We start from the raw sequence: 121,896 nt of genomic DNA, 5'->3' as shown, positions 1-121,896 counted from the left end.
AGGCCCCGTGGATTTCCCCCTCCCCTCCACGCAGGCACCCAAGAACACCTCCCCCAGAGTCGGGACGGGCCCCGGGTCCAGTGGCTGCGCTCCCCGCCAGGCCCAGCTCCTTTCTAACCCCCAACAGGCCTAGCTCACTCTAGACCCGGCCACCTACCCGAGACCTGCTCAGCCACAGCCCTGGCTGTATCCCAGACCCTGCTCTGAAGAAGCTTGCCCTGTCCCGTTCTTTGTCTTCCCACCGACCACATCCTTCTTACCCACACACGCCCCCCCTAAGCCACAAGGCCAGTGCTGGACGGTGTAGACTAGCCTGCCGGCAGCAAGTGGAGCTCTGGGCCCCAGGCAAAGGGCAGTGGCTGGGGGCAGCCCTCAGGGCAGGGGCTTCACTCTCATGGGTGCTGGCAGGGCCAGGGCTGCTGGGAAACTCCAGGGGCTACCCAGGACCCTCAGCCTCGGGATGCTGGCCACAGCAGAGAAACCACTGAGCCCTGGACCTGCAGCTACCTCCCCCACCCTGGAAGAACACAGGGGAGACTCGGAGCAGAAGGAGGTCTGGTCGCTCCCCTGAGCTACCCAGGGCCCGGCCTTGTGTTCCAGGAACCACCAGCATCTGGGACAGGCCCTCGAGGCCCAAAGTCAGGCTTGGCACATGCACAGTTGCTGAAGGACTGGTTGGCTCTGGAAGTCAGTGCTGCCTTAAGGGCAGCCAGTGGTGGATGGAGAAGTAAGCCACAGTGGTGCATTCTTCCCTGTATTAGAAAGGCACCAGTGCCCTGCATGGCCTCAGCCCTTCACTGTGAACTCACTGGGCCACCACAAGGCCCTCTTGGCAAGTCCCGCCCGGCAGGGGCAGAGTCAGGGCTTGGAAGCCCTCCTGATCTATCTGCCTGAATCCTGCCTTCATGCCTGTGAGACCGGCAAGGGTGACTTCATCTCACAGGACCTGCATCCGAAATACACCAGCACTGACGCCTCCCAGCCCCAGCTCTCCCACAGCTCCAGCTTGCCTTCCCGAGCAGCCACCTGCTTTTGTAGGGACAGGGCAGAGCCGGATGACTCTGGGCAAGGGGCCTGGTCAAGAGCCTAGAGGGAATTCCTATAAATGTTTTTGTATCCCCAGAGATGCTTAGGCAAGAGTGAGTAGACACCTTCCCATGATGAGTTCATCCATTCATTCCACACTGATTTCTTAATTGCTTACCTCATGTGATAGTTGAGTTCATGTGCCATCTTGGCTAGGTTATGGTGTCCAGTTGTTTGATCAAGCAAGCAGTGGCCTAATTGTGTCTGTGATGATATTTTGTGGGTGGATTTATAGCATCTCAGCAGATTGTATCTACGGCTGATTGTATCTACAATAAACAGAGGTGACTGACATCATTAATGAGGTGAGTCTCTTCGTCCAATCAGTGGGAGGATTTCAGAGGTCAAAAAGAAGAATTTCTGCCTCTTTTCCAGCCCTCCAGCTTCTCCTAGGGAATACAATTTCACCTGCATCAGAGTCTGCAGCGTGCAACCTGCCCTACAGAATTCAGACCTGCCAATCCCCATAGTTACATGATACAATTTCTATCATAAGAATCTCTTAGTATTTATATTTATATAATATGTGTGTTTATATTTATATAACATATTTATATATAATATGGTTTGTATCTACCTTATGGATGCTATGGATATAAACATATAAATATTTTGCTTACCGGTTATGTTTCTCTGGGGAACCCTGACTAAAACACCCATGTCAAGCACTATTCTAGAAGCTGGGGTATAGCAGTGAACACGACACAGTTCCTGCCCTCGTGGAGCTTACATTCTAGTGTAGGAAGACAGACAGTAACCGCTAAGAAGGAAAACGGGGCGGGTAGAGAGCAGCCAGGATGGCTATGCATGTTTATGTGTTATCTGAGGAATCGTCTTCAGGACCATGTTCCTGATAACGTGAATCTTAGCAGAAACCTGAAAGAAGTAAGGAAGTGAGCTATGTGTGGCTCTGGGGGAAATGATCAGAGCAAAGGGATTAAAAAGGCAAAGGTTCTAAAGCAAGAGCATCTGGTGTGCTTGGGGAACAGCAAGGCTGGAGTGCAGGTGAGAGGGGTATGAGATTTGAGAGGCGAGAGGGAACCAGATCATTTAGACCAGGGCAAAGATTTTGGATTTATTCCAAGTGACCTGGGACGCTATTAAGGGGCTTTGAAAGGAGGAGAGACAGGATTGATTCAAGTTATAAAAAGAACACGTGGGCTGCCAGATGCCATGCAGATGATAGCAGGGCCGGGGGGGAAGCAGGGAGACAGAAGGCTTTGCAGCCATCCAGGTGAGGGGTGACATTGCAGGTGAAGTAGGCGGATAAGGTTGGAACCCGGATGAATTTTGAAGGTACACCCAATGCAGCATTCAGGTGGATTTCACGGGCCACTCCAGGGATGACTCAGACTTTTGATGTGCGCAAATAAGAATGAAGCTACCATGACAAAATGCTTCCAACCTGGAACTCTTGTGTTTCTCTGCAGAGAAAATGAAAACCAGAATCCAGGTAAGGGACATGCCAGGGACAAGAACACAAAGGTCACAGTTCCCTGAAGATGATGGGCCTCAAATGTGCACACTGATGGGCACAAGAGCACACAAGGGATGCAACGGGGCCCACGCCTCTGGAGGTGTGCCCGCAGGTGCACAGGCAGAGGTGCCCACAGCACATGCAGAGGGTGACACGGCAGGTGTGTGTTCGATGTGTCTGCACCACGAGGCATTCCCAAAAGGAATCCTGTAAAACGGCAGTGGTTTCTCACCTTGTGTTGACCAATTCATGTATTGGGGTCTTGACTTGATGAGTCCACAAAGATTCATCCAGCGCTAATATCTACCACAGCAAAACTTTGAGGAGTCCTTAAAGACTTTGTGCAGACATCAAAAGGTTAGTTGAAGATGATGAGCCCGTATGCTGGAATGAGAGCCACAGTCAGATTACTCTAAATTCTAACAGACAGTAGATTACAAACACCATACAGAAGGTTCTGATCTCAGCTTTCGGTTTGTCTTCTCCTAGAAGCTGGTGAAAATCCAAGGGAGTAGTCGCTTTCTTTCAATCTTCCTCTGTCCTTTCAGGTCGCCGCTGGCCAAGGATTCTTCCATGTCCTCCTTTGTGGTCCTATGCAGAGACTGGCCTGCATGCTTTCATTTGCTCTGGGATGTTTGCCTCAAACCATTGTAACTGCTCCAGGCCAAGGATTCATAATTTTTGCTTATCTTTGTATTTCAAAGGGTGATTTGATCCTCTCTAACAGGCTCTGTGCAATGCAAGAGGTCTGCTCTTCTTGTCAACCCAGAAAAGGGCCGCATGACGTGGCGGTTCTGTTCCCTTGCTATGCTGGGCTTTCTGTCTGGAATAAGCTTTCTCCGTGAGCCTTAGCGATTGATGGGAGGATATTTCACACCCCTTCAGAGAAGAGTCATCTTCCACCCAGCAACAGCGGCCATTAACGCAGATGGTCAGCCAGGATGTTTTCCATAAGAGTTTTGCATATTCCCCCCCTCCCCCATCGGAATGTATCTCTAGTTTAATGACAAAATGAAGTGTTACAATCTGCTTTCAAAATCTCCATTCCTGGCAGTCTGTGAAGTAAAAGATACCAGTAGATTTTCCTTGACATCATGGGCTAACAGTAATTTAGTTTTGAATTTATAAGCATAATTTGACTCCCTGACTCACCCGCTCATAGGCTCACAGTCACCCCAATGGAATGCAAGTCAAGTCCTGGGAACTATGAAAGAATGGCATGTCTGAGATGGTATAGGCTCTCTTGGTTTAGTTTTGCCCTTGACCTTGGTCAGGGACATTGAACAAAGTCATAGGACTTTCTTATCCTTATATCAAGGAACGCTCTACCTCCAGTCTGCCCAAGTGAGATGACTAGTCAGCATTTCCCCCGAGGAACCACGCTAGGCTGGAAGAGGCCCACCCTATCCAGGCTAAAGGTTCGTATTGAAGCAATCGCCCCCAGCCCTCCTTTTAATCTTCAGTCTGCCTCTCCTTCAGAAGTCAATAAAATAGAGGATTAAAATGTCACTGGCTGGGGCGGTGTGATGGTGGCTCAGTGGCAGAGCTCTCGCCTGCCATGCCAGAGACACAGTTTCCATTCCCGGTGCCTGCCCATGCAAAAAATAAATAAATAAATACAAATCACTGGCCTTCCATGCATGCCATGTAGAGAATACAAGCAAAACCAGAGCCACCAGAGCAGTTTATAATCTAGGTGCTTTAGTCATTTATCCAAGCTAGAACAGTTGACCTCAGAACGCAAAACATACAACAAGGCAGATCCTCAGCGGTTTATGCCTGTCACGGAAGAGCAAGAGGTAGTTGTGGGGGGAGGTGTCATTTCGTGGAAGCTTTTGAACAAGGAAGTGGAATTCCGTCCTGCAGGAGCCCTGTCAGGCCCTAGAATACCGCCAGAATGACAGAAGGAAATGGTGGAAACTATTCTGATATTTCAAATAAAAGCTTCGGTGTCAGGCATGTGCTGTGTAAATTTAACAGACTAAGAACATCTAAGAAATGTCCTCATTATTTTGAAAATGGGAAACTGGTAGAAACCCCACCTCCACAACTTGTAACTCCTTAAGAAATTGGGCTCTGTCCTGGACAGGGAGAGCAGGTTGATGGCAGATGTGCAGAGGCCGGCTCAGAGCCCTTGCTTTGCATTCGCCCTGAGCTGGTACTCGAGGGGACCACAGGCCAGCCGGGCAGCAGAGAAGAAGTCACTGCCGCTTGCCATCTTCTGGCACACTCTTCGATGACAGGATGAGCTCAAGACGCTGGAGTGGACAGATCCCTGGCTGGGGACATGAGCCTTGGTGTGGAATGTTTGGGGGGCTCTCCACTGGAAGACCTGAATCTAGGCTCTCCAGGCAGTAAGGTCCCACGGGAATGAGAAAACTGTCAGTAAGATGTCACTCACGCGAGTGCAAGGCTAGGAGAAAGCCAGCCAGGGCTGCCCAGACTAACCTTTAATTGGAAGGAGTGGAAGAAGTGGCTTCACCACCAGGCAAATATGCCATGGGGAAGGCAGGGAAACAGCACCCAAGAGCGCCTAGTCTGAGAGTAACTGCAACCGAAGAAACCAAGGCACAGGGACTTGTCTGGAAATGGCCTCAGTGGCATAATTCATAACAGCCAAAAGGTGGAACAACCTGAGTGCCTGTCAGTGGAGGGACACACAGGGATGCAGGCATAAAACTGGAATATCATCCTGCCGAAAGGAATGAAGTTGGGATGCCACACACGGACGGACCCTGGAAAGAGGATGCAGAGTGAGAGATCCCAGACACATGGGCCATATGCAGTCCGATCCATCTATAGAAAACATCCAGATTAGGCAACTCTAAAGAGGTAGGAAGTAGATTTGTGGTTGCTTGGGCTGGGGGGTGGAGTTAATGGGGGGTGGCCTAAAAGGGCATGGGGCTTCCTTCTGAGGTGGTGAAAATGACTCTGGTGTTGTTTGTACAGATCTGTGACTGTATTAAAAACCGTTTGAACTGAGCACTTTAAAAGGGTGAACTTCATGGTAGGTGACGGGACATATCTCAATAAAGCTGTTAAAAAACAAAAGCTGGCAATGTTGCCTAAAAGAGATTAAAAAAAATTTTTTTTAACGCAGAAAACTGATACTAAAGGCACGGAAAAGATTTTTAAAAAGAAGAAGAAAAGAAACAAATGCACGTTTCTTACAAATACATAGGCTAGAAAATAATTTAATTACAGGATTCCAATAAAGCAACTTCTAGAAGATGACACATCAGTTAAGGTCCAGTCAGGAAAACAGAAATCATGTTTGTTATTTTAACAGAGATAATTAATATATGGGATTGGAAAAGGGGCATTTGTGAGCTGAGGAAACACACAGGCAGAACTGCAGTAAGCTACCACCCCTCAGACTAGGGAAATTCAGGAAAGATGTTGGACTTCTTTGAACTTGGAGGAGGGGCCCACAGAGACAGGTATGGACCTCTGAGGGGAGAGCACCCTGGTTGCTGCTGATACCTTGGGAGTTTGGAGAACAGCCTCAGGAAACTGGGTCCAGGCCCTGAGCAGCGGCCCTGCCCAGGGGCTGCCTGTACCTCTGACAGGGTGTGATAAGCCTACTTCTGGGAGTGTGCAAAGGAGTTAGAAGCTGGAACCAACTGCTGCAGGTGGGCAGAAGTGCTGTTAGGGGAGTTATTCCAATAGGAATAACATGCTAACAGGAAGGAGCAAGAGGCTTCTCCTCTTTCCCACCTCCCAAGCTCTCTCAGGGGCCCACTACTGGCAAAGTCGAACAGGAAGCCAGTTGGGAAAGAATAGTAGTGCTGGGGACTATTGGATCATGTTTCCTGCAGAAGGCATGTGCGGGTCTCAGCCCTTCTGGGTATGAACCCATTTGTAAACAGGACCTTTGCAGATGTCATCAGTTCAGGTGTGCTCAAACTGGATGAAGATATGTGTGCTGGAAGAAATTGTGAACCCCAATTTGGACATGTTCTTGCATTCTGGTGGGTGTATACTATTATAAATAAGATCTTTTCAAGGCATTACTTCAGTTAAGTTCTGGCTGCACTGGATCAGGTGGGCTTGAGTAAATTACTGGAGTCCTTTATAAGTAGAGTGAAAATCCAATGGAGAGAAGAAGCCACCGAGAGCAATCATAAGCTGAAAGTCAGTGGGACCCAGACAAGAAAGAGAAGACGCTGCCATATGCATTGTCACGTGACTGAAAATCCAAGGACCAAGGATTGCTGGCAGCCAGTTCCAGAATGCCGCCATCTTTCAGAAGAAAGCATCACCTTGCTGATGCCTTGATTTTTTACTTTTCCCATGAAAACTGTGGATTAATAAACTCCCATTAAGCAAACCCATTGTATGGTATTTGTTTTAGCAGCCAGGAAACTAAAACAGTGGGTCTTAATCAATATGGCTGAAGTCCTTATAAACAAAGGAAATTGGAAATGAAGAGAGAAGTCTGGGGAGCAGCTAGAAGCTGGAACACAGCAGAACCCAGGAGAGAAAGAAGATGCTGCCATGTGCATTGTCATATGATGGAAAAGCCAAGGAACTCCAACAAAGCCAGCTAGCCAGGAGACACCAAGCCCAGGAGGAAGCAAGCCTTCTAGCCTCTGAAACCAGGAGCCAATAAATTCCCACTGTTTAAACTGACAAATTGTATGGCATTTGCTTTAGCAGCCGAAAGACTAAAGCAGCAGTTTGCAGAATCCTAACTTCATCACCACAAAGTAAGGGCTGAGAAGCGGTAGATTAAAAATCAGTTCAGACAATCCAATTAAACATCAAAATGAGATGAAATGGATGACTGCAGAGCTAAGGAAATAATGAAATCGAAACATCACTGTTACATTTCACCTTGTGCAATTTGCCTGAAAATCAAATTATCAACATGGAAGAAAAGTGTGTGTTAATCATAGTAAATTCAGAAGAAGAAGACAACGATGTAAAGCAATTAGCAAGTAGATGTACATGTGGAGAACAAGATGTTTCAAAGAAGAACAATAGCTGTCCCTGAAGTAGAAAATCAATGTCAGAGAAACAATACTAAAGATACACAGTTTTCCCTGAAATGGTAAAAGACTTAATCCAGGATAATCTGTTAGAGAATGGCTGGCATTGAGATACATCATGGTTAAGATATTGGATTTCAAAAGTAGAGAAAAAATTCTTAAGGAGTTTAAAATCCAACTAGCCTCAGACTTTTCCATAATCTGATGGAGCAGTGTCTACAAAGTCCCGCAGGGGGTGGGGGGAAGCAAAACCCAAGAATAGTTGTTCAAGTTTAAAGGAAACAGGAAGCTATTTTCAAACACGAAGCTACTTAGGGAATATGAAGCTATTGTGAGAGACTGCAAATGGAGGCAAATTCTTTGTAGTTCTTCCCGTGAAAAAGACAGTCTGCTTCTTCATCTTTTGAATGTGGGCTGACCTTATGATTCGTCTTAACCAAGAAATTGTGGCGGAAGAGATACTACATGCGTTCCGAACCTAGGTCTCAAGAGACCTTGCAGCTTCTATTCTCTGTATGCCGTCACGTGAGCGAGCCTGAGCCAGCCTGCTGGAGTGGCTCCATGGAGCCCTGGCTGACACCCTGCCAAGAGCCAGACATGGGGAAGGCATCCTAAACTGTCCCACCCCGGCCCCGTCACTGGTTGATTGTGATCACATATGTGTGTCTAAGAGAGATCAGCAGAAATCCCCAGTTGAGTCTCAGCCAATTTACCAATCCACAGAATCGTGATCTACTAAGTAATGGTGGTGGCAAGCCACTCAATTTCAGGCGTGATTTGTCGCATTGGTAAAGGCTAACTGATAGAGGGCAAAACCCACACAACCAAATCAAAATGAAGTAAAAAATGGAGAAACCATGTATGATGAATACATTTAAATGCCCAAAGTAAAACAAGTCAACAGAGGAGGTGATGGATAAAAATAGAACAGAAATGTTAGGAACCCTGACAAAGTGAAAAAATAATATAAGCAGAAAATTAAGAAGTGCAGGGAAGGAAGTAGAGGAGTCCCAACCTGGACTTCAGTACTGACTATCCTAATTTCCCAGCTGCTGTGACAAATGCCCCACAATGGGTTGGCTTAACAACGGGATGTACTGGCTGGCAGTTCCAGAGGCTGGAAGGCAGGCTTCACCCCAGGGCTGGAAGCACCTGGTTGGCTGGCAATCTTTGGGCTCCTTGGCTTTCTCCCCACATAATAACTTCTTTCTCTTCCGGCTTCAGGTTCCTCCTGTGACTTTCTCTATTTCTGAATTATTTCTGCTTATATAGAACTTGAACAAACGGAATTAAGACAGTCTTATTCAGTTGGGCCACACCTTAACTAAAAATGACATCTTCAAGAGATCCTATTTACAACGGGTTCACACCCAAGAGAGTGGGGTTAAGGTTAAGAATTTTTCCCCCTAGAGTACTAAATTCAGCAGATCACACTGACCGATGTTGAAATACATAGTGGAAAAAGTTAGTCTGTCCCATTATTTCATAATTTTGTTTAAATGTAGAGAAATCTTTTATGAATCAATATCTTTTGTGATGAAAATAACACACACCTGAGCCGTTCTTTCAGTTTTTTTCTTTGGTTAAGTTCAAATAAGAATGAATTCTGTACTCTATTTCAAAAATACTTTATTTTTTTAAATACCACATGCAGAATGAGCCTATTCCTTTAACTGGTACTCTAGCTACATCTCTCTCCCTCCATTTTGCTATCCATATTTATGCACATAATGGTGTATTTGTGTGAGTTTAAATTGGGATGATTCAAACTTTTCTAGGTTTCTTGACCTTTTATTAAGGGTTTGTATCATTATTTTAAAAATAAAAAACAATGCTATAAAACGAGTTTACAAGACATCTCATAAACAGTCCCAGGTAGAAGCCAGTATTTGCACAGGGAATGTTAAAATGGCATTTATGCTCCAGGATGTGATCTGTCCACATTGGTGATTCTCAATCGTGGCCATACATCACAACCATTGAGGAGTCTTACTGAAACACTAATGCCCAGACTTCAGCCCGGACCATTAAGTCAAAGCCTCTGAGGTGTGTGTTACCTAGAAATTGATACATGCGAACTGTTCTCCAGGTGTTTGTAACACTTAACTCTAGTGGAATCACTGTCTCAGCAGGTGATGCAGACATCTGCAAAAGGCAATGCATGCTATTGGAAAGGCAGAGGGCTGCCTCCCCTCCTGTGCTCGCACCAACACTCAGGGGCAGCCCTGACAGGACCTGCTACTAAGGAATAGGGGAGAATGGATTCTGGCTACACAATCTCAGCACAGTCTGCTTTCCCGTAGGGTCTTCAGATGCCTGTCAGCAGGAACTGGGGCAACATGTTTTGTTGACATCCAGAAAGGGAGAGAGGCTGGCTTCTCTGCGCTGGCACCTCTTTGTGTCTCACTCGCTCAAAATGCATAAGGCACACCCACTACAGAACCAAGCGGGTTGGAATTGCTGTGATTGGCTTACCAAGGCTTCTCAAACCGTATTGCGCCTAAGAACTACCCGGGAATCTTGTTAAAATGCAGGTTCTGATTCAGCACACTTGGAGTGGGGCCAGGATTCTGCCTTTCTAACAAGCTCCGAGGTGATTAGAGTCGTTGGTGGGGCCTCAATTAAAATGCCCACCTTAGCCATCAAGTAAACCAGATATTTCTATTAGCTGAGGTGAGCAATTAGATAAATCTACAGGAGAAGCCAACGATAATCAGAAGGTGCTTAACTGAGCATGGCCAGATGGTAAACATATGTGAAGGTGCAGAAGTAAGGAACTGTTCACTGGACACAGGAAGCCAGCTGCTGGAGAGGAGACAGGGAGAAATGCACACAGTTCACTCAAGTGTCAAGCCTTATTCTGTGCTCTGCAGAGCAGGAAACCTGTAAGAGATTCTCAGGGAAAGAAAGTCTTCTGTGGTCATCTATGTTTGGGAAGTGTTGCATACTCTGTCCCTGACTCCATTAGTTACAAATGCCTATTTGATATTAAAGATGTTAAGTAACATCCAGCTATGATGAAGTGTCTTATCAATTAGGGAAAATACCTCATGGGTGGGACATGCTACACAACTTATGGAGCCCAGTGCAAAATGAAACAGGTGTGTCTTGTTAAAAAACTATTAAGACTTGCAAAACAGCAACAGAGCATTAAACCAATTGTGGAATCCTAAGTGTGGGCCTTGGGCACCTGTGTAGGTAACAGGCCCATGCATTTCCCTGTTTAGGGGGCATTAAATGAGACAATGTATGGTAAGCACTAAGTAAATAACAACTACAATAGTACACACCTGTTTTTTAGTTAGGACTTTTGGTCGTAACAGAAATTCACTTTAGTTTAATCAAAAAAAGAGGGGGAAATTTTATTATAAGGATCCAGGAGGGATCTCAGAATCCTAGGGTCCAGGCAGCCAGGCAGGCAAAGGAACCAAGTGGAAGGAAAACTGTCAGGACTTCTTTTCTCTGTCAATTTCATTCTCTTCTCACATGATGGGACAAGTCAGGCCAGACACCCCAGACTCAAGAGACTTTGGAGGGAGAAACTGACGTCTCAGAGTCACAATTCTGTAGTCTAAGGGGAGCCTCTGATGGACCCACCCTTTTTCACCCAGAAATCCAGACCTAAGAAAGCTAGTCCAGTGGGGAACAGAGGAAGAGACAGTCTCCACAAATATTTTGGAAGTAAACTTCTGTAAGCCTTTACAAATCATCTGTAGGTGCAGTGGGGGCAGGACAAAGACAAGGATGGTTCCAAGGACGAATTTGGGGAACTGTATAGGTAGTCACACTACAACCGTGAGATAACGCAAGAGTTGGGGGTGGGTGTGAGTTCAGTTTTCAACGTTTGGTACCAGAAAATTCCAGTGGAAATATCTAGAAGCCTGAGACTTGGACAGGGGACAAAGGTTTGAGACGGATATCAAGGTCATAAACTTTTTGGTAATACTTAAAAATCGAAGAGCACACTCGTTCAACACTGATCATTAAAGGCGCAGGCACCAGGGGGGACAAGGTGTGGCACGGAACACGGGGCCCCTACCCTCGGGGAGTTTACGCCCCCCCCCCCCCCCCAGAGAAGACATACACTTTGCGAGTGTGTGCGAGGCACAGAACGTTTACCAAGTGCAGAGCGTAGGGACGGCCGGGGGCTGCGCACGACCACCGAGAACGAGCTCCCTCCACTGCAGCTATGTAACAGGGGGCGGAGGCGCAGCCGGGTCACAACCCTGAGACCGCAGCCATGAAGGTACAGGGCTGGGAGCCGGCGTCATTTGGAACCTGCAGCTCCCGGGACCCCGGCGGGGGAGCTCGGCGAAGGCGGTCTGTCGCCGAGGATGAGCACTGGCCCGGCTCGAGACGCCGAGTTAGCTTCGTGCGTCGCGGGCCCACGCTGGGCGCCGGCGCTGCAAGGGCGGCCCACTTGCGCAGGTAGAAAGCCGGGGGCCCGTCCGCGTAAGGGCCACCCTTTGTCAAGAGCACGCGCCCGCATCATCCTGCGGCGGGGCAAGGCCCAGCGGCCTGGCTTGACGCCCGGCTGCCGTAGGCACCGGCACCCCGGAAGCGAGGTGGGAGGAGCACACCGCGGCGAGGGGCGCGGCATCCACTCCCGCGCAGGCCGCTGGGGAGAACAATGAGCCCCAGGGAGGAAGCGGAGGTCAGCGCATTCGGAAGCCGGGGCCCCACGCGGCGTTCGCACCCTCCACGCCTGCGCCGTCCGAGCCCCGCGCGCGCTCCCGTCGCCGCGGTGTTAGGCGGGGAGCGCGAGCCGTAAAGGCCCAGAGCCCGCGGCGAGCCTGCGCGAGGACGGCCGGGAGCGTGGGGACGCAAGCGGCGTGCGCACGCGCAGAGCTCCCACTCGTCCGCTCTCCGGGCGCGGGAGAAGGGGCGGAAACCACTGAGCAGAGTCGCACCTCGGTGAGTGGCTCACCCCGCCTCGCTCCCTTTTCTCCCGGGGTGCACCGCGCGAGCCCGGTGGGCGGGGGGGGAGGGGCGGGGAGGGGAGGCGGCGGCGGCAGCCATGTTATTGTGAGTCTCTGTGTCTCACCCTCGGTACTTCGGTGGTTCGGAGGAGGAGGGGGAGGAGAAGGAGGTGGGGTGGGGGGGAGGGAGGTAGGTGGAGAAAGAAGAGCTTGCCGCCACCGGAGGCGGAGGAGGAGGAGACGGCCAAGAGCGACGCCGCCGTGTGCCCAACGGTCGGTGTCCCCGGCTGAGGCAGCGCGGCCGCAGCAGCCCCGTAAGTCAGTCAGCGCGTTCCCGCTCCGTCCTTTGGCGCCGCAGGGGACGGTCCCCCGAGCTTTGTGTGGCGGCCGCGGCCCTAGCAGACTTGGGTCGGGAGGGAGGGCGGGCCTTGAGGGGTGCCGGGGCGGCTGCGGCCTCGGGCCCGCTCGCACAATGCAGGGGAGGGTGCCGGAAGGGGGTGTGCGCGGGGGGGTGCCTTGCTGCGCCTGGCTTTCCCGCCTCGCACCCCACCCCACCCCCACCCCCGACGCGGCCTCGCGGGGCTGGGGGGCTGACCCAGTTCCCGGTGACGGCGCGCTTGGGACTAGACACCCAACTCTTCGTCCGTCCCAGCCCCGGAGGTGAAAGGGGGGGACTGGGGGGACCCGAGAAAGGTGCGAGTGGGTTAGGAAGGCAAGTGTGGGTGTTGTCGGGGGCCCGAGTTTGTCCAGGAGAAGCTTGCGGTGGACACGTTGGGGGTACGAAAGCAGCAGTGGCTTGGGGTCGACTGGCCAGGTGCCATTAGCAAAGGACGTTGTGTTTTTGTTTAACAGAAGGGTACTCCGAAAATGTGTAAGCTAAAACCAAATGAAAGGTTGGCGGCTACAGCTACTTTAAGCTGTAATTTTGTGTCCGAATTGTGTCAGATTTGGGGAAATGTTTAGATAAAGTTTTACGCCCAAATACGGGTGTAAAAGTTACTGCTCCTGCGAACATTGCTGGAGAAAATCGCTCTTAACTTAGCTTTTACATTCTAACATCCTTAACTTTGGGGGGAAAATGTATTGCTGACATACTAGGTGCGGTAGGAGAGTCACGTCAGTTAAAATCAGGACAGTACTTTGTGAGGCTTGTTAAGAAAACTGGTGACAGGTTTTTTTGATAAAACCTTGAAAAGCTTTATTAGAAAAATGCTTGTAAATATTGAAAGGAAATGTAATACCCTTAAAGGGGTTGTATTTGTATTCAGGGAAACAAATTTTGGTAAAGGGAATCGTTACCTAATGATTTTAAAAGCTTGTTTACTGCTTAGATTTGCGTTTAATAGGTGACTCTTCCCCATGTGACCTGAAGTATTGTTCTGTGATTTAAAGAATTCCTGCTAGATACCCTGTTAAAAATACAGGGATAAATATTTTTACCTAGTCTTTTAATATCTTGCTGTTTTAAAATATTTATACTTCATGTACATAGTCATCACAAACTGAAGATACTTCTCTTACAGCAAGAATGCCTTTAAAATTTCATTTAATTTTTGATGAAATTGAGTTGTGTAGAATTTGTCTGTGTGTGTCCTTGAGGGTGGTATTGTACACCTACACTAATTTTTTAAATTAAAGAAGCCTGATTCTTAGTTTTTTATGTTCCGTTTTCTTATTCTGTGCAAAAGTCTAGCTGTTACCTTCCAGCTAGATTTTCCATTAGCGAATGTAAACATCTTCAAGTAATTTAAACTGCATTTAATTTACATGGTCTCCTTAACTTCATTTGTCTGAGACTAAAGTTCTCTTAAGATGTTTCATTGATCTGTAAGATTTGAACTAAAAAAAAGTGTTTAAACTAATTGTTATATTTTAAGTTGGTCTTAAAAACTTGTCAACTTTAATGGGCCAATTCCCCTTAATCTTTACAAGTATATAAAATAATGCAGTTTTAATACAGATATTAATGTTATGATTTTGTTTCTCATAAATCTTTTCATACTTGTTTTGTAAATGTTTTGGTGTTGAAAGATCATTTGTCTTCGGGTACTTATCCCAGTTAGCAGAAGTACTTCTGATAAAAGATTTGGCCCAGGTCTGACATCCAAAGCCAGCCTGCCCTGTAACCAGACGGTCTTTATAAACACTGTGACAGAATCATCATAATTTGAAGTGGAAGTTGGTTTCTGGACTCAAGTTATACCTACTTGATAATTCAAAGACCTTTAAACTTGATGGGATTCTAAGATAATAAAAATATTTTTTCCATTTAATTTTTAAGACTTTTGAAGTTGATTGAATTCTGTATTTTCATATTCTTAAAATTTACACATATTTAAATTAATGGAATGTTTGTATCTTCCATGGTTTTGTCTGCCTTCCATTCACTGTTTGAAGGCCGTTTCGCTGATGTATGACAGTAAGGTAAAAATTGTGCCTAAAACTCTGAGTAAATTGGTTTATGATATATTTAGATTTTATTCTGTTTTCTAAGGCATAAAAATAGTCTTACTTGCCCCTATTGTCCCACCTCTTCACTCTTCACTTTGTGAGAGGAAACTGATGGAGTTTGAGGGTTGGCCGCCTTCTTTTTCTCTATTGAGAGCCTGACCCCTGCAGAAAGCTCTTAATCTGCTCTGCTTCTTCCAGAGGCCACCAGGGATAGATGCACCCTGTCCCTTTCAGGAGAACAGTTGTAGTCTAGTGCTTTCTGTGACTGAGTTTGAATTATTATGTTGTGGTGTTAGCAAGCCCCCCTGGCGGAGGTCTAAATTATGTATTCCAGTGTAACTTTTTCAGTAATAAAGGTGATACTTGGATTGCCATCAGCCTAGCTCCTATGTTCTCTCACTTGCTTCTGAATTGTGGTGTAAGGAAAAAAGGTTCTTCAAGCCCTATAATTTAGAAGGGAACATTTTAATAGTGATTTTTTATATTTGATGATATATGTAGAAGAAAGATTTAATTTAAAATGTATTGCTTTTGTAGTTGAAAAATTAAATTTGCAATAAGATACTATTTTCAAACTTGACCAATGATAGAAAAACCATATAGAATTGATTATATAGGTAGGTACATGATAAATGCTTTTTCTTCTGAGTTTTAAATAGAAGTATGTTTAGTCATAAGGTTAAAATATTTTTGCCTCAGTGACTTTTTCTTCTAATAACTCAAAGATCCAACTTCTTTATGAATGAAAAAAATTAAGACTTGCCCAGTTAAACGTGTCATCTTACAGAGAATCATTTCAGTTATTAATGGTTTTTGTCTTTTGTTGAATTTTTCTTTATAAAATAGAGTTTTGTTTGACCCTTACTGGCTCTTTAATTCTAAAGAATTAACAAGGATTCGATCATGTTGGCCAAAGGGTAGTTTCTTTACTATGTTTTGCCTACTGTAATCCCATCTATTTTTAGTTTACATATCACTGATTTTCAGTTCTTACTCATTTACTGTTCTTTTGTGGAGGGATAAAACATTTTAGAGTAGAATAGTGGGGAATATCCAAATGTCCACATGTTATATGCATATTCCAGGATTTACTGTAGCAACCAGTCCCCCCCTCCCCCCCAAAAGAAAAGCAGTTATAAAATGTGAAGGGAGAAAGGGTAGTTGTAGTATAAGACTTAAACTGCTCATAGGCCAGGAGAAAAGCCTCTTGTGAAGCTTATTTATAAAGAAACATTTAAAGAAAACTGTATAAGTAAAAGAGCTTCCTGTACCAACAGAGCTACATGTATCTTCCATTTTGGTTACCAGATCATTTTTTAAACTATTATGAGCATCTGTTGATTTTTTTTTTTTTTTTTTTTATGGCATAGGCAGACAGTGGGAACTGAACCCAGGTCTCTAGCTTGGCAGACAAGAAGTCTGCCTGCTGAGCCACCGTGGCCTGCCCTGTTGGTATTTTATCAATACTTTTAGCATGATTAAATGCGAAACATCAGGTTTTCTATCGTAAAACCTGAATCTTTAAAACCAGTTCAGCATAAAGAGAATTAAATTTTGAAGTTAAGAGACGATAGCTCCACGTTTTGCCTTCAGATGTTTCCTGGACCATTTGCCAGTTGAAGTGTGATTTTTTTTTTTTTATCAAGAGAAAGTCGTAATTTTATCTCAAAATTCTATTGATCCTGTACCAGCAAATATCGAGAGTTCTCCAGGCTCTTGCCAAAGATGAATTGTTTGCTAATTCTTACCAGAAGTCTGGTTGAGTGGATATACATGGAGTATTGCTTTAAGAACATTTATGAGAGTTGCAGACATGTTTTGTGTTTGGTGATATCAAGACCAGTAAATTCATTGTTCATAAGAAATTTACAGCAAAGAGGAGAGAAAGTGATTTAATTAGTGAATATGGTACAGTATACCAAGTGTCATGGAGATGGTGTTATAGAAGTGCTACAGACTCTCATAGTTAGTGTTATGTGATAGACTCCAGGTTAGGAAAAGCTTTCCGTAACAGGTTAAACTAAAGCTCATTTTTTAAGAGGCATTCATTTAGAAGGGTGAAATGATGTTCAACCGAGGGATTAGTATATGTAGTGACACTGATAGGGGTGAAATGACAAAGCTTTAAATGAACATAGGGAGGATTGGCAAAAGATAGGTGGTGGGGGGTGTCCCCAGATTCGAGGGCCTTATCTGATTTGGGTAGTCCTGAAAACTTTGGAAATTAAGGATTGTAATTTGGGAAGCTCTTGATCATATTATTCTGGAATCCTTGCAGAATTACTGTGGAATTGCTTTCCCTGAATTGTGTTAGGAGTTAGGGGTTCCTTGAGGGGCTGACTATAAAAATAAGATCATGAGACCTTGCATCTATTATTGGGATATTGTTGAAAATATTTTCTGTTACAATTCTGTATCCTCTATAGTACCCCACATAAGAAACTTCTTTTAAATTTTTGTGCTAGGAATAAGGTTGCTTCCAGTTGGAGATTATGATTCTTCCTTATGGGTAATCGGAATTGTTTGTGAGTTAGTGGTTTTCCCTCTCTTTGGATCTTCAAAATTCAAAGTTAAACTTGTTATTTACCTACTGCTATTATTGTTCTTCAGTATATGCTTCTTTATTTTTCTAAATTTAGTTTTTGTTTTATTGTATGTATATTTTCTTTAAGATAATTATAAATTTTTGGAAGAAAGTAGGCTATTTAAATGAATTGAGAATAAATTTCATTTAAGTAATGTTTGAGCTATTTTCTACCAAAACATGTTTGATTTCTTATTATTGTTTTTTTAAATAATGTCTTGTTTTTTTAAAAAATCTTTAGTATCTTTAGGAAATTGATTTATTTCAATTAAAGTTGTTTGGAAATAAATGATCACCATTCAAGGCTTACTCACGAGTATTCGAAGAACTTTAAAAATCACAATTTCATACCCATCATCTAAAAGATTCCTCTTACATAATTCAAAGATTTGTACAGCCCATATATATTTTTCTTAGGCTAGTCGTAGTAGATATAACAAGCTAAGCATATTTTAGAATTTTAATGGTCATAAGTGGTGGGTTTTTCTAGACAAAAGTTAAATCATCATTTGCCTATACGACAAAGTTGAAATGTTATGCAACCCATTCCTTCATTTTTCTTCGTGTCCTTGGAAATGAGTAGAAATACTACTTCTCTATTAACATATTTTTGTATTAACATATTTGCAGGAAAAAGTTATAATATTGGGCTAAAGTTAAACAGCCTTGATTTTTAAAAATTAATGACATTATGAGAGAGCTAGAGAATGAATTTGTACTCACAGCTTGTAAAAGAGCAAGTGGGTATTGGGGAACTACATATCTCAGATTTATTTGATAAGGAACCCCCTTTTCAAAGAACACTATATTGCGTTGGTGTGTAAAGAATATACTTTGGAAAATTCTAGTCTAAAGAAAAAAATTCTTTCAAAATTACATTAAAATCTTAAAATGTTTTGCATTTTCCCCCCAGTTTTCTGGAAAAAATGTTTATTCACATGAACATTTCTTGAATTTCCTTGGTGCAGTATTGATTCTAATTGATGAAGTGTAACAGTAAAAAATTACTAGCTATTTGAGGCAAGTCTCAGTTGTGTTCAGTGTAGTGCTAATATGAACTGAAAATAGTGCAAGATCTCTTGTTCTCCATTCCATGAATAAAGCCTCTCAGTCATGATGTATTTCATATAGTACCTCTTTTAAAGACTATTTTGTTAACTTCAACAAACTTTACAGCATAGTGAAACCCAGTAGTACCTTTTCACTTTTCACTAACAACAAAGTTGTTAGGTGTTTTATTTTTTCATACTTCACACAAACATATGTAGTCATATATCCCTCACCCCTTTTTTAAGCAAATTCATATGATACACATTATGCACCTTGGTATTTTTATTCATATGATGGGCATCTTACTATGTTAGTACACATAACTTTAATCCATTTATAAAATAACTTGTAGATTTTTAGTGCAGGTTTTGCTATGCTATTAAATCATTTTGCTGCTGTTCTTCAATTTTTTGTTCACTTTGTGTTTTTGAATCTCTACAAGTGGTGCTGCAGTGAAGACCCATATGCAGTTATTCTTACATGTTGGTGCCATTGCTGATGTGAGGTCAATTCCCAGAATAGAGATTAGTGGGTCAAAGGACTTTATATTGACTTTTTTTTTTTTTTTTTTTAACACGGGCAGGCACCAGGAATCGAACCCGGGTCCTCGGGCTTGGCAGGCAAGCATTCTTACCTGCTGAGCCACCGTGGCCCACCCCTTTATATTGACTTTTAAACAAACTGTATGTTCACTCATGTAGGGAGGGGAGTCATTGATACTCTAGAAATATGTTACCTCAGTCTTCACAACAGCCTTATGACTGAAACATTGTTATTCGCGTGTTTATAAAAAGGGAAACAGGTGCTAAGTATCTTAGTGGTGTGAGTTCTTCAGCTAGTTAGAAAGAAACCTGAAACTGCATTTTAGGTCTTTTGATTCTTGTGTCTTTTATATCATGATGAATGCTACTAACAACATTTTTAAGTCGGAAAACCACTAAGGGCTTTGTGGCTGTATTGCTTAGCCAGAGGTAATGTGGTGATATATAAGGATTTCAACCCTGTCTGTACAAGAAGCATCACCTGGAGAGCTTAACAAAATATTTAAGGAGTCTGTGTTTGTCTGCCAGCCCAGACTAATTTAAACCAGCCTGGAGTTGGTGATATCTGAGCATTTGTAGTTTTTAAACTACACATATTTATGTGTAGTGGTCACATACTGATCCACTATCAAGGTTTAAGAACATGTGACCTTAAAATTGGAGTGCTTATGTCTCTGAGAGGTACACGAAGAGTTTCCAAGATGTCTGTGAACACATCTAGTTTTTGAGAAATCAATTAATCAGTCCTTACTGTATGTATTAAGAAAGGCATCTTCCCCAAATCTTAGGGTTCTTTTACTCCAGGGCATTAAACCTTCAGGACACCACAGGAAGCTGTGGAAGCTTCCTTTAATGATTAAACAGCGCTTCCTGTCATATTCATATTGCTGTCAGGAGTGAAATATAGCTTTAGAACTGGGTATTTTGGCCTTTGTTGGAATTTTCTGAATTCAGATCAGTGACAGACTTGGGTAGTAAGAGTAGTAATGACTTGTTTTTAACCAGCTCATCCCTTCCCTAGGCTAATGTCAAAGAATACATTACAAAGCAAAGAATAATGCTAAGAAATATTTTGAAAGTTTGAAGTACATAAATTATTACAGTATATACTGTCAAATATATTGAGGAGATAAATATATGATTTGGTTAACTCTATTTTGACACTTGAGAAATATGTTAAAAAGTAGGGAAGAGCTAACCAGATGAAATAGCATGTGTAATTACTTATCACATAATTGCTATTCCTTTAGGGGTGTTGTGAGAATATTTTGATCTACAGTCTGGAGTTTGCTTTTATAAAATCCAAAGTGTTGAGAGATGTGCTTAGACATATTTACTAAGGTATTAAGTGTACATGTAAATTATTTTATATTGCTTCTAAAACCCTTGGACCCTTATAAACAAGATTAAAGTGGAAATATTTTTCTTGTAAGTGAGGCCTAGTTTATTGAAAAGATATTTTTCTCTTTTCCTTTACTAAGCCATGATATGTAGTCTATGTATAGGTTTATCTTAGGAAAAGTCTAGTCTTGCTTGTTTTTAACAACACATTGTAGTAAACACATTCTTTAAAGGTAAGCTATAGAAATCACTTCTTTAGGAATTATTTTGATGTGGCATATTGATGACTGATTCACTAATTAAATATTTGAGTCCTATCGTATGTGAGCCCATTGCGTTCCAAGTTAACTTGATTATAAGTATACAAGCATGTTTAGTGATTTTTTAACAAGTATATATTTTAAATATTTTCAAATATTTAAGTAATGAGTTGGAAGTAGTCAAGCAGTAAAGAACTGTAAAATATAAAGTAAGTCATGTATATCTTCCCACATCTCACCATTGTTAATAGTTGTGTTACTCTTTCTGATTATTTTCCATGTATACTTATGTATGTATCCTTGTATCCTGTTTCTACAAAATGAAATGGAGACACAGACTTTTTCACCTTGATTTTCACTTGAAATCCTGGGATTTTTTTTTTCTATAGAAGCTCCAATAATTTTATCTTATGCTATTTAATGAATGTATGTTTGATGATTGAATCAGTTTCCCTATCTCCCTATTATGGTGTCCTCTTTCCTCACTGCTTTTAACATTTCATGGTTCAGTGGTAGAACCAGAACAGTCTGTGGCTTTGTATTATTATTTTTTTAATCCTAAATCTGACTTAAATTTTTAAAGTCTAATGAATAGGATGATGTTATCAATACATTGAGAAATACCAATTAAATGCTATGATTAAAAAGGATTGCTTGGGGCTGGTTTTATGGAATAAGTGAAATTTCAGCCAAACTTTGAGGGATTTGTAGAATTCATACTTGGAAGAGAAAATGGTGGAGACTGTGGAGTAGCGTGAGCAAAGGAAGATGAAGGGGAAAAAAACACTTTTAGAGAGTCATATAATTAACATAGCTGAGTGATGGTTTCATGGAAAGACCTTTTGGATTTTTGACGGTGTTGAATCCTCTGCCATTTTAGTATCTTTGTTTGGGTAGGGAAATTAGCCACAATTTCTTTGTGAAGTAGGAATACAATACCTGGTTTGGCTAGTAGAGAGAATTATATATATGTGTCTGGTGTGATCTCTGACCTATAACTGAATGCTCAGTAAATTCTTTTATTCTCTTTAGGGGAAAGTTTTCTAGTCTTGAAGAAACTCATTTTCTGATTTACTCATTTGGGAATCAGTTTTTAGGAAAATCTTACATGTACTATTTCTTAAAAATAGGATTTTAGGAAGTAATTGGTGAAATTAAATTTGTATACCAGCTTGGACCTTAAATGATGAGCATTATGGAGAAGCTGGACCTTAAATGATGAGCATTATGGAGACTAACCTCTTTTACAAACTGTAGCTTATAAATTTTTATTTTTTAAAAAAATTTTGTCCAAATTGTACCTATCCTTCAAGGCCCAGCTTAAATGCTTCCTGTTCTACCGGCCTATCTGCCATATTGTGAAAACAGTATGTCCCTCCTCTAAAATTTGATCTGTATGGCTGTAGCAGTCATCATTTTGCTTTTATACCTATGTCTGCCTGTAAGGAGATGCCAGATATATAAGGACACCCTAATTTAGTGTTTTGGCCAACTTGAAATGAAGTAAATGTTTGCAGTCAATTTGTTGATTTTGTGTGTAGTTTGTGAAACTTTAAAGATTATTTCAAAGCAGATCCCAGACAGCATGCCATTTCAAGCATAAATCTCTTACTAATAGGGATTAAAAACAAGAACAACAGTAGTCCTCTTGCTGTAATTAGACTAACACAATAACTCATTCTGGATAAGGCATTTACTTTTGTGGTATTTGTTGACTTTGTTTTTATCTCTCATATTTCCAGTATATCAATGCTTAGAGCTAGTGGCTTGATTAGGTAGATTGAAATTTGGTTTAGGTTTTTTGTTTTGTTTTAGGTTAGAATCCTTTATAGATGATGGTGCTGTTTCCTATTACATTGTATCATAAGGGCTATAATGTCTGCTCAACTTTTAGGATGATTACCCATTCTACTAAAAAAAAGAGTAATTTAAAAATACTGCTTTGGGGGGCTTATCTTAGTATAATTATCTTTCACATTCACATATATCTTGGACATTAATAGTATCTAACCGTTATCTAACAGCTTTCTGAAACGTCATTTTTATTTCCATCTGTGATGGTTAGGTTCAGGTGTCAACTTGGTCAGTGATGGTACCCAATTGTCTGGTCAGGCAAACAGTGGCCTAATCGTTACTGCAAAGATGTTTCTTGGCTAGTTAATAAGCCACAAGGCTGGTTTATTAAGTATCAGTCAGTTGATCACATCTATGGCTGATTACATCTATGATCAACTAAGGGTGTGTCTTCTGCAAAAGAGAGAATCCAGTCAGTTAACGACTTTGAAAGCAGAAGAGAGAATTCTCACTTTTTTCTTCAGCCAGCCAGCCTCTCCTGCCGAGTTTGTCAGGGACCTCTGTCGGAGTTGCCAGCCTTGCGGCCTGCCCTAGAGAGTTTGGATTCTTGCATCCCCACAGTTGAGTAAGACACGTTTATAAATCTCACATTTACAGATATCTCCTGTTGGCTCTGTTTCTCTAATGAACCCTAATACAGCTTGGTACTGAGGGTGGTTCTTGAGAAACAGAATCTTAAAAGTGGCTTTTTACAATTGGTTTTCTACTCTGATTAGATTCAAAGGCACTAATAGATAGTATTTCTAGTAATCAAGATGGCACTGACAGTCCATGTCATGAGTTGCAATCCAAATATGCAAAATATCACTATTTGATTCTCCTAATCATACTCTTATACAAGGCAATGTTCTGGGTGACAATATTTTTGACACCTTAGAGTTTTGTGGAGTTAAGAGGTATATGATATTGCCTGGTTGTTCTTAGAAGCAGTGGACACAGTTATGAGTGAAAAGGATGAGCTGAGGGCTTCAAATTTGCACCTTATACACGGTATGAAAGATCTAAAAGTTTCTGTGTATGCCTTGAAAGAAAATCTCATTTCCTGTGGTCGCAGACTTGAGATCTCTGAAAAACAGACCCAGGATCTCATTGTGCAAGTAGGGAATTTACATCATAAACTAAATTCTCAACCTTGCAGAATGTCTGCTGTTGAAGTAAGGGCTTTGATAGAGTGGGATCCTGAAACTTGGGGTGGGAACATTTGGGTTGATAATGACAGTGAGGACTTGGAAACTCTTGGTTCTGCTGAGTCTTTGCTAGATAGACCTGAGGAAACAGCCAACCGACCTCCAGCCTTCCCTGAGCACACAGCCACCCAAATCTTAAGCCTGCTTTGAGGAGGCAGCTACTCAACATCCAGCTTTCCTTGAGGAAACAGCATCCCGGCAAGGCCATCCTGAGGAATCTGCCATTTAACCACCACCTAAACAGGTTAACCCTTCAGTGCCTGCTAAGCGTGTAACCACTCTCATTGTTTCCCTCATTCCTGTGTCTCGAGCAGTCCTGTTTCTCCATATGAAACTGCAACAGAATGCCTTGAAGTAATTGGCTTGAAAGACACTTCTAAGTATTTTCATGACTCACCCCCACCATTCCTCTTTTCTTCAAGATCTGTAACTAGACTAGAGTCCCAACAGGCCACAAAAAGTGAGGTGCAAAATGTGACCCATGAAGGGTGTATGCTATACTTCAAAAGAACTGCATGAGTTTTCAAATTTGTATAGACAGAAATCAGGGGAATGTGTGTGGGAATGGATATATCCCCTATGGAAAGAATATAAAGTTGAATCAGGCTGAATTGATAGGGGTCCACAAAGCAGAGATCTGCATTGTGTTCTAGCTCAAGGGACTTGAAAGGGCATTAATAGGCTGTTTGGCTGAAACTTGCATCAAAAGTTAGTGGACATTTCCTGAGGTTGAAATCCAGAACTGCCTCAGTATAATGTAGGTGAGGGGATCCAAAGGCTTAGAGGGATTGAACTGTTAGAGTGGATTTATCTTGAAGACCTGTGGAACACACCTCTTACCGGGACTTTGAAGAATAAATTTGTGAGACTAGCTCCATCAACCCTGAAGAGTTTTGTAGTCACCCTTCTCTTTAGGTCCGATATTGCTGTGGGAACAGCTGTCACTGAGGTGGAATCTATAAACACAATGGGGATGGGAGATAAATCCAACAAAAACAGGGGCCTTCCACCTCAGTGAAATTTCTAGGTGTCCAGTGGTGTGGAGCATGTCAAGATATTCCTTAAAGGTGAAGGATAGCTATTGCACCTGGCCCCTCCTTACAAACCAAAAAGCACAATGCCTAGTTGGCCTCTGAATTTTGGAGACAACATATTCCTCATTTAGGTGTGGTACTCCGGCCCATTAACATAGTGACCAGAAAAGCTGCTAGTTTTGAGTGGGGACCTGAACAGGAGCCTCTGCGACAGGTCCAGGCTCCTGTGCAAGTTACTCTGCCACTTGGGCATATTATCCAACAGATCCAGTGGTGTTGGAAGTGTTGGTGGCAAATAGAGATGCTGTTTGGAGCCTTTGGCAGCTCTCTGTAGAAGAATCACAACTCAGACCCTTAGAATTTTGGAGTAAAGCCTTAACATCCTCTGTAGATAACTACTTTCCTTTGGAGAAACAGTTTTTGGCCCACTACTGGGTTTAAGTAGAGACTGAATACTTAACTGTGGGTTACCAAATTACCATGAGACCGGAGTTGCCTATCATGAGCCCAAGCCACAAAGGTAGGCATGCACAGCAGCATTCCATCATAAAATGGAAATGGTATTTAAGAGATAAGGCTCGAGTAGGTCTTGAAGGCACAAGTAAGTTACATGAGAAAGTGGCCCGAATGCCATGGCCCCCACTCCTGCCACATTGCCTTCTCTTTCCCAGCCCAGAACTGCAGCCTCTTGGAGTACATACAGTCAGTTGACTGAGAAAGAGAAAACTTGAGCCTGGTTTACAGATGATACTGTACAAATGCAGATACTACCCAAAAATGGACAGTTGCAGCACCATAGCCCCTTGCTGGAATGTCCCTGAAAGACAGTGCAGAGGGGAAAAAAATCTCTCAGTGTGCAAAATTTCAAGCAGTACACCTGGTTTGTTCATTTTGCTTTGGAAAGAGAACTGGCCAGAGGTGCATTTGTACACCTGACTCATGGGCTGTTGTAATGGTTTGGCCGGACAGTCAGGGACTTAAAAGGAGCATGATTGGGAAATTGGCGACAAAGAAGTCTGGGAAAGAAGTATTTGGATAGACCTTTTGAAGTGGGCCCCCAAAATGAAGATATCGGACAGGCCACGGTGGCTCATCAGGCAGAGTTCTCGCCTGCCATGCTGGAAACCCAGGTTCGATTCCCGGTGCCTGCCCAGGCAAAAATAAAAAAGAAGATATTTGTTTCCCACGTGACTCCTCACTAGAGGGTGACTTCAGCAGAGTAAGGTTTTAATCAGGTGGGTAAGATAACCCGTTCTGTGGCTATAAACCACCCTCTTTCCCCAGCACTCCCATCATTATGCAGTGGGCTCATGAACAAAGTGGCCATGGTGGTAGGGATGGAGGTCATGCATGGACTCAACAACATGGGCTTCCATTCACCAAGGCCAGCCTAGCTACGGCCACTGCTGAGTGCCCAATCTGCCAATAGCAGAGACTCACACTTAGTCCCTGATATGGCACCATTCCCCAAGGTGATAGCCTATCTGGTAGCAAGTTGATTACATCAGGCCACTTCAGTAATGGAAGGGGCAGCAATGTGTTCCAACTGTTCTAACTGGAATAACACATAGTCTGAATATGGGTTTGCAGCTTCCACCAAAACTGCCATCTGTGGACTTGCGGTGCCTTATCCACTGTAATACTAATTTTTATGCGAAATTTAATTCAAAACAATGTTGTATCCTATACAACATTTCTTCTGATCAAGGAACTCACTTCATAGCAAATGAAGTAAGGTAATAGGCAGATGCTTGTGGAATTTGCTGGTTTTAGCTTTCCCCATCATCCAGACGCAGCTGGGTTGATAGAACAGTGGAATGGCCTTTTGAAGACCCAATTATGGTGCCACCTAGGTGACAATACCTTTGTAGGGCTGGGGCAGTGTTCTCTAGGAGGCTGTGTATCCTCTGAATCAGTGTCCACTGTAATATCTTATTTCTCCCATAGCCTGGATTCATGAATCAAGGGGTAGAAATGGAAATGGCACTCACTCTCAGCCCTAGTGATCCACTAGAAAAGTTTTTACTTCCTGTCCCTGCAGCCTTAAGCTCTGCTAGTCTACAGGTAGTACCAAAAGGGGGAATGCTCCTAACAGGAGATGCAACCATGATTCCATTGAACTGGAAGTTAAGACTGCCACCTGGCTACCTTGGGCTTCTTGTGCCTCTGAATTAACAGATGAGGAAGTAGATTTCTGTACTGGCTGGGGTGATTGATCAAGGGGATATAGGACTGCAGCTACACAATGGAGGTAAAGAAGAGGTTTACTGGAATAAAGGAGATCCCCTAGGGCATCTCTTAATATTACCATGCCCTGTGATTAAAGTCAGTCAAAAACTTCAACAACCTAATCCAGGCAGGACCACCAATGGCCCAGAAACTTCAGGAATGAAGGTTTGGCCTACTCCACCAGGCAAAAAACCACTGCCAGCTGAAGTGCTTCCTGAGGGTAAAGGGAAGATGGAATGGGTAGTGGAAGAAGGTAGTGATAAATCTGATATACGACCACATGACTAGTTACAGAAACAAAGACTGATGGTATGAAGATTTCCTCTTTGTTTTGTTAGGTTTGTATTTGTACATAAAGCATCATCATCTTTTCTTCTTACATGATGTAAGTTGTGTTGTTCATGATATAGTATTTAAGTTAAAGGATATCAAGTGAATGTTTCCAAAGAACTTGCATACTATTCTGGAGAGATTTCGTGCATTTCTGGTGGTATGCAGGAGAGTTGAGTATTGTTAGATGAAACATATGTCTGTTATTGTGTTCTATTTAGAGATTAAGTATGGCTTAAGGTGATGTGTGTAGCTGTCAAGTTGACAAAGGGTGGACTGTGATGGTTAGGTGTCCATCACAGGTGTCAACTTGACCAGGTCATGGTGCCCAGTTGTCTGGTCCAGCAAGCTCTGGCCTAACCGTTACTGCAAGGATATGTCTAGATAGTAAAGCAGGATAGTTTATTAAATCGTCAGTAGTCAGATAATGGCATCTGTGGTTGAGTACATCTACAGTCAACTGAGCGTGTGTTTTCTGCAGTGAGAGAATCCATTTGGTTGGATTTAGCCCAGTCAGTTGAAGGCATTTAAGAGAGTATTTTCACTTTTTTCTTCAGTCAGCCACCCTTATGGCTTGCCGTACACACTTTGTGTATCCCCGCTGTTGTATGAGACACTTTTATAAATCTCATATTACAGACATCTCCTGTTGGTTCTGTTTCTCTAGAGAACCCTAATACACCATCCAAGTTATCTGACCTTGCTCTCCCAGGTGATATTGAAAGGCATCAAAAAGTAGCATTGAATCAGGCTGTTTTAGGCTGTAGATTTCCTTGAGCAGTGCTTTGTTGTTCAATATAAACCAATTGAGAGAATGCCTGGTAATAGAGACTCTTGTAAGGACTCAAGTATATGGTGATTCTCCTTTGAGAGAATTTTTTTTGGTGAAAAAAATCCTGCCTTATGTTTGTGTGTATGTATATATATATGCATGTATATACTTAATACCCTTGTCTCTTTGGGCCTAGGGCCTCCCAAATAGATTTATCCTCAAAGAGGTAAAACATTTTTCAGAGAAATTAACTTGGTAAATTTTTATTTATTTTCTAAATGCTGGTGGTAGGAGAAAACATTTCATTAGAAGATTTGAACTAATAAGGTCTTTGAAGGAAACTTACAGTGGCTAAGAATCTAAGTTTGTAATACTAATTTTTATGCGAAATTTAATTCAAAACAAAACTTGATTTTTCTTTCTTAATTGAATCAGTAATAGTGTTCTTTACTGTAGTTTTTGCCTTGCTAGTAAAATGAACATGTACAATCTTTCCATGAAGCACACAAAGAAGTAGAAAATATTAAAAAACTGTTGATGTGATCTTGACTCACCTGCTAGCTAAGTACTTTGTCCAACACTACTTGAGAAGCATGTGATTCAGTTTCTGCCCCAGAAAACAAATTCCTAAGTGTTGATAGTAATTAATAGAAGGGCTAAATACATCTCTAAATGTGAATTTAAGTTTACTTTTGTTGTATAGATAGGAAAAGGCATTGCTAAACAAATCTGTTCTGTAAATTTGAGTCCTGCCGCATGGTTTGTGTGTGTCAAAGTAATTTAATATGCTAGAGAAGAAAGAATTCTTGAGGACTTTAGCACCTGTTTGTTTGCAATGGATGCCTCTAATATTCAATAATTATGTTCATTAGGAACAGTCCAGGAAGGATGACTACCAAGAATATTTCATAAGCACCTTAAAATACTTTCTCAATGTGTATTGTGTTTATTTGAATTAAGTTTCCATGTAATTTTGTTGTTTTTGAAATTAATCAAAAAGATAGCAACAGCCTTCAGATATAGAGGGCCAGTGTGTAGAAATGTAGTACCAGTGGTGTGTTAGTTAGATTCAGTTGTCAACTTGGCCAGGTGAGCATACCTAGTCTTGTTGCTGCGGACATAAGCCAACGGTATGTGAACCTCATCTGTTGCTAATTACATCTGCAGTCAGCTAGGAGGCATGTCTGCTGGAATGAGTGACGTTTGACTTAATTGGCTGCTGCTTAAATGAGAGAACGCAATGAAGCTCAGCCCAGGCCTTTGGAGATGCAGAAAGAAGTCACCCCAGGGAAAGTTGTTGGAACCCAGGGGCCTGGAGAGAAGACCAGCAGAGACCATCTTGTGCCTTCCACGTAAGAAAGAACTTCAGTGGAAAGTTAGCTGCCTCTCCTCTGAAGAACCAACAAAATAAATCCCCTTTTATTAAAATGCCAATCCGTCTCTGGTGTGTTGCATTCCAGCAGCTAGCAAACTAGAACAAGTGGTAAGTTGCCCTCCTTAGTAATTTTATTTTGATAAATGTCTTCAGCAGTACAGAACATCTGAGGAGGAGTTTTGTTCATTGTCTCTATAAAAATGAACATTACATGTTATTATAAAAAATTACTATGAAAGTATTTACAGTCACTCATTCACATTTCAGAAAAATTATTTTTTCATTCAATATATATTGCGCTTTTAGATGGCTAAGACATACTGCCTAGTCTAGAGTTCAGTTTCTACTATGTCCTTAAAAATACAACTAATTACAATATTATGAAAATGTGATTAATTCCATATGGTGGTAGATATTATCTTAATTCCATTTGTTGTAACTCTAAGTGGTTTTTTCACCCAAACTTTTATTTTTATGGTAGACATATGGTAAGGAATTGAATCAGGTGTCTGAAAAAGTACTATTAATGATATAAATGTACGATGTTAATGCATATTCTTGGTTCTTTATGCAAACTATAAACTTCTTAGTTTAGTAAATTAAAAAAAAATTTTAAAAACTGACCGAATTGTTCTATTTGAGAGGCTTTATTTTTCTCACAAAATTAGTCATGGTAATGCCACCTACAGAAAAAATTTAGCTAATATTAAACTTTAGTCAGAATGCTTATTTCTTTTGCAAGGAAGCAAAGAATCATAACTTCAAAGACTATTATATTCAAATTTACCTCATTTACTTTGAATCTTAGTCATAGACAAGTTTCTATAAATTTTCTTTTGTATTTGCAAATTGTAATTGTAGAAATAATAGCATTGAGAGGTTTACACATCTTAATAACAGACCGAAAGTTGAAGGCAGAATTTACACTTGTGCCATAACTGTTAAATACATTTTCTACAAATGAATATGGTTAATTCATTCTTATGTAACTGGATGCTAGGGAAATTTTGCTGCTTATTAGACTAATTAGATTGTTCTCTTCCTCTCTAATATCTGCCCATTTAGGATAAAGTCATTAAATTCATGTCAGGTTCCCCTTTGCCATCAGATGACACCAGAATTTGTTAACTCTCTCGGAGATAGCAGATTGTCTAGAAGATAGCAGATTGGTATTTTACAAAAGTTTTGGAGTCCCACTTAGTGGTATATATGTGACCCCCTACCTTCCAACTTTGTTATAAACATGGAGGTTACTGTTGGAGAGTTGACATAGTGCTTAATTCTTTTGTTTTATTTCTATTCCATTGTCTTCCCCACTTTTCTTTCCCTCTGATTAAGGTAAGCAGTAACACATTAAACTGGAAAGCTGAGCTTGAGTCCTGCAGCATAGTTTGTGTGTATGTGTCTAAGTCTTCCCTGTAGCTTACCCTGGCCATTGGAAGATAATAAAGTCTAAACTTCCTTTTTGATATAATCTGAAATCCCCTTTCATAGGAAGAAATATGGGTGGGGATAGTGTAAATGAAAAATTTGAAAACAAAGTCCTCATGCTTAATTTTTCATTTTCTCATATTTGGGAGTGGATTACTTGCATTTGTTTTTTGTGGAAGCAGTCAAAAGAACAGAGGTTGACAAACTATGGCCTGTGGGCTAAATCTCGTTCCCATCATCTGTTTTTCAGTGGCTCACTTTTATCAAGAATGGTTTTTGCATTTTTAAAAGGTTGAAAAAAATCAAAAGATAATATTTTTTGACACTTGAAAAGTATATAAAATTCACATTTCACTGTTCATAAGTAGAGTTTTATTAGGACACAGCCATGCTCATTCATGTAGTTATTGTCTAGGGTTGCTTTATTTCAACAGAGACCATATTGTCCTCAAAGCCTAAAACGTTTATCATCTGACCCTTAGCAGAAAAATATATTTATCCACAGGTCCTTTAGCTTATGACTCCATCTAGGTGAACAAAAGACGTTATATGGATAAATAAATCTGAAAGTAAGCAAAATTGGCTTCAGTAAAGCTCCAGTGCTTTGATCCTGAGAAAATTTCTTAGCTCTGTTACTCTCTTGCCTTTTTTAATAGATGTGCTACATTAGTTAACTGTTGCTGGACAGTATGCAGTTTATAATATTAAGATCTGTAAATACCACTATTATGAATATCTTTGTACATAAAGCGTTTTTATATTTCAGATTTTGTTCTTAGGGTAGATTTCCAAAGTTGGAAAAATTGGTTCAGGAGAGAGGAACCTATGCATGCAGTCAAATTGTCTTCCTAAAGAAAGGATAGTTAGAGGTAGTTTCCTTCTTAAAGCCTATTTACCCTTACAAGTCCACCATATTTGGATATCTGAGGCTACAGGTTGCTGCAATTTAAAAGCAACTAATTAAAAAACTTTATGTTAAAATCAAGTGTCCTTAGGCTAACAGGAATACTCTCGAATACTAAAATACTGCCAAAAACAGACACAAGTCACAGATGCATCGGGCATCCCAAGAGACTGAAAAAATGTCGATTCTTTGAGTAAAGTGAGACGATGACGATACTCCTAATGATGAATGCTAGTTGTTGTTGAGCACTTATTAATAGCCCACAGAACAAATTTGGATGCATTATCTCTTTTGATCCTTACCAGCTGATAAGTACAATAAAATTGTACTTATTTTGTAAAGCCAAAACTTGAACTCTTAGCTCCTGATTCTAAATCACTATTTCAACACTAACATTTTGTATTAGAAATCAAATTATATTCATTGTGCATTTTTTTAGGATAGCAGAATAATAATTTTAGGATCATTTCCATTTTCAGTAATGATGTTAAGTTTTTGACCCTCCTGTTCACCTAATAAAGACAGTCCATTCCCAGAGGATGCCAATGAATAAAATTTTACTTACATGGAAGATTTTTTTTTGTTCTTAATGATGAATTGGTAGGTCTTTGTATTTTGAACCCAGGGATCAGGATTTAATATTATTTAATATATGTTTGTAAATTGAATCCCAAAGTCAAAATTATATGTGTGGTAAGTGCTCCATCAAGCTGATAGGATTTAAATTTGAAGCATTTCTCAACAAATCAGCAAGTTGCGTAAGTATCCAGGAATAGTCTCTTTTCCCCCAATACAAATTTCAAGTCTCATAAATTATTGAAAAGAAGTGATCCCTGATAACATGTGAGCAATATTCTGAAGTTTACAAAGGATTGGTAGTTAGATTTGGGAGAATATTTAATGCTAGTCAGGTTAAACATCCTTAGTGTCTTCGTTATTTTGACAATTCATTTTTTTCTGGCTTGGAAGAAGTTCAGACTATAGTACATGGGAAATCTAGAAAATAAACTGTTTAAGAGAAAATGAGATCACAAATTTAAATCCAAGAAAAAGTATTTATAAAGGACATAGTATCTAGGGTAATATGAGAAATTTTATAAAGTACTTTAGATAATCCAATGTCCAAATTTAGAAAATTTTAAACATTTAGAAATCAAAACTGAAGAGAAGGTGGAACAAAATAGTGGTGTTGGGAGGTGTGGAACTTAGACTCCTGGAGAGCAGCTAATAAATAGCCAGGAACTGTCTGAAACAGCTGTTTGGGGGACATCGTAATCAGACACACATCATACACCAGTCTGGAATGGGTGGAAGGGCCACAGTCACAACAGAACTGCCCTGATGCTCCTTCCCCACTGGTGTGGTAGTCTGCTGGAGACACTTCCCTGAGGGGAAAAGAAGCAGTTTCTACTAGGAACAAGGGAAGGTAGCTCAATCAAGCTCCAGTTTGGGTTTTAATTAACAAATTTGGATTGCTGAATGCGAGCTCTGAGCATAGATAACCCCAGATAAAGGAGGAAAGACCTCTGCCTGAGGTCTGTCCCAGAGGGGATAGGGACAGATGAAGAAGAGGGAGAAAAAATAATGCTTTTGAAGTTGGCAGAGCTCAGAATACTGGAAAAGAGTTGTGCCCAAAGAAAAGGGGCACATAGAACCAGGTACCGACTCTGGCTCTTGTCTCATTAGACAAGAGACAAGGGCTGAGGACTGGCTCTGAAAAGGGATTTTCTTTTCAGTTTTTTCCCCTTCTATTTTCTTTTTCTTTTGAAGTAGTCTCAATAGCTCATTAGAGAAAGCCTCAGGCATTCTCAGCTGTTAGCACTGACCCAGGAAAAGACAGAGTTAAGATAGGTCTGAGAGACAAAGCAGCAAGTGACAGAGGTAAGTCCATAAAGAGCTTATCTTCACCAAGGAGAGGGGGAGTGGGGCCCAGCTCAAGTGACGGTCCTCCTCAAGAGCGTTCAGACCCCAGGTGCTGCGAACCAGAGACAGCGTGAGTTTTGCCTTCCAGCACCCCTGTCTCAGCCACGCCCCTGGCAGGCTGAGAATTAAAGGCACCACTTTACGCGGGTGGGGAGCTGGGGCTGACAAGTGCCACGTGCTGGGCAGGGCAGGAAAGGCACAGAGCCTAGGGGCTCCACGGGAATCTCTTATAACCTGCTGGGCCTCGTCCTCAGGGAAACTTGACACTGTTGCACCCTCCTGAGACCTGCGTCTGCCTTGTCTGGAAAATCTGATTGGGGTCAATCATATCTGGGGCATCCTGCTTCAAAAAAATTTCCATATATGCAGGGCAAGAACCAGAAAAACAAGAGCTGAAAAATTCTGACCAGTTAAGCAAAAGCTATGCTAGAGGTTTAGAATAGGTTGAACTGAATGCCAGAGAACAGCTAGAAAACAAAGTGAATCAACAAGAAAATCCTGAGTAAAAAAAGTGAAAATGAGGTTCAGAAAAAAAAAAGGAAATTAGATGCTAGACACCCACAAAATACTATAAGTCATACTAGGGAAAATGAAGATACAGTCCAGGCAAAGGAACAAGCTAACGTTCTAAAAGAGATACAGGAGTTGAAAAAACTAATTAAGTATTTCCAAATAGCATGCTAAATCAAATCAATGAATGGGGGACGATATGGCAAAAGAGATGAAAGACATAAAGAAGACATTGGCAACCATAAAGAAGAACTCATGAGCTTGTTAAAACAAATGGCAGAACTTCTAGGAAAAGCATAATAGAGGAAATGAAAAACAACAGCAGATCTGAAGAGGCAGAAGAAAAGATTAGTGAACTAGAGGACAGGACATCTGAAATCTACACACAAAAAAACAGGAAAAAGAATGGAAAAATATGAGCAAGGTCTCAGAATTGAATGATAGTAGGAAGCTCATGAATATGTTATGAGTGTCATAGAAAGGGAGAAGAGTAAGAGGGCAGAAAGAATGGAGGAAATAATTACAGAAAATTTCCCAATTCTTGTGAAAGACAGAATTACAGATCCACAAAGTGCAGCATATTCCAAACAGTATAGACCCAAATAGACCTACTCCAAGACACTTACTAATCAGATTGTCAAATGTCAAAGAATCCTGAAGGCACCAAGAGAAAAGCAATCCATCACAAACAAGGGAGCTCAATACAACTATGGGCAGATCAGAAACCATGGAGGCGAGAATGCAGATATGTTAGCTTTAAGTTACTGGAAGAGAAAAACTGCCAACCCAGAATTCCATGTCCGGCAAAACTGTCCTTCAAAAATGGGGGAGAGCGCCCAGGGTTGTGGCCATGTGCAGCGGCGGCAGTTGTTCCACTTCCCCTCCGGCCCAGGCCGTCACCATTGCCGAAGGCTCCTTGCCCTCCCCTCCTTGGCGTCCGCCGGGCTGGGGTTGCCACTGCGCTGTTGCGCGGCTGCTCTTCCCGTGCGGCTTCCCCATCCCACCCCTTCCTTCCCTGCACTGTGCGTTTGCGGGGGCGGCTCCGGAGCACACCGGGAGTTCGGACTGAGGCGTCTAGCTGGGGCGGGGACCTTTCATCGCCTGAGGAGAAGATGGTGGCTTAGTAAGACGCGTGGATCTTAGTTCCTCCTCCAGAACAGTTACTAGGGGAGTAGAAACGATACAGAACAGCTCCCGGAGCCGAGACAGATATCAAAAAGACAGCGTACCGCATGCTGGAACGGCTGACTGTCTGGGAAAACCAGCTCGGGTGAGATCGCTGAGGGGCGCGGGCTTCCCCGGGCCGGGGCGGCAAGCGGCCGGAGTCCCTCCCTTCCTCCTTCCCGGGCCAGCTGGTAGAATTGGACAGGCGGTCCCCTCAAGCCGCAGCAGCTGGCGACCCCCCCACGCGCGGCCCCCCGTACCAACTGGGAGAATTGGATCGGAGATCCCCAGGCCGCGGAGAACGGTGACCGGGGCCCCTTCCAGACACGTGACTTCCCGGTCCGGCTGGGAACCGGTGCACTCTCCCGGGCCGCGGCGGCTGACGCCCTCCCGCCACGTTTGGCACCCCAGGCCGACTAGGAGATTTGAATGGGTGCTCTCCCGGGCTGCGGCGGCCGGCGAACCTCCCCGCGTTCAGATCCCCGGGCCGGCTGGCACTCTTCCAAGCTGTTTCGGCTGGCGAACCTCCCCCACGGCGAGAGTTTTCCAAAGTTAAAGGACCCACAGCACCTTTTACTGGTGGGACCCGCAGACAAACGTGTGCCATGAGCGCCACCTACTAGGCAGGATGAGAAAAACAGAACCCAGAGATTTCACAGAAAAATCTTTCAACCTGTTGGGTCCAACACACAGGGAAATTTGAGTAAATGCCCAGACGCCAGGAGAAGATAACGGATCACGCTCAGAAAATTGAAAATATGGCCCAGTCAAAGGAGCAAACCAATAGTTCAAATGAGATACAGGAGCTGAGACAACTAATGCTGAATATACGAACAGAAATGGAAAACCTCTTCAAAAACCAAATCGATAAATTGAGGGAGGACATGAAGAAGACATGGACTGAACAAAAAGAAGAAATAGAAAAACTGAAAAAACAAATCACAGAACTTATGGAAGTGAAGGATAAAGTAGAAAAGATGGAAAAAACAATGGATACCTACAATGATAGATTTAAAGAGACAGAAGATAGAATTAGTGATTTGGAGGATGGAACATCTGAATTCCAAAAAGAAACAGAAACTATAGGGAAAAGAATGGAAAAATTTGAACAGGTGATCAGGGAACTGAAGGACAATACGAACCGCACAAATATACGTGTTGTGGTTGTCCCAGGAGAAGAGAAGGGAAAAGGAGGAGAAAAACTAATGGAAGAAATTATCACTGAAAATTTCCCAACTCTTATGAAAGACCTAAAATTACAGATCCAAGAAGTGCAGCGCACCCCAAAGAGAATAGACCCAAATAGGCGTTCTCCAAGACACTTACTAGTTAGAATGTCAGAGGTCAAAGAGAAAGAGAGGATCTTGAAAGCAGCAAGAGAAAAACAATCCATCACATACAAGGGAAACCCAATAAGACTATGTGTAGATTTCTCAACAGAAACCATGGAAGCTAGAAGACAGTGTGATGATATATTTAAATTACAAAAAGAGAAAAACAGCCAAGCAAGACTTCTATATCCAGCAAAATTGTCCTTCAAAAATGAGGGAGAAATTAAAACATTCTCAGACAAAAAGTCACCGAGAGAATTTGTGACCAAGAGACCAGCTCTGCAAGAAATACTAAAGGTAGCACTAGAGTCAGATACGAAAAAACAGAAGAGAGAGGTATGGAGAAGTGTGTAGAAAGAAGGAAAATCAGATATGATGTACATAATACAAAAGACAAAATTGTAGAGGAAAATATTATCCAAACAGTAATAACACTAAATGTTAATGGGCTGAATTCCCCAATCAAAAGACATAGACTGGCAGAATGGATTAAAAAACAGCATCCTTCTATATGCTGTCTACAGGAAACACATCTTAGACCCAAAGATAAACATAGGTTGAAAGTGAAAGGTTGGGAAAAGATATTTCATGCAAATAACAACCAGAAAAGAGCAGGAGTGGCTATACTAATATCCAACAAATTAGACTTAAATGTAAAACAGTTAAAAGAGACAAAGAAGGACACTATCTACTAATAAAAGGAACAATTAAAAAAGAAGACATAACAATCATAAATATTTACGCACCGAACCAGAATGCCCCAAAATATGTGAGGAATACACTGCAAACACTGAAAAGGGAAATAGACACATATACCATAATAGTTGGAGACTTCAATTCACCACTCTCATCAATGGACAGAACATCTAGACAGAGGATCAGTAAAGAAATAGAGAATCTGAATATTACTATAAATGAGCTAGACTTAACAGACATTTATAGGACATTACATCCCACAACAGCAGGATACACCTTTTTCTCAAGTGCTCATGGATCATTCTCAAAGACAGACCATATGCTGGGTCACAAAGCAAGTCTTAACAAATTTAAAAAGATTGAAATCATACACAACACTTTCTCGGCATAAAGGAATGAAGTTGGAAATCAATAATAGGCGGAGTGCCAGAAAATTCACAGATACGTGGAGGCTCAATAACACACTCTTAAACGAGTGGGTCAAAGAGGAAATTGCAAGAGAAATTAGTAAATACCTCGAGGCGAATGAAAATGAAAACACAACATATCAAAACTTATGGGACGCAGCAAAGGCAGTGCTAAGAGGGAAATTTATTGCCCTAAATGCCTATATCAGAAAAGAAGAAAAGGCGAAAATGCAGGAATTAACTGTCCACTTGGAAGAACTGGAGAAAGAACAGCAAACTAACCCCAAAGCAAGCAAAAGGAAAGAAATAACAAAGATTAGAGCAGAAATAAATGAAATTGAGAACATGAAAACAATAGAGAAAATCAATAAGACCAGAAGTTGGTTCTATGAGAAAATCATTAAGATTGATGGGCCCTTATCAAGATTGACAAAAAGAAGAAGAGAGAGGATGCAAATAAATAAGATCAGAAATGGAAGAGGAGACATAACTACTGACCTCACAGAAATAAAGAAGGTAATAACAGGATACTATGAACAACTTTACGCTAATAAATACAACAATTTAGATGAAATGGATGGGTTCCAACTTTGACTCAAGAAGAAATAGATGGCCTCAACAAACCAATCACAAGTAAAGAAATTGAATTAGTCATTCAAAAACTTCCTAAAAAGAAAAGTCCAGGACCAGACGGCTTCACATGTGAATTCTATCAAACATTCCAGAAAGAATTAATACCAACTCTCCTCAAACTCTTCAAAAAAATCGAAGTGGAGGGAAAACTACCTAATTCATTCTATGAAGCCAACATCACCCTCATACCAAAACCAGGCAAAGATATTACAAAAAAAGAAAACTACAGACCAATCTCTCTAATGAATATAGATGCAAAAATCTTCAATAAAATTCTAGCAAATCGTATCCAACAACACATTAAAAGAATTATACATCATGACCAAGTAGGATTCATCCCAGGTATGCAAGGATGGTTCAACATAAGAAAATCAATTAATGTAATACACCACATCAACAAATCAAAGCAGAAAAATCACATGATCATCTCAATTGATGCAGAGAAGGCATTTGACAAGATTCAACATCCTTTCCTGTTGAAAACACTTCAAAAGATAGGAATACAAGGGAACTTCCTTAAAATGATAGAGGGAATATATGAAAAACCCACAGCTAATATCATCCTCAATGGGGAAAAATTGAAAACTTTCCCCCTAAGATCAGGAACAAGACAAGGATGTCCATTGTCACCACTAGTATTCAACATTGTGTTGGAGGTTCTAGCCAGAGCAATTAGACAAGAAAAAGAAATACAAGGCATCAAAATTGGAAAGGAAGAAGTAAAACTATCACTGTTTGCAGACGATATGATACTATACGTCGAAAACCCGGAAAAATCCACAACAAAACTACTAGAGCTAACAAATGAGTACAGCAAAGTAGCAGGTTACAAGATCAACATTCAAAAATCTGTAGCATTTCTATACACTAGTAATGAATAAGCTGAGGGGGAAATCAAGAAACGAATCCCATTTACAATTGCAACTAAACGAATAAAATACCTAGGAATAAACTTAACTAAAGAGACAAAAAACCTATATAAAGAAAACAACAAAAAACTGCTAAAAGAAATCACAGAAGACCTAAGTAGATGGAAGGGCATACCGTGTTCATGGATTGGAAGACTGAATATAGTTAAGATGTCAATCCTACCTAAATTGATCTACAGATTCAATGCAATACCAATCAAAATCCCAACAACTTATTTTTCAGAAATAGAAAAACCAATAAGCAAATTTATCTGGAAGGCAGGGTGCCCCGAATTGCTAAAAACATCTTGAGGAAAAAAAACGAAACTGGAGGTCTCGCGCTGCCTGACTTTAAGGCATATTATGAAGCCACAGTGGTCAAAACAGCATGGTATTGGCATAAAGATAGATATATCGACCAATGGAATTGAATAGAGTGCTCAGATATAGACCCTCTCATCTATGGACATTTGATCTTTGATAAGGCAGTCAAGCCAACTCACCTGGGACAGAACAGTCTCTTCAATAAATGATGCCTAGAGAACTGGATATCCATATGCAAAAGAATGAAAGAAGACCCATATCTCACACCCTATACAAAAGTGAACTCAAAATGGATCAAAGATCTAAACATTAGGTCTAAGACCATAAAACAGTTAGAGGAAAATGTTGGAAGATATCTTATGAAACTTACAATTGGAGGCGGTTTTATGGACCTTAAACCTAAAGCAAGAGCACTGAAGAAAGAAAGAAAGAAATGGGAGCTCCTCAAAATTAAACACTTTTTTGCATCAAAGAACTTCATCAAGAAAGTAGAAAGACAGCCTACACAATTGGAGACAATATTTGGAAATGACATATCAGATAAAGGTCTAGTATCCAGAATTTATAAAGAGATTATTCAACTCAACAACAAAAAGACAGCCAGCGCAATTACAAAATGGGAAAAAGACTTGAACAGACACCTCTCAGAAGAGGAAATACAAATGGCCAAAAAGCACATGAAGAGATGCTCAATGTCCCTGGCCATTAGAGAAATGCAAATCAAAACCACAATGAGATATCATCTCACACCCACCAGAATGGCCATTATCAACAAAACAGAAAATGACAAGTGCTGGAGAGGATGCGGAGAAAGAGGCACACTTATATCCATTGTTGGTGGGAATGTCAAATGGTGCAACCACTGTGGAAGGCAGTTTGGCGGTTCCTCAGAAAGCTGAATATAGAATTGCCATACGACCCAGCAATACCATTGCTGGGTATCTACTCAGAGGACTTAAGGGCAAAGACACAAACGGACATTTGCACACCAGTGTTTATAGCAGCGTTATTTACAATTGCAAAGAGATGGAAACAGCCAAAATGTCCATCAACAGACGAGTGGCTAAACAAACTGTGGTATATACATATGATGGAATATTATGCAGCTTTAAGACAGAATAAACTTATGAATCATGTAATAACATGGATGAACCTAGAGAACATTATGCTGAGTGAGTCTAGCCAAAAACTAAAGGACAAATACTGTATGGTCCCACTGATGTGAACCGACATTCGAGAATAAACTTGGAATATGTCATTGGTAACAGAGTTCAGCAGGAGTTAGAAACAGGGTAAGATACTGGGATTCGAGCTGAAGGGATATAGACTGTGCAACAGGACTAGATACAAAAACTCAAAAATGGACAGCATAATAACACCTAATTGTAAAGTAGTCATGTTAAAACACTGAATGAAGCTGCATCTGAGATATAGGGTTTTTTTTTGTCTGTTTGTCTTTTTTTTTTGTACTATTTTTTTCTCTATATTAACATTCTATATCTTTTTCTGTTGTTTTGCTCATTCTTCTAAATCGATGCGAATGTTCTAAGAAATGATGATCATGCATCTATGTGATGATGTTAAGAATTACTGATTGCATATGTAGAATGGAATGATTTCTAAATGTTGGGTTAATTTCTTTTTTTTTCTTTAATTAATAAAAAAATAATAAAATAAATGGGGGAGAGTTTAAAATATTTCAGACAGACATTGAGAGAGCTCGTGAACAACAGACCTGCTCTGCAAGAAATACTAAAGGAGACCACTATAAGCAGATAGGAAAAGACAGGAGAGAAAAGCCTGGAGAAGAGTAGAGAACTGAAGACCATTGTATTAGCTAGGGTTCTCTAGAGAAACAGAATCAACAGGGATCACTCACAAATATAAAATTTATAAAAGTGTCTCACATGACTGCGGGAACACAGAGTCCAAAATCTACAGGGCAGGCTGTGAAGCTGACGATTCCGATGGAGGGTCTGGACGAACTCCACAGGAGAGGCTCACCAGCCAAGACAGGAAGAGCCTGTCTTTTGTAAATTCTCCTTAAAAGTCTTCCAGTGATCAGATTAAGCATTACGCATTGCAGAAGACACTCCCCTTTGGCTGATTACAAATATAATCAGCTATGGATGTAGCTGACATGATCATGATTTAATTCTATGAAATGTCCTCATCACAACAGGCCAGCACTTGCCCAAACAGACAAACAGTTACCACCACTTGGCCAAGTTGACACATGAACCTAATCATGACAACCATCAATAAAGCTAAGGGGGGAAATGAGATATGATACATCAGAATAAAGTCATGACACATATTGCAAGCGTGAGTGAACCTAGAGGAACTATGGCAAGTGAAACTAGCCATAAACAAAAAGACATATGGTCTCATTAATATGAAATAACATTAATGAGCGAACTGAGAGTTAAAGTTGAGAACACAGGTTATCAGGAGATAAAAGGAGCATCAGGATTGGGCATTTGATGCTGAAGGAGTACAGAATATTCAGCAAGACTGATAGTATAAGGATAATAATTTAGTACACTGAACAAAGCTGAGTGTAAGTATGGGTGAAAGATGAAGGCTAGGAGTATGTGTGACACCAAAAAACAAGAAAGAGAGAAGATAGAGCCTGGGACTGTATAACTTAACAAAACCTAAAGTGGTCAATGATGGTGATTAAATTGTACAGATATAAGAATGTTTTTGCATGAGGGAGAACAAATGAATGTCAACAGTGAAAGGTGCTGAAGGTGGGATGGTAGACGGAAACAATTCAAACTAGGCTCTGTACTTCACAGTAACATTGTAATATGCTTCCATTAAATGTAACAAAGGCAATATGGCAAAGCTGAATGTCACTAAGAGGGGTATATAATTATGGGGTATAGGATTCTCGGTGGTAGTGTTGTTTCTCTGTATTGTTTTCAGTTTTGTCACCTTTTTTTTCTTTGCAGAAGAAATGAATATGTCCTCATATAGATTGTAGTGGTGAATGTCATAACTGTGATTATTCCAGGAACCACTGATTATTTACTTAGGATGGACTTTATGGTGTATAAATAAAACTCTTAAAAAATAAACAGAAAGATGCAAGTGCTGGAGGAAATGTGGGAAGAGAGATGTACCTATTCACTGTTGGTAGGGAAGTAGAATGGTTCAGCTCCTGGAGGGCAGAGTGGTGGTTCCACAGGAGGCTATTGGGTAGCCATATGATCCTGCAGCTCCATTATTAGGAAAGCAGGGACATGAATGGATATTTCTACACTGGTGCTTATGGTGGCAGCATTCATGATTTGCAGATCAACCACAGTTGAATTGTGGTATACACATGCAATGGAACATTGAGCAGCTGCAAGAAGGAATGAAGTTGTGAGGCATGCAACTAGGTGACTGAATCTTCAGGATATTAATTTGAGCTAACTATAATGTGCAAACTCTGAGAATTGAATTTGAGAGCATAGGTTATCCAGGGAAGGCTTATTGTAAAGGTTCCTAGATTCTTATCTCTTATAGCAGTCACAACTATTCCTGAGTTGTAACTTGTTTCTAAATTATGAGATGCTGAGCTCTTTGTGTATAACCATTCATTCCTTGGAGCTTTGGGTATCTGTGTGACACCTGAGACTCAGAGCAAGAGTTCTGCAGCTATGAAAGTCAGTATTAGCCCATATGGGTACCTGTTTAAAAAGCTGAAGAAGAGGTCAGACTTCAATTAAAGATATGAATGAGGCTGATCTGGTTAGGACTAAGGTAAATCAGACTAAAATGTGAAGAATGATTTTGACTGTGTTTTATAACTTCAGCTTCTGTGTGAGACCAAAGGAAAAAATGTTTGTTTGGTACAAAATTTATATTTTTGGTAGCACACTCTCTAGTTTAACTTTTATGGTCAGTTTATTTGAACACCATAATTATATGGAACCTTGAACAGGGAATGAGATCTTTTTGGTATGTATACTTTAATGTGATGCCCTGATACATTCCAGAATAATCTGGGCAGAAGATAAAAAGTATTTGCAAAGTCCCTGTTCTAGTTTGCTAGCTGCCGGAATGCAACACACCAGAGACAGATTGGCTTTTTTTTTTTTTTAAAGAGAGAGGGAGGAAAGGAAGGAAAGACAGAGAAGGAAGGAAGGATGGAAGGAAGGAAGGGAGGAAGAAAGGGAAACATTTTTAAACATTTTCTTGTTTTATTATATTTTGTTTGTTTGTTTGTTTTTTACATGGGCTGGGGCCGGGAATCGAACCGGGGTCCTCCGGCACGGCAGGCAAGCACTCTTGCCCGCTGAGCCACCGCGGCCCGCCCGACAAATTGGCTTTTAATAAAAGGGGATTTATTTTGTTAGTTCTTCAGAGGAAAGGCAGCTAACTTTCCACTGAGGTTCTTTCTTAAGGGGAAGGTCTCTGCTGGTCTTCTCTCCAGGCCCCTGGGTTCCAACAACTATCCCTGGGTGACTTCTTTCTGCATCTCCAAAGGCCTGGGCTGAGCTGCAAGTGCTGAGATGAGGAATGCCTAGCTGCTTAGGCTGTGCTACCTTGCACACCCTCTCATTTAAGCACCAGCCAATTAAGTCAAACGTCACTCATTGCGGCAGACACGCCTCCTAGGCAACTGCATATGTAATTAGCAACAGATGAGGTTCACGTGCCGTTGGCTTATGTCTGCAGCAACAAGACTAGGTATGCTCACCTGGCCAAGTTGACAACTGAATCTAACTAACACAGTCCCATTGAGGGACTTGGGAAAAACGTAAATATTAAACTTCCCCACTTGGGGAAGATCTGATATTCTTGCAAGCATTGGGCTCTACCAATTTAGCAGGCCAAGCGCTTGATCTTGGGGTTGCCCTTGTGAAACTTATTCCTGCAAAGGACAAGCTAAGCCTACTTATAATTATGCCTAAGAATCACCCCCAGGGAACCTCTTTTGTTGATCATATGTGGCCTCTCTCTCTTAAGCCAACTCTGCAAGTAAATTCTCTGCTCTATGTGGGACATGACTCCCAAGGATGAGCCTGGCCATGGCATCATGGGACTGAGAAAGACTTCTTGACCAAAATGAGAAAAATAAATGAAAATAAGTTTTCAGTGACTGAGAGATTACAAATAAGAGTTGAGAGGTCATTCTGGAGATTATGCTTATGCATTATGCAGATATCCTTTTTCAGTTTTTGGTGTATTGGCGTAGCTAGAGGGAAATGCCTGAAATCTTCAAACTGTAATCCAGTAACCTTGATTCTTGAAATGATTGTAGAACCATATGGCTTTCACGTGTTAGGTTGTGAAAACCTTGTGACTAATACTCCCTTTATCCAGTGTATGGATAGATGAGTAAGAAAATAAAGACGAAGAAAAGGGAGGTGAGGTAGGCAATAGTGTGGAAATGTAAGTTTGGGGTTCTTTTTTATTTTTATTTTTTTGGAGTAATAAAATGTTCAAAATTTATTGTGATGAATGCAAAACTGTATGATGATACTGTGAACCATTGATTACATGCTATGTGAATATATCAGTAAAATTGCTGATTAATTTTTTTTAATTAAAAAACACTATTTGAGCAGAATTGGAATAGATTTCTGTAATATTCAAACTGAGAACTTTGGTTGTATTAATGAGAAATGTATGAAATATCTAAACCAAGATTCTTTTACCTATATTGATAATTGAAAGGTGAGCAAGTGAGTGTGTGTGTTTGTTCCTATGATGAGAGAATATTTGGTTCTACAGTTTTCCTTTTTAAAAACCCAAAGTGTCAGGAAAGTGTGGCTAGTGATATATATGGGTGTTGGATATACATGTTAATTGTCTCAGCTGTATATATGATATACGCCACAATACAGTGTTGGAATTTTTGCTTTAAACAGGCATATGTGTCTCAGAAAAATTAAGAGGAAAACTAGTTCTTTGTATTTGTGCACATATTTACCATTTTTAGTGATCTTTATTCCTTCCTGAAGATCTGAGTTTCCATCTGGTATCATTTTCCTTCAGCCTAAAGAGCTGCTGCTGCTGCTTTTTTTTTTGCCCCCTAAGCATTTCTTGAGGTAGAGATCTGCTACGTGAATTTTATTAGTTTTCTTTTATCCAGAAATGTCTTTCTTTAGCTTTTATTCTTGAAAGATATCTTTATCAGATGTAATATTCTCAAGGTTTTTTTTTTTTCTTTCACCATTTTACAGGTGCCATTGCATTGTCTTCTGTTCTCCATTGTTTCTGATTAGAAGTCAGTGGTGACTCACATCTTTGTTCCCCTGTGAGCCATTTTGCTCTGGCTGCTTTCAGAATTTTTCTCCGTATCTTTGGTTTTTAGCATTTTGCTTGTGATGGGTAGGTGTGGTTTTCTTTGTATTTACCTCTGTTGAGGTTCATTGAACTTATTAAACTTAAGTTCAGCTTTCACTAAGTACAAGAAATTTTTGCCATTGTTTCTTCACATACTTTCCTTTTGGGGCTCCATTGGTCATTGAGGCTTAGCTTGTTTTTTTCTACTTTTTTTCTTTCTGTTGTTCAGATGGAAATTTTTGTGGATCTCTCTTCATGTTCACTGTTTCTTCATGTTCACTGTTTCTTTCTTCTTTTATCTCCAATCTGCTGTTAAGCACATCCAGTAAAATTTTTTCAGATTTAGAATTTTCATTTGGTTATTTTTGTGGTTTTTCTTTCCCTCCTAAATTTTTCATTTTTTTCAGTCAATGGGAATATATTTTTCTTTTAGTCTCTGAGCACTGTTATAATAGTTACTTTAAAGTCTTTGTTTGTAATTCTAATTTCTGGGTCTTTTCAGAGGCCAGTCTCTATTAATTGACTTCAGCCTTTTGTGTAGGTAACATTTTCCTTTTTGTTCATGTCTAGTAATTTTGGGTTGTGTTCTAGATTTTATGGTGAATATATTGAAGATATCCTAGATTCCATTGTAACTCTCATGATGAATATTGGATTTTCATTGTTTAGTTTTGTTATCATGGGACTCATTCCAATTTCCTGTGACTCCTGTGTTGGTCTGCAGCAGATTTTTTTTTTTTTTTTTACCAGTAAAGCTATTTATTAATCATTTGGATTGTGTTCATGACAAGAAAGATAAAGAGAAGAATCATATGCACAATATAACTTGAGAAAATGGGTTGGATCCAGGATGGTATCAAGATATTTTGTTCTTCAGCAGGTGGAGTTCAAGAGTCTTGGAAAAGTGGGAAATGTGGTAGGTGAATGGGATGAGTGAACTTCTTGAAGGCCCTTACCTTCCAAAGGACAGACTTATTTCCCACATTGGCTTCCTGAGTCAAAACTTCCTCAATTTCTTTCCTCAGAAGTCCCAGGACAATTTGGAGCTTTACCTTTTTTTTGGGGGGGTGGGGTGGGGTGAAATTACAGCCCCACACAACTTGTTTTTGTTAAGCGAATTTGTCTCAGCTATACTTTTTTTTTTTTGCAGCAGAAATTTTTGTTCTGATCTTTTAGTCTTATTTGTGTTCACTTTGTAAGAACTGTTAATGAATCCAGGTTTTCTAGCACGTTAACAAGAGAACAGAATAATAGCTTGAAACCCTCTGCTAGCATACTTTTCTTCCTTCAGATTCTTGCATCTCTTCCCATTGGTTAGTGATTTGAGTACTCTAGCTAGGTTGTTGTATCTTTTAGCTATTTTTATAGATGTGGTGGTATCTCATTGTGGTTTTACGTTTGTATTTCCATAAAGATTAAAGATGTGAGCATTTTTTCATATGCTTCTTTGCAGTCCATATATCTTCTTTGATGTGTAGTATCCATTCAGATCTTTTGCCCATTTTTTAACTTGAGTGGTTTATCTCTTCTTGATTTTTTAAAGAGTTTTTTATATTTTTATTATCAGATATGTGATATTTTCTTCTAACCTGCAGCTTGTTCTCATTTTCTTTGCAGTGACTTTGGCTGTTGAAATTCAATTTATCAAGATTTTTATTTGTGGATTGTGTTTTTTATTTTGGTCTAAAAGCTGACTGCCATACACAAGATCATAAAGATTTTCTCTTGTGTATTCCTAGAAGTCTTGTAATTTTTATATTTTGGTGTATTATCTATTTTGAGTTCATTTTTATACTAAGGTGTGAAATACATTTTGAAGTTCATTTTCTGCCTATGACTGTCCAGTTCTAGCACCATTTGGTGAAAAGATTGAAGAGCTTTTTGACAGCTGGATTTTAAATGCTTATGTGTTAAGCACAGTTATATTACATTATCTAATTTGCTTTTCACAAGTCCATGTGGTAGATACTGCGGTTATCCTCAGATGAGGAAATTGAGGGGGAAAAAGTTTAGATTACTTGTCTAGATTTGTAGAACTTGAATTATATAATTTGAATCCAGGAGTTTGAGCTTTTTATCTTTAAGGCTGATGGCAGGGATTCAAATTTGGAAATGACAATCGGCATCATTCAGAAAGATGACTTAATTGCATCTCAAAATATAGATTGCAGGATGGGAAGACAGGAGAGGGTTGGTCTGAACAGTCAGATAATTGGAACTGAGTGATATGGATGGATTTAAGTGAGGTTAGAAGGTCAATTTGGCAGGACTTGGTAAGTGATTGGATAGTAGATATAAGAAAGAAAAGAATTAAAGTTAGAAGTGGGGAAGAACGGTAAAGTTGGAATTCCCTGTGGTCAGTTGGGAGTGGGGAGAGGAGATGATTCCCAAATTTACATTTGGTTTGTACACATATAAATGTGGGGATCCCTAAGCAGGTAGACAGTTCTTAAAGTAGATGTTACTCAGGATAAAGGGTAGAAAAGAGAGCGCATTGGACAGAATTCTAAGATTCATGGAATGGGAGACAAACAGGAGTCTGAGAAACCTGAAAAGTAGCAACTGGAGACATAGGAAAATAATGAGAAAAGTTATTATAAGAGGTAAAAATAAGAACAGAGAACTTTTATAGGAAGGGAGGGGTGCTTTATTATATCACATGCTGTGGAGTTTTAGAGAGAGAACTGGCTGGGGAAAATAATAGGAACATATTATAAAGCGCAGTTGAGTTTGAAGACTGAATTTTTAGTGACCCCAATCTTGAACAGTTTTCTCTGTACCAGTTACTTTGGGAAGCAAAGGCCACTAAATTAAAAAACACACTAATTGCCAGGAAGAGATAAAAGAACAACTTAAGCTATTTGTTAGGAATGGAAAGATAGAAAAATATGCTTTAGTTGTAGTTTGAAGAGAAGGGAAAGGAATTGATCTTGAGGAAGCCTTATTCTGAATTCTGTCATTTTCATAGCAGATTAATTTATATGTTGCTTTGAAGTAGAAATGGATCAGCATCTTAATGGCTGAATTTATTTTGCAACTTAAATATTTTCAGTGAAAAATTTTTGTGTATCATGTAAGAGTTACAAATAAAAATCTTCAGTGAAAAAATTGTAATGCAAAATAATTTTATAATAGAAAATACAAAATAAAACGATAGTTATATTTTGGTGTCTGTGCTCCGTTCTAATATTTTACCTTCCTCCAGTTCTTCTGCTTAAGATACTAGTAGGGGTTTCTTTAGCATACAGAATAATCCAACAAGACCCTCAATCTCAGGTTTTCCCCATAAATTTTAATGTAAATTATCATGGACTCTGGGAAAACCAGTCTTCTTAGAGAAAGCCATTCTTGCCCCTCTCAGATCACACAGATATCAGTAGTTGATATAGCCTATTGTCTAAAAGTATCTTTCTATTAATTTTTGTTCTTGTTATTCAACAGGTTTGATCTGTGGATGAAATGAATCATGATTTTCAAGCTCTTGCATTAGAATCTCGGGGAATGGGAGAGGTAAATATTTATGAATATTATGAATGGGAGAGGTAAATATTTATACCATACTTTAATTATTTCAGCCATTGAGAATTATTTTTTTTAACCATAAATCTTCATAACAATGGTTGTGTCTTCCAGATGATGTTGGGTTTAATCTCAGATCATACACCTCTGTAGTTAATAATTTTAAGCTTTTTTCTTTCACATTTAGCAGTAATTTTTAGTGTGATTATTTGTGTCCAGGGAATTGATTGAATTGATTAGAGAATGCCAGATTTTTGTAAACTTTAATTAGCTTTTCTCAGAAAAAACACTTTCTTTACCCTTGTCCTGCTGTTTTATATGTGTATGCTGTGTTTGCTTTAGGTGCACTGACTGTTCACAGTTCTCTCTCCCCAGATTGCTCTTTTCCACCCATAGCTTTTGGCTTAATAAACTAATCTTCTACAAGATGCTATTAAAAAGTGACTCTTATCTATTGTCCTATTTTTGTCTGCAGTTAAATTAATTGCTTCCTCATCTGACATCTCAGTTCTTTATACAAACTTTTATTATATTAGTAGTCACAGTTTGTTTTATATTTGTCTCTCTCCCTTGTAGATTGTTAGCTTTGAATGCCTAAGCTTATAGTAGGTACTCAACAATTTTTAATGAACTTTGTCACTCCTGTTAATCTGTAATTTTAATTGGGGGCACCCCATTTAACCTCACTCCTCTATTTTTATGGCATCGAAAATACTTAAAGTTTTCCATATACCTAATGAATATTTAGAAAAGTTTAATTATGAAAACCTTGTGGTCACATCTTTACTTTGTCATGTTCTATAATACCTAACTTGATGTGGACTGATAATAGAAAATAATGGTGAACAGACCTAAGATGTAATTAACTGCTTGCTCCTGGAGATTATTTTACTTTGGTAGATTAGAGACCTTCATGAGACTCACTCCATCCAATGCTGTGCTCTTCAGATGCAGAAAAAGAGTCCAGTCACTCCTCTGGGCCACAAGAGGGCACCCTGCAGCTAGCTAACCCTCCCCTTCTCCAGAACAGCGTTTTCCAAAGAGTTTGTCATTTTCAGAGGACTGATTTAAGGGTGAGTTAAGGTGCTTAAGCTTAAGTATTGCCAATATAAACTTGTTAGTCCAGTGTAAAATTCTGGGCCCTAAAACAAATTTGAGCAAGGAAAAAAAATTTTTTTATTAAAAGTAAACTACATACAACTTTGCTGCAGTGCATCGGCTGCTTAGGCATTGTTTTCACTGTAGGGGAATAAAAAGAGGTCATTGAAAAGGGCTTTCATTTTTTCCCCTGCCACTTGTTTTATTTGTTCTTTAGAAAGCAGAAGAACGAATCTTCAAAGTGAATTTTGATAATGTTTCAGCTTTTAATTATGACAAATGTGAACTTGCTGATTCTTTTAAAAGCAAGTAGAGTCATACACACCTACCTTAATTTTAGTTAGACTCCCTGGCTACTTCCCAAATCTACATTGTGTGTATATTTTTTAATTGGCTTTTTTCTTCCTTTCCAAATACAACATTTGACAAATCCAAAGACTTTTTTTTTTTCACAGTTGAAGTAGATGACATGATCAGAAATGATAGTTGAAAGGGTTTAGTTATTTGGGAGTAGAGGAAGATGTCTGAGGTTTTGCAAAAGAAGAGCTGGGTAAATAGTATGTTAAACCAATTAAACTTAAATCCAGGCTTTCTTACTGGAAGTGTTAGATACCCAGAGTGAAAGTGACCAGGGTTTAGACTGTTAGCTGGTGAATAGCTGCAGGTGATAGTGCATTTGTGACCTTCATCCAGTAAAAATGTGTTTTTAAATACGCTATTATTCACTAAATTTTTTTGCCTTAACAGTTTTCCAATTAATACTGCTATCTCTAAGAGTTAGCTAAAAAACCTACTCAGATTTCTGTTTCTGGGTTCTCTCTCCCACAAGCCTTTCTATCTTTCCTCATCTCACAGGCAGCAGGGAACCTTCTGGGATTTCCTTCTTTGCCTGTCTCTCTCTCACCAGTCTTCTCCTCCTTTCCTGACAGGTGAGGTGTTTGTTTTGTTTTGTTTTATCCCAGAATTCATTCTTCAAAATAAATTAAAAGTAGCCTTGAGCTTCTGGCTCTTTAATTTTCTAAAATTGCTTGTTTATTTTTCTAATGCAAAATCCTTTTTTAATGGATTGCCCTAGTTCTGCCTTTTTAAAAAATGAAGTTTTTGCTTATTATGTGTTGAGTTGTAGATCTTTAATGTCCAAAACACTGTATTTAAATACAGAACTAATTGGAAATATACTATTTTTTTTTTGTAGATCTTGATGCCTTTACTAACCCATCATCAGAGAGGGTTGTCTCTTCTAGTGTTCATCCAAAAATAGAAACAGAATTATATTTTTGTAATTTTCCATTTATAAACTCATCCTTTCCTTTTTTCACTAACAGCATGCTTTTGTCAAAAGACCTGTTGATTTATGTCATGTGGTTTAAAAAGAGCAAAGCAAATCCATGGGAGGCTGGACTCAAATTCATAGTATAATGTTTTAATGAACCACACTGCAGAAGCACATGCATCTATCTCTTATCTTCTCCAGGTTTTCCGGGGCATCTATAAATAGGTGTCTTTATTTTTAAAATTAGGGCAGAGAGCTGCCTAAAGTTCTTCAGGGAACTCAGAATTTAAGTTGAAATCACTGCTTAGTATGTTGTATATTTTGCAGCTATTTCCATAGCTTGGTATGATAAGTAATGTTCCCTCCTTTCTTTTCTGACATGATAATTTAAAGAAAACGTTTTTGTACTAAGATCCTAGGTAGTATAGCGAGAGGGAAAACATAATGGATAGGAATAAACAGACTTCTGCCTTCTCTCAGATCTGTCACTAGTGATATGACCTTGAGTAAAACTGACTTCTTTGAAGATAAGAATAACCTTTTGTATGAATCATGTATCTCTCTCAAAGGCTCTAGCTCTGATCTGAATTCTTAAGAATAACTGGTATGGAAATCACATGTGTTTCGGACAGTGTTTAAAACTGATGCGTAGTTTTATTTGCATGATTTTATAGCTCAACAGTCCCATCTTAGTCTTTATCCACTATAATGTGTGCTCATTTTACATGGGAAAAGTCATGATATATCTTAAATTACTTTATTTCTCATACCTCATAATGTTGTCATACTGGAAATTTTCAGAAATATTGGTGAATTAGACTTCTGTGGTAGTTAAATGTAAAGAACATGGGGCTTAGCATTTAAACGAATATGGGTTCAAATCCTGATGCTGCCATTTACTAGCTGGACAGTTTATTAAACCTGTTTCCTTATGCAAAATGCAACTATATTAGGCAGCTATTCTTCATAAGTAGGAGATGAGGGGTTCATAGTTTCCCTAGGATTCTCAAACTGACTCAAGAAAAAAGAAGGCACACAACTGTAAAGGATATCTTTGTAATGAATCTTTGAAATAAGCAGCCAGTCCAATGTTGTTGACCAGTGTGCTGTTCATGCTTTATAATATTAAAGGATTCATGCTTTTGGTGGTGCAAGTGCCTAATATTTATGTGCCTGCCATGTGCTGCATGCTGTGCCAACTATATACTTAATATTTCGTTCTAACCTCATAAGAACTCTGTGACAGGAGCTTTATCATTCTTATTTGACAGATGAGGAAACTCAAAAGGGTTAATTGGCCCAAGGCCACATGAGTGTGGCTGAACAGTAGTTTGAACTCTTGTGTGTCTGGACTGTTTGCAGTATTACTTCCCATTGGAAGTAATCAGACATTAATAATTGCTAGTGATATTATGGGATATTAAGACAATTTGGGGAAGTAGGATGAGTTGAAAAAGAAAAAAGTAGTGTTAATATCTTTCATTAACAAAAAAGCACCATTCTGGGTTTCCGGGAATTTACCTTGTGTTTTTTGGCTGTCTGCACAATTTAGTTATTAGCGTCTATACCTATCTTTGATCAACTGCCGTAATAAATATGGTGACCCTTACATTCTGATTTGTCCAGAAATAAAACTTGTTGGAGCATAATATTAGTTACAAACAGCATCTTAATTTAACGATCATAATGTAGGTGTTTAGACTTTAAATCCTTTTAATTTGAAGTAGGTTAATTTTGTTTTGGTATGTTGCGTAACAATCTGTACTAGGACATCTTAGTGTCCGTGCACTTCATTGCATAAATCCTTATAGCAGGATTTTTTTTTTTTTTAAGGCAATATGCTAGGGTGTTGACTGATTTCTTTGTGGTGTGGACAGGACAGCCATTAATGCTTTCTGAAAGAAAGAACTAATGAAATGAGAAATTAATTTATATGTTCATTCAGTCATCTCTGAGGTAGAAAAGCAGAGGAACAGGTTGACAAGAAATATTGAGTTGCCTGACCTTGGTTTAGAGCTTTTGTGAATCAGAGAACTAAAATGAAATGGTGTTGGATATTACATTTTACAGATCTTCAAGATCTTTTAGCCCTTGTTTTCTGTAATATGCTTCCCCATTTCTACTGAAGTAAAAGAGTCTCCAGGGGCAAGTCTCTGTGTTTGCTATTCGAATCAGTGTATTGTTTAACCTTTTTTTCCTCAAATATTGCATCCTATATTTTTGACTTGCCCTATATTAATTCGTTTTAACCTATTCTTGGTCATGAGCTAGTAGCTTGTCTAGAAGTACTTGAAATCACTGTCTACATTGTCACAGAAAGAAGTTTCTAAATGTTGAAGGCCTTTGATAAGAAAATTGTTAATTTAATAACCACTAAATTTTATTCTTATGTAAAACATATAAATGTTTGTGAAATGAAGAGATACTCTTATATTGCACAAAATTAGGCACACTTGGTAAGTGCTTGATGTTGATGTTTTTTGTTTAATCGTCTATTCAGTGGTTTTAAGATTAGTCTGTATAGTAAAGTAGTTGTTACAGCTTCTCTTTATTTTAGATTTCTTGGTCATTAGTCTTATTTTAATATTGAAACCTTTTTTTTTTGAAGTATGGGATAAAATCACTTCTCTGTTCTCTCAGGAATTATTTTCTTCCTGACATGGCTTATTTGCAAAGTATTTTTAAGTTCTATTAACTTGGATTAATATATTAAATATAATGCTTTACTGTATTATCAGTTTTACATTTTGCTTGAATATTTGCACGAGTCTTATGGTGAGGTGAAGTTTTTTATTTAAATCAAAGGAACAGATTGCATTTAACTTACTGGAATTTTTGTTAGAGCAGATTATTATTAAATGTACGTTAAATGCAGATCATTTGCTTTTTAAAAATAGAAGTTAGCTTCCTTTGAAATTATATTTCTTTTAGCAAAAGATACGTTAATTGGGAACATGCTTAAAGTGAGTTTTCCCCCTCAAAAAGCTAGAGCAGAACACCTTGCTGTTCCCTAATTTTTCTCTTTTTTGGTCATCAGTGCTACTATCTACCTTGTTACCCCAAGCTTTAAAGTTATATCCTTTTATCCACATACCCTCCCCTCCCTAATTTGTATCCAGATCCTATTAACTCTCTCCTAAATGTTTCTCACAGCCATTTTATTTTTTCGTTTCTTTCTACCAGTTTCATTCTTGCTGAATTGGACTTGTAATCCTCCTCAAGTGGTCTGTTTTTGCCTAGTCATTCCTGTTTTCTATTTATTATTCTTCTTGCCACTTAAGTTTTCTTAAACATGATGATGTCACTCTGGTCAACCTCTCTTGATCCCTTATGGCTTTCATATAGCATCCTCTTTCCTTAGCGTGACTTTAAGGTTTATCTTGATCTGACCTAGGCAGCTTTTCCATCTTCAACATCTGACCTGCCCACATAGGTTCCTCCATTTTATACCCTGTTCTCCATGGTGCATTCTTTGAAGTTTTGCCTTTGTTTGTGCTTTGCCTTCCTCATCTTTCACTCCCACTTTCAACCCCTAACACACATACATACACACACGCACTCTCTCTCTCTCGCTCTTTTTGCTTTTTCTCTCTCACCTTTCAGATCCAATTCAGGTATTAGTAAATTACATTCTACTATAGTTGTATGGTTGTGAGCTCTCTAAAGATGATAAATTACTTGCCACAGGTAATTAAGTGGGATTACTATAGTAACAGACAGATACAGAAGTTTGATTATGAGAACTAAAGACCAGATACCTAATTGTGGGCTTAAAGGGATCTTAGTCTTACAATTGCTTATTTTAAATGCCAAACGCGTATCTTAAAAAACCAGTATGCCCTTTTCAAGTGAACATATTCCTAGTCTACCTCCTCTGAGTGGTCACAGAATATAAAGAGGAACAACCTGGATGAATATTTAATAATTAATATGAGTTAGCCAAGTGTGCATTTTGAATAATCAGTGAATGGTTGTATCACCCAATTTTTATGTACTGTGTATGTCACAATATAGAATAGAGCGTAGAAATTTGAGATTATCTCAGATTTATTTGGGTTCTTTTCTGTTTCTTTGCCATCTATACCATCCTCATTTGGGATTGACAGATTGCTAGTATTCAGAATCTAACTAAAGTGAAAATGAAAAACATTTTCTATTCTGGAAACTTAGGTTAGGAGGTAGTCCAGGGGCACTGCTACCACTGCATGGAAGTGAAAGAAAAATATTAATCATTTCTTTTGGTATTGTTGGTTCTTGAGCAAGAAATTTGGTAAGCCTTATGAAGAAATTTATTTAATAAAGAAAAATTCACATAGTAAAAAAAAAAATTTGAAAAATGTAGAACAATCAGACATGGCTTTGATTAATATTCAGGTCTAGAATTATTAGAGCCAGTCTCTAAACATAGATTGGGAGTTATATTATTACTAATAAGACATTAGGAACATTTTTATTAATATTGAAAATGAAGTAATACATATCAGTAGTGTGTGTATGTTTGCTTTCCCCTACCTATTTTGTTTTTAGATTAAATAATTTTTTGCTTTCCTTTTTTTCCCTAAATAGCTTTTGCCTACCAAAAAGTTTTGGGAACCTGATGATTCAACAAAAGATGGACAAAAAGGCATATTTCTTGGGGATGATGAATGGAGAGAGACTGCATGGGGAACTACTCGTAAGTTACTGGTATATCTATGAAAATATTCAATTTTTAAAAAAAAAACTGCTTACCCCCAGGTATATTGGAAGAAAACTTGTGATATTGTTTGTGGAGACTTTCATAAAGCACTGTGTACACTTTCACAGTGCGATCCCTGGTTAGACATTTTTGTCATAGACAGATTTTGTTGATAAGTTTTATTTGAAATGAACTTTGACTCTGAATTTCCATTAAAATAGATGACAAATTAATTTATCCATAGAAATTTTCAACCTTAAATTGTACTAGATGGCAAAGACTGATTTATCTATTACAACTCAGTATTGTAGCTTTATTAGACAGTTACCACACCTGGAAAGGAAGTAACTCCCTTAGTAACATAGAACTCCCAGAAAACAAGTGGAGCTGTGAGTTTTTGGATTTCCAGAAATAAGTAGTGGGAATGACGGAGGTCTGAGAAACTTAAGGGGGATATAACCTGGCATACAAGGAGCATAACTCACAGGAGTGACAATAATTGGTCAATTAAAGAACATAGTTATATTCTTAAAATAGTTAGCATATCATTTTACTAATGATATTTCTTTTAAATGTTTTTAAAATCTGAGCGGTGTACAGATTGAACTACCAACGTGTATTTTATAAATAAGCCTTTTTTTTAACAGTTGAATTTAATGCAATTTGCTTAAGCTATGCCATATGACTAAATTACCAATTATTTTTTAAAAACCAACTAATTTCATAATGGCAATTATCAGATTAACCCTATGTTTTGAGTATAAACTGCCAGATGTTTCTTTATTCTCCAAATCATTAAAATATATTTTAAGATTTTAAACTCTTAGTTTTAAAACAACTAATCGTTATAAAACTGAAATAATTGCTAAAATGCTAAAACCCAAAAGGTTAATACTTTTTATAATCCAAATGGATTGAAAACTTTAGTAATTTAGACAAAACTTTCCTTAAAACGTTGGAAATTTTCTTTAAATTCAGCATACATAATGCCTCCATAGGCAGGCAGGTTTGGAGGATCAAAAAATAATGATAAAATCCTTATCCTCAAGGATTGATCATTTTCTGGATTAGAATTAATCCAGTGTGAATTGGATTCCCAATTTAAATTATTCAGTTATTTGGACTAGCGTACTTTGTCCACCACAGATCACATGTGTTTTGATACCTTGGTTGATGGACATATTTTGATATTTCATTTGAAGGCAGAATGGTTAATTACTGTATTTAACAGAACCAAATATTTTTAAAGTGATCAAAAGCAACACAACATGGAAATGAGAGATTTTCAACATGGAGAGATGGTTGGGAAATGTTTTTGGTATCTTAAACTTGGAGCACCAACAGTACCTGCAGCCAAACATTTAAGTGGCAGTTTATATATTTCTCTTTCTTTTTTTAAAAAATATTTTTATTGAGAAACATATATCCACACGTGTACAGTCCAACCATATTATACAATCAGTGGCTCATGGTATCATCACATAGTTGTTTATTCTCCACCATGATCATTTTTAGAGCATTTGTATCACTCCAGAAAAATTAAAAAAAAAAAACAACTCATAGATCCCATTATCCCTCTCTCATTAACCCGTAGTATTTCAGCCTATCACATTTTTACCCTTTATCTCCCCCTATTGTTTGTTTTTTTAATCTCTTTTTTTCTCATTCATCTGTCCATACCCTGGATAAAAGGAGCATCAGACACAAGGTTTTCACAATCTCACAGTCACATTGTCAGAGCTATATGGTTATATAGCCTTCTTCAAGAATCTTCTTCGATTTCAACAATGTTGAACTAGAACACAGTTCAACAGTTTCAGGTGCTTCCCTCTAGCCACTGCAATACACCATAAACTAAAAAGGGATATCTATATAATGCGAAAGAATAACCTCCAGGATAGCCTCTCATTGAGACTTTGTCTCCTTTGTCTCTTTCCCTTTTTGGTCAGGAAGGCTTTTTCATTCCCATGATGCCAGGTCCTGTTTCATTTTCGGGAGTCAGGTCCCATGTTGCCAGAGAGATTTACACATCCCTGGGAGTCATATATCATGACAGGGGAGGGCAGTGAGTTTACCTGCCAAGTTGGCTTAGAGAGAGAGGCCACATCTGAGCAACAAACAGGGTCTCTGGAGATGACTCTTAGGCATAGGCTTAGCAGGCTTAGCCTCTCCTTGGTAAGAATAAGCTTCATAGCAGCAAGCCCCAAGATTGAGGGCTCAGCCTATTGGTTGTCTCACCTGCTTCTGATATCAGGAATTTCTGAGGTGGGAAAGTTTAATATTTACTCCTTTCTCCCCATCTCCCCAAGGACACTTCATGAATACTTTTTTATTCTCTGTGCAAATTTCTTTAGGATGTATCGGGGTATCACACTACCCTGGACAAACCAACCAGATCTCACACCCTGTTCAAGATCCCATGTGATTATGGTGCTCAAGTAAACTGTCCGTTCAAATTAAATTAGATAATGTGATACCCAAAATATAAATTTTGCATCAAATAAACATCTCTCCCTTTGATCTCACACAGAGGTTGAAGTTTGAAAGTATGGGCCATATCATTCTTTACCCAGTATTCTTATTTACCTTAGTCGTAACCAGATCTACATCATTCACATCTCTAGTAGAAGTCTGATCACTTTTTCAGCTTTTTAACAGTTGCTGAATGGGGTAATGCTGACTTTCATAGTTACAGTGCTCTAACTCTAAGTCTCAGATGTCACATGAATACCTGAAGTTTTAGGAAACGACCAGGTTATATACAAACAGTCCAGTATCTTAGAATTTGGAAATAACAGTTACAACTTCTGAATATACGTGAGTGTTGTAAGAGCTTACACTCTAGGACCCTTTACAATAGGCCCCAACTTGATAACCTATGCTCTCGACTTCACTGAGTTTTTATATTATAGTTAGTCCGTACAAGTGAGGCATGATAATATTTGTCTTTTTGTTCCTGACATTTCATTCAACATACAGTCCTTAAGATTCATTCACCTAGTTGTGTGCCTCACAACTTCTTTCCTTCTTGTAGCCACTCAGTATTCCATTGTATGTGTACACCACAGTTCCCTTTTCCATTCCTCAGTTAGGCCACCTCCATATGTTCCAACCTGATGTTCCATGCTCTTAACTTGAGTTAACAGTTTTTATATTATAGTTAGTCCACATGAGTGAGGCATGACAATATTTTTTTGTCTCTAACATTTTATTCAACATACTGTCCTTAATGTACATTCACGTAGTTGCATGCCTCATAACTTCCTTCTTGCAGCTGCTCAATAGTATGTTGTATGTAAATGCCACAGTTTCCCCTTCCATTCCTCAGTTGCTGTACCTTTAGGCCACCTCCATCCTTTGCAAACTGCTGCCTTAAACACCACTGTGCAAATGTCCATTCCCCTCCACACTCTCAGTTCCTCCAGGTATGTATATCTAGCAACAAGGTTGTAAGATCTTATGGCAGCCCTACCCCCAGTCTCCTGTGGAACCACCACAGTGCCCTCCAAGGGGTTGCACCTCTCAGGTTCCCTACCAAAAGTAAATAAGTACATCTTTCTCCATATTTTCTCTAACATTTGTTTCTCTCTGTTGTTTTTTCTGGTATGCTGTATAGTGGAGGTCATATTTCATTCTTTTCCCATATGACCATCCTTTACTGCGACATCATTTGTTGATTTTTGTTTGTGTGTGGTGGGGGGAGTGCACGGGCTGGAAATCAAACCCGGGTCTACCGCATGGCAGGCAAGAATTCTACCACTGAACTACCCTTGCACCCACTCTCTTAATTTTTAAAGAATTTTATTTGCATATCATACAATCCAACCTGAGTAAATAGATATGCTTTCCGACTATAATCTATATGAAGGCATTTCCTTTTTTTCTGCAAATAATTCATACCCCTCCCCCATGCCCCCCAGTTACTGACATGTAGTTTTGGCATAATGCCTTTGTTACATCTATTTCTTTTTAATGTCAAGTTTATAATTTCAGTCAATTCCTTGTAATGCTATTCCAAGCTTAACCTTTTTTAGTTGTATAGGTAAATTTTTAAAGTTGAATATTAGTGCTTTACCAGAAAACATGAGAATGTTAGAAATGAATGGAATTACATTTTTCTGAACATACTGACTGCTAAGCATGTACAAAATGAATAAAGCATTCCTTGTCTGAAAGGAATTGTGGTTCTAAGGGAGATTGTTTCTGTTGACTCCAGGACACTTTATAGTATATGCTTTTCTCATCTGAACTGAAGTACTTGTGATTGTCATTTACATTAAGTTCTCCTGCACTTCCTAGCCTTTAAACACGTGGGTTTCTCTAACTGAAGTGCTCACTCTGCCCCCACCATCAACCAATTTTGTGCTGGCTTTTTAACCCATGTTCACCCTTTGTTTTTAACTTATGCATGACTTCATTTGGGGTTGATTAATGTTTGGTAGAGTTGATGCCCCTTCTCTGTATTCCCGTGGTATCCTAGATTATTTTTGTTGACACACTTGCACTTCATTGTGATTACCTCCTATTAAACCTGAGGCCTGGATGGTCTTGTTTGTTCTTGCTTTCCCCACTAGCACAGTGCATTTATGTAGGAGGCTGTAAGTTAGCAGTTGAACTGTGTAAATGAATGGGTGAGTGACTGGATGAAAGAGATTAGTAACAGCTCATCTCTGGTGGATAGAGGTACTATAATGGAAATGTCTTAATATGACTTACCAAATGTAGCAAACATTTAAAAACTGTTGCAGTTAACGAAATGATGACTTAAATACCCATCAACAGTTTAGCGCTTTAAGAGCTAGTCCTAATGCTCAGTGTCCTTTAAAATTTTTTTTCAGCAAAAATTGTGCATGTTGCCTCATATGTTGTATTTATATTCCATTAGCTCTCAGATTTTAAATAATGCTTTTCTTTTTGTCATAAAAATATGTAGAAAAAGTATTTGTACCAGGTGAAACATTTTGTTCTAAACAAGCAAAAATGAAAGGAAAACCTTATTTTTATTTTAGAAAGGATTTTGGAAAAATCTTTAGATGATTCTTAGTTTTTTCTAGAAAATTTTGTGGTATTACCAGTTTCCCAAACTCATTGGTTTTTATAGCACTTTAGACACGTTCTGAATCTGTCTAGTAACATAACTTTGCCTCTGCCAATTTGAAATGTTATTTTCATTCTTCTAGATCTTATCCCTGAAGGTTTTTGTTATGAATCCATTTCAGCAAAAGAGCTTTTTACTTTTTTGGTACAGTACTTATAGGCAGCTGATCCTTGAGGTTAATTTTTCTACCTCCATGGACCTTTTTGTTTTGCTTGTTTACATAGGCATGTTACCTGTTTATTACCAAAAGGCCCTTACCTTCTTTATTTTCAAAAAGATGTGCCCAGGCAAGTGAGTCTCGACAGAATGAAAAGCTTTTTATAAAGATTATAACAACCTTCAAAATGAAAGTGTGCTGATTTTTCTTAATTTAGTAGATTAATTTGCTTAAATGCATTTTGTTTAGGATAAAGGTACAGATATATAATTGTATTCTTTCTTCCTAACAGACCATTCAATGTCCCAGCCTATTATGGTACAGAGAAGATCTGGACAGGGTTTTCATGGAAACAGTGAAGTAAATGCAATACTGTCTCCGCGATCAGAAAGTGGAGGTCTTGGTGTGAGCATGGTAGAATATGTATTAAGTTCCTCTCCTGCTGATAAATTGGATTCTCGATTTAGGAAGGGAACTTTTGTAAGTATTTTGAATAAAGAAATAGTAATATTTTCTTGATGGTCTTTGGTTATTTTTAAGTCAGTTTACTTTCCCTTTGCTTCCTAGAGCTAAAGGAAATTTTGAATTCTTGATGCTCTTTTTCTGTGGCCACTTCTTGAATACATAAAATGATGGCATAATTTGGGGAGTTTATAATCTTAACCTTATTTAAAAAAAAATCATATTTAAAAGCAGGTAATTTTCAAGATTAAAAATGCTTATTCATAGTAGTGTTTGATCTGAAAGTAACTAAGCATAAGTCTAAAGTTTTAGGATATATTCCACAAGATTGTGCATTTAAACAGTTCTAATCTAGATTGTGGTGTTACTGCTTTTCCAGCACCGCTATAGTTAAGGTTGCCTTAGCCCTTCTGTTATAAATCACTGGTTTGTACTCAATTTTTTGTCCTTTAATAAATGAGTTGACTATGAAATTAAACTAAGATTGAATGCATTTAGTATTTACGTGCACTATAGTGTAGTTTAAGGGCACCTGTGGTGCCTTTTTTGTGTTCTATTAAATACTCAGTATCAAACAGATTCTTTTTCTTCAGGGCACTAGAGATGCTGAAACAGATGGACCTGAGAAAGGAGATCAAAAAGGGAAGGCTTCTCCATTTGAGGAGGACCAGAACAGAGATCTTAAACAAGGAGGAGATGATGATTCTAAAATAAATGGCAGAGGTTTGCCAAATGGAATGGATGCCGATTGCAAAGATTTTAAGTAAGATTTTAACTTTCTCAAGAAGAAAAAGCCTATCTATTAAGGATTGTTGCTACTAGTTGATATGACTGATTTAGAAGTTTTTCCACCTTAGGTTTATTTTATTTCCCTTTGTACCTTGTGTAAATTTGGACAAAGACTTTTTGGGGGGTGGGGGGGTAAGGAAAATTAATAATTATGACCCATTTTTTGAAAAATAATTCTTCAAAAACAGCTGTTAAAGCAGTGCATTCTGTTGAAGAATTAATGTTTGAAGCTGCCTTTCTGGTAGTCTAACTCAATTTTAACTTTTTTTATAATCATTAAAATTTAGTGAACTTTAAATTTAATCTGTGGTTTTTCTTGACAAACTCTTGGGATTGCTTTTGAGCACCTTTCTTTGGAGTTCTCCCCTTCTATCCTTGACTATCCCACTCCCCATTTAACTTCTGATCTTGGAAATGAGGAAGCATAATTAGCTTATAAAAGCAGTATCTTTTCTTAAGATATATGAGTTTGTACTGAGAATTATTCCTGCAATTTGGAAGTGGGGAATATATTCAAAAGAATAGCTTTAAGTTCATAAAAAGTTGTTGCGTTTTAATTATGTGTTCATGGCAATTAAATAAATATTTTCCTCTAGCCTTTGGGCTTAGGTTTACACAGTGCACATTTATCTAAATATTAGGGAGTTGTTTCTTCATACTTCATCTAGATCAAAATATCTAGTATTTTTTAAAGCTGCCTTGGTGTCTATACCTGAAAATCAACTGGTTTTTTTTGTTGTTTGTTTTGAGATCTTGCGAATTTCATGGAATTTCAGTTAGCATAATAGAGGTACATGGTGGATGTATACTTTTATGTTTATTGCCTTCAAATATCAAAAGCAGACTAACAATTTTCCTTAAAATCAGTACCACCTCTATTGGTTTAAAATGCAAAAAAAGCATCCAAAATCAGTAAACTTCTTGACAAGAAGTAAATGTAATGCTATTCAATTTGTTTTAAAACCTTATCCTGATTTTACTTTTCTGTTATTACTTAATCTAAGTTTTAATCAAGGGCATGTGTTTAAAGCTGAGTTGATTATAAACCCTTCAGATTATACATTTATAATTGAAGTGTTAATACACCATTAACTATAGCAAGAAAATAGCACCACAGATAGCACGATGATTTTTTTCCTATTGTATCTTTACTTTTTGCTATATTAGTTGTTTTATGTGGAAGACTGTATACATTTCTCCAGAAAATATTAATATGAACTTTAAGCATTCTAATTTTATTCTGTTAATTTTTGGATGTGTGTTTTAAATTATGGATTATTTTAGATATTCAGAATTAGTTGTTAGTATTTAACATTAAAAAGTCTCAAAAGAATTATGGCCATATATGATCACTAGACTAGCACATCATTAATGTGTACATTACTGAGGTAGACCTGACCTGAAAGGAGTCAGTTCCCAGGCTTATCTTTTTTTTTTAACTGGCTGTTTTTAAAGAATACCCCTTCAGTTTTTTTTTGTTTTTGTTTTTTCTCCTTATATATTCCACGTGAAAAATGAACCTTTGGACTGTCACGCAGAATTAGGTATGGTTAAAAGAGAAAGGACTTTGAAATTTTTCTAGTCTTGCAAGGACAATGATTAATTTTTAAATAAAATGTAAGTTTACTTAAATATCTAAAGAATAATTCTTATTATTAAGGAATGCTTTTGTGATGTTTAGCAAATTCACCAGTGTGAAGTGCCTGAATCGGGAAAAGTGTTATATAGTGGTAACAATTGGTATAAAAAGCCAGGTAAAACTTTTATTGCCGTTTACTTTATGTACTCATATTTAATTATTTTGTGATACATGGGTCCTCAGAATAGTATACTACTTTCTGGGGAGAGAAAGGATCCTATGTAAAATATTTATTTAGAAGAAAATAATCAACTATAAATGAGAAGAAATGTGAAAAATAAAGTTTAGACCATGAAGGATGTTGATAAAAAGAGAAAAGCTACTACTTAAAATTTAGTCCAGTGTCAGTGAATTAATTAGGAAAATTAAGGTGGCCATATAGCAGAGAAACTTGTTTTGTTTTTTAATGTAGCACTATACTTCTCATTGCTGTGAATACATGATTTTTGATAAATATGTTATTTTAGGCATTTTCATCTCTTTCTCATGACTCAATTTGGCGTGATTGAAAAAAAAAAGATTGTCTGGAAAACTGTTATAGAGGGTTTTCCCAAATAGTTTGATTTGTTCTTATTAATCGGAGCCACAAAATCATCTGTTCAGTCTACTCAATAAGGAAACTGGGACATAGAAGATACGATTTGCTCAAAATCACATTTAAAAGACTGAATCAGCAGTCAGCCTTTTGTCTTAGTTCAGTACCTGTCTGTTGTGGCCCACATTTTACTTCCTTAAGTCATTAAGATCACATCACGGTGATCCTTTATGACCAATTTTTTACATAAGTATTATAAAGTAAGATGTTAGAGCAAAATAATTTATATGCTGGTGGGCAGCACAAGGGTATATTGTGGGTGGTTTTTGTTTTGCATATTTGCCCCTTGGCAGTCTGCTTTCCATATCTACTATTCATTTTGCCTCTGGTTTGAGACAAAGATTTCAGGTAGTATAAGTCAAAGTCATAATATCACAGGTTTTCTTATCTGTAAAATTGAGTTATGTTTTTCAAATTGAGAGAGTGAGTATTAATAATTTGGGAAAAAATTGAAACCATGTCGGCTTTTAAGAGGAAGTTATATTAATTAGAAAAGTATGTGATAAGGTTAGTTACTTAGGGTGTCATGATTTTTCTACTTCCCCATTTCACTTTTTCATTATTTGTTACTTTTTATTCATAATGCTTTTCTATTTGCTTAATGTAGTCGTACTCCTGGAAGTCGTCAAGCCTCTCCAACTGAAGTAGTTGAGCGCCTGGGCCCCAATACTAATCCCCCAGAAGGATTGGGGCCTCTACCTAATCCTACAGCTAACAAACCACTTGTTGAAGAATTTTCAAATCCTGAAACTCAGAATCTGGATACCATGGAACAAGTTGGTCTGGATTCCTTACAGTTTGACTATCCTGGTAATCAGGTACCAATGGACTCTTCAGGAGCTACTGTAGGCCTTTTCGACTACAATTCCCAGCAGCAGGTAAAACGTGCCCCTTCTTTAAAAAGCTCCTCCTAGCTAAATACTGGGATTAACCTGAAGTGTCATGAGGGACTGACAGTAACAGTAGGGGTTCTTGAGCACTAATATGTTATTGAAGAAAATATCTTAGTAATTGAGAAAGTGATTCAAATAAATGTTTAAAATACTGTATTCCCACCTTTTTAATTAGAAATGAGATGCTCTGAGACTAATCTTTTTATTAAATATTTTCTTTAACAGCTCTTTCAAAGGACTAATGCATTAACAGTTCAGCAGTTAACTGCAGCTCAACAGCAGCAATATGCACTGGCTGCAGCTCAGCAGCCACATATAGGTGAGTCATAGGTTCTCTTTTGACTAGACTGTTAGAAGATCTGTGTTCAAGTGTGTAGAATGCTTTCATTTTTGATTTACTGAAAAGTCATTGTGATATTTCATTCTTTTGAAACATCTCATTGGAGATCAAAGAGTAATAGATGACATGGCAAGGGTAAAGATTTATTATTATTTGCATTATTGGTAAAGTGAAAATTGTATACCTTGGTAAAAAAGCGTAAGTTTTTTTCCGGTGTGAAGTCATGGGAGCAAACACTTGGAAATTCAAATGTATTACTTGTATCCATTATCAAATAGGAATATTTGTTTTAAAAAAGTGTTTGGATATGGAAAGCTCAGGTAAAGTTCTTAAAATATATTTTCTTCCTTACTTCCTTAAGGTATTTGACTTCTGTGCTTTGTAATTATAGTAATTCACATTACAGTAAAGGTGAAATTTGTTACTGGACACAGTGTCCAAGTATTGATACTTGCTATCAGTGTTGGGATTTCTTGTTTTTTTTTTTTTGCTTCTTATTTCCCCTATCAAGTGCAAATTTAACAGTTTATTAATACAAATAAGTCTTACTGGTCGCCTTTTCATGATTAATTTTTTTCCTTCCTTTATCTTTATGATTTGGCTCTTTCCTGTAGTAGAGTGTGGAGTAAAATGAATGGCATTTTTAAAAACTGTATTTTTTTTTTTTTTTTTTTTTTTTTAAAGGAAAGACAGAGAGAAGGAAGGAAGGATAGAAGGAAGGAAGGAAGGAAGAAAGGGAAACATTTTTAAACATTTTCTTGTTTTATTGTATTCTGTTTCTCCGTTTTTGTTACATGGGCTGGGGCCGGGAATCGAACCGAGGTCCTCCGGCATAGCAGGCAAGCACTTTGCCCGCTGAGCCACCGCGGCCCGCCTAAAAACTGTATTTTGAAGTAACTATAGATTATAGGTACTATAGATTCATATGAAGTTGGAGAGAGTACAGAAGTTCCTATATCCTTCAATTATCACAAAAATATCATTCATTAAAATTTAGAAATCAAGAGCCTTTATAGATACCAATTAAAAGATGTAGAGAAAGAGAAGTCATTTACAATAGTACCAAAAGATAAAATACCTAAGAACACATCTTTGTGTTAGCTTATACATAAGGCAGGGCATAATCTCTGCATTCAGTATTTCCCAATATACTTGGTAAGAAGACAGTGATGTAATATAAGGACTTCTGGTTGTTCAATCTCACTTGAAGTCTCTCACCCAAAGAAATGAGTTTAGCTCATCTGTGTACACATACCATGTGTTCGGTTACTCAATTTTTTATTCTCATGTAGATGAAAGAGTACTAGTTTATGTTTTCTCATTTAAAATAAGTTGATAAAAATCAGAATGGTGGAATGAGCTCACATTGAAAGAGATAATAGATACAACCTACTTTTTAATATTTTAAAATATACATGTACACTCAAAGAAAAAGAGAAAAGGGCAGGAGTGCTGACATGGATGGAGAATTTCTACAGTCTGAAAAATATAGGCTCAAAAGAAAATGAGGAATAAAGGCATGTGGCCTGTCGAAGGCTGAGACTGGGGTAAACAACTAAAAGGCCTATACACTATAGGATTGGGGGTTAAAGTTATGCTGACCATGCAGGGTAACAGCCCCCAAGTAACTAATAAAATACTTTAAGATATCACCTGCTAGAGAGATGAGTGCAGCAGAAACCTTAATATAAAATGATGGCTCAAACAAGCATTACAGTGCAAATCAGAAAGATCAGCCAGACGACAGACACGTATGACATTCAGTAGAGTTTTTATACCTAAGAGGTAGAAATAAGAGAACAACCTGAAAAGAACTTTAAAATCAGTATATTTTAAATCATAACAGATAAAGGTCTGAGCCATCAAAGATCAGAGATCTTGAAACAACAAAATGTTGTTAGAACAAACCATTTTATTATTGGAAAATCATCATAGGTGGGCTACATAATTGACTGGATATCGTCTGTGATTAAGTGAATGAAAGATAAGACTGAGGAAGTCTCCCGGAACACTGAAATAGCTGGTAGTAATCAGAAGATAGGAAATAGAAAAGAGAAATTAAGAGCTGTGGGATAGAGTAGTGACTGAGAAATACCAAGATGTATGTAACAAGAGTACTGGAATAAGAGAATGTAAGAGCTGAGAATTTTCTATAATTTAAGAAAAGATGAGAGTCCACTTTTTCTCCCCACCTCTCCCCAGATTCAGAGTAGAAATGTTTTTTACCTAAGATGTACTTTATATTTTTATTCATTATTTCTACCTTTTTTAAATACAGCAGGTGTGTTCTCAGCAGGCCTTGCTCCAGCTGCATTTGTGCCAAATCCATATATTATTAGTGCTGCTCCTCCAGGGACTGATCCATATACTGCAGCAGGATTGGCTGCAGCAGCAACATTAGCAGGTAACATGCTGTTCATCCTGGTTGCTTATTATGGATAGAATACTAATTTTGTTGTAAGCTTTTTTCTTTTCTTTTTTTTTTTTTCCTATTTGGGCAACTTAAAGTTCCTTAAAAAGAAAAAAAGAAACATTTATCCAGAATGATGTGAAATTTCCAAGTGGTTAGTTTATTTTCAGCTGTAATCCTATAAGAGAAAGCCTAAGCAGTAACCCTTTTCTTCATATGCAGAGTTGGTTTACATTTCAGTTTTGTAGGTTTGGGAATCTTGAATTGTGTGTGAACTCCATATCTTCATTCTTGTGACCAAACCTGTTACCCATAGAGACAATGCAAAGTAAAGCTGGTATGGTAGGTAGTATAAAACCCAGGTCAGAGAGAGTGTAAGGTAAAGAGCTTCAGCAATCCTGAGAGAGTTAAATATTTAAAAACTAAAATTTGTTCACTAGTGTTAAAAGTTCAGTCAAGCTAGGGAGCAAAATGGTTCAAACTGTCAAAGGGTGAGATCACCACTCATAATCTGAACTAGAAACCCAAAACTGAATTTATTGCTAAAGTAAGGGAGAGTGGTGTTGGTTGGCACAGTGTCATTAAGCAAAGCAGTTTGCTGATCTTATATACGATTTGAAGATGTTTTAGTATGAGCTGGTAACAGGGACAGAAATGCGTTATCTTTTTTAAGAAAACATTTTTTATTGTTAAATATATACAAAGCAAAGAAAAAAAAGCAGTAATTTTCAAAGCACACTTCAACAAATAGTTACAGAACAGATCCCAGAGTTCGTTATGGGCTACTGTTCCACCAGCTCAGATTTTTCCTTTTAACTGCTTCTGAACACTTGAGGCTAAATAGAATATTAATATAGTGATTCAGCAGTCATACTTGTTTGCTAATTCCTATTCTCTGTGTTATATCTCCTTCTTCTCCTTCTGATCCCTCTCCCAGTCTGTAGGGATCACTGGGCAATGCCTGTTCTGACTCTTTCATGTTGAAAAGGGGTGTTGATTAATTAATAAAAAGGATAAGGGGATGTAATTAATTAATATACTTGGAGAGGCTGGTCCCTATAGATTTCGGGATTTATCTGACCTAGGAACCCTCCGGGAATTACAGGTTTCAGGAAAACAAGGGTGGTTGCTTTGGCAGCACATATATTAAAATTGGAATGATACAGAGAAGATTAGCAAGGCCACTGCTCAAGGATGACACGCAAATTCGTGAAGCGTTCCAAATTTTTAATGCTTGCCAGATGTTAATGATTTTAGGCCTTGAAGGAAGCTCAGTCTATGAAGAAGATTTTGAGGCTCTTTTTTTAGCAATGTCTGCAGAATTTTTTCAGATGGAAAGTTTTTGGCAGAAAGCAGTGCTTCGGTATATGGAAAGTAGAAGCAGGAATAATGAAGAAATAGAACAGCTGTTGCGCTGCTTTGACAAATCAACTGAAGAGCCAATTGTGAAGGTGGCTGAGAGGGAACCCATTTCCAGGCACATAAAGACTATGGTAGAAATGGAGAATTCTGGGCTAGTACATATATTGAAAAATGGAAAGACAGAAGACCTTGCTTGCATGTACAGATTATTAGTTGTGTGCCAAATGGTTTGAAAACGATGTGTGAATGTATGAGTTCTTATTTGAGGGAACAAGGTAAAGCCCTCGTTTCTGAGGAAGGAGAAAGAAAGAATCCTATTGACTATATCCAGGGCTTATCGGATCTAAAGAGTAGGTTTGATCGCTTCCTCCAGGAATCGTTCAGTAATGACTGGCTCTTTAAACAAACTGTTGTGGATGACTTTTGAGTATTTTCTCAACCTCAACTCCAGGCCCTCTGAATACCTCTCATTATTTATTGATGATAAGCTGGAAAAAAGGAGTCAACGGACTAACAGAAGAAGTAGAAACAATATTGGATAAGGCAATGGTCCTTCTTAGGTTTATGCAAGAAAAAGATGTACTTGAAAGTTATTATAAACAACACTTGGCAAGGAGAATTCTTATAAATAAAAGTGTTTCTGATGACTGAAAAAAATATGATATGTAAGTTAAAGACAGAATGTGACCGTTAGTTCACATCAAAACTGGAGGGAATGTTTAGGGATATGAGCATCTCAAACAGAACTATGGATGAATTAAGGCAACACCTGCAGGCATCTGGGCTGTCTTTAGGTGGTGGTGTGCTCACAGTCTGGTTGCTCGCAACAGGATATTGGCCCACCCTGTCAGCCACACCAAAGTGCAACATCCCACCAGCACCAAGGCCTGCTTTTGAAATATTCAGGTTTTACTTGGCCAAACACAGCAGTCGATAGCTCACACTCCAACATCATACGGGTTCTGCAGATCTCAATACCACTTTTTATGGCCCAGTTAAAAAGGACGATTCATCTGAAGTTGGTGTTGGACGTGCACAAGTAACAGGCTCTAATACAAGGAAGCACATATTGCAAGTCTCCACTTTCCAGATGACCATATTAATGCTCTTTAATAATAGAGAAGAATATACATTTGAGGAAATTCAACAAGAGATTGATATTCCCGAAAGAGAACTTGTTAGAGCCCTACATTCCTTCACCTGTGGTAAACCAACACAGTGGGTTCTTATGAAAGAACCCTAGTCAAAGGAAATAGAAAATGGTCACATATTTACAGTTAATGACCAGTTTTCATCCAGACTACGGAGTCAGGATTCAAATAGTTGCTGCCAAACAAGGTGAATCTGACCCAGAAAGGAAAGAAACAAGGCAGAAAGTATATGATGACATAAAATATGAGATAGAAGCTGCTGTAGTAAGGATAATGAAGTCTAGAGAGAAGATGCAGCACAATGTGTTAGTAGCAGAGGTAGTAACACAGCAGTTGAAGGCTCGATTCTTACCAAGTCCAGTTGTTGTTAAGAAACGTATTGAAGGACTTATTGAGAGAGAATATTTGGCTTGAACACCTGAGGATCGCAGAGTACATACACATGTAGCATAAAATGCTTTCAGAAATTTGATTTATTCTTGGACTGCACTCTTTTCATGGACTTGGAAGTTCTTTTAAATCATTAAATATTAAGATGACCATCTCTTCTATTAAATTATAGTACATGTTTTAGACCATTCAGATCAAGCCTTTACTCCTTTGAGTGTTTTCAGCGAAAGTTGATTGAGCATCAGGCTTTTCAGTGTTTATCCCTGTAGAGATAATCTTTACAGTTCCTTGGAAAAATGTGAATGTGCCGCATTTTGTTTACAATACTGTATGAAAACAGGAAGAAATAAAAATTTAGGAAAAAAAAGTTTGCGCATGAAACCTTTATAGTGTCAGTTTGAGCCCTAGGTATTCTCAGGAGTCAACAGGAGTGATGCTGGTTTAAGTTTAGCACACCGTGGCTATCAGCATTATCTAATTGAAGGTTGCATAAAAGTCACCTCCAGAATAGCTTCTCAGTCCCACTTGATTGCTCTTGGCCACTGATGCCGTATTTTATTAGGCATCTTTTAACACCTCTTCCTGTTGGTCTGGTAATTGTTGTTGATCCCATGGTCCAGTCATTCTTTTCCTGTCCACTGTTTTGTCCCACGAAGCAGGGGTCACTTCAGACCGCCCTGCTTCTCCATCTTCCCAGAAGCAGATATGAGTTATGTCTTAAGCATTGATGGGTTGATGTGTGAGCCTTACAAGGGTATACACCAGAGGAAGTTTCCTCATTGACTGACTAGAAAGCTTAAGGCTGTCACTAAGGTTTTGGCTTTCAGAGATATGTCTGCTGAAGTGAATTGCCACTGATCCATTAGACAGGTTTGAATTCATTTCTGCAGTTACCATGACCACAGAACAGTCCATCTTTTCCTAGAAATATGGGAACTTTGTTTTAAAAAAATGAAAAAATTACTAATTTCAAATTGTTTGTTATCTTAGCTAACAGACTGAAAATAACCCAACATATTCAATAGCCTTGGAGTATAGATCTGCATGTGGCTCTATAAAGTCAGTTTTCCTGGTGCCATTTACCTGGGTGTTAGAATGTTAAGTTCTGATACATTATGCATAGAGTCACTAACTTAGGGGTCTGAGAGAAAGAGCATTGAGAGGTTATTTTGGGGAATAAGCATTCTAGGCATTCTGGACTTTCTAGGCCATTGCTGTTCAGTAGAAATTAATAAGAGCCAGATATGTAATTAAAAATTTTCTAGTACCCACATAAAAGTAAAAAAAATCATGAAATTAATTTTAGCAATATATTTGATTCAATACAACATATCCAGAATACTGTTTCACCATCTAACCAATATTTTAAAAATTAATAGATGTTTTTGTATTCTTTTTTTTTCTCCCCAATGCTACATCCTCAAAATGCAATGTATATTGTATACTTACAGCACATCTCAGTTTGCTCTACCCACATTTTAATTGCTCGGGAGTCCACTGTGGCTCCTGGCTTATTCCTTCTACTTTTAGGTATTATAGATTGCAATGCTAGATTAAAACATTTTGCTATTTTTTTGTGCTTCTTTGCAGTAGTAAGAAGGTACTCTTTTTTTTTTTTTTAAGAGTTGTGAATGAATTGAGCATGAGGTATCTAATGTTCCCTGAATATATTTATGATTGTCAGTACCAGGCCCATAAATTGGCATTCAGTAAATGTTGGTGAAGTGTCAGTTCATTGTTAGCCTTGTATTTATACTCTCATATGTGTCCAGTAAGGTTACTGCTGTCTCTCCTGAATAATTACTCTTTCAATAATTATGTGACTTACAACTTTCTCTTTAATAGAATCCGAAAGGTATAAACTGGTATAAATGGGTAGAGGATTATAAGGACATCTTCTGCTCTTAGTGTCACGCACTGTCCCCCTTTTTAATCTTCATGTGTCTATAAAATCTAGTGATTTTTTTTTTCTTTTTTCTGTCTTTCTTGGTGGTGGTATTTAGGTCCAGCAGTGGTTCCACCTCAGTATTATGGTGTTCCATGGGGGGTGTATCCTGCCAATTTATTTCAGCAACAAGCTGCAGCTGCAGCTGCAGCAAACAATACAGCAAATCAGCAAGCAGCATCACAAGCTCAGCCTGGACAGCAACAGGTATAAGTCCTTCCTTCATTGAATCATGTCTGAATATTGATTCTCTGACATTCTGTGAGAGTTCAAGGTCTGTCTTTATTCTCTTTTGTTTCCTCAGTTTGTAACATAGATGGCACACAAATATTTATTGCATGACTGTTTTTTTTAAATCAGCGTTATATGAATTTAAGAATTATTCCATTTCTGTGTTTGTTTGCTGTCTTGTAGTCTTCAGAAATTTTGAAATTTCTTTCATCATTTCTTAAAGTTAGGCTAATAATGTTCTTAAACATCACTTCATTTTCTTCTGGGTCTCTTAAATTGCTATTTTAATATTAATGTAATATGTTTCTGACCTGCTGTTTATTTTTAACCAAGAAAAGATTAAATATTTTCACTAAAGTTTAGTTTTTAGTTCTAATAAAACGGGAAAATATTTATTGTGAAGATTTTTTTTAATTTCAGCTGTTTTCATAGAATTAGCTTGATAATGTTGTAAAACCAGTTGTTAAATATCTCAGTTCTTGTTACCATATTCATTGTATTTATACCAAAAAAGCAATGTAGTAACATGTACGGTATTACTTAGTTGGGAATGAAGTTTTATTCTAAATTCCCCTTTACTAAAATTTAATGCTATATTGATGTTTTGTTGAAGCAGTCCTTTGAGTCAGTTCTTGGAGATCATGCCCCACAATATTTTTAAATAAGTTATTTTTTAACCTATTATTTTTATATAAAAATATCACACTGCCTAACCTATATCCACACCTGCATCTGATGGCTTATGTATGGAGATAGGACTTACAGTGATGCTACCTTGTCCTGAGCAGTATAAATTTTTGTCTTTGAAATTAATGTTTACCATTCTAGTGAAAATCACTATATATTATAGAGTAGTGAAATTTGACCAGCTTCAAGAGTTTTCACTTGTTTCGAGATAATATTGTGTTCTTTTTTACCAAAATTTTAAGTTAAAAAGCAGATTTTCTCACTTTTATTACAGAATCTGGATTCTGTAAACTTGAGATTTTCACTGTGCACTAATCTTTTAACAACTGACTTAATAATCATACTTAATCTGTTCCCTTAAGCTTCCTTTATTTCAGTTTTTTAGCCTTAGGAACTAATTCAGGAACTCTAAATTATGTCTCTATGTCATCAGCTAAGACTCTGCCTATTCCCACTCACTCTCAAGTATCTCCCTCTCTTTTAAAAGTTTTACTTTGATAAGTTAAACAGCACAAATATTAGAAATACTTTTTTTCAAAGACTTTGTAGAAGCTCCATGTTGCTTTGTAGGTTGTTCTAGTTGTTCAAGAGCCACAGAACTGTGCATTGTATTTTTTTTTTTTTTTTTTTTAAAGAAAGACAGAGAAGGAAGGAAGGATGGAAGGAAGGAAGGGAGGAAGAAAGGGAAACATCTTTATTTTTATTATATTTTGTTTGTTTGTTCGTTTCTCACATGGGCTGGGGCCGGGAATCGAACCGGGGTCCTCCGGCATAGCAGGCAAGCACTCTTGCCCGCTGAGCCACCGCGGCCCGCCCTGTGCATTGTATTTTTGATGATCAGTATTTTGTAGTTTTGTATGCTAAATCTACATTTCATTGCATACAGATATGTTCAAAGAATATTCAAAGGCTAACCTTATTGGTAATATATACAAAGTTGTCCAAAATAAACTTAATTATCTATTATTTTATAATTTCGCTTTTAAGGAGAAAGTATCATTTGCCTTTCCAGGTTCTCCGTGCTGGAGCGGGTCAGCGCCCTCTTACTCCCAATCAGAGTCAACAAGGGCAGCAAGCAGAATCACTTGCAGCAGCAGCTGCAGCAGCAAATCCAAATTTGGCTTTTGGTCAGGGTCTTGCCACTGGCATGCCAGGTATGTAGTCGGTTAATTGTAGAAATTTGGATAAATTAAAAATGTTATATATGAACTCTCACACTGAACAGAAAAAAAAAATTTGAAGAAATGTCTTTAAATTCTTGGCTACTTTGTGATAAGTTTACTGAGAACTTGGATGTTAATAATCAAAACCAGTATTTTGTGGGATTCACATTGACAGGGATGACAGATATGTGGCACATGTATTACAATTTTCAATATGTCCGTTTTTTCTTAGATGCCTATTACATAAATCATAGCACCATTCCAGCTGAAACTAGCTCTGAAGTCTCAACACAATGATTGCAGAAATAAAACCAATTGGTTAGAGTTGGTGTGCAAGACAAAATTTCTTTGCCATTCCTGTCGCATAAGAATAGTTATTTAATTAATATTAACATTAAGAAGTTTGCATCTAGCATTTTCTACGTTCAACATTGTTCAAACTTGTTTTGCCCATTTGTGGCAATTTAAACTATTGATATTTATAGCTTAATAGCAACTGTGTCTACAGTATTTCTATGAAAAATCTAATAGGCAGAAAATTGTGCTATAAAATCTCTGGCCATTACCACTGAACAACTTTTAGAATAAATCAACAAAATAGAAATATGAAGCTAGATGTAAAGTTAGTGCTTTAATAGTAAGGAAGATGAAAGGAAGGTATTTTTCTTTAGGTAAGACAAGCAGAGCTTGTTTTTAAAAAATAAGATTTATGGGCACATTTGAATATCAGTTAATAAGGCATTATTTTCCATTCTGTTTCCTCATTCTGTCCACTTGGAAAACTAACTTTTTTCCTATAACTGTATAGGTTATTTTTTAATGAAATGAAATTATTTTTTTAAGTTTCAGTTTAATTGTTAAGTTTTTTGTTCAGCTAGAATAGAAACAGTAGGAAATATGTTTTGTATATTGGAAAAATGAATGGCTACATGATTGAAGGTTTCTTTTATGGTATTAAGCCTTGATAAATACTTCTGTGTGTTATTTTGAGGATTTCTATATTAATTGCATTCATTTTGGTCTCTCTGGGAATTCTAAGATCTGGATTTATAATTTTGCTATTCATAGATAAAGAGATGATTTTATGTTGTTGTCCCTGAAGTACAAAATGAATGGAATGAGGACTGCATGCTCATGCATTCTCTCCCTGTCTCTCCCTCTCTCAACTCTAGCCATATTCTTGCTTCTTGAAAGCTACTCTCTTGGAACCATTGTGGATTAGAGACCTTGGCAAAAGCATCCATCTGAGAAATGACTGAAGCTGAATAGTTGTAGGCACGTGATGGCAGGTCCTAAAGAAAGTGACTTGGAAGTTTATGACTCCACTGCTAAGACTGCTATGGATTTCTCTTAGGTTTTAGCTGCAGCTAGAAAAGGGAGAGCAGTCATGGAGTACATCAGTCTTGCCTTGTTGGTGTCTTTCCTAGAGAATGATCCGGGTGCACTTGAAAAGAATGTGTATTCTGCTATTGTTAGTTGAAGTGTTATAAAAATATAATATACTTCCTGTTGAGTATATATCCCCCCACACTTTCATAGTATTGTTCAAGTCTTCCGTTTCCATATTGATTTTCTGTCTAGATGCTCTATCCATTATTGAGAATGATATATTGACATCTCCTATTAATATAGCCATTAACATAGAACTGTTTCTCTCTTCAAACCTGTCAGTATTTGCTTCCTATATTTTGGAGCTCTGCTCTTCAGTACATATATATTTATAATTGTTCTATATTTTTGATGAATTGAACCATTTATCATTACTTAGTATCTTTTGTCCCCTGTGACAGTTTTTGTATAGCCATCCCAATGCACTTTTGGTTCCAGCTTACGTGGAATTTTGTTTTTCCTTCCTTTCTTTTTCAACCTACTGTGTCTTTGCATTAATGTTGAATCTCTCTTGTAAACAGCATACAGTTGGGCCATGATCCATTTGGCCAGTCTCTGCCCTTTGACTGGAAGATTTAGTCCATTTACATTTAAAGTAACTGCTGATAATGCAGGACTTTGTTCTTCCCTTTCGTTACTTGGTTTTTGTAAGTCTTGTTCCTTTTTTGTCCCTCAGTTCTTACCTTATTAGTTCCTTTTGCATTTAGTTGATCTTTGTCATGAGCCATTTAGAGTCTTACTGCTCCTGTGAATATTTTCTGATATATTCTTTGTGTTTATCATGGGGCTTAAATTAAACAACTTAAATCTATAAAAATCTTATTTGATACCAACATAATTTCTGTAGCATACAAAATCTATATTCCTATAAACGTCTGTACCCCACACTTCTGTGTTCTTGTCAGTTGTACATCTAAACCCATAATTTATCCTTGTTTTTTATGCTTTTGTATTTTTGATCTTGTAAGAAATAAAAAATGGTATTATGAACTAAAAATACAGTAGCACTGGCATTTATTAATTTTCATTGTTACCTTTGCCAGAGATTTTTATTTATGTTGCTTCAATCTGTTGTCCAGCGTCCTTTTCTTTCCCTTCCCTCTCAACTCCCTTTAGTGTTGCTTATAGGTAGGTTTAGTGGTAAGGAACACCCTCAACTTTTGTTTATCTAGAAACGTCTTAATCATTCCCTCATTTTTGAGAAGCAGTGTTGCTGAATAAAGAATTTTTGATTGTCAGTTACCTTCGTCTATCTATCCTTTGAATATGTCATCCAACAACCTTGTCTCCATAGTTTCAGCTGAGAAATTGGCATTTAATCTTAATTGAGACTCCCTTATATACAGAATACATAGCTTCTCTTTTGTGGCTACTAGGATTCAATCAACCTAAATCTGGGAGTACTATTGATCTTAGCAGTTTCTATCTTACAGTGTAGTCTGGCATTTGAATCCTGGCATATGACAGTTTGAGTATAATGCATCTGAGTTTATCTGTCTGGGCTTTGTTGTGCTTCTTGGACATATATTCATAGCTTTGATTAAATTTGGGAAGTTTTAGCCATTATTTCTTCAGATGTTCTTTCTGACTCTTTTTCTCTTTTTTGGGACTCCTATAATGCATATATTAAAATGCTCTGTTCACTTTTCTTCATTCTTTTTCCTTTCCTCCAGCCTATAGAATTACATTTGTCTTATCTTCAATATGTTCTACCAACTACTGGAGTTTCCCCTCTAGGAAATTTTTTTATTTAATCTATTCTGGTCTTCAGTCCCATATTGCTGTTGGGTTCCTTTAAAGTCTGTGTCTGGAATGTCCAAAGTTTGATCTTTTACATTGATGGCTTCTGATGTTTTAGCCTACTCCCTTGGATGGACAGTCATTCTTCTTTTTGCTTCTTGTAATCTTTTCTTTTACACTGTGCATTTTAGTATTGTAATTGATAACTCTGGGATTTAGACCCTGAGGTATCTGTTCCTTAAGTTTGTATCCAGCTAGTGATATGACAGAGATTTCCTTGAATGCTGGGAGCTAACAAATACAAACAAAAGGCAACACTTTTCACAGTCTTTGCAGATTGGCTTTATTTCGGCTGGTCCTCACCTTCAGAGTTTAGCGCTCCTAACAGTCAATTTGTAGGACTGTGTGGGGCTAAAGCACAGTGTCCTCTCTTGTCTTTGACCTGGGCATGGGCTTGTGGCCTTAAGAATCCCCCTTCTACAAGTATCCGAATGCCTCTTGTTTTCGTTTTGAAAGTGGTCTTTACTGGCACTCTGTTGTATGCCTTAACTAGTAATCCTTTGCCCCAGGCCACTGTAATTCATTTGTTTCTTATACTGACTTTAGTGTCTGCAAACTGCTTCTGCTTGCAGGGCAAGTTCTGGGACGGCAAAGCCAAAGTGGAGAGCCCTGTTCAGTCCTTCAGGTAGATATGTTGGTACAGACATAAATGCATCCTAGAATGCACATTATGTTTACTTGGTTCTCTCTGGAACAGGGACCAAGGACCTGCACCTAGAGCACAGGCTGGCTCTGTACCAAGCTGAGAGGAGTTGGGGGAAGGGCCTGCAATGTACCACAGGGTTTTCCTTCTGTTTTTAAGTTGCCTTTTTAATTCATTGTTCACCCAGTTACTGCAACCCTTTAACTGTTATATGAACCTGCCAGAACCTTTTAAATTGGTTCTGCCAGTTTTTGCTTGATGTTTAAAGATTCTGTGGGGGGGATGGAACCCTGGAGCATCCTATGACACCATCTTGGTGCCATCACTGTCCACACTATTATATTCTTAGTGTAACCTGGTATTTTGACAGTGCTTCTGTGAGTGTATTCGCTGCAGCCTTCAGTTCATGTTTTTATTTTTTGCCTTAAGAACCTCAAGGCATTTCCTATTTTATCAATTTTTGATCTATCCAGAATTTATGTATTCATTTCTTTCCTCTATTCTATGAGGTTTTTTGTTTTTGTTTTTGTTTTTGTTTGGCATGGGCAGGTCCCAAGAGGAGAATGTTCTTTTTTTCATTTTGCTTAGTCATCATGAACATTACAGTGATAAATTCTAAAAGAAAGCAATTTTTTTATACTATAGTTATCTAAAAACAATTTTCTATATCTTTGTAGTCATGATAAAATTAAAAATAAAACTTTCAGGAAAATGTTTTAGAGCAGATTGTTTTACCTAACCTTTTGAACTATAACATTTTACCCCTTTGGAAATATAAAGGTAAAAAACCAAAGGTAAAAAACAATTGCATAAAAGGGTTTTACAAGAATTAGTACTTATATATCTTAAATGATTTGTTGATTGGTTAGTCGTTCACATGGTTCCCTCACTCTAAAACTACTATCTGATATCTTCTTTTCTTCATTCTGCCCAGGACTATGATGAAATGATTCTCACTTTCCTAATTCAAATAGTTACATAGTGATAAAGATAATATGCTCTATTAAAAACTGTATATTTGAGAAAATTGATGTTCCTTCAAACGTCGTATCTCTTAGCTCTTTCACCTTCTCTTACCTCTTTACCTCTGTGACCCTTCAAATTCCAAGTGATTGTGTCAAATTGATTATAGATTTTTAATCCCTCTGCTTCATCCTTTGTGCTGTGTGTTGGCTTTCAGTCTGGCATCTTCAGTATTTCTCCTCTGCCACCTCTTTCTTTTTGACCACTCTGCCATTTTGCTGAGTTCTAAAAAGATTTCTCTCAATTGAGATGCTGTCATGGAGTATACTGTCAAACTTTATATTCTACCATACCTTTAAGCCCTTCCTCAATCATTCTGAAGTAGGAAAAACTCCGTTTACCCAAGAAAGCACCTGAGCCTCTGAAAAGTGGCCAAAACTTAATTGCTGGCAGACCCAGAGGACTCTTTGTCCAAAGTCTGAGCCCCGAATATTCTGTTTCTAGATTATACAGGCTAGTGAGCAAGGCGGGAGTTACTAAGGTAACAGGTGGTAAACACTGGAAGAGTACAGAGATAGATCTTGCAGGGTAGGAGTTACTATCTGTCCCTTAGCTGAACTCTTTCGTCTGAGATAAGGGCAGCTCCTGGACATGACAAGAAAGAGGTCTGGCAGCCTCCCTCTTTGCACACTGATATCTTCGGACATGCTTGAGTAAGCCTGGACCTGATTTATAGTATTATAGACATTCTGCTTTTCTTCCTTCGAGAAAGCTTGCAATTATATACCTTTATGAATGCATCAATTTATATGCACACAATACACAGAGTAATATGCATGAATGCATAAAGTGATACACATAAATTCATAAAGTTATACAACAATAATACTGAGGTTAAACCTGTAAACTACTTCCGTTCCTTTACAGTAGATCTAATATTACTTGGTGATGGTTACTGTATTAGTTAGGGTTCTCTAGAGAAACAGAATCAACAGGGAACACTTGCAAATATAAAATTTATGAAAGTGTCTCACGTGACCGTAGGAATGCAGAGTCCAAAATCCACAGGGCAGGCTGCAAAGCCGATGACTCCAATGGATGGCCTGGATGAACTCCACAGGAGAGGCTCACCAGCCAAAGCAGGAATGCAACCTGTCTCCTCTGAATCCTCCTTAAAAGGCTTCCCATGATTGCATTTAGCATCATTAATTGCAGAAGACACTCCCCTTTGGCTGATTACAAATGGAATCAGCTGTGGATGTAGCTGCCGTGATCATGACCTAATCCTATGAAATGTCCTCATTGCAACAGACAGGCCAGCGCTTGCCCAATCAGATGAACAGGTACCACAACTTGGCCAAGTTGACACCTGTCCCTAACCATGACAGTTACGAAGTGTGTTCTCTTTTCTGTCATCCTTATTTTTCTCCATTCTTTGTTGTTTTACCATACTGATTATGTACAGCACCCTCTCATCCTTTCTGCTATCACATGTATGATATTTTGCTCTTCCTAGCTTTTCCACCTTCCTGATAACTTCAGAAGTCTGTTTCCTGTTTATACATCCTTAAATATAGAAGACAGCCTGGTTTAGTGCCTACATGCTTTAGAGAGTCAGATTTTCAGCATTATTTTACCACTTAACAGTTAATGTGATCTTGGCCAGTTAGTTTGCTCTTTGGACTTAAGACTTTCAATACTAGTAAACGGGAGATAATGCCTATACGACAGGATTGTTAATAAGGATTAAATTATGAGAATACAATTCTTGGCAAAGTATGTGTAAAATAAATGGTATTAATGTGGCTATGTTGTTTGGAATTCCCTAATATTGTTTCTTTATTCCGATTTTCACATTACAGTTATTCCTTGAGAGAGAGTCTACCTGTTTTCTGCATTTCAAGTACCCCAATGCCAGGAAACTAATGGGTCTACATCTGCATTTTGAATTATTTTCTAAACTCCTATCAAAATCCCTACCCTGCCCCATACATTAACATATATATGTTGCGGCCATTCCTTAAACTGAACATAACAAAAAAGTAAACTTATCTCCCCAGATCTACTTATTTTTTGTTTACTCTTTTTCACTTACACCACTGTCCTCTTGAACTAGAACCTCTTGGCTAGAACCTCAGAGTACAATATGTCTTGATTGTTCTATCTCGTGTTTATTTGTTTTCATATCTGCCCCTCTTGTTTAGCCTCTCATCGTCCTTCTAACTCTGTTCTGTGCATTTCATAGTTTCAAAAGTATAGGTCAGTTTATACCATTTTCATTCTTCACATTTTTTGTTGTCTTAGGCCCACTCTACCTTTTAAACCTAATTTGTTGTAACCCTCCATGGTCCAATGCTCCTAACACTTCAGACAACATACTGTTTCCAAAGATTCCATTACTTTTCTGCCTCTGACCCTAGAGTATTCTTTCTTTAGCTTACAATACCATCTTAAAATTTTTCAGCAGAATTGGGGTATATACTTTACATTTTGCTTCTTTTAAAATGTAGTTTTATGAACATTTTGTGATTATCTTTCCTTCTCACCCTTTGATATCATCCCTTCCATGAACCCTTCTCTGATCTCTCTTTCCCTCTGTTTGTTCACTAAGAATGACCTATTCTGCCTTCCGTGGCGCATTACTTGTGCCTTTCTTTAGTACTTCTGTCTGCCTTGCATTTTGTTAGCTATTTGTGGGTTATTTTCTTGATTCTACCATGCTTATATTTGAAGATAGAAGATACCACTTTTTTAAAAATGTTTTTAGCACTAAAACAACATACAAATGTTATATTATACAATAAAAAAGTAAAAAAAAAAAACAACACACAAACATTCTTAACATACAAGCATTTGATACGTGGTGTACAATCACTGGCTCACAATATAATCACATAGTTGTGTATTCATGACCATGATTGTTTTTTAGAACATTTGCATCACTCTAGAAAAAGAAAAACTCATACATACCATACCCCTTACCACTCCCTCTCATTGACCACTAGTATTTCCACCTACCCAATTTATTTTAACCTTTGTTACTCTATTATTTGTTTATTTTTATCCATATTTCAAAAATATTTTTATTACAAACAATGAACCTACATACCAATATTCTTGACATACATTCTTGACATGGTTAAAATCAGTAGCTCACAATATCATCTCATTGTTGTGTATTCATCACCATGATCATTTTTTTGAACGTTTGCATATCTCCAGCAAAAGAAAGAAAAAAAGAAAAAACTCATATATGCCATACCCCTTACCACTTCCTTGCATTGACCACTACTATTTCAATCTACTCAATTTATTTTAACCTGTTCTCCCTATTATTTTTTTTCATATTTTTTACTCATGTGTATATACCATAGATAAAAAAGAGCATCCGTAGATAAAAAAAGAGCATCAGACACAAGGTTTTCACAATCACAGTCACATTGTGAAAGTTGTATCAATAGGAGGTATCTTGAAACTAGCGTGGAAGAGTTTTGTTTCAGCTCCTGTATTTTATATTTCTATACTCTTCTCTAACTCCACCACTCCTTCCTTCCCCCACTCTCTAATGCCCACCAAAGCACTCACAAACTCAGTGATTAAAAAAAAGTAATAGCATGGAAATTAGAAACTTTCAAACTGAATGATAGTGAACTGCAGCAGAACATAGAGGGGGAATATACAGACTCAAGTGCATATATTAGAAAATAAGAAAGGCCAGAAGTTAATGAGCTAAGCATCCATCTGGAAACTATAAAAAGAAGAAAATTAACCTGAAGAATGTAGAAAGGAAGCCAGTAATAGAGATAGGAGCTGATGTGAATGAAAAGACATCTAGCATACATTTAAAAGGATCCATTATCCCCAAAGTTATTTCTTTGAAAAGATTAATACAATTGATAAACCTCTAGGCATCATGAAAAACCAATACCAGGAAAATTAAACAGTCATAAAGGGCTACTGGGAACCATTTCATGTCAATAAATCAGAAAATGAACACAAAATTGATGAATAACTTGAAAAATGTAACTCTCCCAAACGTACTCAAGAATGTATAGAAAATTTGAAGTCCTGTTATCATTAAAGAAATCAGTTCAGTGTTCCAAAAATCTTTCCACCAAGCAAACTCCGGGTCAGAGTAGCTTCAATGGTAAATGACACCAAACATTCCAAGAAGACATAACTCCAATGTTAAATAAATTACTCCAAAGAAGAGATACTAAGTTATTCCAGAACAAAGAGAGTGTACTCCCCAGCTCAATTTATACTAGTATAATCTTGATACTTAAAATTATCGAAGGCAGTCAATACAGAAAAAGAAAGTTTTAGGCTATTTGCACTTACAAGCCTGGATTTTGAAATCCTAAGCAAGTATTAAACCAAATCCAGCAATATATGTCAGATACATCATTTATAAGTGACTGGTACTGTGAAATAAACATTACAAAATTTACAGTGTAATTTGCTGTATTAAGAGATTAAAAGACAATGACCACATGAACTTCTTAATAGTTACAGGAAAAGCATAATACGGTTGTATAAGTCAGTAAACAAAGCTGTTACTAACAGATTCTATTTAAAATAATAGGAAGTACTTTGGAATATAATAAAAATTGTATATGATTTCTATGGGAGAAATCCTGAAGCATTATTTAGACATTAGAGGAGGCCTGAAGGAGAGAGTCCACTGGATAATATAGTACTTTAGACAGGTCAGTTTTCCTCAAATTGATCTGTAATTGCAGTATAATCCTAATAAAAAATCCCAATGGGGTCTTTTTGTTGCATTTTGACAATGGAAATGTAAAAAGGGTCAAGATTAGCCAAAACACTTAAAAAGAACAAAAACAATTTAGAAGGACTTGCTCTGTTCTTTAGTAAGATTTGTTCCATAGCGTCAGTTAGTACTGTGTGAAGACAACAGAATGGAGACTTCAGGAGAGCTCTAAGAAGAATCAAACACCCAATTGATAAATAGCAAAAGAAGTACTGCAAAGCAGTAGGGGAGACTGGCTTATTTTGTGTATCAGGTGGAATGTAGAAAATTGATGGTCTGTATGGGGAAAATAAAATGAAGTTGGACCTTTGTCCTTAATAATAACTACATTTGGATTTTAGACCTCTGTCTGAAAAGTAGAAATTTCAAGCTCTTAGAAGATAATATAGGGAAATTGTGTCATAAAAAATAAAATGATAAATTTGCCCACATTACTCCGAAAGTCACCATAAAGAGACTGGAAGACCAAAGCCAAGGAATGAGAGGTGTTGCGGTCAAAGACTTTAATTCAGTGTACATAAAGAACTAGAAGTCAGTAAGAAAAGGCAGCTCAGTAGAACAATGGGCAAAGAGACTGGAACAGGCCTTTTGCAACAGAAGGATCAAAATGGCCATTTAGCACATGAAAACCATCCATTGAGGTTATGGAGCAGTGAGAATTGTGATACCAACCTGGTAATGTGAACATTTATACAAACGCTTTGGAAAGAGTTTAATGTTTACCAAAGTTGAAAATATCCATACTCTATGACTGGGTGCCATGTAATACAGCAGGATACATGTGCAAGAATGCTTATAGCCGTACTGTTGAAATGTCCCCAGACTGAATGTAGATAAATGCATTATGGTGCTCATCCAGGGAGATGTATGGTAATGAAAATGAACTGGAAGTATCTACATACAACAGCATGGATGAATCACACAAAATATTTTTTTAAATAATCCAAACCAAACAGTAGCTTAGAGGAACGCATTTATGTGTATTAGTATACGGTACGTAACTCATAAGAGGATTATGGATAAAGCAGGGCATATGGGACATGGTTTCTTGGGGGTGCTGAGCAGTTATCTGTTTATTATCATCATCATATTGTACTTTTTGCATACTTCTTTATGTACCATATTTCAAATTAAATTTTTTGAAAAACATTGTCACAAAGTACCATATTCTGCTAATAAAGTGCATTTTCGGGTTTAAAAGAAAATACTATTAACTCTCCTTTTCTTCTAGCGCCCATCTTTCTCTTTCTGGTCCTTTTCATAGCAGAATTGTTTAGAAACATTGTGCCTTTCATTCTTTACCAAACCCACCACAGTTTGGCTTTCACTTCATAAAACAGTGGCTTGCTTAATTGTAAATCCATTGGTCAGTTTTCAGTCCTTAAAAACTTCTAGAGGCATATGACATTATTGACCACTCACTTTTCATTAAAATGATTTTTCTCGTGGCCTCCATAAGTCCACATTGTTGCTGTTTTCTTTCTTCTTCGGTGGCTATTCTTTCTCAGTCTTTTTTTTCTGGTTCCTTCTCTTTCTAGCCGCTTAATGTGAAATACTCTCAGTACTTTTTTTTTAAATTTTTCTTAGTTTGATTTTATCTCATGGCTTTATATACCATCTTCATTCTGACAGCTATCCAAATTATATTTCCAGCCTAGACTCCAGGCTTGCGTATCTCACTACCAAGTGACATCTCCAGTGGAATATGTGATAAGTCATCTCAAATTTATCAGGTCCCAAACTGAATTCCCACAATTAGGTTTCTCTTGTGTTTTTTACTTAACATTAAATGATAGCTACACTCCTGTAGTGCTCAGGTCAAAAATAGAAGCAATTCTTGATTTCTCTTGTTCTCACACCCCACATCCAGTCTCAGGTAATCCTTTTGGCTTTCAGAATCCAACTACCTATCTCTTTCTACTGTTTCTGCTTTGACTTAGTTCTGTTCTATCTCACCTGCATTTTTGGAATAGCTTTTCACCAGGGTTTCCATGTGTCCTCTGTCCTCTTTTTTTCTCTCCATGTAGTCTGTTTTCTATGGCTGGAAAGGGAAGTCAGAACCTACTAATGGTTTCTCATTTGTTTAGCGTAAAAGCCCAAGTCCTTAGAGCGGCCTGTAAAGCCCAGCAGGATCTTGCTCCTCATTACCTGTCTCGATTGCTCTCCCTCCTCTTCTTTTTCAGCTGCAGTGGCTTACTTTCTGTTAGCTCTATTTGGAGAGCTCTTTCTGTAGCTATCTGCTTGACTTACTGTCTCACCTGTGTATCCCTTATATGTCATATTCTTTTTTTTGGCATGAGCAGGCACCAGAATTGAACCCGGGTCTCCTACATGGCAGGTGAGAACTGTGCCTGCTGAGCCACTGTGGCCTGCCTTATCATCTTCTTAAGGAGGCTCTTTTTGACCCTCAACTTAAAATTATCGCCATCCCAATATTCCCTATTCACATTCCCTGCCTAATGTTTTTTTCACTTTTTAATACTAACATACTGTTTTACTTTTTTTTTGTCTCTATTTGCAGTAGAAAATAACCTTTGAGAGTAAAGTTTTTTTTCCTTTTGTTTCCTGCTTTATCCCATTACTTAGAACAGTGCCTGGCATTTCGATAAATACTGATAAGTGTTTGTTGAATGAATGCATGAGTAAATAAGTCCACAAATTGAATTAAGTAGGGGATGGGAGAGGAAAAGAAAACAGTCTCTGTCAAGGAAACACTATCCTTCAAAGCCCTGTGCTGAAAGAAAGTATGATGCTTAAGAGAAGAGAGGCTACCAGATGAAGTTGGAAAGCTGGCCAGAGACCAACCAGATCATGTTGTAGACCACTATTAAGATGTTTGGTTTTCATTTTAAGCCTTTTAGAAGGTTTTGTGCAGGAGTGTAGTATTAGATTGGATATTAAAAGCTCATTGTGGAGAATAGATTTTAAGGAGTGTGGGATGAGAGTATGAGCAGAGAATTTAGATCTGGTTGGACAGGATAGTGACAATCAAGAGAATAGATGCATTTGAGGTACATTTAGAAGGTGAAATAGGCAAGTCTTCAAGGGTAAATTAACCAGGGTAATACCTCTTGGGATTTTTTTTAATGCTGTTTAGTTGGAGCAGTTCTGTTTGATTCCTCAGTAAGATCCTTGCAGCCAGATATCCAAATGGCTTAACTTTATTTCTTAATTCAGATTCACATGTTAAGTAGGTGATAATGCTTTTGAACAAGAATATTTTCTACATCCCTTGTTCTTAGAATTAGACCACACACACCAGTTAAAAGCATTGAATGGCATCTATAGCTTGTGGTTTCACAGTAATGTGGATGTTTCATTAGCAAGATGCCAATGCTTATTCTTAGCCAGAATTATTATATCGATTTAAAAGTAACCTTTGGGTATCAAAGTATTAGTATTAATGGTGATGTTAAATGTTTATCTCTGCAGTTTATTATGCTTGAACTGAATTTAATCTGCTGAGTTTAAGCAGTAAAATTTGCATGCTATTTTGTAACTATAATTTTATTGTGATTTTTACTTCTGTGTGGTTCTTATACAGAACCCACATATAGAACCCACAAATTGTCATTGGAATATATTTTATTATATTCTGTTTAAAATTTTAAAATGTATATCAAAAGTTGCCAGTACATTTTTGCAGATGGATATCAAGACTATGGAGCCTGAGTCTTTGTCACACTAAAAGGCAGCCTTTCGAACCTGAATTTGGAGAGAGAATTAAGCTGTTGCCCTAAACATCTTTTATATGTAGTTAATGTCTCTTCTATGCATCTAGAGTGGTACTAGTTATGTACCATGCTTGGGAGAATTGAGAAAATAGTCACTAGAATCATTTTCTTTGTTCTGTGGTTCAGATGAGAACTCCCCATTGAGAAAGGCTGCTAAAAGGTAAAGAAACTTTACTCTGCTGTAATTCTGTATAATGTCATTTGTTACCTGCTTTGTGCTCAAGGCCATAATAAAGCTAATGCCTGCGTGAGTTTCATTCAGTCTGTAGCTTTCAGGACCTTTGCAAGTAGAGTATCTTTTAAGATTTACTAAAAGAGAAAATCTAAGGGAATGGTGGTGAATGAGGCACTTGATTTAGAATTTATTAAAATTATACAACATCCATTTCTTTTAGTGTTCTACCTCACTTCCCCTAATTTTTTTTATCCATCTTCCTCTCCGACTGATTTTTCCAATGTCTGTTCATGATAGTGTATTTGTTTCTATACCCAGGAAAATATCACCTCATTTTGTGGTCTACAAGTAGGAGACATTTTTGTTAAAGGTGTCTGTTAAAATTTAGAGAAAATATGAACTGTGTTTTAGTACATTTTTAATATATTAAGTAATGCTTTCTCAAATACTTGGCTTTTCATATGGTAACAATTTAAGGGTATTATATTAGTGGTATAAAATAACTTTTCTGGTTAGCACACAAGTACAACTACAGGGGAAAGGAATGATGCATGTTTTCTATAATAATGTCTTCATTAGTGAACATTTACTTTACTTCTATCTAGGCTATCAAGTACTAGCTCCAACTGCCTATTATGATCAGACTGGTGCCTTAGTGGTTGGCCCTGGAGCAAGAACTGGCCTTGGAGCTCCGGTTCGTTTAATGGCTCCAACACCCGTTTTAATTAGTTCAGCAGCCGCACAAGCTGGTAAGCATAACTGACATTTTCAGGGTTGTTTTTTTTTCTAGTATGATTTGAAATACTGTTTTTAAAATACAGAATAGTTTTCCGGGTAGTTTTAAAAAGTATCTCAAATTTATATCTTACAGCAGCAGCAGCAGCAGCAGCAGCTGGAGGAACTGCAAATAGTCTTACAGGCACCACAAATGGTCTGTTTCGGCCAATTGGCACTCAGCCACCGCAGCAGCAGCAGCAACAGCAACAGCCAAGCACTAATCTGCAGTCTAACTCATTTTATGGGAGCAGTTCTTTGACTAATAGCTCCCAGAGCAGTTCTTTATTTTCTCATGGACCTGGTCAACCTGGAAATACATCTCTTGGCTTTGGAAGTAGCAGCTCTTTGGGTGCTGCTATAGGCTCAGCTCTCAGTGGATTTGGCTCATCAGGTAAGTTGTACTCTGATAAGTGGACACAAGGTATATGTATTTAATTAAATATTTAAATAGTCTTAAAATAAGCGGTAATAGCATATATTGTAGGATGGACAGGAATAGAATGTTGATTTATTGGTTTAGTTTTGTAAAATTAAAAAATTACCTTCTACAAATCTGTCTGTACGGATGCTTCACTCATTTTAAGCAGCCCATCCTTTGCTCACATATAATTTCCTTTTTCCCCTGGCTTTGGAATTATGTAACGGAAATTTGGGTTTAGTAAGGTTTGTTTAGAGCAATATGTTATATGCTAATTACTATCTCTTCCTTATTCTCTACATAATTATGATTGAGGAGCTAAATATTTTGCCATTTAATTAAATTTTTGATGTTCTGAAATAATTATCATCTTTGTATGCTTATCAGGTCAGTCATTCTTATTAAGTGCTGGTGTTTCATTATTTGGAATGATACATAATAATAAAATGCAATGAAACATTCTAAACAGAAGCCCTTAAGAACTACCAGTGTGCTTATTTTATTTTAGATTAAATAATTTAGCCTTTGTTACTAAAAGTTAATTTTTAAGGATGTTTTTTCCCATACCCTAACTTTATAACACTTAAGAAATCCAAATTTTAAATACTTCCAAAAATAATACTTTACCTACACATACTCAATCCCTAGATTTTTGATTGAATAGTAACTAAGCAAAGTCAGAAGAGGCTCAGATTGACTCCATATTGTCAAACATGATTTCCAGAGTATTAAGAAACATGAGTAATACTGGCTTACCCTAGTTCTGTTGGTACAATTGGCAGCCTTTTCTTCATGAAGGTGAGGCTATTTATTTAGACCTCAAAAGATTTTCTATTTCTGTTAACACCCTAGAATCCTCAATGTCAGCTTTTCATCTGTTTTCCCACCACATTAAATTGTATTCAAACGTTAGGAACTTCTTGGTTATAAAGAAATACAGAAGGGAAATGTCAGTACTTTGTAACACAGTCATCCAAAGAATGGGTGCAAGAACTTCTGAAGGAAAAATCTAGTGAATATGGAGACTGTTCAATCTTTTAATTGTCCTGCTTGAACTTTTTCATTCCTTTTGGAGTTTAGTGTTTTTATCTCCAGCTCAAGTTTTTATACAATATTCAATCTTTGTTTCTAACACAATTGAGACTAGCCTTTTTCTCAGGAATCCTATAGAAATTCAGAGGAAAACCAAAAAAACATATAACTTTAAGAAAAGAAAAATAACTGTGGAAATAACTAAAAAATTAAAAGTATAGATTGCAGATCCTCATTAATCCAAGAAGAATAGAAAAGAGCTTTGATAAACCCCATGTTCTCTTTTCTTAAAAAAAAAAAAAAATCTGATGTAGGTCTGGTTCTTCTTTCAGATTCCCATTTGTCTCTTAGTTATAACCTTTTTCCCGGCATTCAGGAACTGGTTGACATGAACATTTTGTTCCCTGTTTATGTCACCTCCAGATGCTTCTTTCCCAAAAACTGATCTTTGCTTCTTTGTGCCTCCCTTACCTGTAAGCACCACATATTCAGTTCTGATTTGCAGCTTAGGGTACCTCTGTATCACCAAGCTTCAGAGGGCATTAGTTATTGCCACCTCTGAATGCCAGTGAATAGTGTCATCTTCTTGCTTCTCTTGGACATTTTGTGGGAGTTTATTCAAGTGCTACACATATGTGCTTTTACAAAATGTCTACCCATTTCCTTTTCCCATGGCAATTGCATACCTATGTGAAATCTTAAATACAGTTTTGTACATAAGTACACACAATTAACGTACACATAGTCACTCTTATCTGTATGATGAAGTCATTAAATGTTTAAAGGTGGTAGGTACTACAGCATAACACTATTGACCAGGAAGCTCAGCCATTGTAGCATAGTAACTTTCTATGGCCCATTATTTAGAAAATAGTATGGTAATTGAAAATTTGTAATTTATTTTATATGCTGTTGATAAACCATTAGTGACTCCTTTGTCTAGTCCTTTAGATATTTTAGGTGTACTTTGTTTTATATTTCATAGTCATTGTTGCAGATAATGTAGGCCTGTAGTAAGATTAAAGAGCCAACTTGCTTATATGTAAAAGTATAGCTGTAACTGGATTATTTTAAATGTTTGGCTTGGCTTTTCCTTTTGGGAGTAAGACAATACTACATATGTTAAAACTTTGGGGGGGGGGGTGGCGGGGGAGGTTACTTACCAGGAGAATGAATGGTAGTGCTGCTGCTCTCATTAGAGAGCTGTTGTCTTTTTCCTGGTCAGTTGGTTTTTTTTTTTTTTTTTTTTGAAATAGGAATTTTAAATGCAGCCATGTTTTAGAAAAAAATCACTTTGACAGTGTCCTTTTAAATTAGCATAGTTAAAATAGCAGACATTGATAGTTTTGCCAGAACCAACTCAAGAAGAGCTGTTTATTACATTAGTGTTTGTTTGTTTTTGCTGTTAAAGTACATATTGCTATGTAGTATTTTCCTTTCATTTAATTTTTTTTCATGAAGCTTTCTGGGTTTTTCTTAAGAGACTGATAAGACTACCTTCTACTCTATTAAATTTGAAGGAGCACAGGAAACCAAGAATTAAAGTTTTGTTTTGATTATGTCTTGCTTACTTAAAAATCAGTTATACTTAAATAATCTTTATGGGACTAGATTCAAATGTTTTTAAAACAGAACACTAAGACATACAATTAGGAAAATTGTGAGTGATCATTTGGAAGAATATGAAACAATATTGTCACCTGTGAATATGCTACTGACAGTTCTGTTAAATGTCCTCTTAAGACATAAATATTTAAAATATCACCAGTTTTCTATACAGTATCTTAATTATTGGAAATCTTTTGGAGTGAGGAAGTGACATTTTGCCTTCAGGTAACTAAAATATTTCATTTACTTTTGAAGATCATCTTGTTATTAAAATGTGAAATTGTCACTAAAACATATGATCAGTATATTCAGAAACAGCAGTGGCTGGTTTAAAGGCTGAATAGCATAAACGTTTCCCTAATAGAGTGGCAAGAGCCTATTTTGCTTTGTTTTGTTTTTTCTTTTATAGAATCTTGAATTTGGCAAAACCAGTGTAATAAAGTTTCAAGTTTCTTATCTGTATTATAAGCTTAACTTGGTTTACCCATGTACTCTGCTTAATTTTTCTCTATAATCATAAGCTTAACTTGGTTTATCCATGTACTCTGCTTAATTTTTCTCTATAATCTTATATGATCTGCTACTTACAGTAGACTTTTTAATTTAAAAACCATGACTTAATAGCTTGGTTAAGAATATCCATATTGGTCCGAATATAAGCTTGTCACTAAAAAGTTAAACAGGTTAAAAAATCTAATATGAAAATACCTTGGATATAAAAGACCTTCAGTTAAAAGAGGATAGTGCTTAGAATCAGGAAAGAAACATATTTGCTCTGGGTGAGACTTGAGATGGGGAATTTTGGATAGCCTTGATTGACATTGATAAAGAATGTGGTTACCCAGAAGTATGTCAGTTAGCCAGACCTTGGCTGCCTCTGCTGAGCAGGCATAGCTCTCACTGTGGTAATGTGATCCTCCCATTTGTACATGATTTTGTGGAGTACACAAAGGTAAATGGGGTTAGAAGATTAATAGTTGAGTTTGGGATTAAGTCAAAAGAAGTTAGTATGTAGTGCATTAAGGGATGTGAGGTAAAATAATTTTATTATCTAAGATAAAAAATTGATCACCGTTCCTTTGAGTAAGAGGTAAGAGGCACAGGGAATCAGTAATAGAATATTAGGAATGAAGGAGCCCTGAGGGGTGAGTAAAAGCTTATCTTTGCTGTGATAACAGTAATGAGAGGTACTAATTTTCTTATATATTTTGGATTTTAGTTATTGGAGAATATGGAGAAATTTGTAGTGAGTCAATTTTGAGTTGATTGCCATCTCTGTTTCACAACTGTCTAATATTCGGGCCAATATGGGCTTAAAAGGCTATTGATGAGTTGAACACAAGCCAGAAACCAAATCAAAGTGAATGGTGAAGGAAATGTATTAATATTCTGTTTATCAGTATAACCTTTATTTTGGCGTTGAATTGAAGTCTCAGAATCAGGTTCCAGGATTAGGACACTACCAAAACTTATCTTTTTGGAATTTAATCTCTAGCGTAACCTAAAACAGACAACTTGCAATTCCAGGGTTTATAATCATACCAGGGTATTAAAGCACAGTAATCTTATGTGTCGATGGTAAATATGTGTGAAATAACGAAACACATGACTGCTCTGTTAAGTATTAGTTACTTTATTGGGGTGCATTTATACCCTTTTATGATTAATAAGTTAGTATATATATATATTTAGTTATCACAGTAATTATCTTCTCTGTAATGTTTCTAAAAAATAATTATTGTGATCACTTCTGTTATTGCCCAGCAAGAGTTGGGGATAGGTTTTATTCAGTTAACACTGTATGTAATTAGGGTTTTTTTTATTTCTTCTTCAGTTGGCAGTTCTGCAAGTAGTAGTGCCACAAGGAGAGAGTCTCTATCTACTAGCTCTGACTTGTACAAAAGATCTAGTAGCAGCCTAGCACCCATAGGGCAACCATTTTACAATAGTCTGGGATTTTCCTCCTCTCCAAGTCCAATAGGCATGCCTCTGCCAAGCCAAACGCCAGGACATTCACTTACGCCACCGCCATCACTTTCATCACATGGATCCTCATCCAGTTTGCATTTAGGTAAAAAACAACAACAACAACCCTTTTTTTTTGTATGTATACATGTATGTGTGTTTGTGTGTATGTGTGTTTATAATCTGTGTAAAATATTTAATGTTGGATAAAACATGCCAAATTACTTTTGTTTGTAGATATTAGCCTTTTGAAAAAGTTCTGCTTTTCTGAAATTCAAAGTGAGGGTCTGATGTGCAGTAAGATCCCCTGTTATATCTTATGTTTCTTTTATAAAATGCAATGGTGTGTTTTTTCTTGTCTGTGATTTTGATTTGTGTGTTTTAGATCATCTGAAAAGTGAACTCTTTATACATGATAGTGAAAAAAGAATTTGACTATCAAAAGTTTTTTGCACACCAGAAGAAAAACATTAGCCTCATAACAGTTATCAGACTTAAATCATTTAGTTTAGAGCAGTGCTTTTTGCTTTGGCCTTTGAGTGCCTGGCCATTTCACCATAGCATCCTATCAGGAGATAGGAATTTAGCATGTTTGTGAATAAGAGAAGCTAGTGAGTTTTGTCCATATACTTCTCTCAGTTTTGTTGTATCTGCATATTCAAGCTTGCCCCACCCCCAGTTTTTAAATTGGTAGTTACCTGTTTTCCCTACTCTTGAGTGTATTTATCCATGTAGATAATAGCATATTTTTAAGGCTTTTTAATTATCAGAGGCCATGTAAGAGTCCCTTTCTCTTCAAATAAAATAATTTTAAGTTTTTGTAATCTAATTGCCTCATATGAAGGATTCTGTTGCTGACTTTTACATGCTTGGAAAGATTTAAATCAGCTTGTGATTTAAAAGGTAATTTTGTTCTCATTAGCATATATACAAGCCAGAGTTGTGTTTGACCTCCAATCATATGGGTATAATTTTTTTCCTAAAGCTCATTAATGTAGTAAATGTCAATTATAACAAAGGTATCTGTTGAATGATTACATTATTACAAGGTGGGCTAGCTTTTCTTTTTTAAAGAACCTAATCTTCCACCCCGATTCTTGCCCTTTTCTCTCTTCAGGATTTGTTTATTGAATATATACAACCAATTAATTTCTTTGGGTGAGGTCCTAAGATCTGCTTTGCAGCAGAATTCATGTAGACTTAGCAGTTTTTAGCCTGATATCTTCTTTGATTTATCATCTTCTTAGTCACAGGAGCTACTCAGTTCCTCGTTTCTATATTGCTACAGCTCAAACCCTCCTTTATCTATGACGTGCCTTTAAAACTTTGAAGTGGATGCAAAAACTTGAAACAAAACAAACCTAATTGACTTATAATAGCTTTGTGTTTTATTCGTTAAGATAACACTTGTCATGTCTTGTCATTTTTTTCATAGGTAAGTTTCAGATCAGATTCCTGTCCATCCTATTATTGCTTATGTTGTCCTTTAGAGCCTTTATAAAATGGCTTTATTGTTCTATACAGCTTGCTTAGAAACTGGATATAAATGACTTGTTAAATATCTCTATAATTAAACAGTAATCTAGTATGTGTGTCTCTACTATTCTTTAAACTGTCAGGAATCCAGCCTAATAGATGTTTAGAGAGGGAATTGTCACTTAGGGGATAAAATCATCCCTAGACCAGCAGTTTAACATTATAGTCTGATACTTTTGGACCCATAGTTAAAACTCCTTAGTTCTAGCTTCAGCATGAAATCTAAAATTTTTATATACCTTTTTGATTATGAGATTGCCTGTATGTCCAAATTAGATTTTTCTGTAAATTATTTTCTTTTGTAATCTCTTTAGTTTTACCACTGGCAACCTTGTTAAACCAGCGCTGTTAAGGTTGAAAATGATTAATTCAGTAGATTTCAACTTTCGTGGTGTTCATGGAAACAAAAATCATGATGCCAGGCTTTCATACATACTTTATGCCTTAAAAACATTTTTAATTGTTTTATCCTTTTAGTGGATTTCTTCATGAATCAAGTTTTGAAGACTACTGGTATATAAAATACTTTGAAGTGGAATTTGTACATTCTTTTCTAAAAATGATTTTGCTCAACTCACATATTAATATAAAATCATAAGGTAGACTTAAGTTCTCTGTCATTTTCTTGTGACATTTTATTTAAGACATGAACATTATATCTGTTATAATTACTAGATGATCTTGAGGTCTAGATTCCCAAAGTATTTGATGAAACATTAACTTTTTTTTTTTTAACCAGCTCTCTCTATGCTTGTGCTAATCATTTGGAATTCACAGAAAAAACCTAATAACAATATTGTGTACTTCTGGCTTTCAAAAAGATGTTGTATATTTTTAAATTATAGGGATTTATATGATCAGTATATGTATTTTTAGCAGGATATGACTTGTCACTTTTTGGTTGAAGAGCAAAAGAATTTCGGTTCATAGGTTTTGCATGTTTCCAGATTTGCAACCCTGTTAAATTTTTAACTATCATTATTGTACCTTTCAAAATTAGTATTTTCTCATTATTATTAAAAGTTCCCTGTTTGTTTCAATTGCCTCTTGTTTTTTTAATTAATTTTATTTTTTTAATTGCCTTTTTACAGTTGTTTCATTTGAGTGAGATAAGGGCTTACGTAGCATTTGTTTGAACTGTATTTTAATCTGTAGCATTTCCCTTTTTTTGTTCTATTTATTTGTCAGAGAAACTTTTTATTTGACCACGGTATACGGAGGAATTTATTGTATAGGATTTCTTTATACACATTCATTTTATTTTTCCTAGTTGTGTTAGTTTTGGGTCACAGTGATTAAATTTGCATTTCGATTGTGATCATTCCTCTTGAATAGTAATGAGTAAAAGTCATCTCTGACTTTGTGGGTTCTGATGACTGAGAATGTTTTCACCAGTTACTTTAGATAATCATAGGTTTATGACTAGAAAATACTTGATCTGATCCAGTGGTTTGACATCAGAATAATTTGGGGCACTTGTTCAGAATACCTACTACTGGGCTCATAAGGAGTGAACAATTTGGGAATATGTTTCCACAGTTGTTACTTTATATAATAGTTGTGGGGATTCTATTGATATTCAATGTCAAGAGGCCAGATGCTTAACTTTTTTATAGCCAGCACACAAAAATGAGGATTGTCCCACTGAAATTTCCAGTAGCACCCACATGAAGAGGCTGAATGGAAAGAAAGAACTTTATAATTTATAGACAGTTTTACACCAGTGTCATACTTTTTAACTTCTAATTCTAGGATCTCTTGTGTGTTCATATGAACTATTGATTTTGTCATCTCCCTAATGCAGTTTGTTCTTTCTGTCTTGTCTCCTTCCATTGATCTCAACTCTGCTTGCCATTCCATATTTTAAGTTTTTAAATAAAGCTTATAGGATGAGACGGGAAATAGAAAATTTTCTGTCTCATTTTGGATACATTTTTAAAATGCTTTTTCTCCTTTGATGTGTATTTTGCAGCGCCTTTTCTTTGTTTGTTGACCTAATTCTGTATATCATTTACTGTAATTGTACTGTTTTCCTTTACACTCATTGGCCCTTTCCCTCACATTTTTGTTTCAGCTCCTCATGCTGTTTTTTTCTCTACTTTTTCCTTCGCTGAGCTAGTGAATAAGTTCTTCATGTACCTTCAGCACTTTGTTCTTTATAGCATATCTGAGGTACATGTTCATGTGATTTTTTAACTTTCATTGTATGTGAATCTGTTCACAATTGTAATACTTAAGTATAGGTTTTTGTTAAAAATTCATCTTTGAGTTTATTAAAGTAATTTGTAGTTACTAAGAACTGGTGGGGACTTTTTAAATTCTTTTAACCTAACAAGAATTCACCTGGAATTTACATCATGACACTGTGCTTATGAGTTACATCTAGTAAATGTAGGATCAAAAAATAGCTTTAAAAACATAGATGTGTGCTTCATGAGATCTGCAATTTTAGCCAAATAACTTGGAAAAGTGGGAGCGGCATGGCATGCGTCTCATACTTGTATTTTAAATGTGAAGGATATTTCCATGTGAGGCTGTTCCCTTGTAATGTCCCAATGGAAGAAGGGCAGGTTCTTTCCCCTGTGAACTATAAAATCACTGACAAATTAAAGACCTAAATAAATGGAAGAATATGCCATGTTTGTGGATCCAAAGATTCATTACAAAAGTTAGCAACTTTCTTCAAGTTGATCTGTAAATTTACACAATCTCCACCAAAACCCTCCAGGTTTTTAAAAAACAAACTGGCAAGATGATTGTTTAAAAAGAATGAGCAAAAGCAGAGCTGAGAAGAGTGAAGACAAACTTCTTTGTTCAAACTTGAACAAAGTTAGCTTAACACTTAACAGATTTCAAAACTTAGAAACCTACAGCGATTAAAGGTATAGTTTGTACCAAGATAGATGGACTGCTGAAACAGGATAGAGGAACCAGAAACAGACCCACTTGTTCAGTTATCTGATTTGTGCCCCAGGGGCTGCTCTAGTGCAAAGGAGAAGAATGGTCTTTTCACCAAATTGGGCTGGAGCATTTGGATAACCAAACTGGGGGAAATAAACATTGACTCTTGTTTCATGCTATACACACACAAATTCTATTTTCAAAGAAATTAAGTAAATGCTTATAATCCTGAAATTAGTAGGGCCAAAACAACAGTTTTGAGCCCAAGTCTTTTGGCTCAAATAATCATTATTTTCCCTCCTAGATTAGGAGCAAGACAGCCCAGATTCTTACTCCACAGCTTTAAGAGTATTCAGGTCACAGTAAATGTTTGGTAATTGAACATTTTGTTTTATTTCCTTGTTTTATTGATGAATCTATTCTTGATCAAGGACAGTAGATACTTTATTTTTAAAAAAATATAATCCTCCATAGTTTCCTGTACTAAAGCATTTTTTGTTCACATAGTGTGCTCCGTTCCACATATTAGGATCCTACTCTTTAGGATACTGCGCTTTGGAAAGTTATGACACTTGTGTGGGTGCTTTTTTTTTCGAGGTTTTTTTTAAATTGTTAACCCAGGTTTATCTGGATTAAATACACCTTTCACGCAGTACCTTCCCAGAATCAGCCTCCTTCCCATCACCATCAAAACCTGGTCTAATTATTAGCTGCTCATCTTTGGGTTTAGCCTCTCTAATCCTAATTTCTCAAAAATAAATGGAGATACAATACCTTTGTATTGTAGAGCTGTGAAAAAAATGGCATATTACTTAAAATTTGCCTTGTCACAATATCTGATATAGAATAGGTGCTCAATAATGGTAGCTCCCTTTTTCAAACGGGCCATAGTAATGTGCACATGGCAGCTTGAGTGAGGCTTAATGATAGTTGCCTGTTTCCATTTGGTTTCTTGGTAAAATAATAAATTAGTATGTACTGTGGTTTAGCAGATAGTAAAATCTATGATTATTAAATCATTAAAAGATGCTGATTATGTTGAACACATGAAACCTGATTAAAATAAGATACCAGAACTTAATGACAAAGATGAGATCAATGTTGTCCTGTGAAAAATCAATAATATTTTCAGTGTTTTCTACAATTTATCAATTCTGCTTTGCAAAGTGTGATATGCCGACCAACAGCATTTTCATTACAGGGAAGCTGGTTAGAAATTCAGAATCTCAGGCCCACCAACACTTTTTTTTAATCTGCATTTTTAGCAAGATCCCAAGGTGATCCATGTGTATGTTGAGAAATATTGCTCTGGAGTGGCTTTTCTAGTTTCAATGTTGGGTTTTTCCCCACTAAAGCCAAGCTACATGCCAGTAAATATGGTATAGTAGAAAGTCAGATTATGTATGGTTCTTTTAGTCTGTTCTTTAGAGTACTAATATTTCATCTGAAAAGTGATCAGAAAATAGCTGAACTAAAAGTTGTAAAGTAGATCTGTTTAATGGGCTGGACGCAACTGAAGCTTAAGCCATAAAATAGAGTGCTCTCCTATTAGGCTGTTTTTTCAGCTACCAGTCTGCATCACTGATGTATTATTTTCACTCCACCAATTACTGTCTCCCATTATCATCTTCTCATTTCTTGAGCTTTCCAAAACCTTGTTCTCTGAAAAAGATTCTACCTAGTGGCCTATATGTATGTAATTGTACACTTTTCAGGACCTAAAATCTACTAAAATTACCGTATCTTTTGGCAATTAGCAGTTGACAGCTGCTGTTGAAATAAAGCCTTAAATTATCTTGGTTCTGATTTACTGACTCACAAAAACTATGTCAGAATAACCATCAAGGGGCTTTTTAAAAATAAAATTAACCAGAGGCAGCAATTTAGGTAATTCTGTAGGTCTTGAGAGAGACCCAGGATAATGCTAACTAGTCTTCTAGAATAGAAAGCTCAAGTTTTTTTTAATTCAAGGTTTTTTAGTACTCTTAGACATTCAGGTATCAGACATTCTGACGTATTGAACAAAAAGTGCACCAGGTGCTTGGTACTAGGAGCTGATATCATACAGTCAGAAACTGTACAGACATGGGGACATTCCTGTGAGCAGAAGGGTAGGACTGCTTGGAAGGTACAAGATAAAACTGGCTTAGTTATAGTAGTAGTGTTTGAATTGCTTTATTAAAGAAGCACATGGACTATTGATCAATTACTGTTGCAAGCAGTTGCTGAACTATACAATCCAAAATAAGAGGGGACTATAACAGCTGATAGTGTGGAAATAAACAGTGGTAAAACACTGAAACTTTCAGTTTGGATGTTTCATACTGAGATAGTTATGTAGACCTAGAAAAGAACTTCTGGATTCGTTGTTAGTGATTTTTTGATGTGTGAAATAGCTTGTTAAATTATACAATTTAAATTACAGTTGTTAAATTTTTAGAAAACTCTTCCAGAATGGACCTTAGGCAGTTGAGGCTGCATAGAATGTTCATGCTCTCTCCTCATCATTCAGTAAATATTTATCTTCCATCTAACGTCTGCTGGGCTTTGTTCTGGGTCCCTGGGATCTAGCTTGTACTTTTATGGCACTTGCATTGGAGAAGGAGTAGAGAGTCAAAGACATAAATATGTAATAACCTGGATGATGGGAGTGCATTGAAGAAAAATGAAGCTAGGGCAGTGGGGACAGAGAGTGATGTGCTAACTAGCCCAGTTCACCCTTGAGAATTGTAACTTGTTCCCTGATCCCTATTTTGTAACTTCTTTGGGCTTTTTAATGCCTCTATATAACTTTGCACTGACAGTGTATCCTTGGGATCATCTCTACCCCGTGGCTGAGGCTGTATACATAGCACTACTCTACATAGAGAGGGTATACAAAATAGCATAAAGCTAATGCTGAATTTTATTTGAACTGCTAAATGTGAATTTTACAATTTGCTGTACATTTTTCTTTTTTAAAAGGACACTGTCAAGTACTTTAAAACTATTATTTGTAATTAAAAAAGTTTCCTGCTTATATTTTTGATTCTATTGCCCATTTCATTGGAATGGGATATAAGTTAATGAAACTTTTTATTCATTTGTCTTAAATTATTAAGGTTCTAGGAGTAATAACTGCTGTTTATTACTTCTGTTTTGTGTATGTAAAATAATCACATTTTTTATGGAGTATATTTTAATTAAAATTTTTTTAAACTTTAAAGTGGTCTATAATTTAGAATTAGCTACTCATTTTTGTTTTTTTCCTTCACACTTTCATCAGTAGGTTAACTAAGGAATGGTTTATCTTTACATTAAAGTATGTATGACAGTATATTTTTTATGTATCCCAAAAAGTACAAATTTAACATATAAACTTGCTTGCTAACATAACTGAAAATTTTGTTCGTTTATAGTCTGGTATCGATGCTAGTGTATAGGCATTAGATCTTAAAATTACATTTTAAACTAAGTTGCCAAGAACATTATAGGTATATTTTTCTCATGTTTTCTAGTCATTTTTTTCATGTAGCCATATATATCAAGTAAATGTATAAGCTTTCCACCTTAAGTTTTAATTTTCTGTCAGCAGATGAGTTAGGGAAAAAAATTGGTGAGAGTATATTTCTTTGACTAAGTTTATAGATTAAGTAGTTTTTATTTGAGGAATAACTTTCAAAAAATATTTGCTGACCACAGCTGCTTTATTATAGGAGGACTGACAAATGGTAGTGGTCGCTATATCTCCGCAGCACCTGGAGCAGAAGCCAAGTATCGAAGTGCTTCAAGCGCTTCCAGTCTGTTTAGCTCCAGCAGCCAGCTCTTTCCTCCTTCTCGGCTTCGCTATAATAGGTCTGATATTATGCCTTCTGGCCGCAGTAGATTATTGGAAGATTTCAGAAACAACCGTTTCCCAAACCTTCAACTTAGAGACTTGATTGGACACATAGTTGAGTTCTCTCAAGACCAGCATGGTTCTAGGTAGGTGATCGTGGTTACTTTCCACTTCGTTTTTGCTTTGGAAATTACCATCTCTTAAAAGCCTAAATTTTGTTGATTAAAATCAGCTAATCTACATCGAAGTTGGAAGCTTCTGAAAAGTAATAGCCAATATGAGTTATTTTCCCCTTCATATTGCAATAAATGTAAAAATTATGGGTTTGTTAATTGTTTTAGTAGTGCTTTCCCAGGATTCTACTGAGAATATTTTTACAATGAAAATGTAGTATGCCTTTTTGTTGGGTTATTTTTATTATATTGGCTCCAAATTACATTCCAAAAAAATAACAAAAAGCAACGTTAAATGTTTTTGTGTTGCTTTATAGGTTAGTATTTAATATATGACTTGGCTTAAGTTTAAATAGTGCCTTTGTACACTTAGCACATTATATGTGCCATAATGATTAAGAGGTACATGTGAACCCGTGTTCTCAAGATAGAGTGTAGAAAGGAGAGTAGTAGATTTTAACACATTTGTTAAATTTGAGATGTTTTCTCTTTTATAGCTTTATTTTAAAGTAAAATTTAAAAAAAGTTTAAATTGGGTAGTTGCATTCAAATTTTCTCTCTGTAGTTTAAAGTTCCTTAACATGAGCAAATGAATCTTTTATCACCCTTATTATTGCTGATTAGTTAGGAATTCAGTAGTGTTTGATGAATTTTATTTCTAAAGATTCCTTTCTTTTATATTTTAAATATACATACATATATATATAGTGTATATTATGGAAAATAAATGACTAATCAGCAAAACCTTAGATTTCTGTTTCCTTCATTATAATGCAATAGGACTACCTTGAGAAGGATTAAACACCTTTGTGTGCAGGTTTTTTTGTGGACGTCTGTGTGTGTGTGCATGTGCATGTTATATACTCAAGTGAGAATTACAGACTTTTTCAGGAACTTGATTTGAACTTACTGCCATGTCACTTAAAAATTTCCCCAAATAGATTCATACAGCAAAAACTAGAGAGAGCTACTCCCGCTGAGCGTCAGATGGTATTTAATGAAATTCTCCAAGCAGCGTACCAATTAATGACAGATGTTTTTGGCAACTATGTTATACAGAAGTTTTTTGAGGTAAGCATGAACGTCTATCTTTATATCCGTCCAACAGGTGAACTTTAAAAGTTTGGTTAGGTGTATTCATTTTCATAAAAAGTTCCTGAGTCTACTTTTAAATAAGTTTATTGTTAATATTAGTCTTGATTAATATTTGAAAATATAAAGCATTGGCAGTAAATCTTACAAGACAGTTAATGAATAATATTTAGTCTTTAGTTTATATATATTGATTTTTTTTATAATTTTGTAAATTAGGCTAATTTTTTGTTTATAGCTAAATGCCTGTATTGTAGCTTGACTAAACAGGTTTCCCCCATAAGTGTATCAAAATATGGTTGGGAATTATCTGGGTGAGGGTGTTTTCATGGTCTGAATGTATGGTTCAGAAGCTTATACAGTAAAGATAAATTATTTTGTTCGTTTGAAACAGAATAAAGATGTTTACTTAAAAGAGTACCAGTATTAGTAATATGTTACTAACAAAGAAATACTAGACTCGCCAAAAATAAAGGCAATCAGGCCTCTCAGGGTTTGTTCCCCCCTGCATAATCATTAAATGTGATTTTTTTTTTACATTTTTTTATTGTATGAAATAACATATACAAAAAGCAATAAACTTCCAAGTACATTTTAAACAAGTAGTTATACAACAGATTTTAAAGTTTGGTATGGATTAGTTCCACAATTTTTCATTTTTCCCTCTAGCTGTTCCAAAATAATCAAAATATGGATTCAGCAGTCATAATCATTTGTTAAATCCTATCTTCTCTGAAAGTGTAATATTCTAAAAATAGATTGGATCTGCTGTCAACAGTATCTTACATAAGCTAAAGAAGTATTGTTGTCACTTTCTATTAATGTTATTTTCTTTTCTGTCAGTTTGGGAGTTTGGATCAAAAATTAGCCCTAGCTACTCGCATTCGTGGTCACGTTCTACCCTTAGCCTTGCAGATGTATGGCTGCCGTGTCATTCAGAAAGCGTTAGAATCTATTTCATCTGACCAGCAGGTAATTGTAAGTTAAGACAAAATTTTTGTATCTTACTCAATTTTTTAAACATTACTTATTTTTTATCTTACAATAATCTTGAAGTGAAATGATTTAAATATTTCCTCATTTAGACTAAAATATTTTTTAAATGTCTCAAACAGCACATTACTAATTTATAGTTATAAAACGGCTCCTTGATCTATCTTCCCTATTCATTCTCTTTAACATCTTTTTGTCTCTAAGTGGAGACATTTGAGGACCTGCCATGTAGCAGGCAGAGTGCTATCACTTCTGTAATACTAGGAATGTATTTTACTATTACCAGTATTTATTTGAATTGTCTTTTTTTCCTATCATAAGAATGTTTTTAATCGATAGCATTCCTGTGTAGCAATTTAAAAATATCTCTCTTCTTAAACTCTCACCCAACAGGAAAATTAACCTCAGAATTCTCTGAACAGAGTTACAATTCTTTAAGAGAAAAAAAAGAGAACACATGAAATATATGGGAGATATGCCAAGTCTCAGCATTTTTAAGTTAATAAAGGATTAATGCTATTCCAGCCATCTAGTCAGGAGAATTTTCTTGTAACTAATAAAAATAATTTTTAAAACTATTTTAAATAGATGAGAACATTAAGGAGAGTAGGAGGAGAAATACAGATCCATTTTATTTTAAGATACTTTGAGATAACACTTTTTTGTGTAGTTCTTGTATGAGATTAAGCAGACTTTTAAAATGAACTCAATAATCCCTAATAGATAATATTTTATATATAACAAATTTATATATTATAATGAAAACATAATGAGGGTGAAGGAAATAGTTGTTTCTTAAAAGGTATAGGTAATTAGTAAAGGGTTTGGCAAAAGGTCAGCTTTAACTATTGACAAATACTTAAGTAAATTCCAGATTTAAAAACAACAGTAATGTATGGGTGGATGGGTAATATATGCCTGTGGAATTACTTCATTGAAAATCTATAAGAAAATAGTATTGTTCCCTGGAAGAGATCCAGAATTTTAGAGTAATTGAAGAAAGATCAACAAAATTTAATTATGTAAAAGCTTAGAACTTCTCTATTAGAAGTCTCAAGCTAGTATTAATATCATAAAGATATTCTAAATGTCCCAAATACTTGGAAATATATAAAGCTTTGGGAATAAGTCTTAGATGAACCAGTTAAAGATATTTTAAAATGTCTTAAAATATGAATTCCTTTAGACTGAGTATATTCCATTTCTCCACAGTACTATTCCCTATTGCTCTAATTAGGCGAGCAGGTTTTATTTTTCCTATTTATTATATTTAGCAAGTTAATGCAAATATATAAGAAAAATATTAAAATTATTAGCTAAAAGACATGAGAGTCCATAAAGGAAAATGCAGTTGGTAAATAAACCTTACTGTAAAAGAAAAACTGAAAGTGAGGGGTCATTTTTGCCTTTTAAATGAGCAAAGGTTTTAAATCTCCTGAGAAGCTGTTCTTGAGAGAAGGTATGAAAGATAAAAAAAAAAAAAGCTGTATAGAAAGCAAATTTATTTAATATAAGAGCATTAAAAAGGAAAAACAAAAATGTCCAACAGTAATTCCTGCCAATAATTAAGATATGTGAAAATTCCATAGCATATAACATCTTTATTTATTTTCCTTTTCCATTTGATAGACCCCAAAAATATATTTTTTGAAACTTGGAAAATGCTAAGTAGGTAAAAGCTATAAAGTTCTGAATTCATTCTGTTATCTGCCAAATTATGAGTGGAAGATATATACAGAGAAAATAGTTTAAGTATGGCAAATTCAGTATAACTAGTTTATATTTTCACAAAGTATAATTTACATTATAATCCTATAAAATGTTTTAGTAATTCTCAACTTCAGTGGCTTCTGTTAATTATACTTTAGGAGAAAAAATTTTAATTTTTTAATATATAAAAGTTTTGCAGACTATTTTTGAATATGCTTTCATTCCTCAGTATTTTTAGTTTGGTTTTTTTTTTTTTTTAGTGAGTTAATCATTTAAATGGCATCTTATCTTTTGCAGAGTGAAATGGTAAAGGAGCTAGATGGTCATGTACTCAAATGTGTAAAAGATCAGAATGGAAACCATGTTGTACAAAAATGTATTGAGTGTGTTCAGCCACAGTCACTACAGTTCATCATTGATGCTTTTAAAGGACAAGTAAGATTGATTTTGGCTTCTAATTAGTTAGCAGGACATTATTTTAGAATTTGAGTATTATCACACGTTTTGTAAATTACAAAATAATTCCCTGCACTTTCATATAAAAATAGGGGACAAAATATGTGCATTGATTTCTCCTTCTGTCATGGGGTAAGGCAATAGATGGCTTTTTTTTTTTTTTTTGAAGCTGAATAACTTAGATTTGTGTGTGTTTAAGCATGTTACATGTTACTTTAAGAAGTAAGGATAACCACTATTAGAATTACAAACCCAACAAAAATTTCCTGGGAGAAGGGGGGGGGAGAAGTTATAAGACTACATAATAAATGACGAAAGAAACAATTAGTAACCAATACATAGTAATTAATAGCTCTCACCTACTATGCTACACTCCCCCCCCCCCCCCCCCGAATCCATTCATCCCCACTGTTACATGTCCTCATTCTTCTGGTTATGTTCCATTTGCTCAAAATACCTGTAGCTCCTAAATCGAGCAACATCTCCCTCCCCTCCTTCACGCCCAGCCTTTGCTAATGTGGTGGTTGTATTAAATGGGAATCCAACGTTCCTGTTGTCAGTTAATTCAGCATGCAGTAAAAAAAAATCTTGCCTGCCTCATACTGCTATTTTAAAAAGTCAGGAAATGGGAATTTTAATTTTTCTAATTGTTTTTAGGTATATGTGCTTTCAACTCATCCTTATGGCTGCAGAGTAATTCAGCGCATCCTAGAACACTGCACTGCAGAACAGACCTTACCTATCTTAGAAGAACTCCATCAACATACAGAACAGTTGGTACAGGTATAAATTCCCTAATAATTTGAAATGTTAATAAATTTTTTTTAATTGTTCTGATATTTTTTAAGAAAAGACAATCCATCATTAAATGAACACACACTGTAAAAAGTATAAAGAATAGCCCAATGGACAGTTTTCTCCTGTGTGTTAGTTTGTTAATGCTGCCAAAAAAAATCAGTATACCAGAAGTGGAACGGCTTTTATAAAGAATTTAGTAAGTACAGGTTTACAGTTCTAAGGCCATGAGAAAGATGATCTGGTAAGACTCGTGGCTGGTGTCTGCTCGTCCTTGTTTTTGGTTTTGTTGCTTCCAGCTTCTTATGCCAGTGGTTTCCTCTCTAAGCGTAAGCTTCTGTGGGCATTCACTTAGCTCCGGGACAAAACTCTGGGTTTCATCTCTTAGCTTAGCATCTGCTGGGGCCAGAGATTTCTTCTCTTCAGGTTCAGGCTATTTCTGAGTTCTTAGTTAGCACTCAGGCTCTTCTCTCTTGGTCTCCAAACATCTTCAACAACTCTTGAGCTTTCTCCAAAATATTCCCTCTTTTAAAGGGCTCGGGGCCCTCCACGAATGGGTGAAGTCACATCTTTACCTAATCAAAAGGTCACACCCGCAATTGGGTGTGCTACGTCTTTGTGGGAATGGTCTAAGCAAAAGTTTCTACCCCCCAGTATTGAATCAGGATTAGAAGAAATGGCTGCCCCACAAGATTGGATTGGGATTAAAACATGGTTTTTCTGGGGTACATAATAGAAACCAGCACATCCTGACTACACTCTTGGGTTTTTAAATGAATTGGTTAACATATTTTTAAATAATCATTCTGCTTTTCTCTTAACGAAGATAAATGTTAAATATCTGCCCTTAGGATCAGTATGGCAATTACGTTATTCAGCATGTACTGGAACATGGTCGACCTGAAGACAAGAGCAAAATCGTTTCTGAAATCAGAGGAAAAGTTTTAGCCCTGAGTCAGCATAAATTTGCCAGGTATTCCAATATTTTTCCATTCCAGGGACCAATTCTTTCAGCTCTTTGGCTTTTATTAGGAAGCTTATTGTCCTAGTAAGCACAGAAATGTGTGTAGAGTATAACATTGGACTATGATCTTTTTTACTGGAAGCAAAAACACATACAGAACATTGTTTTTATTATTTCAAAATCTACATGCTTGGTTAGTTTTACTTTATTCCATTCTTTTAAATCTGTATTTAAAAATCTATTTGTCCTGAGACTTAGGAGAGGAAATACAAATTTTATTTTAGTGCATGTTCTTGATTAACTGGTTTCCTTTTTTTAATTTTTAAGAGGTCTGGAATTAAATTTGAAAATGTCAAAATGTGGGTTCTCTAATTGTTCCTCACTTTTGTCTTAAAAGTAATGGTAAAGATGAGAGAATCTAATCTTGACTCTGTTTTCTAGTAAGTGAGCTGTCGTTCAAAGTTCAAACCTAGGTAATGTGGTTTAATTTTTTAGCAATGTAGTAGAAAAGTGTGTTACTCATGCCTCCCGTGCTGAGAGAGCTTTACTGATCGACGAGATTTGCTGCCAGAATGACGGTCCTCACAGTGCCTTATACACCATGATGAAGGACCAGTATGCCAATTATGTGGTCCAGAAGATGATCGATATGGCTGAGCCTGCTCAGAGAAAGATAATCATGCACAAGGTAAAGCACTTAAATAGATAACTCCAATTTGTTTCACTCTAGGCTAAGCATACAACTTTCATAGACTGCAATTTCCTCATATATAGTATAACAAGAAAAAATTTAGATCAGTGGCTCTTTTGGCAGATATTAGAATGGTTTCCCCTTTTATTAAATTCGTTAGGTAATGTACTCAATAAAATTACCTTCCTTTCTTATCAGCTTTCTTACCTTTAGCATTGTTCTTTCCCTATCTTATTCAGATCATACTTATATTTGCCATGAGTTGGACAGTAAAAAAGATTTTTCCAATAACATAATACAGAATTTAAAGAGAATTTATGCTGATCTGATTGATTTTTCAGGTAGCAGCAATTCTTAGTATTTTGCTATTCTCCCAATACCCTCCTCCTGGAACCTAATGACTCTTTAAAGATTATTAATTGCCATACCAAGAATGACTTGAGAAGAACACTGGAAGAAGTAATACGGAGTACTCGTTCTGGATCATTCATTTCAGGAAACATGGAGCAAAGGAAATTTTCTCTTAAGATCCCTTCCAGCCCTTAAAGTGTTTTGGCCCTCTCATTTTTAAAATTCATTCCTCAACTCAATGAAATAAATCTTCTATTTATTTTTAATCTAAATATTTCTCATGAAAGTAATACATACTTATGTGTGTATATAACAAATTTTAATCTTATTTTAACAGGCATATTACTTTACCAATATCATATTTATGACATTGAGATTGTTTATAAATTTAACCATTATGGTAGTGCTTTGTATTGATGACTGAACAATTAAGCAGCCGTTTCTGTAGAGTAAATTCTTAGGTATGGAATTGCTGGGTCAAAATCGATGAACATTTTTATATTTGAATACATAATGCCATACTGCTCTAAAAAAAAATCTTGTATAACTTTACACATCCATACATTGTATAACTTTACACATCCATACATTATGAGAAGAGTACCTCATCAACACAAGTTATTATTGTTAAAACTTCGCCATTCTAGATGGAAGGAATTTTAAAGATTGTTAATGACATATTGAGCATTTAAATTTGTTAGCCACCAATACATCTCATTCTCTTTAAAGTCTTTTCCTCAATTTTGCATTGAATTTCAGTCCACCTGCCCCAGAGTATAAAAATTCTGCCTTCAAAAAGTTTACATGAGTTGACTAGATCACTGGTGATGCCTCTGTATTCTTGGGAGCCTCTCCACTATTAGCATATAAATTAGTTTAAGAGTAGTGGCTTATTTATTCATTTAACAGTTTTGAAAGCAGAGGTTTGCAGAGAGAGAGGGGAACTGAATAGCTTTTGCAAACAGTAGCTTTCTTTGGATTTGAAATTTAAAGTTGCAGTTATCCTTTTAGATCACCCAGGTTGGGTTACTATTAAGAAGTCAGAAAGTAAAATAACTGAAATGGATTTTATTTCCTAAATTGATTATTTATTTTTCAGATTCGACCTCACATTACTACTTTGCGCAAATACACATATGGCAAGCATATACTGGCCAAGTTGGAAAAATATTATTTGAAAAATAGCCCAGATCTAGGGCCTATTGGAGGACCACCAAACGGAATGCTGTAAAGGGAAAAAGAGAAAGAAGATTTAACCACTTGGGGGATAAAAAAGCTTCTTTTGTGAATTATCAAAACACAACTCAACTATGAATCTTCAAATTTTTTTTAAAGCAAAACTATTTATTGACTTTATTCATCCATTTGTAAATTTTTTAAGGTTCTTGTGTATATTTGGGGGGTGAGGTGAATTATAAATTATATCTAGCCCTGAGCAGAGACCTATCAGATTGAATTGCTGGCAAAGCACAGAATGCCTGTATATGATGTAACTGTATCAAAAAAAAAAAGTCACATATTTTGTAAATTTTTACCTTGTAAAGTCACAATAATAGTTTTTAAAGGGAAAAGTACAGTATTCTTTTAATAAACTGGCTTGCAGTCTGGTAGGTCTACGACCCCATAGCACAAACAGGTTTATAGAGATGTATATAGAATAATAGTCCTTTGGTTTTTTTCCTTTGTGTGAAGCCTTTTATAACAGATTAACAATCAACTGCATAAATATTAATATTTTAAAAGAGTGAGTTAAGTTGTATTTTGGTAATTCACAATTTATCATGCAGAGAAAAACTCAGCAAATAAGACAAGAATTAAATGATTTGAAAAGATGATAACTTGTATGTACTATTTACAGTGGATGTGGTTTTAATACAAATACTGCCCTGCCCTAAAATGTCTCCGGTAATGTACAAAAACATATTGTATATACCACATATGTAGTTGTAAGAAGTAGGAAAAAAAAAAAATCATGGTGACACTTCCATCCAGTTAAGTGCACTAAATGAAAAGTTAAGTCCCATATTAACTTTTCAGTTTGGTTCGCAATGAGAAAGAGTGGAAATTTGTATTTTGTTTGCTTATAGGATTATAAAGACAGATTGAGGAATTGTTGAGCTTTATTTTGCTTTCTCATAGTAGATGCAGAAAGTAGGAACGAGATAGAGGCGAAAAGGGGCCACTGAAAAGTGAATTTGATAGCTCAACATTTAAGCATGATTACATATTCAAATAGCTTTTTTTGCTTCCTATAAATATATGCATTGTGTGTAGTAATAGATGTAAGTTTACACTTCAAAAGCAAATCTTGTTTCAATGTTTTATTATAAAAACCTTGCTGATTTAGTAGTGACACTTAACCTTGGTTGTACAGGTGTACATTTGTAAACCTTCATGCTGTAAATGGAATTTGTTTTATCTCTTTGGAAAAACATTTGCATTTTAGTGTACATTTATGTCCCTGCCCTCTTTGACCTGGCATATAGTGTTGTATAATGTAAATTTATTTCTCCAAATCGAGAGTGATTTTTAAAAAAATTTTTTATCTTTATATGGTTTCAGAGGTATGAACCAGCTTTCTTTTTATTATTGTGAAAAACATTTTGTTTTATAACATAATTGTTGACTCTGTCAATATGGACAAGCTAGGATTTTGGATCGCTTTCAATTGAAGTCAGGGTATTTGTGCATAATAGAAAGTATTGGACTGAGATATTTGGTTACCATGGAGGCCAATGCTTTTTTCCATCTTATTAAATGTGATGTGACTTTTTTCTTTGTACAGAAGAGTACTGTATTTTTGAATAGCCTACTCCCAAGTAAAAGCAAATCTGTATGATAACATTTTTTTCTCTGGACATAAGACATAATAACAGTAACATGATGTACATTTACAAGCGGCCTTATGTACATTTCCCAACAATCTTTTTAAGGCAAAATTGTGACCATATGTGTATAATTAAAATCGTTTTTAATCCTTTGCCTATGAAAATATTTTGGAAAAAAAACTTGCTTTGTATATTCAGTTTCTGAAAGATAAAGATAAGTGCTTTGTATTTTGTTGAAGTCAGTATTTTGTATAAAACATTTATGTTGACCCACTTAAGTTTAGTGCTTAAAACTAAAACATGCTATCTCAGTTGATTGAACATGTAAGGGTTTTTGTTTGTTTTTTTAGAATTCTACAGAAGAGGAACAAAATCTTCTGAGCACAAAATGGAATACAAAGGTTTTATCATTTAGCTGTTCATATCATGAACCTAAAAATAATGACATAAAATTTAGGGTGCCAGGTATTTTTCATATTTGGAGTTAAATTATTCTAGTTTTCTAACCCAACATTCCTTGATGAGGCCATTAACTACAGCTACTGGTTGTTTTGTCCCTTCTCCCATTTACATTATCCCATGAGCATATCCCAGTGGCAATGAGGGTTTTTTTAGTGTTTTTTTTTTTCTTCTTTTTGCCATACAGAACTGTTCTCTTCCACCCTTCTCTGCTTTGTTTTGCCACGCCACCCTTAGAGTGTCTTGGCCTCACGTCAAACTTTCGTTCCTATTATCAGCCCATGGTGTCAGGATCAAAGCTGTCCTCGTTGGAGATTGGTGACTTTATCTGTACAGCTAAGTTCCTGCTTTCCCTAATCCTTTACCCTCTTTTGGCGCAGGCATTTATCTCTGTATCTTTAGAAAATGATAAGCCTTAGAGAATCTTACAGTGGGAAACTGAACCCTTTTCTCAGGGTCCTGATACCCTGTATATCCCAGTGTTGACAACCCAATCTTCTCAATAATTCTAGGCCTATTCTAGAAAATACCTGTATTGTAGAAATCTATGGTCTGCCATTTTTGGTGCCCATCCCCACTAAATTCCACCTTTTAATAAATTGACCTGGAATTTTGGTAAGGTCTGAAGCTATTTCAGGATAAAGGAATTTGATTGGGGCAGAACCACTTAAGCTTTATTTTTGAATGTCTCCTTTTGACATGGATTGTTTCTGGACCAGTTTAAGTCCTAGCTCTTATTGGTTCATATGAAATAATGTTATCTTCACTTCTTTGTATATTATGTATAAATTAGAAAGTGAAAAAATGTGTGAATAACATTGTATGAAATAAACCTGGTCTTGTGTTTTTCTCTAGATAAACTCCCCTCAGTATCTCAGTTGAGACTGTCCATTAAAGTGTATATTCTGAATTAAGGAAAACAAAAATATTTTGATCACCAGGAAGCTGTTCTGGGGCCACTGATCCCTCACATGGTGTTAATCCATTCCATACCTCATAGGATGAAACTTTTTATCTTGTTTCCTTATTGATAAAATAGCTTTTTAAAGATTATTTTGAGAATTAAATTAAATCACGTATCTTTACCCATAGGTGGCTATATTTCCCTTCCACATGCAGTTAAGAGGCAGAGCTGTCTGAAGAAAAAGTACAGTTTGGATTTCCACTTTACCCCACCATTCACACACCTTAGGAAGTTAGGTGCACTAACTGCCAAGACTCAGTGCCTCCATTTGTCCCATGGAGTAGAACGCTCTCTCAGAGGCTTTAAGAATTGAGGCTATATAACAAGATACCTAGGACGTGTTCCTCAGCAGTGCTAGTAGCATTTCCATTTTTCTGTCCTTTCCCCCGAGCAGTTAAAACAGGTAAAAATTTGATAGAATCTAAAATGAAGTTCTATATCACACTATGTTGGAAAGGGGACCTTCATGTGTGTCGTTAATTATCAATTTTAATTTTATCTTCGTTTGGTCTGAGCTTAAAGCAACCCTTATAGAATTCTTGATCTACCCTTATCTGTAGTAATGACATCAAAAGAACCTGAAGAGGAAAGACATCACCTGCCACCCTAGCTCACCAATCTAAGAAATGCAGTGCGTCATAATGTCCTTGGTAACAACTGTCAGATTTGCTCTTCTGACAGCACTTTCTCTAGAGGGTAAAAGTTGGCCCCAAGGGATGGGAAGAAAAACCCTTAATGAAGCAGTGTCTGATGTCTGCCTTCCCTACCTAACTTCAAGGACCTGGTTTAACATGTCTGGGGGGTTTTCAGCACCCCAGACGTTCAGAACATTCACCTGTGGACATGGAGGAGAGGGTGCCCTGCTGCATGAAGACCCCTGGGAGCGGGGTGGGGAGGAAATTCGAGACCAGGCTGAGCTCGAGGCCTGTGGGTTATGGGCTTGGGCCGACTGCAGTCATTCTTCTAGGACTCGTGGTTCATTATCTGTAAAGCAGGGGTCTGAGGAGTACCTGATTTCAAGTACTTGAAACAACAAGATAAGTCCTTCAGGAAGCTCAGTATTAGGTGGGATTTGTAGGGAACTTGATCACTTCCACAAACCTGTGGACAGTTTCTCCAGTTTCTTTTACTTCTATGTTTTACCTACATTCCAGTCACAGAAGTATTACATGTCTTGAATCTAACCAGATGAGATATTCTTGTATTCTATTTGGTAGTTTAAGAGGAAAGAAATATGTCAGATTGAGATTGATTCAATCTGGCCATCAGAATGTAATTGTGGGTCAGAGTTTGAACCCTGGAATTAGACTGCCCAGGTTTCAAACACTAAACTCACTTCCCATAGTCTTAAATCATCTCTTAAACCTCAATTCCTCATTTGTATGTAAGGGATAATGATACCTACCTCCTAAAATGGTGAGCATGAAACAGGAATACGTGTGAAGTGAAATTGCTAGTAAGTACTCAGTAAGTTTGCTGGTGGGTGACTCTTATGTGTCATGGTTATAGTTGCTGTCAAATAAAAAAATTTAATGTTGGAGCTCATTTGTTTCTCCAGATGAGCAAAAACTCTTGATTCAAGTTGCAAAGAAATCAACAGGAAAACCAAAAGTAAAGATACCATAATTAAGGAATTTAGCAGCAATTTTATTCTTAGTCTTTTTTTTCTTAGTACAAATACAAGTATTGCGCACATATGTCCTGATGTCAGGATGGAGAGAAGGGTAAAGGAATAGAAGGAAATGAGATGCATCTCTCTGGTGCATGAAAGCACCACCACCACCCTAAAAAGCATATTAAAGACTCAGGGTGCCCAGTTTTTGTGAAGGTCAGACTGTTGAAGACCAGCAGTTGCTCTGCCCTTCCTCCACTCCACACCCACCACCTGTGTCATTTTCACTGATGGGTTTGGGAGGCACGCTATGAAGAGCCCTGATTCCAAGATTATGCTATTGTAAAAGGGGCCTGCAACAAATCAGCTTGGCTGAGTCCTCGATTAGAGTTTATAGGAGGCTGCCTTGTTGAGAGCTGAGACATGGTCAGAGCCAAGGGAGGAAAACCTATCCAACAGCTCCCACAGGAAGTCTCAGCTCCACTCCCTGGTGAAGTTCTGCCCAAGGAGTTTATTACAGTGGGGAAGCGGTGAATTGAGAAAAATTTGCCTGTTGGTCTTCTAAACCACTCTCAGCATCTGGCTGAGACAGCAAAAGCAGCAGGTATTTAGAAATCCAAAACGCAGACTCATAGCCTATGGCTCCTCCTGTAGCACTTGCTGGCCTGGACTGTGGTCCCACTATCCCTGCGACTGGGCCTTCTAGTGACTTCTCCGCAAGTCCAGGGCAACCCGGCAAGATCCATGGTCCTCACCATCCTTGGCATACATTGGGAACAGTCCTGGCACTATGCCCTTGAGTAAGAGACTCAAATCAGGTTCAGAGCCAGTGTACTGTGTACACAGCACCCAGCTTATCCTCATTTTTGTGGAAAAAGTGGCAAACAGCAGAGAGCTTCACCACAAATCATTCCATGGTGGGCATAGAGTATGGTGAGCGTACACTGTTCTATTTATTTTTTGATAAAGGGTGTAAGCCTTAAAAACGACAAATGTTAATTCTTGTCTTCATACCTTTAAATCTAGATAGGAGCCAAGACTTTAAAAACGGTCTGGTGGGGCAGCGCCTCAGGCTGGAAGGGCAGGAGGGGCTCCTTGGTCAGGAGCCCTCTAACTGCTGGCCAACACAGCCCCAGGGAGGACATGCAAGGACTCTGCCCTATAAACCAAGGCACTGACAGTGGGAGTCATTGTAGTTTGGGGGATCACCTACAAGGGTGTGAAGCACTTAAAGCGGGGCTAAACAGCAAACGACAGAGTCTGGGGGTTCCCCATACAAATGCCAGCGCCCATCTCCTGCCTCCTACCCACTGCTGGCTGTGGCCAACTGTGAACCAGGGGATCAGAGCCCGGCCTCTGGGGAGAGTGCTCAGTGGGTCCCCGACAACTGAGGAGGAGATTCCCAAGTAGGGTGTGGACTAGCCCAGGGACCTGGGAGCCTGAAGGCATGGGGAAGGAAGAAGGCATGGGGAAGGAGAAGGCCTGGCCCTGTACCCAGGCTACTGTGCAGGCCCAGAGGCTCTGTAGACTGGACAGTGAGTGACCCTGGCCCCCAGGTGGGCTCCTGGCAGCCTGGCCCCATCAGCCCAGTAGGGCTGTTGGAGGACTGTCTGTAGACACCGCGGGGAACTGCCTGCATGCTGTGTAGAGATGCAAAGCTCCAGGGTCGCAGCTGCTGCTTTCCCACCCAGCCCTGGCCCCTTCCCACACCTGGGGCTTGCAGTCCCAGCTCTGCCCTTAATCACCTGGAGCTGAAACCTTTCCAGACTGCGTAACCAAGAAGTTAGGATTTAAGAGATGGTTATGATTACAGAAGTAAAGATACTCCTTTTTACTTTCTGGTACATTAGAACAGAGGGAAATACCTGAAATCTTTGAACTGTAACCCAGCTGCCTTGGTGTCTGATAATGGTTGCATGGCTTTTATCTTGTGCCCTTGTGATTGTAAAAGCCTTGTAAGTGACCCTCATTTGTACCCATTTATCCAGTTTTTTTACTTTAGTTAGAGTCTTGTAATCACAAAAGACAGCTCCTAATGTTTATTAATGAAAGATCTTGGGTCAGCCCATAACTAACCCACCCCAAGTCGAAAGTTATCTTGATAACTGAAACTGGATCTGACCAAAGTGGGCCCACCTGACATGCACAGTAGCTTTTTTAAGCTACAAGTCACCTATACCACATCATTACAGTAAAAATCACTCCCATCATAGTATTTAGGCTGCCATTTTCTTACACATGTTCTGTAGCTAAGCATGTAATCAATCTGTGCATGCTCGATTATTAGATCACCTCTAATTATATCATCTGGGAGCACTGTGCCCATTATCCTAAACCCTGCCCATCTTTTAATGTTATAAAATCATCAGAATTACTGCAGTTTGGGGAGACAGATTTTGGGCCGCTAGGTCATCTATCTGCTCTCCTGTTTCATGCCTAACAATAAACTCACTCTCTCTCTTTGAAAGCCTGGGTTTCAAGAATGGGTCATTTGAGCACATCCAACAGAGAAGCTACCTCCTGGGTCTGGAACAAAAGGACTACACAGAAGACCCCTTCCTTCTTTCACAGAGAAAAGAATCCCCCCAGGAGGACACCCAAGGCTTCAGCCACGTCGCCGCAGGGCCTCCCCAGCCAGGCTATCCCCTGAGGCCCAACAGCCAAGGAGAGCAGCCACAGCAGGGCCCACACACCTCTTCCCCAAAACATGTTCCAAACAGCCCACACTCCCGCTCCAACCCTTCTCTTCCTTGTCCTCTTTCCTCCTGACAGTGCAGGGCGCCATTAGGGCCCCAGGTGGAGCGACTGATGTGGTAGCATAAGTACATCCAAGATGTCATATGGGACATACTTACACTAAAAAATCATTCATTGTTTATCTGAAATTCAAATTAACTGGGCATTCTTGGTGATCATGTCTGCTAAATCTGGCAACCCTGCCCTTCTCTGGCCAGAAAATTCCTGCTCTTCATCTTCCATTCCCTCGTGGACCCCCTCTGTGGGGCCTTCCTGATATGGGGGCCAGGGGGGCTGACCCTGCCCTGATACCAACCATGACCAGTGCTTACTTTCTTGTCTCTCTCTCTCTCCCTCCCTCCTTCCTTCCCCACCCCACAGCCTAACCTGCCAGGTTTCCTGAGTTACTTTTGAAAAAATTTATAATTAAATGAATTTTTATGGTAATTTTTTTTTTCAAACAAGCAAAAGTATAGATGGTAAAAACAAATAAACAAAAAGCTTCCCTCACTGCCTCCACTCCTCAAACCTACTCTTCTCTCAGGGGTTAATTACCTAATAGCTGGGTGTACCTGCCAGACCTTTTTCTTCACATTTATTAGGCATAATGAACAGCCCAATAAAATTCCAAAAAGCTGAAATCATGCACACGTGTTAACTGAATATAATGAAATAGAATGAGAAAGTTCAGAGAAAAAGGTTAGCCAAGAAAATGTGAAGGTAAATGAACTCAAGAAGCTAGTAAAATAACAAAGTAATCACAAAGAAAGTAGAGGGTAATTAATAACTGAAACTCTCACAGAAGAATACAAATTGATCAGTTAGAAAAAAAATAACAACAATGAATTAGGCATGTTTTTGAAAAAACTGAATTTTTAAAAGATAGAAGACAAACTTTAATATTACCATGTAATGTTATGCTGTTTTAAAAAATTATAAGAATATTATATTAAAAATTCTACCTATAAGTTAAAAATCAGATGAAGTGGATTAAGTTTTCAGAATTGATTCAACAAGAGTAGAAAACCTGAATAGACCAATAACCATAAAAGAAACGTAAAAGCATACAGTTTTAAAGAAAGACACCAGCTTAGACTGTTTTGGGAGGCAAGTTCTACTCCAGATTTTGAAGGAATATATCATTCCTAGTTTATATAGGATTTCGCAGTACATGGAAAACAATGAAGGCTTTCCCAGTCATTCTACGAAACTCTGCTAACCTTGAAAAGAAAACAGAGTGCAAACACAAACCGTAAGACGAAAGCAAGCTATCAAAAACTATTAGGGTCATGACAAATGGACACAGGAGATAACTTGAAGAAGCACCCACTGGCCAAAAAATAGGAAAATTCAGCTACTAATAAGGAAAATAATCCCTACAATGGATTAAATCGCATCAAATATGTTTAAGGCCATGAGTTCATCACAATACCTAAATCTGGACGAGTTCTCAAAGGCAGGGAAGAAACAGTTTCTTATTTAGAGAACAATGGAAAGAACCAAGCATTTCGCCAGCCTTTCTGGTGCAAGACGAGCCTCAGGGAAGCCGAACAGTGATGTGCAAAAGTCTCTCTCAATGAGGTAAACCAACGACTAGATGAAGGAGGAATAGAATTAGAACGTCACCATTCTGCTTCCCCTAATGTAATACTGGGTTGAGGTAATGACTGCCAGGGGCTGCCTGTATCACAGGAAAGGAAAACGACTTCGCGTGCGCCCTGGTGGAAGTGCAGTCCCACCGCTAACACGTGCTCACCCTGAGTCCAGCCTGACGAAACTGGCCAAGCCTCTAAGATACACCCAACAATGTACAGGAAATACAGGGGTCAGAAGAGCAAGTTAAATATCACAGAGCTGCAATCAGCAGGATCCAGGTATGGGAATAACCCAGTTTCTTTGACATAAAAATTAATTGCAAGTTTATGAAAGAGACACTCCTCAGCTCAGAAACATTCTGCGGCAGCTCCCCATTTCCCCTGGCCTAGGAGACCTCATGCTCCCAGGACCTGCAAGGTCCTGCTTGGTCAGGCCCTCTACTCTCTGACCTTCTCCCTCCCATACTCCTGTTCCCCATTTTGTCCCACCTGTGCCAACCTGGAATATGCTGCCTCCCCCTTCTGCAGGTTTCTGCCCGAAGGTCACCCTCTCTTCTGAAACAGCAATCCCTGCACCCCGACCTGGCCCTCTTTCATCATCGCTGCCTTATTTTTTTTCTACTCTGATAGACTGTATCTTATTTTCTTTGCTTTGTGGCCTGTCTTGATTAGAGTGTAAGCTCCATGAAGGCAACGGCTCTTCTGTTCAGTGTCGTGGACATGTAAGCATTTGTTGGGTGAACCAGTGAATGAATAAGTAGTGATGTGGTTGGTTTTTCTGTTATCTCCAATTACTGGTTAAATGACAAACAGAAATGATTACCTGATAACTTATTGACTCTTTTTCAGTTCATTCCCCAATCCATTCATTTATTCATTCATTCAACAAAGCCTACTAAGCTCCCATGGTATAGGGGTGCCCAGCGCTAAGCCCCAAATCTCACCAACACATTGTGATGAATTTGGGGTCACACATTTCTCCTCCCCCAGGCTGGCTTGGCTGGGCCTTTCCTTCCAAGGTCTCCTGAGGGCCCAGCACCACTGGCATGATAGTGGTGGGGATGGTA

The 121,896-nt window shown here is 37.5% G+C and overlaps 1 protein-coding gene, 1 long non-coding RNA gene, 1 other non-coding gene and 1 pseudogene across 12 annotated transcripts; 3 read left to right on the top strand and 1 right to left on the bottom strand.

Annotated features, from left to right (window-relative positions):
* Nucleotides 1-2,185: 2,185 nt before the first annotated feature.
* On the bottom strand, nt 2,186-12,169 carry LOC143675930 (uncharacterized). Its single transcript, XR_013171690.1, has 3 exons — nt 11,674-12,169; nt 2,796-2,947; nt 2,186-2,510 (listed from the first exon to the last, which is right to left on the bottom strand). It is a non-coding gene; the product is annotated as an uncharacterized LOC143675930 (long non-coding RNA).
* A 208-nt stretch (nt 12,170-12,377) lies between these two features.
* On the top strand, nt 12,378-114,754 carry PUM2 (pumilio RNA binding family member 2). Of its 10 annotated transcripts, none has more exons than XM_077152166.1 (21): nt 12,378-12,468; nt 49,440-49,508; nt 56,455-56,563; nt 62,114-62,301; nt 62,877-63,046; nt 65,914-66,184; nt 66,425-66,518; nt 68,818-68,943; nt 73,856-74,004; nt 75,728-75,869; nt 89,962-90,105; nt 90,228-90,524; nt 95,026-95,262; nt 103,289-103,556; nt 104,525-104,654; nt 105,519-105,653; nt 107,676-107,813; nt 108,492-108,617; nt 109,481-109,602; nt 110,089-110,281; nt 111,735-114,754. In XM_077152166.1, exons 2-21 carry the CDS (start codon nt 49,458-49,460, stop codon nt 111,864-111,866), a joined length of 3,222 nt encoding a protein of 1,073 aa, XP_077008281.1. In that variant the 5' UTR covers nt 12,378-12,468; nt 49,440-49,457; the 3' UTR covers nt 111,867-114,754. The 10 variants fall into 10 exon arrangements, with proteins under 10 accessions (XP_077008281.1, XP_077008282.1, XP_077008289.1 ...); XM_077152167.1 differs by lacking the exon at nt 12,378-12,468 and adding an exon at nt 12,561-12,579; XM_077152174.1 differs by lacking the exon at nt 12,378-12,468 and adding an exon at nt 12,656-12,787 and having other exon boundaries at nt 68,821-68,943; nt 105,519-105,647.
* LOC143676905 (cullin-3 pseudogene) lies at nt 68,955-73,849 on the top strand (annotated as a pseudogene).
* LOC143678400 (U6 spliceosomal RNA) lies at nt 70,076-70,178 on the top strand. The gene has a single exon (XR_013173212.1). It is a non-coding gene; the product is annotated as a U6 spliceosomal RNA (small nuclear RNA).
* Nucleotides 114,755-121,896: the final 7,142 nt, after the last annotated feature.

This window comes from Tamandua tetradactyla, chromosome 3 (assembly GCF_023851605.1).
Source record: "Tamandua tetradactyla isolate mTamTet1 chromosome 3, mTamTet1.pri, whole genome shotgun sequence".
NCBI lineage: Eukaryota > Metazoa > Chordata > Mammalia > Pilosa > Myrmecophagidae > Tamandua > Tamandua tetradactyla.
The sequence above is the reverse complement of the archived record's forward strand: the minus strand, read 5'-3'. Positions and strand labels throughout refer to the sequence as shown.

What these genes read in the sequence shown, in the direction of transcription:
- PUM2 (XM_077152166.1), top strand. Translation starts at nt 49,458, where the DNA reads ATGAATCATGATTTTCAAGCTCTTGCATTAGAATCTCGGGGAATGGGA. An exon ending in AGTCAGCATAAATTTGCCAG is followed by an intron (nt 109,603 to 110,088) that starts GTATTCCAATAT and finishes TTAATTTTTTAG; the next exon opens with CAATGTAGTAGAAAAGTGTG. An exon ending in GAAAGATAATCATGCACAAG is followed by an intron (nt 110,282 to 111,734) that starts GTAAAGCACTTA and finishes TTTATTTTTCAG; the next exon opens with ATTCGACCTCACATTACTAC.